At 39.8% G+C, this 144179-nt stretch overlaps 1 long non-coding RNA gene across 1 annotated transcript; it reads right to left on the bottom strand.

The window, feature by feature from the left end:
• Positions 1 to 55231: 55231 nt before the first annotated feature.
• On the bottom strand, positions 55232 to 128491 carry LOC131691012 (uncharacterized). Its single transcript, XR_009305672.1, has 3 exons — positions 127389 to 128491; positions 96595 to 97154; positions 55232 to 58691 (listed from the first exon to the last, which is right to left on the bottom strand). It is a non-coding gene; the product is annotated as an uncharacterized LOC131691012 (long non-coding RNA).
• Positions 128492 to 144179: the final 15688 nt, after the last annotated feature.

Below are 144179 nucleotides of genomic sequence, written 5' to 3'. Positions count from 1 at the left end.
CCTTTCATGGCCCATTTCGGAGACAATAAAAGCAAGTCAAAGGTTTCTCTTCCCTCTCTCGCTCTCTGTGGTTACAATCACAAACCAACCAAGCAACAAACGAAATTAAGCAATTTACAAACGCTCTGGCGCCCGGCATGCGATCCAAGTTATATCTTGTTAGTTTGATTAATTCCATTATAATAATTTATTCAATTAAAGAAAAATTCAAATTTGTACGAAAAAAATATTCATGTGGAAGAATCGTGTTTTGTCGAGTTTCGAAAATAAGTGTGGCAGACGTTTCGTTGTCGTAAAACAGTTGTCGTCACGAGACTGCTGCCGTTTGCTGTATTCTGTGGCATACAAAATGACCCTCTTCGTATGAATGCACAGCTACACAGCCTGTGAAGGGAGGACAATTACGGCCTGTATCAGAAAACCGCAACTGCAGAAGACAATGATTACGTACAAGTCAAAGAGGTCAGCGACCCGCACTTCAACCGGGGGTTCAGCGGACAACTTCAGGCCCCGTAATTAAGTAATTACTTGCCCTGTGGTTCGTCCCCCAAGACCACGTCACGTCACGATGATGCGGTTCCACACACCACTCCAGAAGGGGACAACCGTGCCGAAGGATCATCCGGGGGGTCAAAATGATGTCACTGTTTACTACGGGGCAGATGAAAAAATTCAACGATGAGATCATTAAATTCATCAGCTCATCAATCTCTCCGGGCGCGACTTGCGGCTACCAAACGAGCAACGGCGGCAGCTCTGTGTCTAGCTCTGAAGTGTTTGTTTTGCAAGTGCGAGAGAACGCGCCACTCGACGCGACGGCCTCTGAAGCTGTAAGGCGGCGACCATCACCAATTAGCTCATACATAGTTATTTTTTATCTGTGTCTCTCGTTTCGTCTTACTCTCTGTCTCTATCCCCTTGCCAGTGTCCGTGTCAGTCAGCTATAAACGAAAAAGCGAACGCTGAAGATCGCGTATCACCGTCAGGCGCAGCGAACCATTCACAAAAGGCCGCAGCTTGATTAGAAATTATAAAACCGCAATCCACTCCCCGGCAAAGCCACTCATGAATCTTAAGCGGGGTTCTCCTCCGAGAGCCGAGAAAGGCGATTTCTAATGCAGCACATTTGTCTTGGGATTAGCGGAGCAAACAAGTGCGCCTCCGCCAGTGGAGCAGCCGAAAAGCTTAAAGCCGGCAAAGGGTTTTCACACCTTCTTCGTTGGTGTAAGTCTTGATTTACAGGCAGCAGCCTCAGTAGCTTGGCCAAGCATGAAAGCTGAGCTTTTGATAATACACATTTATGAGGCGCGATGGGCGCGTGTTGATACGGATCTTTTCCATTGTGGTCACGGAATGGTGCAACCGCTTCGGGAGTAGTTACGCTGTTTTTAGGAAACTTTATTTCGATGGGAATTCCTGCGAAATATTTAATGACGCAAAGAATCGAATTGTACCTTGAGGTGATAAAAACTACCGGAGAGGGTAGCATTTATGGCTCATTGAAATTCGACAGACTAGCGCTAATACTAGGTTTGATTTACGGGTATCCGACACTGTGTGGGCTGTTTGGATTTACTCGAAGCGAACCATCGAAATTATCTGCCGAGCGTGACATTAGCTCGTAACTTTTGATTTATTTTCAGCGCTTTAGACTTTTAAAGTATTGTATTGACTACGTTTACGACAAAGATTCGTTAATTGTTAAACATTAGTTATTTTAGCCTGCTCAATTTGGTCAGCTTAGAGTGCCTGGAGAAACTGAAAAACTCAAACTGTTTTGAAATTGCTGAGTAGCAATAAAAAAAAGTGTACGGAACAGTACGGACTTTTGGGTAGTTAAAAGTGCAACTTTTTAACATGAAGCCTCCGTATTGTTTAGAGCTCGACTAGTTTTCAAACAGGACATCAAAATTGATCTCTCGCTGGAACAAAACGTTCATAAGCAAAAATTTGAGTGAAGTGTAGTGATTTTATGACGCTCTTTGTGGTACAATAATGACAGTGAAAGTTGCTATTGTGTAGAGTGAGAAAATTGAAATTAATTTGAAAGAAATTGTAAGAAATCTAATGAAGTCATTCGAACCTCTCAATGGTTTGAATCCTCAAACATAATCACATGACGGTTTCCGCTGGTAAGCGAATCGCTCGACGACTAGTGACATTAATTTTTTTTCAATTCTGAACATTTCATAAACAGATAATATGTTCCTTGTCAGTGGTGTTCATTCGAAACACGACATTTTCTTGCTCTTATTTGCGGTACAGAATAGTCACAAGCGTCTTAATGCGATGTTGGCGATCAAAACGAGAAGCAATGTCAGGAGAAAGCTGCACGTTAGTCGATTAGTACAACAGATGTTCGAAATGTGACAGATTCGTACTACAAATCTTTTGTGGTTCCTGTTGACATAAGCATTAAAGAAGAAATTCGCCGAATAAATGCGCAGGATAGTTGATGATCAAGGTGACTCAAGATGGATATGGAAGAAAATTCGCTTGTTGGGATGGGGTCAGTGCAAAACGTCAACGAGAAATTTCGGGCATATATTGGACATAACATTCCGATCATAGTGGTGGATTAAACGTTCAACTGATTTGAGAAGGAAGGAGGCCAGATTGATAAGACTAAAGCTCGGTCAGGAATTAATTTTACTATTTCTCGTCACGCTATTGGAATGTCTCCTGTTGTAAAACTACATGAATCATCTTGTTTTAATATGCTTGAATTGTTTATATTCTCTATGAAATAGAACTGGAATGAACTTTTTCCGGAGACTTATACCGAGCAAAACTTTTAAACGCCCATTTGATTGATTTGATTGTCACAATTCTACGAGTAAATGCCCAGTAATCAGAACTATCTTAAAAGAACTCAAGAGCAGTCATAGGTGATGGCTCTTTACAGCCTGGAAAATGTGTGTCAAAAAGATAGCTGGGTGAAACCTAGTCGCCAAACCCACTTCGTAGTGATACCAGTTCGTAGATTTCGAACAACGATATGTAACGATATCTAGCCAGCCGTTTAAATGATCTGAGATGATGATTTTTTGATCAAATATCGACGGTTCGAGCTCGTTCGTTACAACCGAGTTTATCAACTCATTCGTAATAATGTCAGAGCAGAGAGTTACATCTAACACCTCTTCCCTACGAGACCGTGCGAATGTTAGGCAATTTTCGGTATATGGATATTTAGTATATGGATATTTGTGCTGCTTAAGCATTCCATCAATTTAGAGCCTCTCAAATTGATATCTGTGCTGCCACAAATAGTGTGATTATTAGTGAAAACCCACTGCTGACCTTTTGATACAACGCTTTTGAAGCCGTCAGAAGGTGGTGTTTGTTATGCGGATTAGATGCCGATAAATAGACAAATGTTCTATCTATGTCATGAAGTCAAATAGATTGTGACAGAAAAAATATCGCGATTGAGATTAGATATATGACATGCGTCAATAGCAGTATTCGCCAATATGCATGCACGAGGCATTTCACGAGGATCAAATGAAATACATATAAACAAACTATTATTTTTTTAAAATTCGTTAGAAAATGAAATGGAATGCCAAAAAAATAAAATACAGTAGATTGAGAACATAATTCGTGCCATTAGTATTTTTCGCATTTTCTTATGGGTCAATGTAAAACTACACAGTTTGAAAGAAACCTGCAAATGTCCATTGATTCAACAAAACATATCCATCGTATATCAAGGAATGTTACATACGATATGAAATTACATGACTGTAGCGTCTTAAGAAAAAAAAACAATCATTTGCTTATTGAGCACGCCTCTTTACTAACTGTGCCATACAGACATACTGTTACAGTTGGTCGAAAGATGACATTCAGAAAATTCATCTGTGTGCTATCTATCACAAGCTCACCAAGTTGCGGCTCGTAATTTTGCAGGTTTAAAATAGTGAAATTCTATGATAAATCAGAAAATAACGACGCGATGTATACGTCAACTGCAATAAAAATATTTTTTTCCTTTATATGGTTACTTTAGCTAAATTTTCAGTATTCAAAAATATTTGCTAGAGTTTAACCCGTAGGTCATTCACCCTTAGGTAAGTTTTCCGTTCAACTAATATGAACATACAAAAAATAGCGCTACCTCAGTTCTAATCGAGTTCATATACAGTCTACTTCCAACGCAGCGCTAGACGGCACTGGTGGTTGAATGATAAACGTGACCACTCATTCCATTCGGGTCTGGGATCAATTCCAGCCGAGGTCGTTGAGATTTTTCTGAGGTGAAAAAATCTGTGGTCACATCTTCCATCGGAAGGGAAGTAAAACCGTTGGTCCCCAGTCCATGAGTTGATGGATCGATGTCTAGTCCAGATAGGGGAGTCACCGCTCTGGCGTCGGTAAAGAAGAAGTAGAATCGAACTTCTATACTTACTAACAAATATCCCGTGATACGTGTGGAGTGCGCAGTGGTATATACGGTTTCCAGCAAGAACAAGTATCGGACTAACATTCCTCCCCTTTCCTTCCGCGATCTACGTTCGGGCCTGGCCGGCGCCGGTATTGATCGGTAAAACAGTTTACGATTATCAGGAGTTCCCTGTGCAACTTCAGCTAATCCAGATCGTAACGGAGTAGCAGCCAGGGGTGGTCGCACAAGCTCCAGCTCAAGCTCAAGTCTGCTTTCTACGCGGCGCTCGGCGCGCTAATAATATACGAACAAATATGATCTACTTAGTAGTGACGTTAAGAGCCATTTGATTAGGTTCTTTGCCAAACGTTATTTTAGCTACCTTTATCGTTATACCTCATTGTTATAGAAAGCAACAGGGAGTATCAACGATTTGCACAAATAAAACTTTTTTGTGCCTTTAGACTACAAGACAAATTGCATAAATCTTAAACAGTCATATATCGCATCCGCAACTCGTTACATACATTATTATCACATGGCTTGTGATCCAAGATAGAAACACGTGTCAACAACCTCACATCCCCGTTTCTCCACTTTGGAACCAACGCCCTTTAGTTTGCCTCGTTCTCAAACAGCCATCGTGTAATTTTTCTTGGACGGAGTTTCTATTCTGTCCCATGTTCGCAGCCCACTCTTTAAAAAGCTAAAACGCCACCCGCACTACACTGCGATCGACGCTAATGATTTAGGTGTCATCCGCGACTCCAAGGAGCCTATGATCCTATTCGTGATGACAATTCCGTCTCTTTGTATTCCAGACCTTCATATGGCATATGGCGGCCTCATAGAAATCCATCTAGTGTGATAAACAAACCGGATGCTACTTTGACCATCCTCACACTGAACAGAAGAGAAAGACCCCAAAGAGAATCTCTCATTGTTACTTACGTCCTATTCTAAATTTTCAACAGATTTGTCCCATTTTCTATGGGACTGATTTACGACCATGGGCAGCACAGTTAAATCGTTCAAACAGTAAATAGCTTTTAGATTTGTTACCTTGTGAAAGACACATCAGCTTATCGATCATTCTCAATATTTATTGCGTTTGTGACTACCACCACTTCTGCACAATTGATCAACGGGTTCCTGTCTCGGCAAACACTGACTTCTAATCTCCATCTCTAGCTTTACGGTTTTTATAGTATTCCACAATATGACACCATCGAATGACTCCACCATGTGATACCATCTAATAATCCAGATGATCTTGCTGAACTACAAGATTTAGCTTCATAATGCAAGCGAGAACCAGTTTATAGCAAATAACAAGCAGAATCCTTGAGATACAGCGTGAACAAAACCGATCTCATGTTACTTCCTTGCGAAAACCTATTTTTTTAAACGATGAACCATGAGATTCAAACTGTGTACCTCATGGTGAGGTACACAGTTTGCGCCGCTTTGTCTACTTGCAAAAGCAAAAGTTGATATCTTCTGCCTAGTGTGTATGAAAAGTGAGTGATAATCCAAAGCAAGTTTATACCCCTATACCGTTAAATTCTGTTGCTGTTGACTTCTCGAAATGTCCGAAAAGACCGTCGATTCGTAAGCAATTGTCAATGGTCAACATGAAGTTCAACAATATAGAAGGTAGCGCTGTGCAATTCCACCATCTACGCCGCGAGGTACTGATTAAGTTCAAAAACATTAGTTAAGTAGAATCAGAACAACTTGAAATACGTCGTTGAGTGTTTTGACATTTAATACAGCATCCCAACACATATGAATAATGACAGTATTGAGGTGAAGCTACAGGACCTTGCACCGCGTACTCATCCCACCGCTATCAAACAACTCATGTCCAAATACGGCGAAGTGGGTAGCGACAAGAAAGATACTTGGAGAATCTTCTTCCAGGAATTCGCAACGGTATTCGTGTGGTAAGAATGCGTCCGACAAAACCTATTCCCTCCTACTTGATCATCCAATGCAAATCAATTCAAGGTATTGCATATACTCAGCATTGGTCACGCATCCAGGGCAGATTCCTACGTACCAATACTGTGATCAGCCGCTAAACGATGGAAAACCTTGCACAGGAATTGCTACGGAAAGTACATCTGTAAGGACGAAAACCGATACACAGTTGTTGTTTGATAAACCACAATCGGTTATTAAATCAACGACTGCGAAACGTTAACAACTACCAACTCAATAACGATCGGGCCCAGTAGCACTAAGCCAACTGCCATAACCAAGAGCGAAGTAACAACGATTACACCAAATTCCTTCAAGCCGTCAACCAACACCACTAATAAAGAATCAAAAGCTGATGAAGACGGATTTACTACAGCTACCCACAAGCACAAGGAACAAAGAAGAACATCCGATCGTCAGCAACATGAATGCAGTGCCGATGACGACATGGACGTGAACGAAAACGAAGACGCGACTGAAGCAGGCAACGCAGCTAATGTTTCACAGCCAAGGAAGAGGATCTTAACACGTGCATGAACAAGACTCAATGGACAGTTCAAAGTTAATTTTAATTTTTATTTATTGTAAAAATCATGAAAGACCCACGGCTCAATTATGCTAACGAATTGGCCCGTGTCAAATAAACAAGAAGGAATAAAAGCAAGTTATACCAAGCAGAAGGTTTACTTTTGCAGTGCTACATAAAATAAAGTGTTGGAATAAGGATTCCTGTTCACATGAAAAATGACAATATATATGTAAGGCTACCACTACCACAGGCTACCTCACCATGAGGTACACAACACATACCGTGATACAAAGAAATAATATCCGTTTCATTTGATACTTGGAGAAACATGTCATCAGTAACCAGCACTAACTTGGGATCAAGTTAGACAATGTGTCTAAACTAGTACACAAATTAGCTGACTAATGACACGATAATTCAAACAGTCACACGACACATGTGAACGCCTAAGTGTTGCTTTAGGCTTGTCTCGAATTATGTCCCGGCAAGCAATGACAGAAGCTCTGGTTGGTTAGCGAAAAAGTATGAAAACGAACTCTTGTCTTTTGGCTAGGGAACCAAACGCTTGACACAATGCAATATGCATGCTTTAGGCGTTCGCAAGTGTCGTGTAACTGCTTCGATTACTTGGTCTAATTAGTGTTAATTCGGGTACTAGTTTGGATACATCGTCTAACTTAGCCCCAAGTTGGTGCCAGTTACTGACGAAATAAATTCAAACTCCAAAAAATCAAACTTAGCTCACGGTCGTTTGATGCTAAGGAGTTTAATCGAATTTTACCATTCTGCTACACGTATCCGTTTACTTCCCCAAGGGAATGTTGGACAAATTAATGTTGATCCATCATGCAGCATACCAAACTTAATAAAATAATCAACTGTGACTCTCAGGTAAGTAGGCTGGTAAGCCCAGTCGAAAAATGAATCGGAATTTCGGCTCCAGTGAAACAACCGATTGTGATTAGGATATTATCTACGCCACCATAATTTTAAAGCCAAAATCTAAAAACTGCAAAGAAATCTGAACTGTTGGTACAACCCGTAATTTGTGTGCCCTCCCGGTCAAAAAAAAAAATGCGGACGAACATGGCCAGGCGATTTAAACTGTTTGACGTTTGACTCAACTCGCCTGTGCTAATTGTCCCTAGGAACAAATATAATTTGCGAATGCGATTTAAAGGCAATTTCAATACTTAGACAAATTATCTGGCGGCTGGAATGGACTTGGTTGTTTTTCGCGTTTTTCCAACATGGTGGTTCATGTTTGGCTTAAGCATAAAATTGTTTTTTCAACAATTGGCATGTTCTCGCTTGAATTTTGCTGGTTTCGTGCACTTCATTAAGCCAACGAGTGTGGGAAATGGTGGAATCGAGTGTGAGCATAGTAGAACAAGATCTCTGACCAAAAAATATTAATGAACGTCAGATTGTGGTAAGTTTTGGTGTGCAATAACAATTTCACCATTGATTCTTCGTGTAGTTTGGTGGTTTTCATGTGAGCAGATAATGAATCCGAAAATAAGTATTATTTGTAATTTTCATATTAGGCGATTAAATGACGCGTTCCGTGGGCGATTTAAAGGAGGGTACAACGGCAAAAAAACGACGGCGGTAAATCGTCTAAATGTTGCATTTGAAATAGCCCCCTAATTGCCAGCAATTTGCTTGCAAATTGAAGTGCAATTAGCGCATCCGAGTTGGCAAATTGCCCCCCGTTAGCCAGCAACTTGCCCTTTTTGACTGGGTTGGGAGATGTTGACTCATGTCAGAGACTGTTTCTGGTTCTCTCTGATAGAATCTCGTGGCCCTGTATAACAATCTAATGGAATCTTGCACTAAGTTCTGCCAAAAGGTTTGTTTTGTTGTTTTGTTTAATGGACCCTTGAGGGATTCCATGAGAAACCGCAAAATATGACCATCGTCGATTCGAACGAAACTTTGCAGGTGTGTTCTCTGTATGAATCTCCATGATATTCTCTGGCAATTGGAATATTTTGATACAAGAGTAATTTTTCAAAAGGGCGTAAACGTTTCTACGTGTATGAATTTCACAATTTTTTTGTTCGATTACTGTATTTTATACAGCAAAACTATCTGAGAACATGTTACAGGGAATGAATACTTCTGTCCGAAAAAAATATACACTGAAAAAAATGTTGTGTCATTTTTCAAAAAAAAAAATTTGTGATAAAATTTAAATTGCGAAAAAAAAATTTATATTTTGTTACCAAAAACCTAAAGAGAAAAGAGACATTTTGATTGTGATTGCATGATGGAGAAAAAAATCGATAAAAAAGTTTTTCTAACAATAACTTCGTACATGTTTTTAAATTTCATACTAATTGGCATACAAAATTGTAATTTTATTACAGAGTATAATTCTAAGCACCATTTAAAATTAAAATGCATTTAACAAAAATCTTCCAAAATGCGATAGTTTTCGAGATATTTGAAATTTTGCTACTTCAAAAACAATTAATTCGTATAATTATGCTCTTTTTAAAAGTTATTCGCGTTACCCCATCAAAAAATGTCAAAAATTTAATGTTTATCGTTTTAAAGACGTAAAAGCAACCTTTTTAGTGTATTTGGATCATGGAGAAGCTTTCAATAAAAAAGTTTTCCTAACAACAACTTTTGATATTTTTTTATAATTCTTACTATTTGCAGTCAAAAATACAATTTTCTTTTTGAATATGATTCTAAACGCCATTTTAAATCGAAATGCTCTTAACAAAAAATTTCTAAAATGTAGTAGTTCTCAAGATATTTTAACTTTTGTTTTAACAACACAATTCTTTTGTTTTATTACGACCTTTTCATAAGTTAGTCGCGTTTCTCCATCAACAATAATAGGTTTTTCAAAAGGCCCGTAAACTTTCGTGCAACTTTCTTTTTGACATCAAGGCGATAAAAGAAAACTCTTTAGGTTTTTGGTAACAAAATATAAAAAATTAAAAAAAATGGGTTTTTTCGCAATCTAAATTTTTATCATACATTTTTGTTTTTTTGAAAAATGACACAACATTTTTTTCAGTTTATATTTTTTTCAGACAGAAGTATTCATTCCCTCTAACTCGTTCTCAGATAGTTTTGCTGTATAAAATACAGTAATCGAACAAAAAAACTTTGAAATTCATACACGTAGAAACGTTTACGCCCTTTTGAAAAGTTGCTCTTGAGTCAAAATAATCTTATTACCTGTGGAAAATATTTAGTCTTGCATGACGGTGAAACGTGTAAAGTTTCATTGGAATCTAAGATGGTCGGTCACGATTTTAAAGATTTTCGGACGGATCTTCTTGGAATTCCTCCCTTTGGTCATACACCCGTATCAGCCAGAAGGTTGCTCAGGCCATTAAGAATATGTTTCAAATGGAATCTTGCTCCATATTTTCATTAAGTCCTGCCAGTAGTCCTGACAAAAATCCATTCTAGATGCAGTTAAGCAGGTGTAATCCTTCTCAGGATTTTGATGGACTTACCACCACAATCATCGAGGCTGATTAATCCATATGTTCCGAATTATGCATTACAGATACAGATGAAAGCCTAGTACATTCATAAACACATTTATTTGTTGTCCATTGTGCGATCACAAAATACGACGGAAGGAGCAAACTGAACCTTAAGATTCGATATCTAGAAATGTCGACCACTGCCCCTTGTGGTGTTTTCCGACCCAAAGACAAAATAACACATTTAAATTTAATTAAAATTTCGACGGACTTGACGGAACACTTCTCAGCTGTGATCGAAATAGCACAGCTAAATTCAGAATCGTGATAGCCAATTCAAGGCAGGCTAACGATATTGCTTTGATGCGATTGATGCGGTCTCTTTAGGCAGAAGTACAATGTATACGTACCCGCACGGGATGTCGAAATCCAAGGTGTCATCAACAATGAAAGTTTGGCAAGCGAGAATCTGCTGAAGTGCGGGCTTGGCTGCGTTAGAAACCGATATCATCAATCGATGCAACGTTTGCACTCAGTATTAATCGCGGGAAATGGAAAGAAAACTTACCCCGATTCAAATTTTTAACGGTAGCCTTTCGCTGGGCCATCCTCTCTGTGCATAAGGTTCGTTTACCTGACCGTCTGTACTACTGGTCATGAACTGACTTAATCCCAGAGTTCCTACGCCAATATGTCAAAGAAAGTAAGGCTAATACTACTCGTCAAACTCGGGTAACACGGATAACCAACAAAAGGTAACATCTAGTGTCTAGAAGTTTTAGGAAGAGGAGGAACATATCCTATCCTAAACTTTCTTGTGACCACCAGAAATGTCTTCAGATGAACACGCGAGTTAACGATCTAGCTACCGGCAACAACACCAGACAACACCTCAGTAGCTGACAATTGAGTGTCATCACCATCCAAAATATCAGGAAACGAGCCTCCGATCACAACACATATCGGCCACGATTGCCTTGCGTTGTTATCAACAGAAATTCGAATAGCTTATGCTATTGAAGAGCCATTGGCATCGGTTTTCTTGGAATTGTTTCTATCAACATTCATTCAGAAAAGCTGCACGAGCATGATCTTTCGTCAACTTTAATAGTGGACAATAGCTACATGGGCTCCTAATGTCAAATATTAAAAAAAGATTATTAAAATGGATTTGCGGGACACAATATCCCAAAACCCCAACTACTTTTACACAAACGAACATATAGGGTGCTGAGCCCATTTTCGCTATGTTTCTATTGTCACCCTACCCATTTGAAGCCGTTGGCTAGAGCAGTGTCTGCCATCTTTGTTCAACGCATTGAGTTAAATGGTAGCGCAACAATAGGGGCACTCGATTCGAGTTTTTGTTGCGCTCAAACACGATAATTTCACTGTTTTCAGCGCATTTGTGCTATTATATTGGTTCTTAACATTGTAGCAAAGCTCTTGATGTCAATTTTTACGCATTCCATTGATTGTGGGCCGAGAAATTAATTAATTAGTGAGGCACCTTGCTTAGTATGGTGAAAATAGGCACTTTACCCTATCGTAATGTTTTTTAACCGTAAGAGGAAAACTTTAATCGAAGTGGGCGCGGGACAGAAATTGTTCACTGTGTGAAATCAGGCATCTGAGCTTACTTTAAAATTTGTCACAATATGAAAAGGTGTGGGTTTTGACTTTGAGAAATATAAAATAAGTTTTTTTGTAAAGCCCTTATCCAGAAGATCTTTCCGGTGAAAGTAATCTTTGTAGGATTGGACCACAACGTACAGATTCAAATTGCCGACTTAAATCAGATTACACGCAACACCCCGAAGCAATGCAACATTAAAGTACAGCATATAATATAAAGGTATCAGATTGCTTCTTTCTGTGACTTACTGAGAGAATAAACGCGAAGGCAAAGCTACGATTTCATCACACAAATGATATCTCAGGCAAACAGAATGCTTTCAAGGAACATTCGACTTTGCAAGCAAGGTACGTCCGTACTCCATTCTCATGCAGAAAATTGTGCACGACTTGTCACCGGTGAACTACACAATCCTCTTACATTTAGCGATAAAATTCCAGATGCACTAGTGTCATGCAAAGACGAAATCAGACTCATTTTTAAAGAATCTGCCGTATCCTGAAGAAAATTGGTCAACGAGACTGGAGACAAGTAACAGTGATTGTTATTCATAAACTGGAATAACCAACCTTCGACCACAATTCGTATTGGCCGATTGCAATACTATCAATTCTATTAGAAAAAACGTTGCAAATGTTATCACAATAAATGACGATATTTTTTAAACGAAAATACTTTACCCTCCTCCCATCGCCTTCACTCAAGTTTCTACTAAAAGACTTTCTGACTGAATAGGGATGGAGGAGGGCAGGTACCCAGCTGCCAGTGATTCAATTTGAACAGAAACCCCACAAACCAACCAAACATACAAGGCTAAGGTTGCAACATAGTGTTACTAGTGAACTCTATTACTACAAAATACTCCACTATTCCCAACAGAACAAATAACTCCCTCCACAAAACCGCAGCCACCGATCGGTTAGTTAGTGGCAACAGTAATTTGTTTATCAAATAATTTGAAACGCTAAACTCAATTATTTTCCAAATCATAATCGCAAACAAACAGACAAACTGAACACTGTGTTTGTGTGCGGGCGTGAGTGTGTGGTTGATTAACCTAAGCGCCACCAGTCGGACGTCAGCGGGAATATCCCATTTTCCATTTCGCCGTCATCGCCGACCGATCATCGGAAGTTATTATCCGTGGTCAGCATCCGGACGGACCAAATCACGCCATCATTTTCCCACATCAAATATGGCGTCCGCTACCCCATTCAACAGCCGCTCCTGGCCTAGCTGTGCAGTGAGGTGCAACTAGCTGGGTAGGTAGGTAGGTGTGTGTTACGTTCGTCCACTAGCGAAAACACGCCCTCCATCCTAATTCGGCCACGGCACAGGAGAGCCCGGAGGGGGTGCGCCAATTTATGACACATTTCCACGGCACCCTTCTGCGGCAGATTATCGACACATACAACGTGAAGAGGGTGGCAAAAATAGTGCACCTTGTTGCAGCAGCAGCAGCAGCAGCTTTTTGGCAGGTCCAGCCTGCTACGCTGCATACGCTCGCTGCAGCCGACGGACAATGTGTATTAAAGTGATCCGTTTAGGGACTGGGTGTGTATGAGCGTGCGTGTGTGTGTGTGGTAGGTAGGGTGCAGAGCCGGGTATCAAATTTATAGGAGTTAAAGTCATAAATTGCTTGGCGTTTTTTTGTTACCCTGAACGAACTCGCTGGGTACGCCACGTAATGGAGCGCACTCGACGTTGGCCGAACGTTTATTTATGACCTTTTTCGGGCAAGGCATAACCGTTCGTTCGTTCGTCCGTCCGCCGGCAAGCCGGGGCAGGAATCGATTTTTGGTTCTGGTCGTTCCGAGTTACGTTCTCTCTTCTCGTTTCCTGTCGCCTGCGCTGGCACAAGAGCCCGGGTTGATAATAAATTTTGCTTTTATTGCCCTTTATGACTTAATTTGTGCCGGAGCTGTACGCGATAGTGGAAGCGAAAGTTTTGGAGCTATCAAGTGTGCACAAAGTCAATTACGAAGGTGTAATTTTCCTTCTGACAGCAGGTTCTCGACGACGGAGTCAACGCGAAGCATATGTTCCGTTCGACGTGTATACCGAACTTGGTAATCCCGCCGCCAAGAAGTTTGAATTTGCTGCGGGTTCCGATGGATGACTCAGAGTGACCGATCGGAGCGAATCGGAGACCGGGGACGATCGGTTGGTTACCGATCGCTGGACAAACCTGCGCAGCATGGATCGCCCTCATCGTCACCGGTTAAACAATCGAAGTTATACGGAAAACACGTGCTGCATCTGCAATAGAGTAACAGAGAAAAAAAAGAATCATTAGTCGAAGAAGTAAACAAATATATCATATTATAAAATATGTGTGTGCATTCTGGCCCGCTCCGGGAGCATGGTAATTTAATTACTGCCAGTTGAAGGCCTGCCCGGTCCGGTTTGGTCTGATGGGGTCGGGTCGGGTCGGCCACGAGCGCGAGGGCCGCGTGCAGTGGAGTCGTTTTGCAAGTCAATAACAATAAATTAGTTTGCAATCTTCACGCCCGGTTTGTGGAGCGCACTCGGATGGCGCGGGGAGTCGCATTACGCGCGATATTTTCCCCGGGTACAGGCAGGCGATACGATTATTTATAAATCAATAATAATATATTTATAGAGCAACGATCACAACACCAGTTCGAAATGGAAACGGAGAGATGCTGGGTAGTTTAGGGTCGGAGTCGGAGGTCCGAGGGGAAAGGGCCTTTGTGATAATGAGCGAATGGGAATTTGTTAGGCTCACCGGTCTTCCCAGAAAAGTAGGCGGGCATGGTGATGTGAAAAAATTCTGTTACATGGGAAAAGTAGGGTTTTCGCTTCATTTGCTGGAGATGGGTCATGAAACACGGAATTTATGGGTTTTGCTATTCCGGTAGTCGTTATGCGGGGCGAACAATGAGCGATGAGTTTTCTACCCGGGACAATGAAAGCGATAAAGCGTAATGGTAGTCGTGTGATCGGCTGGTAATTTAAAGAGTTTTTTAGTTGTTTTTTGAACGAACTGAAAGATTAAACCGACCAGGATACACCCAAATTAAATAACAGCAATCAGAAGAACAACTGCGATAGAAACTCAATCGAATAACAGATAGCAAAATGGAGGACTGATGGGAAAATTTTAACTTCTAAGTAGGCCCTGACAATTGCCACGCTTGAAATGTGAACGACCCAGGAAAATAATGCCGCCTTATGAAAGATGGCGATGTCGATCAGAAAGGTGATGACAATCAGTGAAGCAGATCGTCAGTAAGATGATACAAGGGAAATTAAGTCAGCGTGGAAGATGATATCAATCAGAATGCCGCCCCGAAAACGGCGATGCCGTTTCGGGAAAAACCACGACGATGACGGAGAGAAAGTCGATACGGGAAAATTAAGCCGACCAGAAGAAAGATGCAAAGTATATCTCGGCCGAAAAGTTGTCCGATGATCAGAAACATTACGACAATGAACAAGTATATGATGGTGGCCAGAAATACGATGCCAACCAGGAAGATAATGCCGCTGCGAAAGATGCCAGCGGCCAGGAAGACGATGTCAATCATTAATATGACGATCACATGACGGACAGTAGGACCCACCAAAATATAATATCTACCGCCTCAGAAAATGAACGAATTACTTTAATAAGAATGGTTTATGTTGGATAATGAAGATAGGGCATTGGACACAGGAACAGGTTTTCATCATGCCGTCAGGCTTTTCAACATACGGCGGCTCAAATTAAGTTATCTGATCAGTTTTGCTGAATCAACTACATCTTATCTTCCCAGAAACAGTAATTTGAGAGGAAGTTGGATGTGGCATTGATGATAATTACGCTATTCTGACTGATTTTGAATTTGATTAAAACTCGATTTTTTTTTGTTGGGATTTGGAACCACCGCGACCATTGAGTTGATCTATTGTGGTATAAAACTCGAATTACCAGATCATTTTGCTCTTGGGACATCAATATCATCTCGCTTGGAAACGATCACAATAAGCGCCTAGAATAGTGTTTAGTGAGTGTATAGTGTTATAAATAAGTGAGAGTCCGGTTCAGTGTTAAATATAATGTTTTACAAGTGGTTTTTACTAATCCCGTATTTGCAGAAGTCTGTTAACTGTTCGCGGCCCCTATTTTGACTGTCACGTCACCCAGTGACTAGGAGGAAATTTCCTTCTAGACACTAGGTGAAGTGACTGTTGGAATAGGGTCCAGATTCAATACACTACGATACTGATCAACGAAAGATGCTAGTAGAACAATTGATTGTTCAAAAGGAGGAAGTGGTAAAATTGAAATTGAATTTGAAAGAATCGGATGCTGATCATGTAACTGTTCTTTGCGCTAAGAATCAACTGCGAGCTTTGTTGCAAAAGAGGACGAAAACCCTGCTGAAGGATTAAAGTGCTAATGCTTTGATTGGAAACACTTATTTCCTAATAGTCTAAAAGTCGATTGACAAACAGGACATTATAGATTTACAAATAAGTGCTGATCTAACTTTCCAGACTAAGTAGATCTTTTCATACTAATGTAATTGGCTAACGAAACACTCAAAGCATTTCGATAGTTTTATTATCGTCAGTTAGTTGGAATCATGCTGATTAAGGCTGCGATGCTGACGGCTATGTTACGAAACCGTACTAGCTAGCCAAACTCTTGAGACTTGAACAAGTTAATCAGGGTTTTTGGAAATCGAATCCATCAGTTTCTTATGCATTTCTAGGTTTTTACGGTGATTTAGAAAAAAAGATGGAAAAGTGGACTAGAGTCCACGGACAATCTACTAACGAATTGATAATATGCGTCTTTTCCATTTTTTGAGCCCTGTAATACTTTAAAAGATCAAATTATATTAAGTATTACAAAGTTTCAGTCAATATTTTTTAAATTTGGTTGAAACGTTGGATAAGTTTTGGTCTTTTTACCACACTGAACTATGCCAAATGAATGAATTCAAGAAATTGGTTCAAAGTTAAATAGGAACAACATCAACGTCAATATTATTCAACAATGATGTCCCAGCTCTTAAGGCCCTGCAAATTCGATATATTTGTTTCTAGATCAGTTAAATTCACTTCAATTCGGAATATAAGAATTTGAGTTGATCATTCTAATCGGTTCAGCTACACAATTGCAGACGAGATGGGAATTTCACCCACTAAACCACTGCTTAAGGCCGATTGAGGAGGGCCGTGATGCTCAAAGTGATTTCAAATTCACATATATCATCGCAAAGAGCTCGAGCGTTTGTACGTTAACGTGTTCGATCGCGTGGACGTTTGTATGTCACGTGGGCTAGCGTGTATGTAACATCGCGAATATAAATTCGATTTCATAACCGTGGAGCCATTTGCATATTCGCGTGGGTTCTTGAATAATCGCACGGATACTGTTCGCGGTTCAGATGCTAGAAGAGAGAGAGAGTTCTTCCATATCACTAGCGTTCCTGATCATGTCACCATGGAACGTGTCGAGTGGATATGAGCATCGTTTTTTTTTTATTAGTCCAACTGAAGGCATGGATCAAGACCGCTAGGATCGAAGGCCTCTAAATGTGACCGATTCATGATCACGCGCATACGGTCGTTAGTAGGTTCGCACTTAAGACCGCGCCTGTTAAATTTATAAGTAGTAAAACATTCACTCAATCACCGGAGTATTTTCATGTTTTCGAGGTCGCGGACGTAGAATTATCGCGGACGCAGGTATGCGTGGATGATCGCGAAGGCTCTAGCGTTTGTATGTTAGAAGAGAGAGACTTTCCCCATATCACTGCAATGTTGTTGTTGAGTGATTTTAAGAATCGTTTTTAAGGGTTCAACTGAAGGTATGGTCCTATACTGCTATGAGAGAGGGTAGAAATTCACGATGTGACCGATTCATGATCGCACAAACACGGGTGATTGAAGGTTCACGCTTGATTCCGCTTTTGAATTTTACAAGTTCGAAAATGTCCACTTAATTACCTTGGTTTAGGTGTACGTGGATGATCACGAAGGGCTCGAGCGTTTGTATGTTAGCGTGTTCGATCGTGAAGAGCGTTTGTATGTCGCATGTGCTAGCGTGAATTATGACGTCGACCGTGAATCTGGTACTTAATTTTTAGTGTACGGTTCTACCCTATATCACTAAAGTGTCACGGTCATGTCGCCATGGAACGTGTTGTCTAGTGAATATGAGCAACTTATTTGGATTGAATATTTACAATCACATCATGATTGCACTATGGTTCCAAAAAAATGTTCACTAAATACAGCCACAAACTTCTGCTTTATTTGCAATTGTATATATCAACGCACTTATTTAAGTTTTTGTTTTTTCATTATAATCCTTTGGAACGAAATTGTTTATTTTTCTACAATATTATTGGAAATCATTTCTAGAACGCGACATCATTTTGTTTTTTTTTTGATCAGTTCATCTGCAAACAAATGCAATAATGAAGGCAAACACTACATCATTCCACCAAAATTCTATTCTCACGAGACGTACACTTAAACATACCGAAGTACTCAGGGCATATTATAAAACTGAATATCGTTTAAGGCTAAAAGCGAGAAAGTGACAATGGAAACAAAAAAAATAAATCAATGAGAAAGAAACACATTTGAAAACGACGTTGATTGGAAACAGGTATGACAGTGGCATAAATAATATTATAAAACTCGGTAATTAAAAAGATTTGTCGTAATATCGATAAAGTGAAATTGCAGTGAGTGAACATGTAAAATAAAAGTGACAATTGAAAAAAAAATAAATCGATTGAAAGGAAACAACAGAAAATACAATTGATCGGAAACTGTATCCCAATATTGTAATATTTAGTGTGATATCCAAAATAGCACCAATATTTTAAAACTTGTACATCGGTGCACTTGTCCCTATTTCACTTTAGGATGATTCCACAGAACAGAGTTATTCATTTTGCTACGTTGATATTTTGTATATGTTTAAGAACAGGACATCATTTTGTACTACTCTACCAGTTCAACGACTTTCCTTGCGGGACATCAACGTACACATACCGAAGAACTAACGTCATACTACCAAATGAAGTTAGGGTTAATTCGTGGACTTCGAAGACTGCGCGAGGCTGGTGACAAACAGCAATGGACCGAGTGGAGTGGAGACGGCTTCTGCATACAGCACGAGACAACAAGGCTCTAGGCTGAACGGTAAGTAAGCAGTGACAACCGTGGCACTTGAGACAAAAAATTGAAATTGATTTGAAAGAAACACATTTGAAAGCAACGGTGATTAGAAACGGGATCGAAAATTAACGAGTTTTGTCATTATGTCGATAAAGTGAATTTGCAGTGCGTGAACGTGCAGTGATAAAGGTGACAGATGAAATAAAAATTGAAATTGGTTTGAAAGAAATAATTGGAAATGACGTTAACTGGAAACCGTATTTCAACATTGTAATAATTAGCGTCGATAAATCCCTATTCCCTGGTGACCCCGACCGAGCATCAGTATTTTACGTGGCGATGAGTGAATACGAGAACCAAATGGATGGTAAGCGTTGTCAGTGATACAAAATAATCAACAACATTCAGGCCAGCAAAATCCATGCACAAACTCGTCACAACTGGTCAACCTGTCTTCTATCACTCTCGCAAAATACCGATGAATAAACTAACTTAAGCCAAGGAGGAGCTCCAGTTTCTCATAGAGCAGAGGAATTTGCCATCCTTACAATAGTCGATGACCTCTGCATTATGTCGGAGAATATAAAACAACAGCGTCACCTGCGAGTGGTACTCCAGCGCTTCCGGGACAAAGGACCCACCGTCAACGTCGGCAAGTGTCAAATCGGTCAACCAGAAGTTGACTTTCTATCACGGAAGATGACATCAAACATGTATACCAGTTTTTTTTCAGTTTCCTCGCCCAATAGTCACCAAATATCTGCAACGATTCTTGGGTTATATTGAATTCTATCAACGGTTGATTCCTCAGGCCTCAGGAAACATCCAAAACGACCATATGCCACGCATCTGCAATGGAGTCATGAACGCTGCTTTGGAAAAGTGAAAGCAGGACCTCGCAAATTCCGTCTTGTCAGCACATCCCTCTGCCGATGTCAAGCTAGAATTGGAAGTTGATATATAAGGAACGGTAGTCGGTACGGTTTAACATTAAATCGCCGGAGAAGCTAAATATCTGCTTGCAGAAGGCCGGTACCTACGACAGGGTACTGAATGCCATGTTTGCGTCGGTAAAGCACTTCAAAGATACATTAGACACCCGCGATTTCTGCATCTACACCTACTACAAATCTCTAACCACCAGCAAATCACCTACTGCAACCAACACTACCAAACAGCCTTCGACCTCTACTGAAACACCACAGACAGCCGATCAGAAAATACAGGCCGGACAAACAATATTCCACGGTATCCCCCAACCAATAGTTTATATACCTAGGAAAGAAGGAAACAAAAAAGCAGACAGCTATACCAGCGTCACTTGAAAACACAATAAACATCTAACGGCGAAAATCAAAGCTCTAGCGACGACGACATGGATTTATGTCCTAGCGAAAGAGCACCCAGTTGGAAATGTTCACCAAAAGAAAGAAAATTAACAGCAAATTAATTAATTAAGTGGAAAGAAGTGCGCCCAGGAGAGTCGAAAGAAATAATATTCCATTATTTTCATATTTATTGATTAATATAAATTGTAAATCGCATTGTATCTTTGAAATGCAGTTAGAGGTTGAAGCCTTCATAAATAAATTACAAATAACAACAACTATGGGACGGATATTTGGCATGTAACAGGAGAGACAAACGAAGTTGCCGAGATGCTGATTCGAAACGAAACGACCGCCAACACAGAGGTACCTATCGGTTTCAGCAGAATGGAAGTACTGCAGAAATCAAACCTAAAACTCAAAGCAACAACAGCCCAACTTTGATACACTTTAACGTCTCAACCTATGCAATCCATCCGTTCGCTCCAAGAGTTCCGCACGAAGATTATTCGGAAATTATATAGTGCTCCACATTCTGGTATGCGTGCAAAAACACGTCTGGTAACTGATTTATCCGTCAGAACTGTAAGAACTTTGTTGTGCAACGCATACCATAAAAAAATACCGGCACTACAAGTCACCGAACTTGATTGAACCACTACCGGGATCGGATGGTAACGCATACTATTTGACCATGGTTGGTGATAAGTAATCCCCATTTCTAGCATTACAGCAATTGCACGAGCTTCTGTGAGTCGCTGGGTCACAAGATTAAGAGTATCAGTCCACAACTCAACGAACTTAGGAAGACAGTTCTAGTTCGAGAGAGTCTTTCGAGAGCTGTCCATCACTCTGGAAATTACTCAGCTAACACGATGCCATACCATTCTCTGGCCAACGTGCAATTCGAAAGGATTTATTGGTAGCTGAAATCTGCCATCATGTGTCACGGAAACCACAAATTTGACCGAGAGTCGACACCCACAACAAACCACTCGAAGTATCCGTAAATAAAAAAAAAACACTAACAACTCATCCATTCGTCGGACGATTTTGGCTGTTACGCGATAAAATAAATTATTTGTTGTCAACATCAATGCCGAACTCTCCTCGATTTCTATCGATCGTCAGAAGGTTGTGGTTCTCGCAGCTCCGAGAAAGCAATACAATATGAACGGTAGTCAAACAGCCGTCTATCGAACGAAATCAGGACACCATATACGAATACCTCAAAGCTATTGAAAAAATTAAATGAGGGAGTATTGTGGCGCACTTGGCACCATTGCCATAATTAAATCACATTCACGCTAAACACTTTCTCGTTACTTTCTTTTGTGTGCAGTTCAAACAAATATCGCTGATCGATACTCTCACTTTAGGATAGTCCCTAGGAAAATGATCGTTCATTTTTCTACGTTTACAATTGAAATCATTTTTACAACGGGACATCATTTCGTTCTTCCCGTTCAGCTCAACTGCAATATGCGAACAAAAGCAGTAAAGCGGTAAAAGATCTACATCATTCCACCGAAATGTCGTCTCTTGCGGGACATCAATATACACCTACCGAAGCGCTCTGGGCATAATATCAAACAAAGTGAGTGTAGTGCGGGGACGTGCAGTGACAAGTGAAAAAAGTGACAATTGAAATAAAAAATTGAAATTGATTTGAAAGAAATACATTTGAAGATGGCGTTGATTGGAAACAGGTATGTCAATGGGAAGAATAACTACATTGCTTAAAAATTTAAGTGTTTTCACGGTATGCCAATAAAATGTGGAATTGTAGTGCGTGAACATATAGTGAAAGAAGTGACAATTGAAACAAAAATTGAAATTAATTTGAAAGAATCACCGATCAAAATGACATTGATTCGAAACAGGAACGAGTATGTTAAAATTAACATCACAAAACTCGACAGTCAAAGAGATTTGTCGTTTTGTCGATGAAATGAAATTGCGGAGTATCAAGCTCGATTGTTGGGGCGAAGATAGCGAATGTTGTGCTGCATGCTGAATTATCGTTAATAATACAGCTTTGGATGCGACAACCATACTACCACAATCATTCATAATTGAGTTTTCTTTTTTCACACACATCCTCAACTTAACTCGAGGTTGTGTGCAGAAGGATTCCTTGGCCTCTTCGATAATTATCAGGATTCTTTTCGTCCCAGTTGTAGATATTTTTCGGTAGGTCGCATTATTGTTGATATAATTAATTCCTTAATTAACACTCGAAAAGACGTTTTTGGCCTCTACGCTGTTTGTTGAAAAGCAAAGCCTACATTTTGTTGCGGGATTTGGTTTATTTCGATAGATTCAGCACCAGATTCTTACTCTGCAGGGCAACTGCCGGACTAATACTACGATCGTACTGGCACTAAAATGATCGGCAACACTGCACTAAAATGCATAAAAAAAAATTGTCAAAAAGGTATGCAAAACGACTAGCGGCATGCATGCCGTCTCCCCCCCCCCCCATCCACCCTTCCCAATCAACCAACCCTTTCCCACCATACTACGTTCCGCAATCAGCGCCAGGCAGCCATTATTGATTTTCCTCTCGGGCTGTCGTCCTGGATTCCGCGCGCCCGGGAGCAATTTGAGCATAATTTTTTTTCTTCTTTCTACTCCTGCCGTTGTTGCTCTGCAACATTCATTCGTTTTCAATTTTCATTCCGCCGGCAGCCACTCAGCGTGTATGTATTCATCAAATAATCCACATATTCCCGACGACTATGACGACGAGGACTACGGCTCGACAAAAAAAAGTGACTGCTTCTATTTATTATTTTTTCCGGCAAACGTTTCGCGAAACCCCGCGCTTTTCCTCGTTCGCTCGCTTGCACATACACATTTATTTTCGGGTGCCAGCGAAAATTGCTGCGGCTGCTCGCTCAATCGAGCTTCCGTAACTACCCGGAACCCGGCCGGTACCTGTAGCTTGAATCTTGTGTGTTCGAGTACGTACGTGTGTGTAACGTGGAATTCGCTAGACGGTCGAATCCGATGGTGAGGGGTATGAGGTTATCCATAATCATAATAATGTGTAATATCGGCCGGTTGGCTGGTATGCAAAGCAAAAGAAACGAGCGCGCCATTATTTTCCGGTTTTCCATCATCTGATAGCGCGAAAGTATTTCGCTGTTTCGGTTGTTATTGTTGACGGGAGGATGGATTCGGTTCAGAGACCGGGAACGGGGTTTTTCGTTTTTTTTTTGAAGCAAGAATTTGATAACGACCGGTCGTGAATTATTCACTAGGTAGGCCGTAAAACATTTATAGGATTTAGCACGCTCGTTTCGAAGCTTCGAAACTTTCGACTGACCCGAGTAGGCTGCGGGGCGGAATGCGGTCAGTTATTGGGTTGAATAATGTATTCGGAAGGATTGATGGCCAAGCAGTAAAACTATTATTATCAATCAGCGTATTTCTCTTGTTCTTCGCCCCCTAAGCGTCGATTTTTTCGGCTGCTTTGAAGTTACGCACAACTACACCGTAGGTGGATGAAGTGAACTAAAGAAGAGTAGTTTTGTTGTTGGTGGTGGTTTTGCCAAGTGCGATGAATCAGCGTGAGGCGTCTGCCTAATTAATTAGCCCCCTGCGCATGGTGACATTTAGCACGACGAGACCTGTGCGCCACGCTACTGCTAACAAGCTGAAACGCCTATGAATATGCATCGCTAGGGGAAAGCAAAAGGCGAAGGTAAAGCGGCGGACAGACTTCCATTGGTGAATAACAGTACACGTACTACCTTTACGAATTTGCGCAAAAGGGTTTTGCACTTCGAAAAGTGGTGACGGTCAGGAGGTGTAGGGGAGGGGTGGACCGAGCTCCGTTCGGTGATCAAAACAAGCTCGTTTACTCTCTTACTCGAAAACCGCAACAGAGTCAGGCAACGAGAACTTCAATTTCGGTTTTGGGTCGCTCGGAAATTAGACGGAGGACCTGGTTCGTAATTATAGAATTGGTCCGGTTAGAGATACTTTACTATGGAGATGGGTTCACCGAAATGTGTGTCATCTGCTTTATGAGCTTGTACGGTTTGGTGTTCGTGTTTGCATGTTTCGAGCGCCCGAGAATATATTTTGGAATTAAGCATCTTTTACGTGAGGAAAACAACACATTGCTTTAAACTGTTGCCGGTTAAATTCAACTTTACCTTCCGGCTGGTGAGTCACGTAGTTTAATTACAAACCGGTCGGTTGAGCGGCACGGGGCGGGCAAGGACGTTAAGCTTCAAGCGCGACAGCTACGTTATGTAATGGGGTCAGAGTAGTGGTGGTTCCGTGATAGTCACCATCGCACATAATCATCAATCATATTGTACAGTGCGGTTACTTTACTATTGAAATATTAGCGCGCGTGAAGGTGTGCTCCTCCGGCAGTTGATGAATGATACGTGCTGCGTCATTGGCGAAAAGTTGCAGATCGAAAGCGAGAAAGAATAAGGTTGGTGAGTGCATCTCTCCGAACGTCCCAAGCAGGGCGACCAAAGGCGAGAATGGTAGAAATTGTTACATTGTTAGTTTGTTGCGGTGTGAATGACATATGTTTTTAGTTTGTTGGCATTTGTGCAAAACGCCGTCTGATATTTGCTCTACGAAAATTTTTGGGACTACCAACGACGATTTTGTTCTTGCCAGTCTAGCAAATAAATGAAGGATATTACAAAGTAAATTGAGGGAATGATTACGGTATGCTGCTGAAACATAGTTGTTCATCTTGATGATGTCGCTTTTCGAATGGGACATCATTTCGTTCTTCCCGAACAGCTCAATCGCAATGTTTAAGCAAAAACAGTGAACTGGGTAAAGGAATGTTTTCTTGTCTTATGGGACATCAACATACACGTATCGAAGCGTTTAGAATATAATATCAAGTTAAGTGAGTGTAGTGCGTGAAAGTGTAGTGATAAAAGTGAAAGAAAAATTGAAATTGATTTGAAAGAAACACATTCAAGAACGACGTTGACAAAGAAGCGGTGTGGTAATGGTAAGAATAATAGCATATCTCAAAAATAAGAAAATTATGCCATTGCTGATCTCGTGATGTGACATTGTCATCATTGACTGCAGGAGCGACGTCCAGGAGCTCGATCTCAATATCGTCAGAAAACACCAAGGAATTTCCAGAACCGTTGTTTGGATGCCACACACATCAGACATCCAGCGACACCATTTTCCGTCATTTCCCTGTACTACTGCAAGTAACAAATTTACGTGTCATTGAACAAAAAATAGCTGATGTTCAAGATGGTGTAAGGAGCAATACTATAAACGATGCCCGGAAATCTTCCCGCAGGGACTGCCGATTGCATCATACCATGGCGTCTGATTATGAATTCTGATCGGACTTAGGGATTTTCACCCTAGCATTATTCTTAGGTGCCGCAAAGGTAAACCGAGCTAACCGATCGCATTAAAGACACATCTGGGATGGAAGGAGTGCGGAGGTGGGAGCACCGATCTGGCATCAAGCCCACTATTCTCCACATTAGTAAACGCCATTCGGATAAGACGGACGAAGATCGGCGCATAGCGATAAAGAACTATTTCTCGCTGGATAGTCTGGATATCACGAAACCGCAATGGGACGCTACTTTCCGTTGAGGGCGAAGAGTTCTGTCTCTTCGACAAACGGGCTTACTATTGCGTTCTTCAAGTCGCATCTGCCGGACAGCCAAGCGATGGCTCTGTGCCGGATCTGATACCTGAAAAAATGTATACTCAAGGACAAAACTATGAGACTTTTTCGGTAGCTGACAGTGGCTGAGCTGCAGTCGTACCAGCTTACGTGGTATCTTCCTGTGTTTCCGGTCATGAACCCGAACAAACCCGGGAAAGTGAGAAATTAGTGTGAGACGCAGCAACCAAGGTACACGGATTATTCTTCAATTCGATACTGCTAGAGGGCTTCGACCTACTGTCCTCGCTGTTTACCGTGAAGATCCCCTTTGCGTTGGCTGGTGACATCAGGGAGATATTGCACCAGATAATGCTTCGGGAAACAGACCAGCAGTGCCAATACTTCTACTGGAAGGATGACAATGGACAGTTTGTAGTCTATGTGATGAGATTTGGTATTCGTTACTCCCTGAACTATGTCCAATATGTGATGAACCTAAATGCAGATCGGTTAGCGCAGATATATCTGTTAGACACAGATATCACCGGATGACATCACTACGTTGACGACGTGTTATTGAGCTTCGGCACTGAAGAAAAGGTAATGCACTCGCAAAGCGAATTCGAAATCCACAATTGGGCCTGCGAGTTGCAAGGCGTCCTGAAGACCAACACCCCCGACAAGAACTAAGGCCAGAAGTTGCCACGGGAAAGAGGCATTTGGTGGTCGAAGCGGATGTTTTTACCTTTAAGGTCGACTGGGATCGCCCTCTGATGACGATATTTGACCCTCTTGGGCTCATCACTACGTTCCTCCTCTATTTGAAGTCTCTGTTTGAACGAAGTCTTGCATTCGGGCATTCAGATTGACGACAACATTCTCACAAAATGTCGAATCAAGCTAACGGTAATACCTCAAGTGGAACAAGTCCAGTTTCCACGATGTTTCCGCTCAAACTCACCTCAGGACTACAAGCATGATCAATTACACACATACGTAGCTGCGAGTGAAAAGGCCTGCTACATGCGTTTCATCCAGAACGAATTCGATATTCTCTTGTTGCCACCAAAACTAGAGACCCTCCGCTGAGATACCATACGACCTCGGGACTTGGGTGGGAATCTGCCGTCATCGATGTAAGACTCACCCGGTCAGTTGTCGATTCATTGTCCTTTCCCGTAGATAAGTTCTTCTACCACACGGATTCCGACCAGCGCCGATATTCACTATTCATCGCATCTCGGTTGAGCAAGATTTTGAAAGCAACAGAGATCAATTGATGGTGTTGGGTTACGACTAAACTTAAGTTCAATGACCCGGAATTCCTCTGACTACCGGAAGAAATTTAGTCACATCATTTGGTGTAGGGAAGCCAAACCAACACCTAACTCCGTTCGAATCTGCTAGCTTACTTAACAAAAGTAGACATTTCAACTAAGGTCACTGCTTCCAACTGAAGATCTGGGTATTGTTGTTCATTGTTTCCCAACAAACTATCGTCAGATGAAACCAGAATATGTCCATCATCAGTGAACTCCCTACTTTGGAAGGACTGCAGCCCGCTGAACGTTACGTGATGCGTCAAGTTCAAGTAGAAGCCTACCCGAAAAAAGTATCTATCATTCTCCAGTTAAGTGAGATATCCAATTCGTCCACGTTAAGAGGTATCTACCTCTACAGGTTATCACCCTGAGTGGATGGACATTGTTGGATGAGAATTCAAGGAAGACTATTGTCATAATTGTAGACCACCACAACAAATACCATTACCAAAACCACGAGACCAATATGAGTGAGTTGCGAAAAACTTCCGGATTCTTCGGCGCGTATTCAAAATCGTGCAAAGACTGCCCACATTGCAAAAACGACCGCTTTATCCCGTGGCCACAAATAATGACCGATCTCTCATCTGGAAGACTCAGAGTCTTCGCTTTCCCACTCACACATGCGAGTATTGAGTACTTCGGACCGCTCTAGGGGTAGTCGTTAGTCGTCGAGTGGAGAAATGTTGAGGCATGTTAGTCGCGTGCCTGACCACTCGGGCGATCCACATCGAGCTCGTACACACGCTTAGTACCGACTAGTGTTTCATGGGTTATTGCAACTTTACAGCTAGCAGAGGAACTCCAAGAACAGTCAATAGCTAACGTGGAACCTGTTTCATGGGAGCGAATGGAGAGTTGCAACAGGCATTAAGACCGGTCAATCCGGAGGAAGTAATGCAAGGCTTCCAAAATGCGGAGACTAGCTGAAAGTTTAATCTTCCTTTGTCGACGGAACCTGATCTCGGACTGAATTTCCGAACTGAATGACTAATTGGATTTCAACATACCTTAAAAATCGTAGTGCTTCTGTGCGACTTGGAACAAAACTTTCAGATTCCCTCATTATATCAAGCGTTCCTCAATAGTCTTTTTATGGTTTCTGTGAACAACATCTTCAGCGAATTGTCGTCTTTTAAAAGTGATGTACGCAGAAGATCTGAAAATTTAACGTGGTCTTGGATTGGTATCCGGTTCTGTCACATCAATCCTAGAGTGTGAATATTCAGAAATGCAGCAAGAGTACACCCGCTGATTGTGTTCGAATGTGGAAAGATTGTAATCCAACTTTTCTACGTTAGGTGCGGTGCCCTCATGCGTAAATTGTTTCATTCGATTTGTTTTTCTTTTCCTTTAGAGAAATGACAATGTTACAGATCAAAAGGGGCTTTTAATTTGACAGTGTCTTAAAGAGAAACGTTTCGTGAAGTTAGCTTCCTTTTTTTCAGGGTTAACCAAGTGCAGTGAATTGTTTTGTTTTTCTAATGGGACATCAACATTTACATATCGAAGCGCTTAGAACACAGAAATCAAGATAAGCGAGTGTAGTACGTAGAAGTGCAGTGAGTGAAACAAAAATTGAAATTGATTTGAAAGAAACACATGGGAAAACGGTATTGCTCCAGAACAGGTATGGCGATGATAAGAATAATAGCACAGTTCAAAATTTATCGTAAAAACGATAAGAGACGTGAAATTATTCAAACCCCTAATTTTAGTTCAATTCAGATCAATAGCTTGTTTGATACTGCCAGTTAGGTGTTTTCCATCGGGACATCAGTTTTTAACTGCCGAACGGATTATTCTGTAAATTGTATACACTAAAATAGTGAAGATGGTAAACGTGTGTGTTTAATATAACTGATTTCATCCGAGGTTTAAGTATTAAGTTAGTGAATGTAGTGAAGAGTTAGTAATATTGTGGAAATAATAGGTATAAAGGAGAAGTCAATAAAAATTGAAATAAATTTGAAAGAATAATCGTCCAATATTGGTGTTGTGATTGCTATGTGATATTGCGGAAAATGTTGAATGAAAAAAGGTGCAAAAATGTTTGCAGATAAGCGAGTCAGAATTAAATTTGTCCAATATTTATATAGTGACAAATAAGTGATGTCGTGGAAAATGTAACAGAAAAAAGTAAAACAGGTGTGGAAAGTGCGTCAAAATTGAAATCAATTTGAAAGAAACATGCAACCATTGACAATGTTGTGGAATATTAGTGATACAGTGAAGACCCGTTGTTATCATCCACTTGGTTTATTTTAAGCCGAGAAAATGGGGACATTGAAAAATTATCCGCTGAACTTTAGGTGATGCGTCAAGCTCAACGAAAACCCTGCCCAGATGAGGTATCCATCTTGCTCGCGCCAAGTGAGATATCCAATTCGTCGTGCTACAAGTTCACTCTACCAATTATCAACTTGGTTGGATAAACATGGGCTGATGAGAATGCGAGGAAGACTATGGCAAATCACGAGATCGTTATGAGTGAATTATGGAAAAGGTTCCGGACTCCCCGGCTTTGCACCGCGTATTCAAAATCGTGCAAAGACGTTGCAAAAAAGACCGCTAATTCCCGCGGTCACCAATGACGGCCAAACTCCCATCTGAAAGACTAGATGCCTGCTTGTTCATTCGCGTGTGCAGACATTGATTACTTCGGACTGCTGGAAATAGTCGTCGGTCGTTGAGTGGAAAAACATTAGGGTATGTTAGTGCGTGCCTGCCCACCCGAGCGATTCATGGCACCGTGAACTGACCCATTTTTCGCTAGATGACGAATCCGCACTTGCTCTTACACCGAATCACTTCCTCCCAGGATCTTCTGGTGGCACACAACCACTTTGATGTAATTCGGTTCAAATATCAGCACATAGCTGGCGATTGAGCTATTACCTGCTAGAACAAAGTGGTATCGCGACGCAACACCAATCGAGATTGGTGAAGTAGTAGTGATTATCGATTCAAATTTACCTCAAAACGGATGTTTATAGGCAATAATATCAGCAAAGACGGCAAAACAGAGCTGCAATTGTAAAAACCTGCGAATGGCGTCTAGAAGTGTCCGGTGGTCAAGTTGGCTATTTAGTTTGACGTATGGCGCGATCAGTTGTAAGCCGATCAACGGAGCGACATACAGGGAGGGGTGTCACTAGCACTAGGTGCAGTTAAATGTCAAAAATATGAGAAGAAACAACTTTGCAAAAGAAAATGTTTCTCTGGAACGCCTCTGTGAAAAGGTAAAATTTATCTAGTTGTCAAAATAATGCTCTATTCTACCCATGATACATTCTCAAAAATATCAAACCTCTAGGATACATAGCCAACACCTTGAGGTTTTGTTCTTCAAAAGTATCATCTCGTCCCACTGTGCGCTTAAGTCTTTTAGATTTAAAACAGACTGTATTCTCAATAACTTTTTAAGAAAACCTCATTGCAAAACTGCACCGAATGCTATATTTTACAGCTATCAGCATGGTGATCATCTCACTAATGTCTTCAAATGTTGTTTACTTTTTGCCTCAAAGTAAAATTATGATACTTTAATAAGTTTTTACAAAACAAAAATAAATAACAGAAATATTTAATGACCCATATCGATAGCAATTCAAATACGCTCAATGTTAAGCTTTTTCCATTGTGGTTCGTTATTGGTTCCCAATCCTCAAAAAATAAAAAAATAAAACAATTGAAAGCATAAAATTATATCCCCGATTAAATTTCAGCTATTGTCTGGTAAGTGTTTTTTTTTCTATCCAGACATCAGAATTTAACTCCTGGGCGGCTTGTGCAGCCATTTGCATAGATCAAATCAGTTCAAGTGTTAATCCGGTGCGTTATGTGGATGTTTTCTTACGAGACATCAAAAGGTACGTAACAACATTGATGGAGCAAAATTAGGCGTTTAAGTTGTGAAAAAGTAGTGATATTATGAAAAGTTTTGATAAAAAAAATAGTTTGGAAGAAAAAGTGCATCAAATATTCAAATAAAGACGAAAGAAAATCTCTCAATTCTCCTGTGGTGATAAATTGGTGATATTGTTGAAAATATTGCTACAAAGAAAAGTGACACAGATGTGGATGAAAAATGAGTCAGAATTGAAATTGATTAAAAAGAAACCCTCTGCCCAAATTAACAATAAAATATTAGTGACAATATGGGTATTGTAGACAAAAGGGAAAGTGAAACCGATTAAAAAAAATAATTTGAAAAAATACCCCAATTTTTAAAAACCAAAAAAAAACAGGACACACCATTGTCTATCGGATCACAAAATTTAAATCAGAATTCAATGGCGTTGCTTGTCCGTCATCCGTTATTCACGTTGGAACAATATAAAAAAACGTTAAATTACTCACGAACCTAATTTACGTTCGATAGTTGTTTTCCCACGGGACATCGAGTTTTAACTGCTGAACAATTTATGCAGTACATTGTGTACACTAAAATAGTTTAGATGAGTGTTTAGGAGATGAAATATTAGTGGTAATGTGAAAAATGATAGCTATGAAGAGTGGAACAGGTACAAGAGTGAAGTGAATAAAAATTGAAATCAATTTGACAGAAAAATTCAATCAATTACAACGTTGTGAAATATTATTGGTGCAAGAAAAATAGACAAAAAAGAAAACGGCACAGTTTAGGAAAGAAATTAAAATAAATTGGAAACAAAAATTCACCCATTTTTAAAGACCAAAAAGTACAGCACACACAATCGTCTGGCCGGTCGCCAAGCTCAAACCAACATTTAACCCTTCATCCGTCAAAAAACGTGAAATTACTCCCATCCCTAATTCCAATTTGAATCAGTTCAATAGCTAATTAGCTACTGTCCTGAATGTTTTCCTACGGGACATCAATTTCTAACTGTTGAACGATTAACGGAGTAGATTGAAACTGAGTGTTTATGCTGTGAAAAGTTAGTGATATTGTGAAAAATGACGGTGAAAAAGAGACAAAAGTGAATAAAAATTGAAACATTTGAAAGAAAGATCGCCCTATATTAATATTATGATAGATAAGTGACATGTTAGAAAATGTTGATTAACAACAGTGAAATTACAGAAAAGTGTGTCAAAATTGGGATTAATTAGTGACAGATTAGTGAAAAATTTTGTTACGAAAAAGTGAAATGTGTGTAAAAGAAAAGTGAGTCGAACTTGAAATTAATTTGAAAGAAAAATTCCCTAATTTACAATATTGTGTTGTGACATATTAGTGGTATTACAAAAAATGTAGACAAAAAGGTAAATGAAGTGGCAAAAAATTGAAATTAATTTTAAAGAAACATTCCTTAATTTATAACGTTGTGTCATATTAGCGGTATTATAAAAAAAAATTAGACAAAAAGGAAAGTGCAGTGTCATAGCATTGAAATTCATTTGAAAGAAAAAATCCCTAATTTACGATGTGATATATTAGTGGCATTATGAAAATTATTGTTGGTTCGGAAGTGAAGTGGCGAAAAATTGAAATTCATTTGAAAGAAAAATTGCATAATTTACAATGCTGTGACATAACAGTGGTATTATGAAAAATGCAGACTAAAAGGAAAGTGAAGTGGCAAAAAATTTAAATTAATTTGAAAGAAACATCCTCCATTTTTAAAGACCAAAAACTACAGCACAAGCATCTGACCGATCACAAAATTTAAACCAGAATTTAACCGGATCCCTCGTCCGTCATCCCGTCTAACACATATCGATTTCGCCTAATCCGCACCGTTCCGTACCGGAAGGTTAGACATTTTATTCAAGTTCGCAAACACAAACCTGCCCCCCGTGTATATCCCATTGAGTCGAAACGAGGTAACGAGGCCGATGAACAGTTTTACCGGGGGAGTAATTCCGACCGGATTAGCCCCGATCCGGGACCGTAGGAAATCTTTACGGTAAACAAACCGGTCGAACCTTGAACCAAGCGCTGAAAGATGAACTTTGTTGACCAGTCAGCGAGCTCAGAAATATCGCGTTTCAAGAGACAATTTTCGGCGGTACTGATGCAACGCACGCACAAAGTAGCACACTGTGGTCAACGAGGGCCACGTGGTAGGCAGCGGTTTCCTGGCATAAATTAATGCTATGTTAAACCATAATTTATGACAGTGTCGTTATCTCATCGAGTGGAAATGAACGAAAAAAAAAACCTTTTCTCGCGTCGGCTTTTCGTGCTAAATTTACCTTCATTCTTTTTCTTTTGGGTCAGGAAAGAAAGTAGTCCCGCGATGGGCGAAGGGACGTCCCGCGAGAGAAATCAGGGAACCTAACAAAAAGGTTGCGTGTCGGTTACCCATGGAATGGAACCACGTTTATTATACAAAATTTGTTTGAAACTGATTGTGCCAGCAATTTGAATCTTTGAAACCGAGATACAACGGACTAAATTCAAATTAGTTTCAGTCAATATATCTTTCCCTCTTCTTCTTTGTGTCGGGACCGAGGCCTAGAGAACTATCCAAAATCAGAAACTTGAAAGGCATATAAATTCTTACAACAAAAATAGCCTCATGTATGAGATTATCAGTTTCCTTTTCCCATTTTCTAGCAGAACCCTAATCACCTGAACCACTCTCCCCGCGGTGAGAAGTGGATGGGTGCCTGGAGTTATTGAATTTTAATAGTGCGAGCTCGGTAACGAACCGATTACAAATCTACCATTCCGGAGTGGACGTGGTGCACATTTAAATATCTTATAGTTTGAAAATGGCTCGTAAATTTTCCCGAAAAGCAGCCTAGTGGGTCGCCATAACGACGACATCCGCGGGAGCTTGTATGTACACTTTTTTTTTGAAAGAGTTCAGGGACCTACGAGGCAAAGCTCACGAGAAGAACTAAAGAACAAAAAAAAACAATTGAGAATGGATTAAGGCAATAAAAATTTATTGAACAGGTTCCTCTCTTCGGCCGTCTTTGTTTGCTTCGTTTCGGAGAGGCATTCGATCCCGGTGGAAGATAGACCCACTCGAAGTCGGACAGGTTCAGAAATACACATACCTAGTCGAAAGAAAAGTTGGAATTCCCTTTCCGTTATCCTGCCTATTTATTTTCTCTTTGCTTTTTCTTCGAGATCCAATTTAGCTGGAATCGAGATTTTAAACTGAAGATTGACAATCAAATCTGGGAACATCTCTCAAGTGGTGTCAGCTTTCACCGGGAGGAAGTCATCCTTGCGGGTTGGCACAGCTGCTGCCAGACCGAGCCAGACCGAAATCGATACCCCGGGCTTAAACCCTTTTATTCGGTGCGCTCTCTACCGTCGGTCCCGATACGGCTCGAGAAGACCTAGAATCTAAGCGAGCGCTATAGGACACGGTGTGATTCGGAACTCATCAAGCAGCTCTTTCGCGCTGCAGAGGTTTCCCAGCTGTCAACGGGGCAAAACTGTCAGCCCCGGGTGATTGACGTGTGAAAAGTTTTGGGACGGCTGGTTCTTGTACGGATTCGGTTGTATTTATTTCGGGATAATTGGTCACCGGTGACGGCGACGGCGACGGACGGCGGAATCGAAAGGCGTAACAGCCCCGGCAAGTCAGGCTGGTTTGATGACTGGTTGGTTCGCTCTGCCGAGACAGTGGCGGCGAAATCGATACAGTCTGACTGCGTTGCGGGCAAGGTTTTTGGTAGAATTTGGGTGGTTCAAAAAAGCGGGCTTCTTCCGTTGCATTCAGGTTTTTAATGTTTCGAATGAGCTGTTCATTTAACGATGTGTCGTATAAATAAAGTTGGATTCTGCGAGGTCATTCTCAGAGTTTCAAACTGTGATAAAGAATAGCTATTTACGATTTGTGAAAACGATCTCACGTCAGACGAGTGACAATCGTCAATAAAAATGTAAATAAACCACTCCCCTGTCTGTCGGTTTCCCGGGGCTCGGGACACTGACGATGAAATCTTCCCGAGAAAGCCCACGATCAAGATCTCGGATCGCAACGGTTCACACAAATCATAAACTCGTTCTGGAAGCCACAAACAACAAACATGGATTCTAACTTGACTGAGCGACGGATGGACGGGGAGGGGGGTGGAAACCAGTTCCGAGCCCCGTCGTAGGAGGCACAGACTTGTAAATTTATGCTTTTGCGTCGCGCAAAATATCGCATCTACCTGCAACAAGAGATGTGTGCCGTACGATGGGCAAAAATCGATAAATTTATACATAAACTCGACGAATGTCACGACCACCGCGAATGTGGTACACCAACTGACACATCGTCGCGTCCGTTGGTCGGCCGCGATTTATAGCTCGTCGTCCCATTCAACCTACATTTCACATAAATATTCGAAATTCAAATAAGAATTGTGATAAAAGAAAAGTGTAAAAAAGCAGGGTCAATGTCCTTCCGACCAGTTCAGGTACTTCGTCTACAAGAAAGCCTAATCCCAGAAACAAACAAAACGGTAGCAATGACCCCGAACGCCGCAGCAGATCAACCGGCAATGAGCAAATTGAGCACAGTGTGGGACATCGAAGACCTCCTGCCAGGGGTCCTCCTTCACCGTACACTACTCGTGAGGGTACTTCAAAAAAAAGGAAACATTTTTCTTCCTCTGCCAGTGTCCTTACGAAGCAGTGGAAGCAGCGGAAAGACCGAAACAACCGTAAACTGTCATTGATACAATTGTTTACGTTTGCCGATTCTTCGCCTTCTCCGTGTTCTCCCGTTCGCAATTGCCACAGAGGCAACCGGCAAAGACATTGTTGTCGCACACTTCAGCAGAGCGGCAGAGGCCGAACCCGAAGATCGAAGGTCTCGCCGCAGGGATGCCCGACCGTTCGCAGGGCACGAATCGGCAATATTATTAATAAACAATAATAAAAACATAAAGAGAAATTAAAATGTATTAATCGGGCTCCCGGGCCTTTTTCGGGGTGACAGCTCCGCTTCGTAAAAGGTCATAATGGTAGCCGAACAATCGGAAAGCAATTGACGACCATACCGGGGACCGGCGGATTGGGGTACCATTGGGAGATAAGTCAAAGGGCAAAACGGGGAACAGCAGTGCAGCAGCGTGCCGTTAGCTTCGCTTTTTAAGGGGTTTTTCTTCCGGGACGACGATATCGATGTCGTGCAGAGGATGTTAAGATGCAAGTGAATATTTAAGTGCTTTGTTCTTGTGCGGTGTGAGTGTTTTAAAATGAGTGCTCTTCGAGTTAGTGATTGTGATCGATTTATTGAAATAGAATATGAAAGAATTAGTCTGTGCATCTGTCAAATTTATTGTAATAGAATATGAAAGAATTAGTCTGTGCATTTGTCAAACTCAAACTTTTGATTGTAGTAGCAGTCATTGTTCACTGGAAAAATTCGTCATTCCACTTATTAGATATTTACATTTAATAAGAGGAGAAAAATGACACGTTCCAAAGCAGCTTCAAAACAATACCGTTCGACTTCGGCACCGGCTCTAGTACCTGGGCCAAACGAGGTAAGTATGCAAGCTGCGGAATCGTAAACATCACCGCCGACTATGATCAGCAGAGCTGGGTGCGAAAGTAAACGTGGAAAAAACGACTTCAAACAGTCGTAAAAGCAAAAGTTTTGGTAAACTATTCTCTTCTACGGTACGGCGAGGTCACGAAAATAGGATTCGACAAGAGCACGCATTTCAAAGACGTGGAGCAGGAGCAGGCTAGCTCAAGTTGTTTAGCAATCATAAAAAAAGTTGAATTAAACTGAAATATAATAATAACAATCAAAGAATTAAAATAAATAAACAAATACGAGCGACGGGGCGTGATGGTGTAAGTTTTCGGTGGCCGTCAAAAAATGATTGCCCAACTGGAGGAGGGCAAGTGAAAAAGTTTTCGGTGATCGGCACTGCTGCGGGCCGTGGGCGACCGACCAAAGACGAGGACGTGGCATTTGGTCTTGATCGGAGGCCAACATATGCGTGAGAGCTTGAATAAACAATAAGCTGATTTTCGAGAAATGGAACGGTTTGGGCCTGCTGTTGTGTGTTGGCAGTTGGAAAAAACTTTTCAGTCAACGTTTGGATTCGGCCGGGCCGGGGGAAGCCGGTCGTTCGCTCCAAGGAAATGGGAGGTCGTTTCCGAATCGTAATAACCGTAATTATTGAAACAAAATGAAGAGACGCAGAGAACTGGTAAATACTATAAAACTAAGGTTTGTATTTATAATTCTTTTTGTAGAGTTTTATGGGGAACAAACTACTTTAGGACCGGCGAGGAATTGTTTGAAGTTTACATTGCGGTAAACTTTGCAGAGATTTTGAACACGCACAACCAATTAATGAAATTCCTCTGAACGGATATGTGGAAGAGTAAGGCTGGAGATGGATACTACTCTGTAAGGAATGTTCGACAGAAAAACGGTGAAATGTTATAGAACTACTTATTTGTGTGAAAAACATGGTAAAGATGCTTTCAATACTAATTGAGTCATCAAATGAAGAATGAAATTATTCTTTTATTACAACCATAAATCTTCTAATATATATTTTCATATCTTAAAACATTAGAAAGACATTCGATTCTCGATAAACGTGTGATTAGGGCTTCTAAGCCAAATGTCATAACTCACTTTGAGTGAAAATTCTGGACAAACGGTTACTCACCAATCACAGATGTTGGTAGTATACAAAAGAGAAAAAAAACTCTTTCATTAAGTGTTTGGCCTGTACCGGTTTGTCTGGAATTTTCCTTCAAAGAGAATTTCGACAGTTGACCTTTACGCCGTAATCATGTGTTTGTCGAGAATTGATTTTCTAAGAAAATGAAACAGATTTTATTTTTGACACTACCGGTCTTACTTGACAATGCTTTGACAGTTAATCCAGAAAAAAATAGAGTTCAAGATGGTTGGATGGAATATGTTAATGTAAAGCCAGGTCCACATCGAATGCGGACACTATGTTTATACTATAGCAGCACGCTTAGTAGTCGGATAGGAAAGTTTGACAGCGTTTTATTTTGAAAGTACATGTGTTTAGGTGGTGAGGGTCGTTGTTGTGTTAGAATTAGATCTCTAGCATTGTTTACCATTTATCTGTCAGTGTCATTACAAGCGAGCACGAGACCTATAATAGCCCTAACTATTCCAGAATGATCGAAGATATTTTCTTCTGATCGAGTGCTTTTGACAGGTCTCGTGCTCGATTGGAATAACGTTACCAGATAAATGGTGAACAAACGATGGAGATGGCGAGTCTTTATCCAGAGGCACTCATCGTCTTTACTAGATGTGAGACAAGAAAAGAAAAATGTCCCTGTACTACCACGTCGCAAATCTGACGTGGATAATTTTATTCCGAAAAAGGTGAGAATGGCTCTTTCTAATAAAAGAGATGTTCTCAAATAATTCCCTAATTGCAAAAGTGTAGCCAAAAATGTTTAAAGCAAATGCGCAAACGGCAATAAGAACACCACCACCACCCGAAGTCTTGTGGCTGTTGAGGGCGTTGTGGTCACAGCGGTAGGCGTCGAATGTGGAACTAAGCACCTGACGAGACAGAGTAAGGTTGTCGATCAAGGCGATGACGTCGCAACAGCAGCCCATGGTCTCGAGCATATAGCTGTCCGTTGATGGATTCTGGTAGTAGACCTCGATGTTGTTGGAGGACAAATCAGGTACAGCAGAAAACGAAGTTATGTTACCGTTCGTAGCGCGTTGGAAGGTCCTTCAAGTTTGGGTTCGTTGATTCATTCGTCCAGAAACTGGCAAGAAATTTGCATACTCCAAACCAAGCTTTTCATCACCAACAAAACGGTGGACTCGATGCTGTATAAGCAAGTGCCAGGTGAAAAGTCTAACGAACATCTTTATACCTTTCATTGATGATTAATGATGGTCCAGGTAAGATCTGTAAAGTTTTGGTAAGTTGCAACTAAAACTGGAAGTCACTTCAGCAGGACCGCGACAGTAAGGTGAATGTCGTCGATAAGAACCTTAATCCACCCAACTGTCCGCCATTCTGCCCAATCAAAACTATTGAGCATACGCCAAGAAGTAAAAGCAAGCTAGAGAGACGACTCAGAGCAGCGGAATAATAGCTCAGTGTTCAAATCAAAATGATCGCTGAGGTTCAGTAATTTTCTATTTTTTTAATAAAATACAATAAAATAGCTTTAATATGATGAAATTGCATTTTTCTTCTTTCAAATCAAACAGATGAAATAGTTGGTTTTAAGTGCCCGGATTTTAAGTAGACCAGAAGTTACGCTCCAGCTGCGTAAAATTGACACTCGACCGGCTACTTTCTTTCACAATGCTGCCAGCGTCATCCATGTCTAAGATACTTTCGAAATTGTAGCTGCAATTGTTGAACGGCATATAAGCTGGTAGGTTCCTAGGTCAATTAAAGGACATCCAAGACATCTCTTCACCTGCTTCGATGATTATGAGATACATAATTCAAACTTAAGTGAATTTGGTTTCTCACTTCCAATGCAGGCAGGGTGGCCAGATAGAATTCCTAAATATCGGTAGGGTTACTAAAAGTTTATCGGTAGTTATCGGTAGGCCGGGTTGTTGTCCTAAAAACGTAGTACTGACATAGAATTGTAAAATCCTGACAACACAGATCTCAGATCAAATCCAACCAAAAAAATTAATGTTGAGTAGGATGTGTCCAACATCAATAAAAATCGATAGTTTTCGGTAGGAATAACAAAATATCGGTAGTTTTGCCTTGGTCGTCTGTGAATCGGTAGGGAAGACCAAAATCGGTAGAACTACCGATAAATCGGTAGGTCTGGCCACCCTGAATGCAGGGATTGTTGACGTAATACTACCCAGCTAAGAAAAAGGCAGACAAGAGACAATTTGGGGCCAACCGACACATATTTTTAAACTTATTTCATTCTAACTAACTTGCTGTCAAATAATGGGCAAACTGGGAGCTATCTTGTATATGATATATTGGCGATTTGCCGCCGTCATTTTTAGCTACCCTGCTCACACTTAAATCACCCAAACTTGCCCATTTTTTCACCCCAAATTGTTTATATGAAAATTTTAAACAGTCACTACTTTCAGATTTTATCCAAATTAACAACAATTGCACAGTTTTCTTATATTCGCTGCCCAAATAACGTATAGTAACTAAACAAAAAACAAACGAGAACATACGAGGATTGTTTAGACAATGCAAGCTTAAGCCAAACATGAACCGTCATGCAGGAAAAATAATCGAAAAACAACCAAGTTGCCAGAATTTATTTTACAATGGAAATCGCTCTTTAATCGCATTCGCAAATCACACTTGTTCCTAGCGAAAATTAGGAAAGACGGGAATGCAGTCAAACGTAAAAATGTTCAAAGCCGAGGACAGGCTTCTTGCTCTTCTTATCAAAATTGCCAGATATACCGATTTATCGGTATTTATACCGATTTTTACACTCAATACCGATGTACCGATAACCTGTCCTCAAGAGAACGTACACCGTGCTGAGCTTGCGTACAATATTTTTAAGTACAAGTTCAGCTCGAATTTGCACACGAGATTGCACACCGGTTCATTTCATACATATGCGGAGGTGTACCGGAGTTGTACACAAGTGCATGAGCTCGAGTTCACACTTTCGTGTTTAAGAATCGTGTGTAAACTTTAAAAAAAATTAAATTTATTTTTACTTCCAACTCCAGCCCCATACAATCGAGAAAAGCAATTTAATGCTAAATCAATGCGAACGATTCTTACATTTATTGAAACATTAACATGTTGGCGCTACTCAAAAGAGCATTGGACGAAATGTTTTGTTCGAATAAAACCTCACAGATTGCTCTGTTCTAACTGCTAAAACGCAGCACACCCGGTGTACAAACTCATGCGCTTGTACCCGGGTTTGTACACGGGTGCTAAACCGATGTTCACACTTGTACATCGCGTTTCTGTACAAGTTTTCGCACAAGTCAGGATACACGAGCTCAAACATAGCAAGCTGTGCTCAAGTGTGCGCAAAAACATGAGTGCGCATCTCGTACATGTTGCACCGTGAAGACTTAAACGTATTTAAAAATACCGATTTGGTCACGATCAGGGTTGTTAACGTTGAATTCAACTTTACCGCCGATAACGATGAATTTAGCGCCATTACCGGCGTTGAATTTCACATTAATATCATCGTCATCGTCACTACGTTGAATTAAACGTTAGCGTTATCGGAAATTTTCGCGTTGAATTCTGTTTGAAGTGCTTTTTTCGTGAGAGAAATTGTATAATCACATGTTTAATGAAATTTAATTTTATATTTAGTAATATTTTTGTAAGAAGGTATATTTTAAATTTTATTGAAATTACAGATTCTGAGGTAGATGGAAATCCACATGCGATGGAAATTGATCATGCAACCTTCGTACATCGTACATGAGCTGTCTTAAACTCTTAACTCAACTTAACTCTCGATTTCTAACACGAAGCATATTATAATGGAAATTGAGAAGCTCACAAAACATTTGAAGGCTAGAAATATCTGTGTGAATTTCGCTTATCTGTAGCTGCATAATGTAAATAACATTAACCCTCTGCTACCCAACCCCGTTTTTAGTGGGATACGGGAAAATCGCTATAGAATATTTAAAACACGATTGTATGTTGTCACCACTATGAAAACCTCTTCAGAACATTCACATTAATCATACATTGTTTGCATTTTGAAATCACTATGTTAAATACATTCAACGTTGAAAGTTTAAAATTCGAGGAAAATGAGAAAAAAAACTATTTTGTGAATGGCAATGTAATTTGGTCAAACAATGTTTACGCTTTTCTAAATTTTTGGAGGAAAATATTTTTAAGTTGCTAACTTGTAGTACTCCCTTGTAGCTGTGAAATCAGGTTGCGGAAATAAAAGTTATTAATAATAAAATCTTGAAGAACGAAGTCGGCTGTCTCAGTCTAGATAATCAAAACAAGGGTAGTAAGAAACCCTTGTTTTGATTATCTAGACTGAGACAGCCGACTTCGTTCTTCCAGCACCATATACCAGTCGTAATCTACATAACCATAAAATCTTGACCCGTAAAATGGCCATGTTGGACATTTTTGAGGGTTTAATGATAAATCCGTAGCTTTCGTGAGCTGGCAATATATTTTTCGGCTTTCTCATTAGCAAAACGATCTACGATAGGTTTTAAGCAAAACAAACATTTGGGCAGCAGAGGGTTAATTTTTTAAGAAATGTGTACACTTCAAAAAGTAATATCCATGTATAACTATTCTATATTTCATAAATCGCCAGAAAAATATCTAATGCATTCGTTTGGTAAAGTTGAGTTGAAATTGGTTTCAAAGTGAAACATGAATATTTCGCGAATTTATAAATATAAACGGTACATTTGATTTCAAGGTCAATCGTGTATGAAAAATGAAATAAAAAATTTTAAATATTCAACTAGTGTTATAGTGGAACGTTGTTCATGGTAAATTTGTCATAACTCAAATATGCTCATAAACATTTGGGAATTTTCTAATGTTTCAATGTGGAGGCCCAATTTCAAGACATCAACCCTGATGTTCCATTCATTCTAAAAATAACAATCGAATATACCAGATGTTGGGTTATCTAGCTATATTTTCTTCAGTATAGTATCTCAGATGGTAATATCTTGAGGTGCCCTGCATTAGCTATTGTAAAGAGGAACGTTTTCGCATCTTTACTAAAAAGTATACATATTTCAAGTAATTCAGATGGGTATGAACAAAAGTCTCACAAATTACGAAATTTATTTGACCCGTGAATTCGGAATTCAATCTGGTTTTCACTGGAGTTACAAATATAACGCCAAAACCATTCATAAAGGTTTCGGCTACCAAATTTGGTTTGCTCGGTTTATCATGTTAAATAATTTTTCCTCCATGTACGAAAATACCGTAAATATACATCTATTAATCATTGGCACCGATCAATAAGCGTTCAAAACAGAAATCAACGCAAAATTTTCGATAGCGTTAACGTTATATTCATCGAAGTGCATTGACGATGAACGATGAAATTAACGCCAACATTATCGCCATTGATTTCAACTGAAAAATTATCGATTCAACGACATCGCGTTGAAACGATAACGTTGAACTTACCGCATTAACAACCCTGGTCACGATATACACATATCTTAAGGCCATTTTGACACAGTTAACCCTTTCATGCCCAACTTTTTTCTAGTGCATGTAGGGTTTCAAAATTATTTTTCCTTGAAAACGGCAGTGTCTAGAAACACAAAAAGCCTATTTTTATGAAGATAGTAGTGCTAGAAGCAGCTCAATTTTTACCTTCCAATGCACAATACATTTGTCCTAGAAACGTGTGGAAAACGTAGCCAAAGACGGCCTAAATTGATAATTTTTATCAGTTTTCAATAATATTGCAACATAAAGAAGATATATGAAAAATTCATTTTCCGTCATCAACATAAACTGTTCCTGGCAGCACTGCACAATCGGAATCCAATCAGATTAATTGCAATAACTTCAGTTCTAGAGCTGATCCTTGTAATTGTATATATTCAAATGAAAGGCAACAGTCACATTTATTAGCCTTACTTGTTACTCAATCAAAAGTTTGAGCTGTTTAAAAACGTTGTTGTCCACAAACAACATGAGCATGAATGGATTAGGCAAGCTTTGAATGCTTGGATGTTCCGTCAAGTTCTGCCTTAATACTACGTTGTACATCGCAAACTCATTGTTCAAATTCGTGACAATGTATCTGAATTCCGTAGTTCCTCAAAGTAGTACGCTAGGTCCTCTACTATTTTCGTTAGACGCGAACGATGTGGTTTTCGATCTAATGCGTAGAGCGAAGTTGTGTTTCGCAGATGGCTTGCAAATATTTCTATTTTTATTTTCAGTTTAGTTCATTAAGACATACAAACATACTTTATTAAATAAACACAAATGTGTGAACTTTAAAAAGTATCATATTGAAAGATACAAAAGGACTAAATTCCTTGATATTATGCAACCAAGTGAAACAAGATGATAATCAAAATATTTCGCATGTACTAGTGTAGTTCGTGCAATTCCGCAGGGCTATTCATGGAGGGTTTTTTTCCGTAACCGATTGATCAGAAAATTTAGTAGATTTCTAACCACACAATAACTGGATAGTCAGATATTCGAATCAGAATTTTCTGCTGAATATTTTTATAATGTTATTAAAATTTTTCAAACATTTTATATAAACTGGAATAAAAAAATGAGGGTGTTAAAAAATTGTTTGGGTCAAAGTAGTCGTCAACATGCTCGTTGTCCCGTTGGATAGTAAATTTTAAGTAGCTTCATGCTCTGAGCATTTGATTATTTGGTAAATAAGGTACGGCTCATGGTTCTTACCTTAGAATTAGTAGAATATAATCTGAAAAGAAAAAGGAAAACAGCTTATTAGCCACAAATCAAAATTTCAATGCAATTTTTTATTACTTTTAAAATACAGTGCAAAATGTAAAAATTCCAAAATGATTCATATATTCTTAGTTACATTCCAACCAATCAGAAACATGACGAACACTAATCGCTCGCGGAAAGCTCAAACCTGTTATTCTGAACTTGGGAATATGTAGTATTTTGATTATGCTTTAGTTTATTCAAATATTAAACGCCATTATACAGCAATTCCACGAAAAAAAAGTTTTACGATCTCTCAGAATTCTGCAATATTTGGTATAATCGTTCCTTACCGAAAAATATTAGATACGTATTTTTTTTTATTTCGTCATTAGGGTGTCCCTGTTCACGTTAGACGGGTTCAAAAAATCGTTATTTTTCAAAAGCTGATTTTTTTTAAAAATCGTAACTTTTGAACCACTGAACCTATTTTCATAGGTTATAGATCAAATGAAAGGTATTTAAGTGTAGTTTCAAGAAAAAACCATTAGCTTTAAAAAAATATTGAGTTTTGTGCGAACAAAACACGCATTAAATGGTTTTTCTTGATTTGCACTACGAGGGTCTTTGAATACTCCATACTTTTATATTTTTTTTTGAAAGATCATTCAATTCTACACAACATCTCCAAACAAATTTTTGAACCAGATCTAGAGGTTTCGGAGATATAATTTTTTGAAAATAAAAAATCTATTTATACACCCCACATGCATGGAAACGATGTAACCGCATAGTGTAGTTCACCATACACTTCCAGCGAGTCACAGCAGCTGTTAATGAAGCAATCTATGATTTACTTACAAGCTGGGTGCACCATTCGTTTCAACCTGGGGGTTGTCCATTAACCACGTAGAAAAAAAATCAGACATTGCAGACCATCGCGTTCAAAATATTTTTACCGGGCTTCCACTTTGGCTAGATTGGGAGTGTTGCTCGGATTTGTAAAAAGAGTATTCAACCTATTTGCTGAGACAAAGGACATGGTTGGTATGACTAGCAGATAGTTTTTGGGTAGGTAGGGAATTTTTACCTTTATTTCGGGTTTGTTTCAATAGCTTTTGTCGCAAGCAAGTTGAAGAAATAAGTAAATTTTGCTTTTGCTGGTACTACATCACTAGCTCGTAGGTTCGAATATATTACATAAAACCAGGAATGTTTTGAAAGAAATTATCAGTTAGAAATCAGTTAGAAACAGTTCAATTGAAGAATCTCTTAAAATAAAACGTAAGTGTTCAGTTTATGATATTTTGATGTTGGGTACGCGTATCAGAAAACACATCAATAAATTGTACGATTGTGCAATGAAAAAAAGATGAAAATAGATGAGAGCAATTCCTTCATTTGTTTTCGTTGCTACAAGAAACTGTATCAACCAAATGATCTCGAGACCGAAGAAGCCGTTGCAGGATCATCGAGAATCGCTGTTCCAGGTATATTATCGAAAATATGATATGATTGTTTTTTAAATTTCAATTCTTTTCTTCATACTACTAACACGAACTCTTGTTCTTTGAAACCTTTTTTCAGAGTCTTTAGAAACATTGACCGCCATTGCAGGACCTTCTGGATTCGTTCCATTTTCCTACCAAGGTAAATAATAAAAAAGAAATCATTTGTATGATTTTTTTTTCTGATAATCAATCTATCATATGTATTTTCAGAGTCGTTAGAAGCACCCAGTTCTGAAACGATCGTTACCACTTACAACGCACCTTTGTAGGACGATAATGAAATTCTTACACAACTTAAGGAGAACTATAAAGAAACAAGAGACAGCAATTAGCGATACAGGATTTTAACCACACTTCCCAAAAGTTGGACTACATATAGAATTATGTAGGAGTTCAATGTTTCTCAATATATGGCCAACAAGGTAAAAGCATTGCAGCAAGAGAAAGGAATAATGGTGGTGCCTTAAAAGAGTTTAAGCTTTGCGGCAATAGGAAGAGAAACGATAACATGTGTTACAATTTTTTTTTATAATAGTGACGATGTAAGCCGCGTCTGTGCAAGGAAAAGGGATTATTTAATATCTAACAACGAAGAAAACAAAATTTACATACAGAGTCTTCAGAGTCATCTTAGTTTTGTGTAACTTGCAGGAGGCGTATTCTATCTTCAAAAATATTTATCCTGATATTAAAATAAGATTTTTCGTGTTCGCTATATTCGCTTCCGCCCGACCTGGATGTTTATTGAAGTGAAATTTCTAACCATAGATGACGCGAGGGTCTGCAATGTCTAAACTTTTTTCTAAGTGGTTAATGGACAGCCCCCAGGTTGAAACGAATGTTGCACCCAGCTTGTAAATAAATCATAAATTTTTTCATTCACAGCTGCTGTGACTCGCTGGAAGTGCATGGCGAACTACCATGCGGTTACATCGTTTCCATGCATGTGGGGTATATACATAGATTATTTATTTTCAAAAAAATATATCTCCAAAACCTCCAGATCTGGTTCAAAAATATGTTTGGAGATGTTGTGTAGAATTGAATGATCTTTCAAATAAAAATATAAAAGTATGGAGTATTCAAGGACCCTCGCAGTGAAAATCAAGAAAAACCATTTAATGCGTATTTTGTTCGCACAATACTCCATATTTTTTAAAGTTAATAATTTTTTCTTGAAACTACACTTAAATACCTTTCATTTGACCTATAAACCATGAAAATCGGTTCAGTGGTTCAAAAGTTATGAATTTAAAAAATCAACTTCTGAAAAATCTTGAACCCGTCTAACGTGGAAAGGGACACCCTAATGACGAAATAAAAAAATATGTATCTAATATTTTTTGGTAAGGAACGATTCTACCAAATATTGCAGAATTCTGAGAGATCGTATAACTTTTTTCGTGGAATCGCTGTATTACTCTTTTAAATTAATTCCGTATGATTTTTTTTGAATAACGTGGTAGAAGTCATCCTAAGTTACACAGAAAACTGTAAACAAAGCAATACTCAGCATTTTATGCAGCGTTACCCGTTCCTCTATGCTACCATCTGGAACTCTTAGAGCAGTGGTTCTCAACCTTTCTCATACCACGGATCCCTTAGATATCACCCTGGGTCGTTGCGAACCCTCACTGTTTAACATCGATTTTGCTATCAATATATTATTTTCAGTCTCTTAGGGAACAAGACTTAAAATTTCAACATCCACTCAGTAAATATATTTTTTCATGGAACCCATCAACGACTTCACGGCCTCTTAGGGGTCCGCGGACTCCACGTTGAGAATCACTGTCCTAGAGAATTCCGACTCCCAGTCTTCCCATTTCACCATTCCACGAGATATGTTAATTAACCTTCAGATAATCGGGTCTCAGAGCGACTCTCGTCGCTCACCAGTAACGGAATGTCATCTGGATGTACCGAACGATAAATTTCAGATATTTCATCGATTTCTTCGGTCGGTCGATGGCGTTGATCCTGAGCGGAATCGGTATTCCAGCACTGGTCAACCGAGCTCCCTATTACGAACGATTTTGCTCGTATTGAAATGGGAACGGAATTTCCGATTCTGCCAGAACAACGGACGACTGTGTCTCACACCCAGAGCAGGACGATGTCGGATAAATAATCTGACTGGGCCGCCCAGTCCCCACCGGAGAGACCTTATCTTAGTGCACCCCGAAAAAAATGTCAGCCAAATGAGCTTCACTGCGGGGCGGGTTGATGGGAGTAATTTTGCTTCCCTTCTCATCCCATTCTGTTCGAAACAGAAATCGAAATTCTTGCAACTTTTCCATTGCTCCCGAATACAAGGGAACCACTTTCAACCTGGGAAAAGGAACAAAAATGCTGAAAGAGGCAATTTTTTTTTGTTCAACCAAACCTCGAGTGGCCGATAGTTTGCGGTCTGCGAAGCATCGAAAGAGCAATGCCTACTTTAAACGGAAGATCTAAAGATCTAACTTTCGCGTTTACGCGGCCAACTTGTTATTGTGGGTTGTAGTAGCAGCAGCAGCAGCGTAGTTGCATGCGAGGAGTACCACTCACTTGTAATCGGAACAAAACAACCTCATCTCGAGTACCTACCTAAAGACCGACCGAAGGAGTTTGCTGCGGTTGTTCAGGAATGGGCCAGCAAAAAGGAGGCCACAAGAGCGAATCGGGAGGCGCACAACGTAGGCGAAAGAAAAAAATCCTGAACGTTTCGTTTACGCTCAGTTGAATAAATCATAAAAATAAAATCTTTAATAAATTCTGACATAATTTCAGTGCTCTGGCTTGTTTTTTGCCTTCTTCTGCTTCTGCTTCATTCCGTTGGTTGTTGCTGTCAGCCTCCGAGGGAGGCTGAACTGAAAATAGAAGAAGTCAAGGAGACCACGACGACGACGACGACGAAGAGCTGCCTGTTGGCAATCAAAAGATTTATTCGGACAGAGAAAACGCCGTATGTACCTACACACCGGCGAACGAGTGAGTGAGTGAGTGAACGAGCGATATGTTGTTCTGTTGTACGTTAAACACATGGTAGATGTTTATCGGGGATGGTTTGATTGCTGGAACGGTAGAAGTTCCACGTGATTCGGACCTCCCGGTGAGTGGTGCAAATGCGTATGGCGGCGGGCCGCGGAAAGCGGCCCTGTGTTCCATTCGGGTGGTTGGCCTTTAGAGGGGCGGAAGGTAGTGCATATGGTTTTTGATGGTTGAGCAAAAATTCTTGAAGGTTTGGTTTTTTCTCCGTGGCTAGGTCAAGAAATTTTTCGCATTTTTGGTTGATTTTTTTGTAATAACCAGACATTGTAATTCTCTCTCACTCACGCGAGAAGAAGCTTATCCGATGTCCAACTTTTCCGAGATAAGATGAGTCGCGAAATTCTCCCTCTCCACAAATAGCGTGAGAATAATATTCCGGATAAAATTTGTTTGATTTTTTCCCTCTCACTGGAGGAGGTGATTTTTAATTTCGTTGAAATCAATGAATGCGTCAAAATATACACTTAATTTCAAAGATTAGCGGCGAAGAAGTACGATATATTTGTTTTTTTTTTCGTGTTTGGAGTAGCGACAGCAAGGCAGCGTGCGCAAAAAGAATACCGTGATCGATCGTAGCGGTAGAACCTATCCCTGCCTACCGATATTCAATTAACACAATCGAACGAAACACAAATTGGCGAAACAAAAGACGGACTGTGATACGAAAGTATAAAATAATACACAGTGCTGGACGATGATCAACCGACCGCCGCTGGCGGTGGCTGAACGGGACTGGGCTTTATTTTATTTGGCGCACTTTATCACAGATAATATTTCGGCGGGGGCATGTGCACAGATTGCGCTCTGCCGCAACATACTCCCCCACCAAAACGAACGTTTTATATCAAGAACTACACGATTGTTCATTGGGTTTTAATTAAATCAAATGACAAGAACTGCGTAACTTTGAAATTGAACTTCTAAACGTTTCTTCCATTGTTGTAAATTTGGACAGTGGCATTCCATTGTGGTGACATGATGGCGTTCAGCGATTTACTTCGACGGAGCACTTGCTGTTTGATGAATGCATTTGGGGACGTTGCGATCCGCGCAACTGGGATCCCGCTGGAGTAATGCATTCCACTAAGCGGCTGCAAGTACGCCCACACCGGCTTAGCTCCGCAGGGGGATGATATTGCTAAGCGGCTGCATACTTGCCCACACCGGCATAGCTGAAGTGACGCGAAATAGATCCGTAACCGATTTTCCTCACATGAAATCCATTTGAATTAGCGGTCGGCAGGTCGTTGTGGTACGGCGGTATCCTGGTCACGGCACCATATGATCGATCGTAGCGGTAGAACCTATCCCTGCCTACCGATATTCAATTAACACAATCGAACGAAACACAAATTGGCGAAACAAAAGACGGACTGTGATACGAAAGTATAAAATAATACACAGTGCTGGACGATGATCAACCGACCGCCGCTGGCGGTGGCTGAACGGGACTGGGCTTTATTTTATTTGGCGCACTTTATCACAGATAATATTTCGGCGGGGGCATGTGCACAGATTGCGCTCTGCCGCAACATACCGTGATAAACTCTTTCGCTCATTCTCCGGTGGTTTTATTCTGGGAGGGAGAAACAGACAATACGCACGAAGTGTAAATAATAGCACTTGCCACGAAGCAAGAAAACTTTCGACAGCCAAAATCGATCAAGGTGGGTGACGCTTAAATGAGCCAATTTCTTTTTTGTGTGTCATTGATGCAAGCGTGTTACCGGCACATGACTTCAATCGTGTGATGGAAATAGAGCTTGGGACAATATAAAATCAGTCAATGTTTTTTTTTCGGGTTCTTTGAAGATAAATTCAGACGACAGTTTGGTTCCAGTGCTCGAGTGAAAAGGAACACATTTCGGAACGATGTGTTCCTTTTAAAAATAGGATTTTTGTGCCGTTCTTCTCCTTCATTCTACCATTTCCTACAAATTTTCTTGCACTGATTATTAAAAACCGTTGCAATATTAAAATAAACTAAAAAATAACTTAAATAAAATTATAAAAATTAATGTTAATTAATTAATGTTTATCTGATTTGTGAAATGTGCACCACCATTGAATAAGAGAAATATACCGAATTATTTTTCAAATATAAAAAAAGAGTCTGCAAAAAAGTTCTAGTTTATTTCATGTTACTATAGCTGCATCAACGCATACGCGTCTGCAAACGATAAATCCGATAATGTGAAAGATGAATTTGATGAGTGACGTAAGACGTAGGAAAAGTACCCAAAACATAACGTAAAACTCACAATGCACAGGTCGGGTGGAAAAAATTCTTTCGTCCAGTTATTTGCATGGAGAGCTTCCACGTACCCACACGAAACTCACTCGCAAATCGACCGTGTTTTGTTAGAATGTCAACATTTTCCCAATGTCAAGAACTTCCGAGGACCAAACATCGACTCTGACCATTACCAGGTGATATGTAAGCTTTTCGTAAGATTTTTCTGGTTCCCAGCACGAGAAATTGATCATACAGCGTCTGTTGACTGAGTGTTTTATCAAGAATTAGGCTCGAAAGCACGGCGAACGGATCGAAGATCAGCGTGGAAACAGATCCACGAGGCGATCAGTATAATCAGTCTTCTCAAATGAACATCGCACACCGTGTTCGCTCTAATTCTGTGCTCATTCTTTCGACATTTCGTGTGCAAACTCGAACGCGCTAATGTGCATAGGTTTAAACACCGTGTACGTACATCGTGTGCGTAAACAGGAAAGGCACACACAAAACAGAATTAGTCAATGCTAGTGATGAAGAGTTAGAGGAAGAGAAAACTAGTATCAAGAACCTGCTTGTGCGCACACCACATACGTACATGGGGCTCGGTTGTGCAGACGAACATATGCTCGTGTTTTGGTACGTAAACACGAGCATACGTTCATCTGCACAACCGAGCCCCATGTACGTACGTGGTGTGCGTACACGCAGGTTCTTGATACTAGTTTTTTTCTTTCTCCCCCTCTTCATCACTAGCATTGACTCATTCTGTTTTGTGTGTGCCTTTCTTGTTTACGTACACGATGTACGTACACGGTGTTCAAACCTATGCACATCGTTCGCTTGGGTTCGGTGTTCGATACAAACCTGTACACATAGAATATGAGAAGTGAATCCAAATAGAAGACGAGAATTGCGGCACGATATAGCTTATTATCGAAAAAAGAATATTTTCAGGAAAAATAGCTACATATTTTAGTGTTTCGCTAGTATTTCATATTATTACTGACTGTTATGGAAGATTTGAACGGTGATTCAGTGGAAGAAGTTATGGCAGCTGGTATCTGGAATCCACGATGAAACGCCGAACTCCGTTGTGCGGGAAAAATTGACGGATGTTTCCAAAGTGCTAGCGGATGGCATATTGTTCTATAAGAAAGTAGGAAGCGACCGAGGATCCGAGGAAAAACTCATGAAAATGATGAAGGAACGTAACCAGCAAAAGCTGCTTACATTTACAATGAAATTGCACCAATATCTGGACCTAGATGCATTGCAAACTTGGAATATTCTGTGCTTTTACCTGGTCAATGAGTACCGCGGCCCGACTAATACTTTGGTGGATTACATATCATCCGAGAGCTCGATGTTGACTTTATTGAATGATATTTGGGCGTATTACACTCTTGAAAGAATAGTAATGTTAAAGATTACAAAAAATTTGCTGGAGTTCTATAATTCTGGAAGCCATCCATACTCAAAGGTAAAGCATATTTGTGGCAGAACGCGTGCACGAAATTTTGTACAAATTTTGCAAAATTGTCGATGCTCATGGAAAGACTGAGTATAAAAGTGTAAAAGTCACAGAAGTGTTAGATACACCGCCCGTGGAAACTTAGAGAACAGCTGGTTCGATGTTGTTTGTCGAAGAGTGATGGACGAGAAAAATCAGCCCAGAAACCGAATGCTTGCAGCGGCTACATATCACAAAAGGAAACGACGTAATACGCAGAGGGCAGCTAAGAAAAACTATATCAGTGTCCACAACGTGCTCGCTGAAGCAGAGGGAAGCTCTGCCAGGAACATTAATCTTTTACAAAACAACCATAAATATTAGGAGAATTCGCACAGAAGAGGCTACACGGTGCAAGAAGCACTTTGAATTGCTATTGAATAGACAAACGAGTACAGAAGGCACACAGTGAATGAGGATTGAAGATGGTGGATTAGCTGTAGATCCGCTCACCCTAGAAGAAAAGCGAAAGGCTATTCGAGAGTTAAGACCGTTGGAAACGACAGAATTCTGGACAAAGTCCAAAAAAAATCGGTAGTGACCCGCTGTACAAAGCAATCCACTGCGTGATTGGGATGATCTGGGTGAAAGGAGAAATGCCTTCGTATCAGTTGGATGGCCTAATACGCTCTTACTTCAAGAAGGGTCTAAAACTCGAGTGTAATGCAAGCATCATAACGATCCTCAATGTGACCTACAAAGTGCTCTATCGTGTTATGTACATATGGCAGACTTCGCCCGATCTCTGTCCAAAGCGACAGACCAGGTGATTTACCCTGCGACAAATTTTGGTTAAAATTCGGGAGTACAACTTGAAGACTCACCGTCTGTTTGTTGATTTCAAGGCGGTGTACAATTCGGTGAAGCGAAACGAACTGTGACAGATTATGCTTGGATATAGATTCCCCAAAAAAAGTTAAGTCAAATCGTCAAATCAGCCGGAGCAACATCCGGCTCGTTTGCTACGATAGAAGATGTGTTACGTTAGACGCGATATGAAGATCTGACATGTTTCTTAGATTCGGGGACGACCATCGTCAGAAATCTCACATGCTTCTCGGCTTCGCGGACGACGACGACATCATTGACATTAGGCCGAATGGACAACAGGGCCGAATGGACAACAAGGCCGAATGGACAGTAAGGCCGAATGGACAGTAAGGCTGAATGGACAGTAAGACCGAATGGACAGTAAGGCCGAATGGACAGTAAGGCCAAATGGACAGTAAGGCCGAATGGACAGTAAGGCCAAACGGACAGTAGGCCGAATGGACATTAAGCCGAATCGTAACGAAGCCTATTAGCCGTGAAACAAAGAGAGAACCAAATAGAGTAGTCGAAACTGAACACAAGATTTAAAACAATGGTTCGTTTTAAATGTAGGGTGAATTTACAAACTCTGACAAGACAATGCACTTGGGTGTCCGGCCATTAGATCGAAGGCCGTTTGGTCGAAGGTCACCGGGTCGAAGGACATTCGCTTGAATGAACATTAGTCCATATGGACATTAGGCCGAATAGACATTAGGACGAATGGACAGTAGGCCGAATGGACCTTAGGTGAAATGAACAGTAGGCCGAATAGACAGTAGGCCGAATGGAGAGTAGGCCGAATGGACAGTAGGCCGGTTGGACAGTAAGGCCGAATGGATAGTAAGGCCGAATGGACAGTAAGGCCGAATGGACAGTAAGGCCGAATGGACAGTAAGGCCGAATGGACAGTAAGGCCGAATGGACAGTAAGGCCGAATGGACAGTAAGGCCGAATGGACAGTAAGGCCGAATGGACAGTAAGGCCGAATGGACAGTAAGGCCGAATGGACAGTAAGGCCGAATGGACAGTAAGGCCGAATGGACAGTAAGGCCGAATGGACAGTAAGGCCGAATGGACAGTAAGCCGAATCGTAACTAAGCCTATTAGCCTTGAAACAAAGAGAGAACCAAATAGAGTAGTCGAAACTGAACACAAGATTTAAAACAGTGGTTCGTTTTAAATGTAGGGTGAATTTACAAACTCTGACAAGACAATGTACTTGGGTGTCCGGCCATTAGATCGAAGGCCGTTTGGTCGAAGGTCACCGGGTCGAAGGACATTTGCTTGAATGGACAGTAAGGCCGAATGGACAGTAAGGCCGAATGGACAGTAAGGCCGAATGGACAGTAAGGCCGAATGGACAGTAAGGCCGAATGGACAGTAAGGCCGAATGGACAGTAAGGCCGAATGGACAGTAAGCCGAATCGTAACTAAGCCTATTAGCCTTGAAACAAAGAGAGAACCAAATAGAGTAGTCGAAACTGAACACAAGATTTAAAACAACGGTTCGTTGTAAATGTAGGGTGAATTTTTGCGATTTTTTGAATTTTAAAACTAGATGTTAAGCATACTTTCGTCATCGTTTTCGCTGCATAAGGGCCGTTCATAAACCACGTAACTCATGGGGGACAGGGGACTCTAGCAAAAGTCTACGTTTGTCAAAGATGGGGAAGAGTGGGGTCTATTTGCAAGTCTACGTAGACTTTAATATTTTGGTATTCTCGTATTACTAATTATAAATGGGATTAAAAAATAGTTGTGTTCAACATTTTAGTCGATGTAGCTAGATGTATTCATGCAGACAGTTCGAAGCTAGTGCACTATTGAGGGAACTACATTTTAGACGACTAGCTCATGATAAAAATGAGGAAGTGAGCAAATAATTGTGCAGCAAGCAAAGCAAATAATGACCGAAATTGCCCGAAAGCTCAGCAGAATAAGCTTCGATTTCTGTTCGCCCTCACTGTTAAACATTCGGATTCTTGGCCTTCGAACTAATGCCCATTCGGCCTAATGTACATTCTGCCGACTGTCTATTCAGCCTAACGTCCATTCGGCCTATTTTCCATTCGGCCTAATGTTCATGTCGAATTAAGTTCGGCCTAATGTCCCAGCATCAAGCATATGGTAGCTTGTTCCGAACGGTATTGGTTCTAAGGTGGAAAGGCGTGTTGCCGATGCGAACGGGACTTTTTATGGTTAGCGTAGTCAACTAAAATTCGCAAGCCTACAGACGCACAAAAAACTTGTTCAATCGAAATCGCTGAAACTCCCTGTTATTCTGCACGGCTAAAAAAGCCCGGTAGACTACTGTGCGCTAGACAAATAGCGCGAATGCCGGAAGAGTGACCAGCTAATGTTATGTTCAGCAGAGAACCTGGAAGAGATCGTCGATTTCGGGGCAGACCCTGCACTCGCTAGCTGTGTGTTATCGAGAAATGATACGTGTGCGTTAGGCGTGCAAGGAAACCCGCATAGTTCATTCGAAATTTCATTTTATCCTTCAGAATTGCTAAGAGTTCACAAATGTAATTCTTTTGAACTTGGATTTTTAACTTGGAGGTTTTGGAAACGATTTATTGTTCCATGATGACAATCCATCAATGAATATTATTTTAAGCGATAATCTCTTAAAATGATGTCACAATTTCGTAGTGAGCTCTGATTTACAAATTTTAGAATGACGCCCTTCAACAATAATAAATATATTTTATTTGGCAAGCAATTTGTAGTAGCCAACCAATTAACTTCATTTACCTAGCCTTAATTAAAAAGTTCAGCAGTTTTTCGAAATTAGATTATCGTTTTTATGAGAGAATTATTCTCCTCAGTCCAATTTAGCGAGTAGATGACACACAAAATTCAACAAAATGATAATCAAAATTTTATCACCTACAACGAAGCTAAAAGTCAAAATTATCAACCTGTCTGTCCAGATGAGTCACCATTGCACCGAACCGCTTACAGACAGCGGCTCCAAGCCGTCGATCAGCTTCCAGCGTTAACATCAGGAATCATTAATCACAAATCAGCGTCTTTTGGAGCGTTCGGAACGCCCCCAATAAAATGGGTTATGTTCAACAGAAAGAGAATAACGTCATCATTCTTCACGCACTCGAACGATCTTTCATGCGAAAAAAATCGACTATCACTAGTTCACGTCACGCTTCATCATAAATCAAGGGCTCATACAATGAAGCGTCCTGCATTAAAAACGTCAAATTTAATTATTTGAAGTACCTTACAGGTGGCATTATTTGCACCAAAACTGGACGGTGAGAAAATTGACACCGAACTGTTCCCAAAAAAAGCAAAACGTTGGCCACCTTAGCGTGAGCTAATTCATAATCTCGCAGCCAAAAATTGCCACCTTCCTTCCAACAAAATAGTGCACTGAGCGGCCAGTCCCGCTGGCCACAATTTTTTTTTCGGTCCGATTCCGCGTTCGACCGCGTCATGGATGCATATAATTTCGCTGGCAATGGTTTTATAATAAACACGTTTTACCCACCGGCGTTACGTGCGTCGAACATGGCCGCGGTAATTCGAGCATCGAAAGGGGGTAAAGCTTCTGCCGTGTGGACTGTACGATGGGATGGGAATCGGATTGCAACAGGTTCGCGTCTGATAGCTACTATAGCAAAAGTCATTGAATCGGATCGCCATACAGCAGACGTTCAATCGCGACCAACCGACCAACCGACCGGCTCACGGGTTGTAAATATGGATCGAGATCTGACGTGATCGCACTTCAGTAGCCGCGGTCGCGCTACATTTCACGCAAAAACTGCAACCGTGCACAAATCGCGAAATTGTCCATGTATAATCGCACCTACCTCGTCGCGAAGAGACTCTGACCTAGATGTCAGATCACGACGACTGCGCGCAAGAAGAAGAAGAGTCAAATCGCGCGCAAAAAAAAAACAAAATAAAACTACATGGAAATCCATAAAATATTGCTACTGGTTTTGCCTTCGCGCAGAAAATTGCACTTTTGAGCCGTCGTCGTCGTCGCCGAGGCAGCAATTTTGTGCCTTTGCTTTTCCGCTCATGCTCCGAGTTCGGTCAGAATGTCGTGTCGAGTTTAAAATATTTAAAATTCATCATCATATTTTCTTCGCCACGACCGACGACGACGCAAACCCCGGCCACTGAACCCGCGGCACCACACATACACGCACAAGCGCGAGCGTGCATCTGTGTAACATAACCTCAACGTTGGATCCTCTCCATTCTGGCACTGACAGATACACCGCAATTTTGACAGCTATCGCCCAGGACAAAAGGATGGATTGAATTTCTGTCTTGCTGGAGCACTTTTCTGCCGGCCGTTGCTCGTCGTGGTTAGAGCGGCAGAAAACCTTCCGGACACGAACTCCGTGGGTTTCGATTCATAATTATGGGGTTGAGCCAAGAAGCCCAGTCGAGTTGACAGTGCGGCTGGCTGGCAATGACGATCAATCGGCAGAAGAAAAAAAAACAACAACATGGTAATGATGGTTTGCGTACAGTCAGTCAGTGTAGCAATAACCGGGTGTATCGAATGGCCCGGTTTGACACGTGATGATGCGGATCCGATCACCGACGCGCTATAGCAAAACGTCAAACGTGCGTGCTGCGGAAAGGTTAAATATGACGGGCGACTGACTGTACCAGCAGCGGTGCAGGCCGTGCAGGCGATTCCGCGGTTCCTACCGCAGATGGTGATGAGAATCGTGACGTCAACATTGGACAACCGATCCATCAGTTTATGTGATGGATTGCACCCGTTAACCTGCCGGGTCGAAGTTTGGCTACAATGTAATGTTTTTGTTGACACTCACCTGAAGGGGAAAGCGGTGACATCGATGGAGATGGAGTGGACGTTGTGACTATCTGAAATAGAAAAAAACAGACTGACATTAGCATAGGATGCTAAGATGAACGCATGTTGATGCTAGAATTTATTTAGGTTGACAGATTTCTAATTGGTGTTAATGATGGAGCAGAAATCGCCTGAGTGTTTGCTTTTTCCGAAACATCTGCATTGATATGCAGGTAGGTAGTTTCTTTTGAGACATCATTTTTAATATATTGTCAAACACTCAATTTGAAAATTGAACAGAAAACGGTGACAGTGGCGTCCGTTGTGAAAAATTGAAATATAATTTGAAAGAAATAAGTGCTTTTGTTTTAGATATGACCGTTGGTAAGTTGCTGGTTTTGATTTGTTATGAAGTATAAGGAAATGAAAACGAGCATTTTCCAGCAGACCTCCAGCCGTCAGGGCACGTTCAACGCACGGACCCCACCGCAAATTTGAATGTCAATGTCAAGCAAAATTCGATCTGCCGCGAGTTGAGATGAAACTGTACTGAGTCCGTGGCCACCATTCTGCTACCACCAGCTGCGCAGAACTTAATTTGTTTACTCTCGTCGTTGGCTCTCATTGTCTTTTTTTTTCTTTCTCTGGCTGATGGTAGGAGGTATGCCCCTGCACACGAGTTGCCCCCAGCTGCTGCTGCAACGGTTTGATTTATGACTTTTGAGTCATCTTCTCCGACCGCCCACTCTCTCTTTCTTTCTTCGTCTCTCTTTTCCCCTCTCGGTCTCATTCGAAGGGACACAGATCCGAAATTTGTTTAAACGGCAACAAATGATGATTAAGTTATTTTCTGCCTTTCCGTTTTCGATCTCTCTGGCTTGTTTTCACAGAGAACAATGGCTATTGTGGAGCGGTCGAGTATCGGAAATTATCACAAATTAATTAAGACTAATTTACTGTCGCTGTTCGCAGGGGAACTAGGATCTGACGGGAATGCAAATCAATCACTTTTAGGGTGCTGCGAACTGCAAGGTGCAGTCGTCGAGATTTGCGCTAAAGTGAGCCGTGTCGTTTGTCTTTTCTAGCCGCCAAAGTCCGGCGCCTTCGACGACAGTTATTTTAACTGATGCCATTAATTTCCATTAAAACGGTGATGAGCGGTTGGGTCTCGTGAAAGTAGCTTTGTGAAGGATTGAAACAAAGATGACAAATTCAGACCGGGGTGTATTTTTGGTTAAATTGTTTGCAAAATCGCGCAAATATTTCCGAATCTATTTATAAACAGCCTACTGGGATTGGCTTTCGTATGTGGACCTTTCGCAGGGCTAACTCAGCTATTTGACATTTCGTTTACTGGGGGCTACTGAGGCAGCCGGGGCGTAACGCTTGTGAGTAATGCTTGCATTTTTGAACACGTGCCAACACTGGCGGTTGATGGGTGAGATGGCGCTAACGATATATTTGGTCTCGTGGTGATGAATGGAAGATTGGAAAAAGAAAAACCAAAACTAATTAGGTTTTTCAGCAGATCGTCATCGCCATTCATCGACACTTGCATGATGAAAAGTTCTTCTGGCACATCATTGGAAAGCCATTAATGGATGAAGCGCTACGGTTGGGCCATTTCGCTACCCGGCGGCTTTCACCTATCGTCTTGCTATCTGAAGCGGCCGAGTGTTTAATTTAAAATTTATTACAAGCAACTTTTCAATTGTTTTTTTTAAAGCTTTCGGCCTCCCCGAAACTACTTGAGACCGTCAGAAAACCTTTCGCTTAACTATCGAGAGGCTGGCCGTTTTGGAAAACATTCAAACACGGCTATGGTCGAGAACTCCTCCTCTTTCAATTTTTGGCGGCTGGCGGTGCTTCTCCTCGGAACAATCATGATGATGAAATTCCAACTTCGGTAAACGGGGTTGAAACAAAGAAATGCGAGAGGGCAGAACGTCGTCTTCTTCTCGGCCGCCGCCGTCGTCGTCGCTGCTTTCAATCTCGAAGCAATCAACTCCAAAGCACGAACTCCACAGATTTTCAGAGCTTTCAAAATATTTGCTTTTTGTTCCATCGGTGGCGACGACGGCCGCCCAAGTCCGGCGGACGAGATGATCGAAACTATCCCGCTCTCTCCCTCTCTTTCTCGTTCCCCCCTCACTTTCCGGGACAACGAAAGCGGAGAACAAATTAACTCCCGAGTCCCGAAAACTACCTCATAAATTCATAAGATTCGTGCAACACGATTTTTCACGTGATGTCGGGTTTTAGATTTCAGAAGTTCTCGTTTTTCAGCCAGAGTCTAGCTCTAACCACGGCCAGCCGCCGCCGTCGCGAAGCGCAGAGAAGGCGGAGAGAACGAACAAAATTAAATCGATTTTAAACTCTTCTCTCGTGATGGGCCGTTAGGTGTAGACCCAGTTCCATGCATTCGGAGCGGTGCGGGATGGGGTTATACACCGACAGGGGAGAAGGGGGGGGGGGAGGAACTTGGGGAGATTTGTTCCCGAAAATAAAAACTGCCACGACTGCCGATGCGGCTGCTTGTGGTGCGCTGGTGATGGTTCGAAAGCGTATGCAGATTGAGCAGGTTCCAACGACCTGACAGTGGAGCCAAGAACTGGTCAGACAAACAGTCTGATTTGAATAAATTAATTAGAGATTTTAGCTTTCGATAAGCGGCTTGGTGCTGGCGGTTGCTACTGCTGCTGCTGCTGCGTAGTTCCCGAGCTGTTGAACGGGCGTGGGTTGAAGAGTGAAGGGAAGAGTTCCGAGGCACGATTTTGATTATATTGGATTTTGTTTTCGGTAGGCAAAAGATTACGCCTTACACTACAAAGTAGGCTGGTTCGAATTTACAGGCCCCTAGCGTCGTTGCAGTGTTCTGTCAATTGACAGTCATTTTTTGGATTTCACAGAGAGAGAAAAATAAAATTGAAATAGTGTTGGAAAGAAAAGTAACAAGTTCGAGAAGATTCCTGCGGTATGCCACGGAAGCCGAAACAAGGGTGTGCCGCTGCACGCATACAGCTAATGGTCAGATTGTTATCAGAATACCCGGGAGGAGCTTCCACGAAAGCGATGATAATGACGATGATTACATCGCCCCATCGGATCTAATGATCATAATTCAAAACAAGCTGGGAGAGTCGCACCTTTGCTACGCGCAGTGCTGACGTCATAATTGTTTTCATTTTTGACGTTTATATTTACCCACGGAGAGAAGAGAACCCGCAGACAAACGATAGCGTGCAATTTATTACTCCCCCCCTGGCGGTAGTCATCTGATACTGGATGGTGGTGTGCCGAACCCTGTAAGGAAAGTCGATCAATTGAATTGAATTGAATTGAGAGATAAGCCGCTGCTATTGTAGCCGTCAAAATAGTGGTAGCAAAGAATGGAGAAGAAACCGTCCCGAAAGGAAATAGTCTAGTAGCAGCTCGTCCAGCCGTTAACCTTCCTGGCCTTCCGTTCGGACTGCTTCGGGCTGGGCTCTTTGCTCCTGCGACTACGCCAAGAGAGGCGAGAGCATGATTATGCATAATATCGACCAAAGGAACGGAAAGCAACTGCCAGCAATTGAAGCATACCACGTAATTTTCTGCTGTACCCCCGCGGGACATACTCCCGTGACAGAAGCGAGAATAATACAATCGGAATAGATATATTAAAATCAGTCCGAAAATTTGTACTCGATTGAAGTCGGTTACGTAAAGCGAAAGCCATCTTGGCGGCGGCGCGAGACGGGTCGCCGCCTCGACGTCAAAGACTTTCAATAACCTCAAAAAATAGCTCAGCACCCTCGCACAAAAGCTATAATCCGCCGGCGAGCGATTGTGGAACGAAACTGACCTCATTTTCGGTCGGCAAACCGCGCGAGCAGCACAGACAACCAGCAGCAACAATGAAATGGCACAAAAATGCCGAAAGGCTTTGGCTTTGCAGCCTTCGCCTGGCCGCCGCCGTGCCGCTCCAAAAAAGGGAAAATTCTCTTCTGCCTGTCATTATTTGCCGTCTTGCGCCTCGTCCCTCCGTCTGTCTGTCCCAGCGAGAAGGGGTGTTCCGATTAGATCGCGGAGCTCAGAGTCCACGGTACCGCAACGAAACGAATCGGAATAAACCTCCGAGCTGGCTGGCGGGGTCCGATAAAAACAGACGAAATAGTGTTTTTTTTTTCTTCTTTCGGATTCGGGTGCGCGTCTGTGTTCATGTTTTATCCTTGCGTTTTGGGCGTTTTATCAGGGCAGGATCAGAGCTTCGATGCCGTCAGCGAAGTAGGTTCAGTGTTTAGCGATAGCGATCGGCTAGTGTAACCCTCTACTCGGGTAGTCATGATCCAAGCCCAAAGTCGGCTAATTCGAGCGGACCAGCCAATCGATTCATTGGAAAGGATATGGCGTGTAGCTGGCGAGAGACCGGAATTGTCTTAATTTTTCCCTACTATGGTGATCGTTATCTGTAATCCCTTCGGGGCATACGGGCCAGCCGGTTGCTATTAAGTCAAATGACAGCCGCTCCCCGGTTTCTTAGAACTGTCACCAGCTGTTGCGTGGCTCGGCTCGGCTCGGCTCAGCTCCTTGGGCGGCTTCGAAACACAAGCACCAGAGCACAATCACTCTAATAACGTTTTAATGACCTCATTAAGATTGCCGACCGCTGCTGCACGAGCTCGTCGATCGATGGCGGTAGTAGTAGTAGTGCCAGTGGTGTGTCTTTTCGAAGAAAACCTCTGGCTGCATAAGAAAGCCATCATTCCGAGCGTTGCTTGCGGAACGCATCGTTTCTCGAGAATTTGACGGATGAACAGCAACGGTAGCAGTAAAACAAGTGAGCCGCTTGTTCGACAAGTGTGTCTGGGTGTGTATCTGTTGCAGATTTCCTAGAAATATGCTGCAATCGCAACCGACCGATCGGTCCGTCTTGGGCTTCCCTTGAGGGGTTCGGTCGGGTACTGCAAAAAATAAAAAAAGCCAAGCGAGTGCGATAGACGGATGTGGGATTCCGTACCGATTCTGGGAAGCAACTGTATCGTGTGATAATTTCAAGATGCGTCGATGCCGAGATGATCCGCCAAAGGACCGAGCGGGAAGTGACCAATTGACTTGTCGGGCGGCTCATCGTGTAAGAGGCAATGTGTGCGTTCGATTCAAAATGTACGCTTGTGAGTGACAAGATTCTCAGTAATCGATCTCTTCTGAGAACTACGGTCATTGGCAGTGATTATTGCGATTTGATGTGTTTTATTTCCCGTCAAAATTTGTTGACCCCATGAATTTATTTTTTCTCAAATTAAAAACGAAGGAAACGTCGAAAGCACTGCTACAAACAATCCTACATCACATCGGTTTTTTAGCATTGGAGATGTGCGTTTGTGGGTGAATTGACAAAATTTAACTATGGTTTTCCGTCCACAACTCAACAAAAACCGGTTTACGATTCAAACCAAACCTTTAATATGTCTTACTACTCTTAAGCAACAGGTTTCAGGACAGCTTTGCTAAAAAATTTGCTTATGAGATAGTTGTTCTCCTAGAGTTGCTTTTCTAGCACGGACATCAACATTGATAAGAGGAAAATAGTCGGTCATTTTAAAATCCAAATCGTGCGTGTATATGAGTGCTAAGTGATTGTGTATTTCGTTTTTGAATTGTCAAAACTTCTTGCTTGTTTTTAGTGTTATTTTATGAGGTCAAGTGTGTTATAAATATGGAAATAAAACTTTAAAAGAAATCAAGGCTGAATGAAGATACAAATGAACGAAAATATAGGAATAGAATTAATAAAGAAAAGTAGCTTCAGTAAAGCAGCTTTTCTAGCATGGACATCAACATCAATAAGGGAATCTTTTTTTTTTCGAAATCCTACTTGTACATAAGTGCGCGAGTGAGTGATTATGTATTTGGTTGTGGAAAAATTATGTATAAACCATGATTTTAGATTTTTTTTGTAAGACACCAACAGTGGTAGTGAGGTGCTAGTTCAAAGTTTTTTACTGTTATTTCTGTGGTTCAGTGAATTATGTAATGGAAATAAAATTTAAAAAGAAAGCCAAGGCAAAAATCCCAATAGAATCAACGAGGAAACGGCGGCAAAAATCAAATCAGGAACATATAAATAGAACTTGTAAAAAAAGTTCACATGAATGTATAACAAATGACCTCCAACCACATCAGATCCAGCAGATGCAAACTCTTTATTCTCATCAAAGTGACCTGCTGTGTAACTTTTCAGATCCTTGCACATTCTAAACAGTCATGGAAAAAATCTTCCCCGACACTTAACAATCGACTACCCTCCACCCTCTCGGTGATTGGCAGTGAAATATAAGTGGTTAGTGATTCTGCATTTGGTTGTGGATCGGGTTCCACAAAATACACAAAACAAAAACATTTGAAAACTATATCTCGCGCTGTTATTTGTTATAATTTTCTGTTATTTTAACCAGATTTATTACACAGTTAACTGCGAAAATCGCATTCTGTTACAATCTAGTTATTGCGTTCTGATCGAGAATCGTTGAATTCGAATCAAAATTGAAGGCTTCCTTCCGGGGCTTCAACGTTGACAGTAAAGAGGTAGTTTAAAGTATCTTGCTTGCAGTTTTTAATATTATTTAGGGGGTCGATAGTAATATGGAATAAAGAAATAGAACTTTAAAAGAAATCGAACAGGAGTGCACAGAAATACGGAAACACAGCTTACAAAAGAAAAGGGCGCGAAAAAATCTATTTCAAACAAGTAAGACATCTTTTTCAGAATTTTACTTTTAAGTGAAGTTGTTTCAGTTCCGGGGCTTTTCTAGCAAAAAAAAGTATTTCAAAAAGTATTTCGATATCATGCTGTCATATCAGTGCGTGAGGTAGTGATTGTGTATTTGGTTACGGAAACGATTTGTCTAAAACATGCTTTTTCATGGTTAAATATTCTAGGTGGTGAAGTGAACTATTAAAGATGGAAATAAAATTTTAAAAGAAACCAATGCGATAAAAATATAGACAGCAATATAGAAATATAACTTACAAAAAAAGTTCCTTTATATCTTACATTTAAAATTACACAAAATTAAGTGTTCCACATTGATGACTTTGCTCGAAATTTTCGGGTCTCCGCGTTTTCGATTAGCTAAGAATTAGTTTCTGCAGTTTATCTATAAATATCATACATACTTCGGAATTGAATGAAAATTGGTTAAAATTTCTCCATTTGATGTGTTAATTCTGCTAAATTTATTGATAATTTCTGGAATCGCTGAAGGCAAGGGTAGAATAGTCTAAACTTTCTTACGAGTACTTTTGGCTAAACTTTTCTGTAATCAGATTTTCAGAAAGGTTGGATTTCACATACAGTTGTGGTTGACTCGAAGTAGTTTAAAATGATTAGCCATTCTAGAGGATCTGCGGAAAATTTGGGCAGCCATTTGCTCACACTATGACGGGCAGTAAGCGGTTGTATGCTGATTACACCAGATATGGACCACGGGGATGATTAAAAGATACTTAAAGTCTTACTAGGAAACCTTAACTTTCAATTAGAACCTAACAAATCCACAACCAAAATCACAATCACTAAACACTCATATATCAGCAAAATTTTGAATTTAAAAAATAAGGGATAATTGTTCGCTTTTTCATTCTGAAGTCTATTCAATGTTCAATATGTTTTACTGATTCAAAGAGTTCCTCGGTGCTGTTGGAGTTTGATTGACTGTCGCTCATTTCATATCAATTCTAGTCGACGATCTTGTAGATTCCTGAAAATCAATTAACGTTACTAGATATGTTTGAAGGCAACGAACGGAGCATCTATTCAGTAGGCTTTATATAAGGACTAAAATACTGAGGAGACAATTTTTAGGAGCTTTGACCTGGTTGGTGAATTGCTAATTCTGGTGACTATTATTAGATTTGAATTACTACTACAAAAAACCGTTATAACATTGGATTTGCACAAGCGATTAAAAGGACGATGCTTTCACAATCTCCAACTTTTAAACTTTTCTACATTTTTTGGCCGTAACATCCAGCCATACACAAAAAGTAGGTGACCACAGTTCTGCTATACTAACTCCGAACTCGTTCCTTACATCTCCCGCAATTTCTGCCTTTTCCTTAGCACTATCAAAGTTTTCACTTTGCGCAAGGCTCTAGGTTCATATATAAGTGAATTATCCTGAAAAGACCTAGCTGATGGTAAGATGGTTGTCAAACAAGTTCGTCTTCGAAGGCACCGACTTCCTGTTTGAAAATCATGCACATTGCACTAAGTCGGACCATATCTGATCTTCTTTCAGATCCACTAAATATTCTAAAGATTTCGATAATATCCTACCAAAAGCAAGTAAACAACATTACTGGCGACTAGCATTTTATAAAAGACCACCGCGTCTACATACCCGCCTACAACGTTGAGATTGACGGTGTGCTCAACGATTCGAGTTTATCTGGCGAAGACCTACTGAAGCACGGGGTTTACTGTTTCAAGGGCCCCTTGCTTCTATGAGCAAAGACTATGAATGGTAACAGCGCAGATAATCTTTAAGATGACTTTAAGAGCCTACATGATCTGTTACCATACCCGGCGTACAGCTACGGCCCGAAGAATCTGAAACGTTCCCTTAAAAGACGCTCTAAATACATTTTTTTCTGAAAGCTAAAGAGAGCTACATCATTAATCACGACAAAATATTATGCTCCCTAGGCTAAAGAAGAGTGCGACTCTGACATTTTCTTGTTCGTCCAACTGTTACTGCACTTAAAAACCATAGGCAGATGAGACTTTTTCTCTGGAGAACCCGCCAGACTTCAGGAAGCGCTGATACAAAGCCTAAACAAACAACCTCTGACCTCAGAAATCCGAGAGCTTCTAACGCTTCCAGGAACACCAAAAATATCTAGCCATTCTTTGTAAGACAGTTCACCATAGCTGGAGACTCCGACAGTAGGGATACTGCCGAGGAAGCTATTAATGGCGTGATCGATGTTCACAAGGTAAGATTTGATATTTGGAATTGACAATCAAACTCCAACCTAATTTTAAAACGTGTCGGGGAAGAGACTACTGAGGCAGTCTTAACTTTTTCTATCGGGAAAACGACAGGGGCTGAGCGCGTTCTGGAGATTATATGATTATCAAATGAGCACGTTTTCGTACCCTACAGGAACAAGAAGACGAGGCGCACAGCGAGAACGGTGGATCGACCAGATAGAGGACGACCTGCGGACCCTTCGAAGACTACGAGGCTGGCGAAAAGCAAAAGACAACAAGGCTCTAGCCTGAACGGTTAGGTTGAAAGTTTTCTCAGATAAGCTCAGAATGGTGATATCCTGCCTAAAGTAAACAAATGGCATTACTGGCGACAAGTATTTGATGAAGGACTATCGCTTTACATACCTGCCTACAAAGTTGAGATCGACGGTGTGGTCACCGGCTCGAGTTTGTTTTGCGCTGCCTCAAGGACCCCTTGCTCCAAAAACCGAAAATTTTGCCATCTGAAAACTTGCACTGGACCGGACAAAATTAGGTGCCCCTTCAAATTCGAATCGGGTGACTGGTGGTGGTGAGACTACATTGCCTAACTACGTCTTGTACGACAAGATGCATCAATATGTTCGGCTGCTTTCTCCGTGTGCCATGCACTGCACTAAATACAAGCAAATTGTAGCAATGATAGCTGGTGTGTCAAGCGCGCAGAGGATCATTAGAATGAGTCTATTAGTGTGCATCTGGAAAATTTGATGCGTTTCCTTTAAAGACGTCCTATGCACAGTTTTGAAGAAATAGTCTTGCCATTAAGTTAGTGTCGGATCCTGATGAGAGGAACTCAAAACGCCTCTCCTGTAACTAATTTAACAAATCATAATGCTTGCTGGGCTCAAGATGAGTAAGACTCTGACGACATCTGTTGCTGCTCCCAAAAACTACAGACAAATTCTTTGCAATGGCTAATATTGTTCCCTTAAGGGGCCACCAAATAAAACAACTCGTGGAAGTGCTGACACGAAGCCGAAGCGCATAGCATCTTAAAGGGTGTTCAAAAATTGATCAACTTCAATTTTATGCTTCTTTTTATCGTGAATCGTGCGTAGACGTGGACGACATGGCTGCGGCATTTTGTGATGTAATTGTCCAATGTCTTAGATCAAATGTTCGACCTTGCAAACTTCCGGTTTTTTACTATTTGGAACACATTTGTGCTTACCCCTCTTCATACAGTACTTAAAAGTGGGAATGCAATGCTGGTCAGCGAAGAGTTCGCGGTCGGAGTAGCCCTGAGATGAAACGCGACATCCGAAACGGATAAAATCCCCGTACACGAAATGACATCTCGCAGGACGAATTGAAAATTGATGCGGTATTTAATCAACCAGATCTGGAAGTGTTGGATTCAGCCATACGTTTCTACGACGGACAGGAGAATCAATTGGTTATTAGGAATTAAACCATTGAATGTTGACGATCTGGTTGCCGTGGTCGATGAATTCCCGTGGAATGGATGACTACGCGGACGTGTAATCAAAACATATATTACAACCTAAATGTTAGGGAATTATCCCATCGGTCGGGTCTACAACTTAGACCTTGATACTAGAACCGGTATCACTCCTTCTGGAAAGTACGATAGCACAGAATTCATAGAAGTTTAGCCTAATCTAATAGTAAATTGTAAAATAGTGAACTTCAGCCTGTTTCATTAAGCTAGAATGTGTGAGAAATTAGTTTAAAGGCACCATAATTTATTACCGCTAAACAAACTCATAAAAAACTTATTGTAAGTTTAAATTGTTCACCTCAAATTTACATTGCCGTACAAAATTGAATTCTAGTTTGAGTTACGCAAATATGGAGTACATATTACATATTTACATAATCATCAGGAAAACGGTAGAAAAATTACATAAAGGTACGTAAAAATCTAGTTAAAGCAAGCAAAACATATTTGCTAGAAATGTGCTTATAAGGAAAGTAGTTTTTGCAGAGGACCTTTCCTAGCACGGACATCAACATTATTAAGGGAAATCATTCTGGTATATAAGTACGTGAGCGAGTGATCGTTTATTTAGTTGTGAAACTGTTGAGTCTGAAATATGGTTTAAGGTTTCCTACCGGGACATCAACATTGACGGTAAAGTGTTAGGTCAAACTATTTTTGCGGTTTTCATTTTTAAATATTTTAGGTGGTTGAGTGAACTATAAATGATACAAATAGACTTTTAAAAGAAATCAAGGCATATATCCACAAAACAATGAATAAGGAAACGGCTGGTATGATACGAGCAGAAATATAGAAATAGAACTTGTAAAGAAAAGTATGTTAAACCTACAACAAATAATTTCCAACAGTTCAGAGTTTTGATGATGTCTTTATTATTGTTCTGATGGAGCAGTTTAACTTGAAAATAGCATGAAAACTGAGAAGGATGGCATCAAAATGCCAAGAAGAATTGCATCAGAAGCTAATCTAGGCATTCCCGGGAATGTCTACGAAGGTGCCGCAAAATTTCCTAGATGAACGTCACTTCCCTGGCATATAGAAGATACGGAAGTTAGTACTGCTGCTAAAGTTTTGAGTTTTTTGCTCAGAGTTGTGTTCTAGTCTAAGAAACAAACAGGTGACAGAAATGAGTCAGAATCACGTCAGTCCCGTAATGGTCTATGTTGGGTCTAAGGGATGAATAACGGTGTACTTGTGCCTGGGCAGACTAGAGAGGCGTTTAGGCTAATGACAGTGCGAGTCACGGTATCCTAGTAACAATTGAGGTTTTATGATAGTTTTATAGCCACTCATAAAACTTAGATTGCACTTGTAGCGTGCTATAAAACTTTAATTGTTAGCGTACAAAACCATCTTATCAGAGGTAGTATGCATTACCGTTGGAATGTTCCTACACGCTACAAGCAGATGGCAAGTGGCAGTAGGATTAGGCGGAAAATGGTAGATGAAAACGCACTTGTAACGATTCTCTCTAACTGACACATTTTTATCTGATCATGGTTGCTAAAACAGTACGTTCAGATACGCTTTCTCATTCTTCTGTCTTTGGTCCTTGACTGTCGTAGATTAGCGGAAGCGCGAAACAATTTGCCTTTGCTTAGCTTGGAGAAAATCATCGCTAAAATGTGTCGAGACGAGGACACATGAAATATCGTTAGCAATGCAGTTATCCTAATGCTGACGAAGCTCAGGTGAATTAGCATTACGAACAGCGAGATTTAGTAACACCAACTAACAGTAAAATAAGACAGAACAATATTAAGCCGATCAACAAAACTTTGTGAAAGTGGATGTAAATGTATGTGAGTTAGTCAGGTGAAAAAATAGACCACGTCCGATCTCTCTGTCGTAGTAAGATGAATTTGCCATCGGGAGCTATCCGAGTAGGCTGCGATAAAGTTAGGACCTCAATGATTCAACGTACGCAGTTGTGGTTAACCTCGGACGTTTAACTGCTAATTCTAGGAAAGCTGTGAGTTAAACGGTGTAATAAATAAAGTACGCCGTGATGAGCTACAAAGGGAAGTGAAGGGAGAGGACACAACAGTGGCAATCGATTTGAGGAGACAATCTACCGCCGAATAAATACAGTAACCAAGTTTAGATAGGACAACGTGGTAGCAAGGCAACACTTCTAAGTTGGAGTAGATACTCTGCGAGGGTGGCGTACAGGAATGTGAGTAACGTTTTCTCCTACAATTTTCTATCAAAAGACCCTCACTCTATACCTCTCTCACTACACATTCGGGCCAAAAGTCTGGTGGCCATGGCGCTCAAAACATCTTTGCTTAAAGCTTTGTAATGTGCTCGATAGTATTTGGACCGAATTTTTTCTAGCACGGACATCAAAATCAATAAGGGAAGAGATGTTTAGTTGTTAAAATCTAATTGATGCTGGTATGTGTGTAGTATTTCTATATGTGGGTGAAAAAAGTGTTTAAAAATAATTGGCGTGATATCCACAATGATAGTTTACAGTGATTTTAGTGTACAATATTTTAGGTGAACTGTGAAATATAGAAAGAAAATTTAATTTTTAAGAAGTTTAAAGTGGAAAGCTAAAAATAATCAACGCCGAAACGGTAGGTTAAACATGAACAGAAATGATTACATAGAACTTGCAAAGAAAACTACACTTAAACCACGATTACAACTACAAAAGAACATAGTCACTACTTTTGGTGATATTAAAGATGATCGAGTGAACTTTAAAATATAGAAATAAAATTTAAAAAGAAATCAATCCGGAAAGTCAACCATCAGCTGAGAAACGGTACTAAAGTATGAACAGGAACATAGAAATAGAACTTGCAAAGAAAAAAATGTTCGAATCATTAACAACGGATTCCAACAAACCCGATGATCAGCTTCAGCCGACCCAATATGAAAAATCATAATCCCTAACATTGGTGATCAACTGCTTAGCATCCTGGATCTTAGAACATACCAAACAGCCGTGTGAAAAATCTTTCCCGACCATAAATCATCGCTTTAAACAAGCTGTTCTCGCTACTGGCAGGATTTGCGAGTCGTATCATCCGCGCGGTAAAGACAATTTAGGACGTTTCTGAGCAAAAACTTACTCATGGCGACACAAAACGGATTTAATACTATTTATTGCACTCAAAATATGCGATATCACGAATAATATCACAAACATATTGACTGGACCGGTTTACGTTGTGTACTACTGATGAGCGATCGACAGTTGATGAGACTTGCCGATACTTGGTAGAGCCCGAAGCCGACGGTAAGTAGTCAATTGTTGCAAGCAATCCATACGAAATCCGATGATTTTTTTTCTAATTAATATCTAAAAGAATTCCATTTTTTGTTAAAAGCATTATTGCAACAGCGCCGTCCCGCACCGCTTTGATAGAGTTTGAATTTTGCAACAGCAGGTGGATATACCAAGATTTTACTGTATTTTCCGCCTAGTGAGATGTCTAGCAACCCAAATCGATTTGTGAGGCAAACCATTATATTGCTTGCAGTTGCTTACGAAAAGAAACGCACATGAATGGAAACATTCACGTTCGTTTCTTTTCGTAAGCAACTGCAAGCAATATATCATTGCCAAAAAAATTTTTATGAGTTAAGTACTTTCAAAATATATGGTTTCCTAGCACGGACATCAAAATCAACAAAAGAAAAAATATTCATTCATAAAAATCAAAATTGTTATCGTGTATAAATGACTACATTTGGTTGTAGAAACGTTATGCCCCAAAAAATGTGGTTTTCTCACGAGACATCAACATGCATGGTGAAGTGTTAGTTCAATGTGTTTCTCTTGATATTTTTAGTGATAGTGATAGTCTAGTGAACTTTAAATATGGAAATAAAATTTAAAAAGAAACCAATTCGGAGACAAATAATCAGTTACTGAAGTGACAGGTAACAGTATGAACATCGACATAGAAATGGAACAAAGAAATGACGTTTTTATCAACAACAACAAATGAACTTCAGCAACACCAAGGAGTACGCATCATCTCTAACCAACTCAACCCGGAAAAAAATCGTCTTTAAATCAATGTGACCAGCTGCGTAGCTTCCTAGATCCTGGAACTCACACCGGCCCCGAGTCGTGGGAAAAATCTACCCCGACACTCGAGTCGATCGGCATAAATTAGCCAGCCGGCGAAAAAATTGAGAATTCTTTTCTGTTCGATATCAAGAGCAAATTCCTCTACACTAAATCCAACTCGTAGAGACTTTCCTTCTCGCGCACAGAAACAGGGATGCAGGGATTACTCCCCAGCCTGTTTTGTGAGAACCAAGCTCTCATTTGAATAACAAACTGCCGATGCTTCGATCGACACGGGAACAGCAAAGCTCGAGTAAATCGCTCAACACACGGCAGCAGAATGGGAAATAATAAGAGCACTTTTGACAGATCGTGGTTAGGGTTCGCGAGTGTGTACACATTTTAAAATATGTTAAGCAGATTCCTGTCGACCGACGCTCCGGAATAGCGATGGATCGGATCGGATCGGACCGGTCCCGGGGAGGGGGCGACCTGTACGGTCGGTATGTGTGCTGAATTGTAAATACACTATTTGGTGCCTTCATTTGAATATATTTCTGGGTGTTTTCCACGTGAAAAAAAGTTCGGGGTTAGGGACCCCTGGCGGGACGGTGAGAGGTTCCCATCGAAAGCGACCTAAAAGGTGCATAAATAAAAATCAAATAGATAAAGATGAATGGTACCAGCAGAAGCGACGGCAGCAAACATACATGGTAGTGTCAGCCCGACATACGAGAGAGAGGGGAAAGGTGAAATGCATTCGCGTCGGAATACAAAAAGCTAAACTGAAAATCTACCGTAAACTAAATCTATTGTGATGTAAATCGGCGAAATTTAATTCATTCTTTAGCGCAATGCGATGCATCTACGGGCCGACCTTTTCCGGATGGCCCCGGTTTGGGAAAAAAATGTGCCGCCTAGACGAAGCAAAGGGGGCATAGGAATTTTGACACGTTGCAGCGCGAGTAGAAGTTGTAACTGTCACGGATCCGGGTCGTCGCGGTTGGACAATCCTGATAGGGTCGGAAGCAGGACACTGGACAGTCGGGCGGCACACTTCGAAGCCGATCAGAATTTATTTATTCCACCAACCGACTTTGGGCCTACTTTGTGCTATTTTTGCTCCACGACAACAAGAAAGGAGGAGCACCGTCGAAGACATAATTTATGCATCCGATAATCGTGTCCAACTCTTATGCGGCCGTAGCGGCACCATAGTCGTCGGTCGGTGTTGGCTTACGAGTTCTTTCATCCTCCTCCTCCTCCTCTTGCGGAAGGCTATTGCTAGCTGTCGCCTCCGCACGGCGGAACAGAAGGCTAGAATACCGTGGCCGAGGACCCAAAGCAACGACCATCACGGCAGGCGAAAGAGCGTGGCTGTCGCATTTATTATATTGTTTTGATCATTTACATGCTGCGGGGCTTTACCTCCGGTTCCCCGATCGCCGAATACCGACTTCTCATATTTTATAGTTCAGGCAGGGAAAGATTTTGCCTCGCTGATAAGATTGGACTGGACAAGTCGGCAAATGCTACCGTCCAATCTGACATCCGGTGACACATAAAAAGCTGTGTCGTACCACCGCCACCGACGGGTACAGTTTGACAGATGAGCTTGTTTACCAGTTTAGTATAAACACGTTGGACCGACCGACAGCAGTAACCATTTTGGCAATTTGAAGTGTTTTTCCTTTAAGAAAACGTTGAAACCCGCAGGACAAGAAGCAATAAATCCAATTATTCTCAAAAATGCGCTTCCATCTGACTGCATACATATGTTATTCCCAGCCGGGCCACAGCTATCATTATCCTGGTGTATTAATATTTTTTCGGCAATTGAAGAGGAGTCAACCCGTCAGATCGCATGAAGAGGAAAAACCGAACCGACCGGAGGGATTAGGGGCAAATAATAGCATTTTGTGAGCTTTCGACTGTTCCGCACCTCTTCCCGGGGTGGTTCGGTTAAAGAATGGCTCACGTGAGCCGCTCCCTATACCGTTCCCTAGCCCTGCATGCTTTCGAAATGCCTAAACAAAAGGTGTGTTATGCCTTCCCAGACCGGGGGTAGGAAAAAAAAAAAAGTAAAAGGGGAAAACTTGCTGCTGCTGCTGCTGCTTTACTACGACTTCGAAGGTTAAGAGTAGATAAATCTAAATAATAGGTTGTTTGCTCCGATACATCTAGAGCTGCTTGAGCGCCTGTTGCCCTTTAGGCTTTTACGGGTGAGTCAGGCCGCGAAAATTCCACCGCATAGAATGACTTGGCTGCTGCCAAGCTACTCCGGTCTGAACGAAATCCAATTCAATAAATAATAATCAGACCGAATAGTGTATGGGGGGGGCGGCGGTGGAGCTGGCGGCCGCGAAGGGAACTCACTCCCAACTACTCCGCCAGACGCGAGAGCAGAGTGAATCAACAGAAATAACATCTGCATATTATGCGTTTTTTTTTGCTGCCGCTGCTGTTGCAAGTTTCCTTCCGAAATCCCTCCAGGGCCTCTTTGGTGGAACCATTTCTCGCCCCGCCGCCGATGCCAGCAATTGGCGCAACTGCCAGCTAGAGCAATCGGCAAGAGACGAGCAAAAACTGCACACGCCAGACCACACAGCCGTGAATAGTGCTTTTAAAGCCATTATCTCTTCCTCGGCGGTGGCGGCGGTGGCAGCGGCCGTGTTTCAACGCGGGTTCACCTCCTCCGGCCAGAGTGGAGCACATTTTCTAATGATTATATTACGGGAAATTCGAAAAGTGTTGAAAAATTAGAGCTCGAATTACGCTCTCTCGCGATCGTACGCGTTGAGATAGAAACTTCTTCACCCGGCTGCCGGCTTTTTCGCGCTGGCCGGGAACGGTCGGAAAATAATGATTGCGTCCGATCTGGCCGTTGTAGCTAGTGGGTTTGGATTGAAACATATGCCTTCTTATATTCGTGTCAGTAAAAAGTTCAGTGACGTGGATCAAATCGTACGGTAGTTCCCTAACAAAGACATCAACATTACAGTACCCGTTTACGACTGATTTAAATTTACCTGTTACAAGTCAAGTGATAGTGATAAATTGAAATAAATTTGAAAGAATCAATAATTTTCAGCAGTTCTCTGACAAAGACATCAACATTACTGTAGCCGGATGCGTCTGATTTCTATTTAAGTGTTTCAAGTGTAGAGTGTAGTGATAAAATCAAAAGTAAATGCGGGAAGAGAACTGTTCTAAGTGCAAAGTGTAGTGACAGTACAAAATTGAAATAAATTTGAAAGAACCAATAATTTTCAGCAGTTTTCTAACAAAGACATCAACATTGCAGTGGCCGGATTCGACTGATTTCTATTCAACTGTTCTTATGTAGTGCAGTGTAGTGATGAATTGAAATAAATTTGAAAGAACCGACCAATTTCAGCAGCTCTAACAATTGTCGGATACGAATGATTTTCATGAACCCATTTCAAGTGCAAAGCGAGGTGACGGTAATAAATTGAAATAAATGGGGAAGAAATAATAATTTCCAGTACTTTCCTAACGAAGACATCAACATTATAGTGGTCAGACACGATTGATCCCCATTTATTTGTTCTAAGTGTAAAGTGTTGTAATAAATTGAAATAAAACTGGAATAATCGACAAATTACAGTTGTGTTCTAGCTAAGACGTCAAAGTTACAGTAGCCGGACATAAGAGTTTATCTGTTTAGTGTAAAATTTAGTGTTAAATTGAAAGAAATTTGAAAGAATCGACAAGTTACAGCCATTCACAAACAAAGACATCAACATCAGTAGCCGGATATGACTGATTTTTCTTCAACTGTTTTAAGTGTAAGGCGAAGTGATAAAATAAAAAAATGAAAACTGACCATTTTAAGTAGTTCAAAGTGTAGTTACAGTAACAAATTGAAATAATTTGAAAGAAGTAATAATTTCCAGTAGTTCTCTAACAAAGACATCAACGTTACAGTAAGCGGATACGACTAATGTTCATTTACCATTTTTAAGTACTAAGTGTAGTGATAGTGATAAATTGAAATAAATTTGAAAGAACCAGTAATTTCCACCAGTTCTCTAGCAAAGACATCAACATTATAATAGCCGGATACAACTGATTTCTTTTCAATTATTCTAAGTGTAAAGTGTGGTGGTGAAAAGAAAAAAAATGAAACAACCGCAATTTGCAGCAGCTCTAACAAAGGTCGATTACGAGTGATTTCCATTGACCTATTTTAAGTGCGAAGTGTAGTGACAGTAATAAATTGAAATAAATTTGAAAGAACCAATTTCCAGTAGTGCCCTAACAAATACATCTACATTCCAGTAGCCGAATAAATTTTCTTTTATTTTTTTTAGTGTGAAATTGAGTGATAGTGGTAAATTGAAATTAATTTGAAAGAATACAAGTTCCAGCCATTCATAAGCAAATAACTACACCAAAGTATCCGGATACGACTCATTCTGATTTAACTGTTCTAAGTGTAAAGTGTAGTGATAAAACGAAAAAAAAATGGAAGCTGACAATTTTTAGAAGTTCTCTCGCAAAGGCCGGAAACGAATGATTTCCATGCACCTATTTTAAGTGTAATGAGTAATGACAGTAACAAAATGAAATGAATTTTAAGCAAGCAATAATTTTCACCAGTTCTCTAGCAAAGACATCAGTTTTGCAGTAACCGGATTTAAGTTGTTTTCTGTTACCCTTTTTGGTGTGAAATTGAGTGAAATAAATTTGGAAGCGGTAGCCAGATACGACTGATTTTTATTGAACTAAGCGTAAAGTGTAGTTATCAAATGAAAAAAATAATGAAACACGAAATTTTCAGTGGTGCTCTAGCAAAGACCAGGTGCGAATGATTTCCACGGACCTATTTCAAGTGCAAAGTATAGTGACAGTAATAAATTGAAATAAGTTTGAAGGAACCAATAATTTCAAGTAGTTCTCTTACAAACACATCAATATTACAGTAGTCGGATACGACCGATTTCCATTGGTCTATTTCAAGTGCAAAGTGTAGTGATAGTGAGAAATAAATTTGGACGAACCGGTAATTTCTAGCAAAGAAATCAAAATTACAGTAACTGGATGTGACTGGTATCCATGGACCTGTTTTAAGTGCAAAGTGTGGTGACAGTAACAAATTGAAATTAATTTTCCAATATTAATTTAAAATTTTTCAGTTATTCTCTAACGAAGACGTCAACATAACAGTAGCCGAATAAGACTGATTACCATTTATTTTAAGTGCAAAGTGCAGTGATTGTGATATCTTGAACTGAATTTAAAAGAAAGGACAAATCAGAAGTTCCCTAACAAAGACATCAACATTACAGTAACTGGATATGACTGATTTCCAATGGTTTATTTTAAGTGCAGTGTAGTGATAGTGATGAATTGAAATAAATTTGAAAGAATCGACAAGTTCCGGCCATTCTCTAACAAAGACATCAACATTACAGTACTTGGATATCACTGATTTCTATTTACTGTTCTAAGTGTAAAATGTGGTGATAAAATGAAGTAAATTTGAAGAAACCAACCATTTTCAGCAGTACTCTGACGAAGCCCGGTTATTCATGATTTTTATGGACATATTTTAAGTGCAAAGTGCAGTGACAGTGAAAAATTGAAATAAATTTGAAAGAACCAAAAACTCAATATTTCCCAAGTGCAAAGTGCAGTGACAGTGAAAAATTGAAATAAATTTGAAAGAAACAAAAACTCAATATTTTCTCTGAAAAAGATAGCAACATTACAGTGGATGGATACGACTAATTTTCATTGATCTATCTCCAGTGTAAAAGCTAGTAAAAGTGATAAATTGAAATCTAGTAAAAGTGATAAATTGAAATAAATTTGAAAGAAACTACAATTTTCAATAGTGAAGTGTTTCTAAAGTAGAGAAATTTCATTACGGATGTTTAGTTGGCGATATAAAACTTTCCTAACACCTACTAGATTGCTTTTAGAATGAAGCAAGCAAAATCGCCGTACGATTAATAGGTTCAGTGAAAGAAAAAAGTTTCCAACCTCTAACATCGTAGACTCAGTATTAAAAAAAATTAGTGAACCGCTCGAAACTTATGTCAAACAGTTGGAATCCGTCGAACAAGGTCAATTGTTTCCAAACCACAACCGCATCCCACGTGCCACTCGCAAGACCACCAGTCTAGCACGGAACGGATCGAGACATTGCGTCGCTTTTCTTTTTTTTTTCAAATTCTAAAACTACAACCGCAGATGCGCCTAAACCGCAGCAACAATCAGGCAAAAAAACACCACGAGAAAGCGCACAAGCATACGACTACACACTCTCTCTCTCGCGCGCCTAGTAGTGTCGACCCGAGAGGGTAAATATCGGGCCTGGCTCGGGAAGGAAAAGAAGCAGCAAAAAAACTTCGAGCAAATAAACATCGAAGCCTTTATTTGTTTATTAATTTACGTCTCGAGAGATGGGCGAGAGACACAGACACGGCCAAGCCGGGCCGGGAGAAGCGTAAGTGACAGCATGACTCTTTGAGTTTTTGAGTGCTGGGGCTCGTTCTAAACCGCGCGTTGGTCGTTATGTACGCGATCGGTTGATGCAAGCGCGGGCCGGGAAAGGAAAATATTTACCTTTCAAATTTTGAACCGCTCGTCGCTCTCGGAACAGGTCTTACGGTGTGTGTGATCGCACGAAAGCGCACGCCTGTCTCTTTCCGTCCAACTTCTCTAGGGCGGCAGCAGGAGAGCGTTATTGCGTTAGAAATATTCTTGCTCAAGCGTGAAACTTGCTTGCTTTTGACAGTACATCCCGCCATAGTTAGTCGACTAAAGAGAAGCCTAAAGTGTGCGCTAAATCGGCAGTTTCGTTCGACGGCCCGTTTATCATACTATCGGTATTCAATTCACGCGGGACACTTTGGACAGTACTGCTGCTGCTGCTGGTGGTGCTGGTACTGTTCAGCCGTTTCAAATTAGCACTTCTGTGGATGGGGCTACTTGCTATGCACGGGCCGTCCCCGTGGGACGTGGCTGTCAAAAGCGACAAAAATTGATTCTCCGGAAAGAAGCAGCGCGACTCGCGCTTCCTTCAAAGCTGGCCGTGTCAGAAAAAGGAACGAAGCTGGCGCACGAATGTCGGGAATGACAAAATATGAATAATAAAAATATTTTCTTTCTATTAAACTGTCAACCCGACCGAGAGAGAGAGAGAGAGAGAGAGAGAGAGAATGGCTTGGATGGGGTAAAGAACAACAGAGTGTAGGGTTTGTTGGGGGAGAGAGGGATCCACGGGGAAAGAAGACATAAATCATTAATTTTCAATGCGTTTTATGGCGGGAGAAGGCGCGTTGACCCTTTTCGAAGATCCCCAAGCAGGCAGCGCGCCAACGCCGATGAAAGTGTGAAGGATTGTTGCTAATTTGCATAAAACAGGCCTCAGCTACAGTTGTCAGGTGGAAAAGAAGCAAAGAGCTGACTGTCGAAACCGGCTCCGATGGGAAGGTGAAAAATGCCTATCTAATTAATTTATTTAACTTTTTTTGCTAGTTCTCTTATTTCGCCAATCCTGAATAGGTAGTGAAAAATAAGCGACGGTTGCTTCTTCGTTTTTCATTTGTTTGATAGACACGTTGTTTGTTAGACAGCGGGACGTTCAGTTCAACTCTGCTTGAGTTTCAGGAACATCCGTGGTTGTCTGTCACTGTTACTCGGTGGAATTCGTCGGGGAATTCCACTTACCTATATACCTAAGATCACCTCATAAAACGATATGCTAGTTGATCAGATTTTGAAACACTGCCAAAAACCGTGTTTGTGTAATTATATTTTCTAACAGGGACATCAGCGTGAACATGCCCGCCCCGCAAAGAGACGATCGGACATAATTAGCAGTGTCGTTACAGCAGTGCCAAGTGATGCGAAAAATTGAAACAGATTTGAAAGAAATTTATGTCAAAGAAGCGTACAACACGTTCGAGTGAAAGCCGAACAAGGCTGAAAGCCAACTTTACATACAGAAACAACTGATGCCGTCGAAATGCTGTAAGGTAATCAAAACCAACGAGCAGCAAGGAATCGCATCACCAGCAAACCAACAAGTGCAATTTGCTCTACATTGCAAGCTACGGCACCGCCGAACATGACTATTCGCGTGGAAACAATGCATCATCCGACGGTTGCCATCGTAGCCGTAGTGATCTCCGCCGGACGAGGTAAGGGCAAAGGGCACCACGGAGCCAAAAGATCGGCGGAGAGGAACGAAAAGTCATTAAATTATTTTCCTATTTAATTTTATTATCTGCTGCAGCTGGGGGTAGAGAGAGAGAGGGACCAAGTTGAAGCATGGGATAAGCTGGCAGGGTGTAGATTTCATGTTCGAATCGGCGAGCGTTCACCAGCGCAAGTGGAAGAAGCAGCACGATTATAGCATCGCCATTGGTTGTTTGCTCGACTCCGGGATGATTAGGTTTGGATAGATTGGCTAGAAACCGGTCGTCGTTAAGGCCACCACTCATCAGAAAGACCCCGGCCCGTAGGCAAAGTATTCTGATTTTTATCAACAGCAATATTTTGTCTGTAACATAATAATTTACTAGTTAGCATCGTGGCGGACAGACAGATAGGCCGAACGTCGAACCAGATAACGCCTAACGTCGATCAATGTATGCTGGGCAATATCAATGAAATTGATTGCTGTACAAATAAATTGGTGCCTTCTTGTTCGACGGGAACATATGTTTCAAACACAAACCGGACAAGGGGAGGAGGGTTTCCAGTTGCGGTGATGGTGGTGGTTGTTGTTGATATTAAACTCAATCACTCGGTGCTGCGGTTCAGTTTGGAAGTGGCGAGGAGTTTCGCCACTCTAGACGCTGCCAGAGCGCAGTTGTCTATTATTATTTAATTTAATTTTAATTAAGCTTAATTCGGACAGTAGTGCATTACCGAACTAGTCTAGGCCTCTGTACTTCGGCTATCTTGTCCGTTTGTTTTGTGCAGTCGTTCGGCGACTGTTTGAGACGAGTGAAACGGAACGGGGGAGGGTTAATTCTCATCTCGAATCGAACATATGCCAGACAGTATCGATTCGCAGACAGTTCATGGCGTGGATTGCTTTAACAAACGATTTGTCATTACCGTCCATCGTGTGGAAGTGAGAACTACTTCAGCCTCTCTACGCTTTGGGAGATCGTTCCCAGTCCCTATCGGAGCTCGAGAAAAGGAAATCGAAACGACTCGTGAAGAGTTTTTGGATCTTGGCGGGGGCAGCTGCAGTAGAAATAATATCAAGAAGAGGCAACTTTTAAAAGCCTGCTTCTACCCTGGAGTTACCCCCGAGAAGAAGAGGAAGAAATTTAAGCCGTTTTCAACCGCAGCGGGGAGCGGCGGACGATGTTGGGCGCGCGAGAGAGCGAGCGAACGAGAAAACACACAAAAAATAAATACTCCAAGCAAGAGGGAGCCAAGTGGATTTTATTACATTTTTTTTCATCCACTTCTTAGCGTACTCTTTATTTTTGAGGCTGAATCTTTTTACCCGGCTTCTTTTCGGTCCAAGAACCCAAACTCTTTCGAGAGGTTCCACGTCGTACGGTGCGCGATGCGGTGAGGTTATGTTTCGACGAGGTGCTTTTTTCATCATCATTCTTTCAGCGTGCCTTCCGCTGAGGTTCACGAACCGATCGACCAACGCTTAGTCTCGGTTCTTCTCGTGTGGTTTTATGTTTAGAATGTCCCGCAATCCTTTCCCGTTCGATCTTCCCCTCCCGCGAGCGAACCGCGCCAACGCCGAGAACTTAAGATCACCTTCACGTTCGAAGCGGTTCGGGGCTTCAATTTGTCCTTGAATTTGAGTGACTGTACGAAGCGGGGTTCAACGAGTTATGGTCTTCTTATCGATAGTCCGTAGAGGCAGTGAACTTTGCCGAACACTTGTAAAAAAATAAAACTAAAATTTTCACTTTATAAAGTTAACTATTAATGGTTAATTATTAACACTGGCGTTAAGGTGTTTTTTTTCACGGCCAATCCGCCCCGAGTCGAATCAGCCAGCCACGTCAAATGAATCGTTATGTTATGCACATATGGGCGCTAATTCGCCTCCTCCGATTCAAGTATGTGCCAGGGAGGGGCGTAGCAACTCTCGGCGGTTGGAACTACAAAACTGCACATCGAGCGTGCATTAATATTATTGCAAATTAACATATAAATTGTGCTGATGTTGAATTTATAAGTTGTTTTTTATCGCGGGCGCGCTCAGCGCCCCCTCCATCAGCCAATCCTTCGCTTAATATTATCGTTAAATTATAATAAAAAAAACCCGCGACAACCATATAGAAGCAACCGAAGCGGCGGAAGGAGATGCGAGCGACCATCATCAAACCTCCTCTGCGCGCGATTCGCAGGGAGTTTGGGACGGGGCACTCCCAGCGATTTGAACGCCCAAACGATCGTCTCGTTTAGCCTCTTCGGCCGCACTATCGCGCTATCGCCGCCGCGAAGATCATCTCCAAGTAAGCGAGCGAGTTCGAGCGACTTCGAAACTTAATTAAAGAAGTTTGTTTTTCGTTGCGTCCCGTACGTTCCTCCTTCTCCTGCTCACCGGTGACAGAGTAGTCGGGAGACAATCTCACCCGGTGAACGGATCATAGTTTCCTGTTCGCGCTTACGCCCAGATAACACCGCTGATGGCTTTCCGTCAATAACCGAAATGCGGTGAGGCCGCTCGGGCAGTCACCGGGGGAAGCAAGGGTATGCGAATGAGATATGATGGATGATTAATAGCTCTCCGGTTGGTTAATTGGCACGCATAGAGAGTACTATCGCTAACTGCATAGGCACAGGGCGGCTTGCGGTCTAAAGTCATTAGGTCCGACTCGCCAGCTAGGGGATAATAGCCGCTAAGGGTTTTCATTATGGTCGACCTAGGGCACATGATCAAAAGTGTGGTACTATGATTGATCACTTTATGATCGTTGAATCGGGGTTAGGTTCAAAACTTGGATATTACGGAGCATTTGGAGAAGCGTTGTCGTTGGTGATTTTTATCTTTATTTGATCTGAGACCTGTTACACTAACGCAGGGAAACCAAGTAGAATAGTGGGAATAATAAAAATCCCACCGTTTGCCACATCACTGTTTTGTTCTTAATTTACAGCTCTTCTGCAGTATAATTAAAATGCGTTTTCGCCGACATCGATAGGCAACGATTCGGAGATCTCCCTATGAGTGTTGGTGAGTTTGTGGTAATTTGACATATTTTGATATTTCGATTCCCGATACCGACAATGGTACGAAATCACTTCTTATACTTAGCTCGTCTATCTGGGCTGTTATTCCACACTCCGGCTTTGATTGATTAGATTGATTATTAGGTTCTAGAGCATCAGCATTTTTCAAATACAATTCTCAAGTGTTAATTTGTTTATATGAGTTGAATGAATGATGAATAATAAAAAATTTAGATCTCTAAAATGTTTTACTTCAATATTTCAAATCGTGTTTATTTCGAACTTTATTGGGTCCTTTTTCCAGAATTAAGGCAATGAGTCAATTTTGTTAGTATTAGGAAGGGTGCTTCACTATTTCGTAAATTACAAGGTCTACAATCGATGGAATGCGTATTAATTAGTATCAATATCTTTACTTCTTTTTCAGGGAAAGAATAACGAATATGTGCTGAAAAGGGTGCAATACTCGTGTTTGGGCGCAGCGAATCCAATGCTCAAATTTTCATACTACTATTTGAGGCAATGTGTTGAACGAATATGGCAGACGCAGCTCAAATCATCGGTTTTGAATGTGTAGGACGATAATTGAATTAAGATGAAAATAGACTCAGTACCCTACCTGGAAATCAAAATTTGCTCCTCTATGAATGATTGAAATTTAAACTATTTTTGTATTTAGAATATCAAAAGTTTAGTGTAAATTATATGATTTTATGATTATTTTTTTCTTCCAGGACATCAATTGTTAAGTATTCATCATTACAGTAAGTGCATTATAAATCGGTTCGTAGCTGTGTTAAGTGATTGTGAAAAAAATGTTCTGCATCAAGTGAGATTTCAAAAAAATTGAAATAGATTTGGAAAGAAATATTTCTTAAACTGCATCGAAGTGGTTGCGTGAATAAGAGATGGGAAGTGCAATCAGTACTGAAAATTGATGTGTTACAGATATAGTGTGCAAGTCCGATCAAGGCGAAAATAGACTTATTACCCTACCTGGAAATCCAAAGTTGGTCTTTTCTAATTAATTAAAATTGTGAGTATTTTTGTTTTTAGAATATCAATAGTTCAGTGTAAATTATATGATTTTATGATTATTTTTTTTTCTTTCAAGACATCAATTGTTAAATAGTCATCACTACTTTAAGAGCATTAAAAATCGGTTCGCATCTGTGTTAAATGATTGTGAAAAAATGTAGTGAGGCTTCAAAATTTTTTTAAATAGATTTGAAAAGAAATATTTTTTTAAACTGAGCAGAAGCTATTTCGTGGAAAACAATGATGTGAAGTGAAATTGAAGAGGTACGGCTACAGTGTGCTAGTCTGAGCCAGGCGAAAATAGACTCAGTAACCTACCTGGAAATCCACATTTGCTTATTTGTGAATAATTAAAATTTTGAGTATTTCTGTATTCAGTATATCAAAAGATCAGTGTAAATTAAATAATTTTATGTTAATTTTTTTCTTCCAGGACATCAATTGTATAGTATTCTTCATTGCAGTAAGTGCATCACAAATCGGTGTTGTAGTGCATCAAGTGAGATTTCAAAAAAATTGAAATAGAATTGGAAAGAAATATTTTTTTAAACTGAACAGAAGTGAATTCGTGGAAAGCGAAGTGAAGCGCAATTAATTCTCAAATATAGTGTGCAAGTCCGAGCAAATAGACTCATTACTCTTCCTGTAAATCCTAATTTTATCTTTTCTGAAATTTTGAGTAGCTTTATATTTAGAACATCAAAAGTTCAGTGTAATTTAAATGACTATGATTATTTTTTTCTTCCAGGCCATCAATTCATAAGTATTCATTTTTCCAGTAAGTGTATTACAAATAGGTTCGTTACTGTTAAGTGATTGTGAAACAAATGTTGTAGTACATCAAGTGAGATTTCAAAAAAATTGAAATAGATATGGAAAGAAATATTTATTTTTAACAGAACAGAAGTGATTTCGTGAAATAAGTGATGTGAAGTGCAATCAGTTCTCAAAATTGAAGTACAGCTACAGTGTGCAAGTCCGAGCTAGGCGAAGGTATACTCATTACCCTACCTCAAAATCGAAATTTTATCTTCCCTGAATAGTTGAAATTTGGAGTATCTTTTTATTAAGAATATCAAAAGTTAAGAGCAAATTATATGATTTCATAACTATTTTTTTCTTTCAGTACATCAATTCTTAAGTATTCCTTATTCCAGTAAGTATATTACAAATCGGTTCGCATCTGTATTAAGTGATTGCGAAAAAATGTATTGCATTAAGTGAGATTTAAAAAAAAAATCCGAAAGAGATATGGAAAGAAATATTTTTTTTAATTGAGCAGAAGTAATTTCGTGGAAAAGGTGTTAAGCAGCGCACTTAGTTCTCAAAATTGAAGAGGTACAGCTACATTGTGCAAGTCAAAGCAAAACGTTCGTCAGTAGCATTCTTTCTGATTGCTACTCGAACATATGGCGATTGGCTTATGGTCACCGTAGAATTTTTAAATAATCAAAATTGTTTATTGCTTTTTAGTGCCTTGAAAATGATATACCAAAAATCATTAGTTGTTAAATGTTCAAATTTTCAATTCTACCGCATCACCACTTATGTAAACCCAGAGCGCACTGAAAATTTTAATCCTCCGGCACTCGCGCCTTTTTTTTACAGAAACTTTGATCAGCAAAATAATTGGATCGAAAGAAATGACGTTCGAAAAGTTGTATGGATTGCATACCTTTAGGCAAGTTCATGCATATTACTGTTACGTCCCAAAAGAAAACCAAATTGCCTGCAAGTATTCTAAGGACTTTTACGTAACTTTTCCAGCAAAATAGTTCAAACTGTTTGTGGTTTACTTTATCAAAATGACAACGGTTTCTAGTGGTTTGATTTCATGGATACATAAGTGATTGTTGATCTAATCGAAAAAATGCAAGGAAGTAATGTAAATTTCAGTTTAAATTTGTGTTTCGTAAAAAACACCACTAAATGACATATTGACATGGTGTTAATAGATGTTAACCATGTTTGGAAGCGATTTGCGTTTTTTTTTCGATAATTTTGTTAGAGGGAATCATCTCATCGTACAGTTTTTAAAACAAGTCTCATATGATTCAAGTTATCCTGTGAAACGACCACACGAATAACATGAGCAATACACTAATATGGAATTTAATCGAGTTTTCAGCTATTTCCTAGCAGGTGGTGCTAACAAGCAGCCGGAACCTACTTAGATTCGAGCCGTAATCTGTCGGTTGTTCGTTTTCGAAATCATTGTAGATCTAGATTTGTTTAAGATCAATCTGGAAGCCGGAAAATGCATTGATTGGGTAGTTACGCTTTTATGATGGAAAAAATGCGGCGAAATTAGTTGAGCTTCACGCCAACAGATGACTCCAATGTGCAACGGGAATTAACTTATATTTTAATACGAAAACCAATTGCCATTTTAATTATTTTTATTCATTTGCCTTCGGCCTCTGTCCGCATTGACGTAAGAGAGGAGATTACAACATCTGGATCCTAAATATCGACTAACACATAGACCAACGGCTTTACTTTCCGTCCGAAGGAAGACGTAACTAGAGAGATTTTTCACCTGAGAAAATCTTAACATCGGCTGAGATTGAACCCAGACCCACACTGGTGACATATTTTAGGCCACTCAAAATTATTTCGTATTCTTTATCCGAATGAAATCGCCAGCTTTCAGTTGTAGTTGGTCATCGATGTCTGGAGCAATGCGTTAATGACTAAATATAAATATAGCAGGTCGTTTCACCCAAGCTAAGCTAAGCTATGTCAAGCCAATCGTTCTCTCCTAAGCTAAGCAAAGCTATGCTAAGCTAATCGTTATCACTGAAAACGTATTTTAGCAAAACACCAATTAGAGATAATCGAGAGGAGTTCCACAATCAAATAAGGTTTAACAAGGAATCTCATTTTCCCACAGCTATTGGGAGCAGAGAGTATAACGACTTGCATAATAAAGAACTACGCCACTTCTTTTTAGTATATTTGAAAAACAGTACTAGGCGCGTTTTTAAGGGAACGTTTTAGATTCCTCGAATGCTGTTTGTACGTGAGGCCTTGTAATGTGGACTCACCTACCAAAGGTTAGCCGACACTAGTTTAAAACGACACACCATTTTGCCCCGACCATCAGTGCGATTGTTATTCAAAATCATTGATCACTAGAGCAAGGGGTTCTTAAAACAACCAACCCTATGCTTCAGTAGTTCCAAGCACGACAAACTCGAATCGGTGACAACACCGTCGATCTCGACCTTGTGAGCGGACATGTAGTCGCGATAGTTCTTCATAAACGGCTTGTCACCAGTAACGTAATTTGCTTGCTGTAGCCAGAATATCACAATTATGATCTTATCTGGGCATATTCACAAGTTATCTGTCACGGATGAAACTTCTTCGTCAGTTCTTTCGAAATCTTTAAAATATTTAGCGGATTATCCTCGATCCGAAAAGAGATCAGATTTGGTCCAACCGAGTTCAATGTGTATAATTTTAAATAGGAAGTCGAAGTCTTTGATGAAGAATCCTGTTCGATATCTGTCTTACCATTAGCTGGGGTTTTTATAAGAACTATGGGATGCATAATATAATGAAGGACAAGTCAGAGGATAATATAGAAAAAAAATGTGGTCAGCTATCTTCACTTGATGTATGATTGGATGGAATCGATTTTCCTCTGAGGATATGCAAAAACCTTCGTCAGAAATAGATCATACACAGAAAAAACATTGGTAAAAGTAAGTGTTCCGCTCTTAGCAAAGGCAACCATCGCCTACTATTATATTGAAATTAAATCTTTTAAATTAATCAAGCATTGTAATCAAAATAGAAGTTTTTGATACACAATAATTCACCAACCTGATAACAACCCCTGAAAAGTTGTCTCCTGAATATACTGGCCTTGAAATACACATTGAAAAAGCCCGTATGCAAAATTTGAACTAAATCGAAAAAATTGTCTTATAATGGCATGAAAAGTCGAAATGTATTGTAATTTCGACAAAAAGCCTTTCTGAGACATTGAAAATTTTTAGTTTGGAAATGCAATTTTTAATTTTTTTATGTCCTAAAAATGCATGAAACGTCGAGAACTAGAGTCAATAATTTTTATTGTTCTTAAGAAAATATCAATTTCGAAATTAAAAGTACCAGAGAGGCAACATTAAAAGAAATTACGAGAGGATACAAGATCCAACTTTTCATACATTTCTGTGTTGTGTGTTTAAGTGTGTTAACCGAGTGGCGATAAAATGCCGAGTTGGTACTGGAATTAGAATGCTTACTGCAAAACAAAGGGATCCTATCAGAGTGAAATCAGAGCGAATCTACGTCGATTGCTTGTTTTTTCTCTGTCTTCATTGGATATGCTGCAAGCAGGTTTCTCGCATCCTAATGTCAGTACCAGCTCTAGATCAGCCGTTCGCCGCCACTGTGTTGGCATTAGAAAGGAAATTAAAAGATGTCTTCCCAAAGCCGAGTCTCAACACAACTCTAAAATTTTCCATGTCCCATAAAAGCGATTTTCTAACAACTTTTTCGATGTGACACTAGATTTTTACTCTTTATGAGATTTTAAGACATGTAGTATTAACCCTTTCATGCCCAACTTTTTTATCGTGCATGTAGGGTTTCAAAACTATTTTTCCTTGAAAACGGAGGCGTCAAAAAACACGAAAAGTCTTTTTTCATAAAGATAGGTGCTTCCCTCGCAGTGCAAAAAGCTGCTCAATTTTTACCTTCCAATGCTCAATACAATTCTCCTAGAATATTTACAATAGTCCAATTGCGTGGAAAATGTAACCAAAGACAGTCTAAATTGATAAGTTTTATCGATTTTCAAAAATATTGCAACATAACGAAGATATATGACAAATTCATTTTTCGTCGTCAACGTAAATGTTCCTGGCAGTACTGCTCCATCGGAATCCAATCAGACTAATTGCAACAACTTCAGTTCTAGAGCAGGTCCTTGAAACTATTATTACTCCAATGAAATGTCACACTATCTATTTTTGTGAATTATCAGTGGCTCTATTCTCACAGTCAGGTCACCTAGTGATCAGAAGAAAATTTCATTCTAGTCGCTAAGTGACGTGACTGTGAGTGTAGTTCAAGCTTTGCGGCTGGAATGAATGACGTGACCGTGAGAATAGTTCAAGATATGCGGCTAGAATTTACATGAAAATAGTGACAGTTAAACACACACAAACTTCAGTAGAATCTTTTGGGAATAGCCCTCTTCGGATCTTTTACAAATTTACAACCGACCATTTAAAGAAATTTTTCGCATGGTTGTATTTTGAAGGGGCTTTAATTCCCTAATGGATCGTCAGCTCAATAAACCGATCTACTCCTACAATCCCCGTCCGTCGCCCCCAAATACCTAGCGTCAACTGTTTTCACTAAGTCTCTCAAAAAATGCTCCATCCATCACCCTCGAACTTTTTACTTTAAATGATATTACAGACAAATCCGCAGTGAACCTAAATTTAAAATTTCACGTAACCTGCATGTAACGTAAATATGTCAGTCCCACTAATTCACGATTGAACATTGTAATAGGTTAATGAAAGGATTACTCATCCAATTTGTATCAGTCGTGATACCAATTTTTGTTGTACTCGTATATCTTTATTCTTTAACACGCTAGATTTTTAGCGCAGCGTGCACTCAGTACACTAGCGCGAGGGACTAAAGGTTAAAGCCAAATTAACACCTTTCCGATCCGATTCAGTGACAGATTAGTACCGTGTACGAACACCAATATTCTTTCGTACACATCAAACTCAAGCATTCACATTTGTCCGGCACTGTGCCGTGCCGAAGCGTGTATGCTCGCGTATGAAATCTTTAAAAGATCATTGGTGCCCGTGCACGGTACTGAACTGGAACTGAAACTGATCGGATAGGTGTAAATAGCGCTGAAAGCTGATGTCTTTCAGGTACATTAGAATTTCCATTACTTTCCGGTTAGTTTTGTCTTGCAGATACTTAACTTCATATTCCATATTCGTATTCACTGGCAACGCTACTATTCTAGACAAATGTCGAAGGGGAGCAAACCAGACTACCCCAAGGGTGCTAGAAGATCAAGTTACGGCCCTGGAGATCAGCAGTATGCATGTTATAAAATTCTCTGGTATGAATTTTTATCGTCAGTTTCATTACATTTCATTACATTCTAAGAGTCATATTATTGATATCGTTATGAATGAAATAGGATTGACGATGTGCAATCAAATAGGAATTTCAACAATCAGTCAATATATTGAACGTGTAAAGCCCACCATTTAGATTGCCCCATCAGATCTACCTTAGTTTGAATATCGCATTTCCTGGTTAAATCAGGACAAACGAACATGTTAGTATATACGCAATGCAAACCGCGTGTCAGTTTGAAAGCTATTCTAATTTAGGTTTTTTAGGATTAAAAATCAGAATTTCAGGTGTAAAAATTATGTGCTTGTAAGGACACTTGCTAAGAGAGAATTTTTAAAAATTAATGAATTAGATGAAATTGAAAATAGCGGATTTACGCTATTTTTGAGCAACTTACTGTAATTTTACCAAATATTTGCTGAGTTTTTCATTGCTTTGTATTAAATTCAATGAGCTAGGAAACTGTTTTCCAGAAAAACGAATCTTCACTTAGTTACACACGTTGTTCTATTGTTATACGACGATATTTTAGCAGAATAGTTTTCAAAACACCGCTAAAACTTTTTTAACTAAATTTTCTAACAGGGACATCAGCGTGAACATGACCGCAATGAGACGGTGAACGACGAAATAATTAACAGTATCGTTGCAGCAGTTCCAAGTGATGTGAAAAATTGAAATAGATTTGAAAGAAATTTATATGAAAGATGCGTCGAACACGTTCGAGAGAGAGCTGAACAAGGTAGAAATCCATCTTCATATACGTCTCATGCTGCCGAAATACTAATCACTAGGTAATCAAAACCAACGAGCAGCAAGGAATCGCATCTCCAGTAAGTAGTTAGCTACGTGTCAGTTTGAAAGCAATATTTATAGTTTTATTTAGGTTTAAAAAATCAAAAAAATAATTGAAATTTAAAGATAACGTGCTCGTAAAGACATCCACTAGTAGAGAAATGTTTTACCCCTTATGTCCTAGCGTATGAAATTTCATGCGCAAAAACAACACATTTCAGAATCATACTTGCTATACGATAAAGGCGTTTTCAACCTTCTGGTCTTCTGAGAACGTTAATTAATACCCTATAGTTTATAATGTGTGTGCTCAATAATCTTTTTTAATAAAATTCCATTGTGTTTTCGAGTGTCAAAGTTGGACAAAATTCAAACCAAAATATGAACAATACATATTATTAATTTTATCTTATACATCACTAATTCTTGTTTCGGATTATGAATGAATGACCATGAGAGGTGCGAAAGATGTGGCTTATTGCGAAAAAATGGAAGAAATTGGTGAAACAATTGCGAAAATTCTGCTGGTAGTTCAAGGTATGAAATATCATACGCTAGGCTGAATCGATATCTTTTTTCCCAAAGCAAAATTATTTCATCTTTAGGACCAGGAGGGGATTCAGAACTTTCTCGCTGATTTTAACGTTGAATCAGTGCATTCAAGGCTAACAAATGCTTAATATGTAGCAAATCATACCTGGTTCCAGCCAGAATATTTTTTATGTAAATTCTCGTAAGAAAATGTTCTTTTTCTTAAAATAATTACAAAGTTTAAGGGAAAGATGATTTGATGCAACGAAACAACCATGAGACGAAACGGCACGAGAGAGGAGAAAAGTGTTAAAATCATTCAAAAAAGCTGCTAAATGAATGATCTCGCAAGGTTGAAGATATTATTCGATTTTATACTGAATATAAAGATTTTACCCGAATTTCCTATGTAATGATTTTTTGATACCCTATCAGCCCAGCGTATGAAAATTCATACGTTAGTTTTTTCGCAACATAACGTTCCAAAGTGGATATTTGTTTTTCACATACTTAATTCGCCATAATATGAGGGCTCACGAAGTATTTTATAAATTACCAAATGTTTTAACACAGCTGGGTTATAATGGGTTAAAACAAAGAATTGTATGGGATTGAAAATTGTGGATTTTTTTTTTCTATTTTTGAGCGACTGTCAATAAATTGACGACATGCTAGCAGAACAGATTTCGAAATGCTGCCAAAAAGATTTTTTAATTATATTTTCTAACAAAGACATCACAGTGAACGTGGCCGCAAAGTGACGATCGAAAATAATTAACAGTGTCGTTGCAGCAGTGTCAAGTGATGTGAAAAATTGAAATAGGTTTGAAAGAAATTTATATCAAAGAAGAATACAACACGTTCGAGAGAAAGCCGAACAAGGCTTCTGTTGCAGTCGACATGCTGTAAGGTAAAGCCAATGACCAATAAGGAATCGCATCACCAGCAAGTAGTGAACCATGTGTCAGTTTGAATGCAGTTTTTTTTGGTTTAAAGGTCAGAAGAAATTTATATTTTAGGTTTAAAAATAACGTGCTCGTAAGGAGATCCGCTATGAGAGAATTTTTCAAAATTAAAAATGTGTAAGCAATTCAGAATCCGGATTGCGGATATTTTTTGAGGCGCTGTCAGAAATTTCACTGAGCAACTGAGTTTTGCATCGCTTTCTATTGAAATTCACGTTTGTTTTTTTTTGCGATAGACAAACATTACCCAACTGCTTGTTCAGTGAATATCGAACGACATGCTGAAGAGCATCAAAAATACACAACATTACAAGACTAGTACAGCAAACCAGCAAAAGCCACTTTTCTGAATAAAAAATGGACGATAAGTTAGTACTGTGTAAATTCTTTGTCTTGCAAACGTTTTTTCGGTGAAATTATTTTCATTCCAAACAATACTGCGATAGTGAAATTTTATTAATAATAGTGCGTCCGTAATACCAAGTTATAATGTTTCGGTGTTATAGGCGGTACTTCTTCTTGGTTAAGATTGAAAGACACCTCAGAAATTTATTCAGGTTATTTGGTATAGATTCTGCAAAGATTCACGAAATGCAAAACCACAAGAACGTCACAGATTTCGAATTTCGTCATCACATACATAAATTTGGCTGAAAAGCGGTAACAACTCAGTGAGAATTGTTTCCGAGCTGAGAATTCAACTTTTTTATGAAATTCAACCTAGTTTGTTCTAAAATTTCTGGTAGTGCTTTAGGCTAATAGAAACCTGGAAGAAAATTCATATTTGGAATCTAGCACGGAACTCATGTCAAATTCTTGATGTACAAGATTTCTTCAAATGAAAATGAGTGCGCCTCAAATGTGAAAACGTTTTTTATCAACGTTTCTGCACTTCAAATCATATTTGCGGAATGTGCTGTAATATTAGGACCGAATCTCAACTGCTGAATAAACCAATCAATTTCGGTTAAAATTTAAATCTTCTTCCACCCGTTAAAATTTCCTGTTATAACTAGCAGACAAAACTGATAAAAAAGCTTTCTTTTACTGGTCATTTATCTACAAATTACTGAACAAGTCCGAGTTCTCTGACTTCAGAAATTTTCCAAAAACGAACCGAGAATTTCTTTGACTGAACTGCAGACGTTAAGACACGTTTAATTTCGCTTGGAGCACGAAAACAAAATTGTGTTTCTGGGCGAAATACCTAACGGTGTCCTTTTCCAAACCGTAGCAAAATATGACTGTTCTAAGTAATTAAAACTTAGTGTGGACATGCTGTTTTAATGTCTAACTTTCCTTTGTGGCGTCACAACTGAAAGCACTTTTTATATGATTTTCTAAATATCTGATTGGAGAAAAATCGGAGTCCAACTAGAATGGTTCAAAATGGTTTGCTCAAAGGATATCACCAGGGGTTTGCTCAGAAACACAAATAGTGTTTTCGTTTTTTGGAGCTAGCGTCAATCAGGCACCAGCATAGTCCTGGCACTAAGTTTGTGTCGGATACTGATGAGACGAAATCGAAACGCAAATTGCATAACTAATTTAGTTATAGGTTTTCTGCCCTTCACGCGCCAATGTGGTTTTAAACGATTTTATGCTTAGTGGAGAAAAATTAAATTTAGTTAATAGTACAATTGTAAATTTCACAGAAAAATTATTTTTTGAACAGGAAAACGCACTTGCACTTAACAAGTTTTGAAATTCTCGTTCACTGTCATTATTCCTATTGGACACAAAAGTCACTTTTAATAAAAGATGAAATGCTAAAATATAAATATTTCGAAATGTGCCCAATTTTCATGGATAGATCTCCAGAAAAACAATCACATCGCCACACATGAACAATCAACCTAACGACACAAATTCCACAAACCCAACAATGCCGTCGGCACTTTTTTCCCGCTCCAATCGCGTTACAAATAGGGTCCTCGCGATTAACTCGTCTCAAACTCGTCATTTCCGGTTAGAACAACGGAGGAAACAACCAACCACAAACCCACTTTTGGCAAACTGCAATTAGGCTCACTTAGTTAGTACCACAAGCCACACAGAGTCGCAGTTTATTCGGCCAAACTGGTAACCGAACAGGGCTCCGAACACTCCTCTCCGGCTCCAGTAGTGGAGCAGACAGACCCTGTCTTCACGTGTGGAGCGCGCAGAATTTCCCTTTACAGGTAGCTGCGCCGCACTGTTCAACAATTCAACATGCAAACCGCACTCAAATTACTTTCTCTTTACCGCGCACACGAGCTTTCGGCCGCCCTCCCCCGCCTCCACATTCACACCCGAGGTTTAGCCCTCTGTCCGAAAAGGAAACCAAAAACCCTCCGAATTTGCCGAGCGAAGAAAGCAAGGCAAACTGTGCTGACTTCTAGCATCTACCAACAGTTTGTAGGTTTTAATTCTTTTTTTTTTGACAGTGAAACCGAACCGGGGCCCGAAAATGGAAAAAAGGTGTCAATGTGGGTTTTCCTCCTTCTTTCGTGACGATCACAAGGTGCTGCACCTTTCGCCATGTTTTGTCACTTTTTTTTTCCTTCTGCTGGTCTATAATTTTCTTCTGCCCTCAGGTTGCCGGACAAGCGACGAACTGACAGGTGGAAAAGGTGAACCTGTTTCGTCAAAAGTGTCTAGTTTTCATGTTTCGTCATTTTTTTTTGATTTGTCTGGTTCGCTGAAAGTTCCGAAACGCAGTGAAATGCACCGTCACCTGCTGCGATGAGGGATAGCGAAGTTTTGTTTTTAGGTTTAGAGGTTTCGACAGTTTTATCTTTGCTTTTAATGGGGGTCCGTTTCTTACCGTTTGACAGGTTCGCTCGCATTTTACTGGAATCTACTGGATCTTGATACACTTGGACGATTTAACAATTGGATAATCCCAAAGGGTGGACGGTCACTTGGTATCACTGATTGGTTTTTATTCTCAAACTGTTTGCAAGGATCACTTTGATTGTCAGTTACAGAGGAAACTTCGAAGTTCCACTACACCACAGGCGGTTGGCGTTGTTTTCACTTGCTCGTGTCTTGTGATTACTTTTTTTTTCTTCGGTTCGTCGACAAACTCTTCTCTAATTCGTTGTTCAAACACTACTTTTTACTTCTCTACTACCGATGACGCCAATACCGAATGATGATGATGATGATGATGACGGTGTTGTTGTTGTTACTGCTAATACCGCAGTCCGCACTTGCTGCGCTCCACCGAGCAACTGTCGGAGCAAAAACTATGTTGACTGCACGAAAGGCTCCACCACACAGCCAGGCGCTCGTTTCCACTTCTGCTGAGAGGGGCTTCGGTTAACGAGTTCGGAATCGGCACAGGTTTGCTCCACTGGAAAACCGTCTACACGGCGCGAAAGTCTGCGAACGAATGAAAAGGAAAATTTCAGTTGGAATTCTGTTGTAGATTGCGACGACTGCCACCGCCGCCAACTCACGTACACTCACACTTGCGCACACTCGCATACGAACGACGGCGATAGTCGGGGGAGGGAGCGAAAGTCGCGCGGGACGTACGAGATCGTTCTCTTATTCTCCTATGTGGAGACACGAATACAAACGAGCCCGCGGGAGTGCCCATCAGCACCGTGAGCCAAAGCAAGACAGCACATGTCGGACAAGCACTTGCTAGCGCGTAAGGTGAAGGCGATTGCGGGATCGGTCGGCACGGTATGTGTTGGTGCTTCGTCCGTATACGCCGTATACGGATAGTGTATCGTGTATAGCGAAACCGTCCGTACGTGACTGACTGCTACGACGTACAGACCGTGCGCCTGCGCCTACTGCGTTGCGGTGTGGGGTTGCCGTGTGTAGAATAGAACGCGTACTTGTTGGAGGGGTCGAATCAAGTATGCGTTCGATTCTAGCACATGTTCAGTACGGCATACACACGAGGCCCGTAGGCGTTTGGCAGAACCAAAGGAAGAAACTTGTATGACTTCATCCGCATTTGCGCGTCGTGGCACAAATCGTGTGTGAGGGATTTTTCCACATATCGAGAAGCGCTTCTCCCTCACCCTTCTACCGTGCTGGTAAAAAAAGAAGGAAAACCAGAGAATCATGCACGGAAAATGGAAGTTAATTTCTGATAAGTATGCAAGAAAAATCCTCTTCAATCCACCCCTTCTGCTTTGCTTACCGTCAGAACTTTTCGGCAGTATATGTTACCCTCGGTTTCGCTCGTATCTGGTCTGTTCACCTCCATCCCTCACCGACCCAAGCCACCAAGTTGTTCGGCCATGATCTCGAGCGAACTTTATTATTTGTATTATGTTTAATTATTCGTTAAAAACGGGTCAAAGCAGCAGACATTAAACCCGCCACTCTTCAACCCCTTCACAGCTAGAGAACGCCTCCCCTCCCCCGTCAGTGAAAGTGAACTGTCAAAACTTTTGGATTCGCACTTTTGTGCGATGTGGCAAAAATCATGCTAATGATACTAATTAGCATTCATTGCCCCCTCGAAACTTCGACCACACGTACACACGACCCAATGTGTGCCTAACCTGTTAGTGTTAGTGTTGTGAGATTTTCGGCAAGGATCGACGAAATCACTGCTTCCTGCTCCGGCACCCCGCCTAATTGTTGTTTTCCTACGACACAATACTTGTTTTTATTGTTTCCCGCCCTGCCTGGAAGCCTGGAGCTGTATAGCGGCTACAATCCGCGCTCTCGGGGTCACGGTCAAAAGTCAAGAGGTGTGCAGGAATAAAGTGCAATTTTCCGGTGCCCGGTGAGTGACAGGTTCGATGTGCAAGGAAAGATGTTGTCGCACCCGACTGTCAAACAATTAGCTTGCGTGACTGTCAAACTGACAGCTTACATGTAGGCTTTAAGATGCTCACACCGTTTTCAGCAAGACTGCAACCATGCATGGCACAAAGTGTGAACGAGTGAGTGTATCCGAATTTCGCTAATTAATTAGCCTGAATTTTGTTTGGTTTATTTTGCCGTTGTTCCTCTTCGGGAATGGTTAGAAGGTCGCGACTTCACGAGTGATGGATAACATTTGAGCTGCAAAATGGCAACTGACAACAGAGTGAGTGTGACTATTCAGCCGTCGAATGCCGCCGTCGCCTGCTGGTGGGGGCAAAAAGCTGAAACAATGTGCGCGGGATCAGAGACACTGAACGAATTGTAACGTTGTAGCTGGTCGATTGCGAAAATAGCATCGTTGGAAAATAACCCCCTCTATCTGTCGCTGTCAAATCTTTTGGAGTTTTGCCCAGATGTTGGCTCTGCGCGAGAATGTCGGCAATGTTTTTCTTTTTCAGTGCACCGAGTGATGCGCTTTTTGCTCGGGTGTAGTTTTTGCTTGGAATACACGACTGACGGATTAATTTCAAAACAACGCGCGCGGCTTCTTTCTTTAATTGTACCACATTTGATCATCGTCCGCTGTTTGTTGGTTGTGTTGGACGCATTATCGTTTTTTGTTGTTGTTGCTGTTGTTGACTCGGCTGTACAGAAAACAACGGCGTTATCTGATACTTTAGCGCGATGCTAGCATGTCGCGATCGTTGCCTCTTTTCGTTAAATTAATTTTTATTATCTCTCTTCGTTGCGTCACCGCCATCCCGCCAGATGCCGGGTTTGATTTCTCTCCGTGGTCGAACAAAAAAATGCAACAGTTTTCCCACCAGTTTTGGAGATAAAAAAATCGAAGAGCTCGGCGCGAAACAACAGCTACAGAAACGGCGTACGAGGTTGGGCAATGTGGACAACCCATACAACCGAACAAACCAGGGCAGAGAGAGAGAAGCGCCATTAATTAAAGATTAGAGTGCATCTTCCTTCGCGCCGAGGTTGGTCGTTGATCGGGGTGAAATTTTTCGATACAAAGAATGCTCTCTGATGGACCGCCGCCGCGGCGGTTTGCCATCATCATCATCATCATCATCATCGTTGGGGTGAAGATGGATTGCAGATCGGTTAATCAAACGGAAAATGAAACAGTAGGTACGGGTGTTGGCCCCTGGTTCGTTGCTCTGTTGTGATAGGTTTACTACTAGAGCAAAATTTTGCTCTAACCGGGACATCAACAACGTTGTGGTGATCGTTAGCTGTTATTCAATTTTGAAAAGGTATGGTGCGTTGTAGTGGGTTATTAAGTGTGCAATAGTGTGTCAATCTGTCAATGTCAATCTGTCAATTTCAATCTGTCAATGTCAATCTGTCAATGTCAATCTGTTAATGTCGATTAGTCTAAGTCTAGTGAATGTAGTCGTTGTTGCATAGGATTAAGACAATGTAAAAAAATAAAAATTAATCGATTTCAATCTGTCAAAGTCAAGTTTGTTACTTAAATACAGATTGTAAAGCAACACATTTTATTGATCAGTAGTTTTTACAACATAATTCGTTTTAAATCGACCTATTCATTAAGCCGTGGGGACCATATGAAATTAAACGAGGGGTTGATTGGGAATAATATTATTTTCTGTGGTTCTACTGAATTTGAGCAAAGGCGGATATAGCGTGGTTGGTAAATTGATTGCCTTGTATGCAGCTCATCCGGGATAAATTTCCAACCCCGCACATAGTGTTAGAGACTTCTTTAATGAGAAAAAAGGAGGCAAATGACCTTAAGGTTAAAATAACTATAATCGAGATAAAAGAAGAAACAAATAGCATCTCCAAAGAAAAAAAGTCAAAAATCCATGTTGTGACGGGTGTTTGGCAAAAGACAAACATTGGGGTAAAATACCAACAACTGAAGTAATATTTATTCGAAAGAATGAAATCCTAAGTGTCTTGGAGTATGGTAAAATGAAGTGTTTTTTTTCGTACCATTTCCTTGGCTCTGGAATTTAAAGCAGGATGAGCGCGACATCACCGCAACTAAATTATGAAACGATCTGAACTTTTTCAGAAGTTTTTTTTCTTTACTACAATTATTAGTCAGGAATGAGATCTTCTCTGCTTGCGGGATACCATCCGTGACTAGCTGTTTGCTTGTGAATACTAGTTGTGTTCCGTTTTGGATTCGACGTCTATCTGGTGGCCATGTCAGTGTGCCAGATATTGATGAGACGAAGCCGAAACGAAAATGCATTAATTTCTTAAGTTATAGCAATCATATACAAAAAGGTTTTACGGAGTTACACCACAGACTAACAGACACTCGAAAATAATACTTCGCTCGCTTTAACGATCATTTTAAATGTGTTTGTAGTTGGGACTGTGGTCGTGTATGCTATGTTGGCGCCATTAACATATAAGCAAATATGCGGGGGATAGACCACTAGTGAAAAATTGTTCCCAAGTCTTAGGGGTAACCAACCAACAAATGAGGGTTTAGGATCCTGTGTGCTAGTGTTCTGGGAAAATTACCGGACCGAAATTTTTTCGCGGAATTTCTTCATAGTGTTATGTCTGTTAGTTCTGTGGTTACACTACTGTGAGACTTGGAAATACACGCACATTTTGGAAAATTTTCTTTGCGAGCTGCTATAAAGTTGGATACATAATGTTAATTGTGGAGCACAATTTTGTTTTCAAGCAATTTATTTACAAGATGGTGGCTGTGTGGTATTTTCCCACTACCGCTGATTGTCCAGGGCCGAAAATCTAGCACCCCTATTTTTTGACCTAGAGCTTAAAACCAAAGTTTTCTCAATTTCTTCAACCACTTGGAAAGAATGTGAACCATTTTTACAATACATTTTGGTGTATGTATGAATTCCATAAACAACGCAAAAACCAACGTTCACAAAAGTTTTCGAAAGCATCGCGGAAAATTTTCCAGTCTATTTCAGTCCGAGCCGTCAATATAGAGCACCTAAGACAACTAATCGGGTATTGGGAAATTATGTAAAGCCCGTGTGTTTCATTCGTCGCTCGCTAGTCGAATGAGAAGCATGTCGATGCGTGGTCAGACGATGCGGTAGGAAGCCGTTTTAAATTTTTGTCACCCAATGATAATTGCGCGTGTTTTTTGTTAAGCGGCCTTAGTCTGCTTTATGACAGATCACTTTTTAGAATGAATGTGAGTCTCATTCTCAATAAAGACAGCAAAATCAAACTGGTGGCAGATTAGATCGAATCACTTTCTTTCGAAAAATCAATCCTACGTAATGTGGAATAATGCTGATTATCTGTGGGATGCTCTATACTATGGTGATCAAATCCCAATATTTAGTGTTTCGCGGGGAGCTCGGTAACATAACGGATTATTCTGGGTAAATATTTAAACTTAATGTTCAGCTTCGGTTGGATATTTTCTTAGTCGGTTCTTTACAAGTATTGAGCATAGTACTAAACGTGAAAGGGAAGCTATTAGATTTCAATTGTAACGCTGAGTGTAGTCACGGCATCAAAATTCATCTTCCATTTCCGAAGTTTACCTTAAACTGCAACGTCTCTCGTTATTGGTCCATATATTACAATAAGAAACAACTCAAGAAAAAATAACGTCAATCGGTGCATCGGTTGAGGAGATATCGTGCTCACTGCAAACGCAATAAAAGACTATTTGGGGTAGTGGCAGTAACTTCATTAATGTCCAGTATTTTAATCTATTTTTGAACCAGAATACTTCTAACGTCTCAATACAGGAGATCCATTTTGAAATTCACTGGAAGTGGATTACCTAACGCAACAAGTCACCTGATCTGCAGTAACAATTTTGTATCTAATTTCGAAGAAGAATGCACGACTACTACTATTCGCCGTGATTGGCTCGAACGATTCCACCGGTGAACGAGCATTTCTTTGTGTTGTTAGCACCGCCCCATTGGATGACTATGAACGATGCTTTACAAAAAAAGAATCTACCAACCGATTTTCGCATAAATTAATACAGATAGAAGCATCAATTGTCTTTCTGAATTGTTGCTACCATTTACAGGCTTTAAGGTATTCAATCTCATACTTTAAAAATCGTTTTTCTCGAAATATGCTAAGTGGTGCTTGTCATACGATAGCATAACAGTGACGATTCAAAAACTTTTCATTTCGTGTTTTTTTTTTCGGTTGGCAGTAAGAACGGGTACCTATATACTAGCTTGAGATAACCTCTCACGGTGATATATGTAGCATTTTTGGAGCCACCATTATAGTACTTAAAGAACTTATTACAATTTCTTACCGCCTCCAATTTACAATCTAAGCTTACCAAAAATCTGTTCAAATCTATTCTTTTCCACCAAACTTAATATGTACCGCATGGACGATACATTCTGGCAATGAACTTACTACCTTGCGTTTGACGTTGTTGGGAGGAACGACCAAATGTGTTTCTTTGGGATTTATCTAGTATACCAGTTCGAAATAACTTTTGCTGTGCCTCGAACCATCAATCGTATCAACCCTGAGTCTGGGTATTTGGTGTTGTCTGGTCGATTAATATAGTACGGAAAGAGTTCTACAATGATGTGGTGCCATTAAAGCTACGCGTCAGTAACTGGCACCAACTTGGAGCTAGTCAGACGACAAACTAAATTGGCGCCGGTTAGACTTTTGTGATTAGCTTGCGTCATTTTAGCTTACCCAAATTCTGTATCAATTTTTTTCTTTTTACACAAAAATCTGCGCGAAAAATATAATTAACCCATTCATGCCCATGTTGTTTGTGGACAACATCGTTTTTAAACAGCTATAACTTTTGATTGTGGCGAGAATTGCTCACAAAAACAAGTAAGGCTCATTAATGTGATTATTGCCTTTAATTTGAGTATTAATAGTTGCAAGGATCAGCTCTAGAACTGAAGTTATTGCAATTAGTCTGATTGATTTACGATGAAGCAGTGCTGCCAGGGACAGTTTACGTTGACGACGGAAAAAGATTTTTTCATATATCTTTGTTATGGTGTAATATTATTGAAAACTGATAAAACTTATTAATTTAGACTGTCGTTGGCTACGTTTTCCACGTAATTAGACTATTGTAATTATTCTAGGAGAATTGTATTGAGCATTGAAAGGTAAAAATCGACCAGCTTCTAGCACTGCCATGGAAGCACCTATCTTTATGAATATAGGCTTTTCATGTTTCTTGACCCCACCGTTTTCAAGGAAAAATAGTTTCAAAACCCTACATGCACTAGAAAAAAGTTGGGCATGAAAGGGTTAATTAGCACTTCTCAAGAAAAATCTGTAGTAGAGGCAACGAGTACGAATCAAAAAGCAAAGTGATTTCCACCTTCAGTATGTTCTGTGAAGATTCAAAAGTAACGTCGCGAGTACGGTAAACTGAATTACCGTGAGATACAGACCGCCGGTTGGTAGCTGTTTCCGGGAGAAATGGACACATAAGCTGGTTTTGAAATTTTCGAAGTATACCAGCTCGAAATAACTTCTGTTGTCTATCGAACCATCAATATCCACGAAACACTAGGGCCCTTTCAAGTGCCACCAATATAATACGTAAATGATTTTGGGTTAGAAAAGTGAATGTTCCCAAAAATAACTCTAGTCATTTATAGTGTGATCCGCGTTGTTGGTTGAATTCAGAAATCATCTCAAAGTTTTTCTTGTGAAGCTTTCGAAGTCGCGCTAGTTACGAACGGAGATTTCTCTTCTATTCAATTATTTTATCCCTACTTTTTCAAAAATATTTAAAAATATGTGCTTTTGGATGCTCATTAGCTGTTTAGTGTGAGACCTATTGAACAATGACGAAAAAAGACTGCGTTTTACTAAGATCAAGGTGCTTAACCCATCAATTCGTTTCGTCATCGTGACAAATGACTATCCATCCAATATAGGAACTGGAGTGTAAGTTTTCGACCGTTTATATATTTTGCTGTACTTAATGGAATCAATCAATTTCTTCGCTATTTTGTCGAAAAAATATTCAAGAATTTTGTATTTAACTTTGCATTAATAACTAAAAAAACTTATTTTTATGAAAATGTTTTAAAAATAGTGCAGGAAAAGTGAAGTTTTCCAGCCCTTCTCGACCAGAGCCGTCAATATGGTGTACTAACCGAACACTAAAATGTTGTAAATTTATAAATATAGTTTCTTCCCATAATTGTTTGTAATATCATTCGTATGGACCTGTTTGGAGGGCACGGAGCATCTACTCAAAGGATACAAAAACATTCGGAGAAGACTAAATTTGGGAGCTGTTACCGGCTGGTGGACTGCGATTTAACTAGTTTGCTTCGTTCGGTATTAACATCAGTGATCATTTTTTTTCTTTCCGATGGTTTGAAATTAACATAAACAACGAAAAAAACAATTTTCAAACATCCTATCGAAGCTCCTTTGCGATTGGTTCCCATCATGCTTTCAGCCGCAAATATTGATCAAAATAGTTTTTGATATCAGTCGAAAGCAGGTGCTTTAACGAAATCATCTTTTCGGAGGAATGCATATCAACGCCGACTTAGAAGACGATTAATTAACGATGCGGCCAGTCGGAAAATTGATTGCGTTAATTTAGTTTGTTCTGTGCTGTTCTAGTAGCCAGCCGGCGTCCAATGTAAAAGAATCTATTCTCGTACGAAAAGCCCTAGTCAGCTACATGAATTTAGAAAATAAAACTAAATATCGGAAGGGTAGATTCGGTTTCTGAAACCTGTTTTATCATATTATAGTATGTAAGTTGGCTAAATTAATTAAACATGAAACTAAAATTGAGGTACTTCGGAGTGAGACTTATTCGTAAAGAATCTCGAGTGTGACAACAAACAAAAAATAACCGTATTTTACTTTGAAGTTTTTCAATTAACTGTGAACTATAATTCAAATAGCACTTGCAACAAGTAACGATTGCGATTAGTTGCATAAGCATAAGTGTTCACACGTGCACTTTTTGGTTGCTAAGTCAACTTATTATTCGTTGACACACACCTATTTGCAACTAATTAGTTTGCATAAACTGATAGTCAACAACCAGTGCTGCTCGGGTATTTCATGCCAACGCCTTTTTCAGTATAAGTCGGTTTCAGATCAATAATCAATACTATGATAATCTCTCCTTAAGCAGTAGTTAGTAACAAAATATTTGTGCAAGAGGACACAACAACTACTTTAATGAGTTGCAAAGAAATGTACATTTGAACTACAACAAACAGAAGTACATACACAAGCTACACCCGATCCATCATAAAAAAATCCTCATTTCATAATCTCGATCTATTAGCTAGCTTTCTAGCTAGTTTTAATCCATAAGTTTACTAACACGGACATCGGAATTAATGTGGGAAAAATATCGTTCATTTAAAAAAATCTAAATCATGCTGGTACTTAAGTGCTTAGGGGTCGTGTATTTGGTAGTGAAAATGAATTGTCTGAAACAAAATGTACGGTTTTTTCGCGGGACATCAATATTGACAATGAAGTAATAGATTAAACTATTCTTCGAGATACTATTAGTGCTTATTAGAGTGTTCTTTAAAATATAGAAATGAAATTTAAAAAGAAATCAACCCGGAAAATCAGACATCATCAACTAGGAAACATTACTTAAGCGACAAACAAAAGTATTGAAATAGAACTTACAAAGAAAAGTATATTCAAATCGACAACAACAGACTTCATCTACACCGAGCAGTTATTATCAGATTAAGCCGCCCCACCAGAAAAAATTCTTGTTTTCAACTTGATGACCAGCTAGGTAGCATCCTGGATCTAGAAGTTACCAAACAGCCGTGGAGGATATCTCCCCTGACTCACGGCGATCGGCATAAATAAGCCATCTCAGCGAAAAAGTATGAATTCTTTTCTGTTCGATGTCACTATTGCAGTAGCACCGTCTCTTACCGGTTTGATTGAGTTTCAAATGTACCAGAGTAGATGGATTGAACAAGATTTCACTGTGTTTTCCGCCTCATTAAATGCCTGTACTGCAATATACATCAGTTCATGGGTGTTGATGTGCTTAGACAACTGCAAGTAGGATAACATTTTCAGCAATTTGCTTCTATAAGCTAGGTAGTTTCAGTACAGATGCTTTTCTGTCACGGACTTCAACATTAATGGACAATGGGGACAATGAAAACCTCGGGAAGGTTGCACAACCTCAAACTCAAGCTATTTTAAATGGCACTTTTAGAATGCAAATGCGGACGAACCGAACACCTCCCTCCTTAGCCTGTAGTACAGAATGGTGTCGGGCCATTAGGCCGACCGCCACAAGGTCGAATAATCCTATAGACCGAATAGGTCATATGGATGAGTGGTTATTAGGCATAATGCTATGAGATTTACAACTTCTATACTAGTTTGACTCCCATAACAAAAGTAACATTTTGCCTTCAGTATACCTAACTTAATGTCTCCGATATAGCAGCCCGTATAAATTAGCAGCATCAGTAGAACCCATTTTATGCCATTGCGTTTTGTAATGTTTATCATATGATTGATATGTTTAGTGAAAATCTGCAAAAATCAATTGTGTATTTTTCCTTCTTTAAATCATGAGCTGCATTTGCCCGACTCATTCACTGCTAGTGTCTAAAGAAGCGATAGTGAGGATAGAAAGCCGAAGGTGACTAGGGCAGCATGGACATGGGGCTCAGGGCAATGAGCCGAATATTTAACAAAGAAGGCATCACAAATGCGTATGTGTTTTTCGAGATATTGAGCTTTAACTATATGGTTTTGATAATGATCAGTCCAGTCGAGCAGTTGAAAATATTGTCCTGCTGAATAGGACTGCCTAAATGGATAGGTCCAATTATTCAAGCCATCAAAAAATTTACAACAAATATTCTTGCAGAATTTGGCCTAATCCGGATGTTCCGAATCATAATTGATTGTATTTCAGATTTCTTGGTCTTGAGCCACCAGTCACAAGGCCTCTTTTACGCCAGACGCCTGTTCATTTTACTCGATTGCATATAGTCAGCGAACACTGAACAGAATTTTAGCTAGTCCAATGACCCATTTTTCTGAATGGCTAATTTGGCCAATTGACCCATTCGATCACATAACCCATTCGGTTAAATGGCCCATACGTCCAAATCACCCATTCGACCAAATCACCCATTCGGCAAAAATGACCCATTCAGTCAAACATTCGGCCGAATGTTGACGCATTCGGCCAAACGACGCATTCGGCCAAATTACGCATTCGGCCAAATGACGCATTCGGCCAAATGACGCTTTTGGCCAAATCATGCATTTGGCCAAAGTACGCATTCGGTTAAATAACGCATTCGGCCAAATGACGCATTCGGCCCAATGACGCATTCTTCCAAATGACGCATTCGGCCAAATGACTCATTCGACCAAATCACCCATTCGGCTAAATGGCACATTTGGCCAAATTATGCATTTGGCCAAAGTACGCATTCGGTTAAATAACGCATTCGGTCAAATGACGCATTCGACCAAATGACGCATTCGGTCAAATGACGCATTCGGCCAAATGACACATTCGGCCAAATGACGCATTCGGCCAAATGACGCATTCGGCCAAATTACGCATTCGGCCAAATGACGCATTCGGCCAAATGACGCATTCGGCCAAATGACGCTTTTGGTCAAATTATGCATTTGGCCAAAGTATGCATTCGGTTAAATAACGCATTCGGCCCAATGACGCATTCTTCCAAATGGCGCATACGGCCAAATGACGCATTCGGCCAAATGACGCATTCGGCCAAATGACGCATTCGTCCAAATGTGAATTGCAGTTTTCCGAGTGCTACTTGAAAAGTTATAGCATTTAATATATTTTTCCTCCATATTTTCCCATATTACCAATGTCAAAAACTTCAAGCGAAGTGGGCGGGGACCTAAAATTGTCCAAATTATGTGGAATTTGCCATCTGAGCTTACTTAGACATTTGTCACAATATGAGAGGGGAGGGGGACTTTAAGAAATCAAAAATGGGTGATTTTTTGCAATGCTCTAATGCAGGCAATGGTGACAACTACAAACGCTGCGCCAAGTATCTCAGAATCAACAGCCAGTACCATCCGCGAGAAAGCTATTGCGAAGGACAAATGCTTAAAGGTTTTCACTCACACGAGATCAAATGGATAATAAATAATTTTTATTTTATTGTATTTTTGATTTTTTAAATATATAATAGACCCACCGCTCCGAACGATTTTGCACAGGACACGTTAAAATAGATCTTGAAGTGGTGGATCATTCCAATGAATATTAGACCGGTTCAAACTCCAAAAAGTTGTTAAAATATTTTGTTTGTATTTTTCAATCATATACCTATTGAACTCTGGTACCCACTAGTAAAAGAGCGTAGATGAATCAAAAGCGGATCCTTCATATGCAGAAATATTAACAATTAACTAAATATTGATCGAAACATGCACCTTAACAATATTAGTTAGAGTTCCAATCAGCTGGCTACTTAAATTTAGCGAGTCTAAACGAGCAGAAAGCCCACTTGTTTTGATTGAATATTGCATGAAAATGTTCAACTTCTTTTTGTGGACAATTCAGAGAGCTTGTTTACACGGACTTGGATTTTTTTTACACGAGCACACTGCGAGGAACTCAGTTCGATTCGAGTCGTTTTTGTCATTTTTTCCAATGATTGCGTCATCATGCAATATTCCATGTTCTCTCGAGCCAGTTTATTAAACTGCAATCTGTCAAACTATCATTCATTCGAACTGTCAAACGTCATTCCTTCCACCTGCACAAATGCATCACCCAGCGGTTCCCTCCCCGGAACCGTCCAGCACATTTTCCCATTTTGCCCTCGAAACCCACTGCGCAGCAGAACAATAGTCGCTCACCCGATTACGTAATGTCCGTAATGCGTCCAAATCAAGCCCTGGGAGATTGCACTTCAAACAGCTGCTGCGTCAAGACTAGGTATGTGATTTAACAAACAAAAAATAAAATCACTACACCGGGGGCTCCTCCGGCGCAGCCAGCCAGCAACGTGCAGCATCAGGGCAAAGACAAATAACAGCTCAACGAAACGAACGGTCGAAAAAAAAATCCGGTCAAACCGGTTCCACCCGGTTTGAGTTGCTGCGTCATCAAAAGTAGCAGCCGGGCTGTAGCCCAAAAATTTGCCTATTGCCACGTGCCAAAACTGGAACTAGCATTATTTTGTTTTTCCATCACCCCCTTACAAAATGGCTGAGTTTCTGCTGCTGCTGCTACTGCAGTTGACATCGAAAGGATTGCTGCGTTGTGTATTTTCGAAGCGGTTCAAGGACGAGCCCCGATTAGAGTGCGACCACCAGTCAGTCGAAAAGCAGCAGGCTTCGTCATCATTGCGCGGTGGTGCCATTTTTTTGAGATAACCTTTTCGAACCCAGCGTTGGCTGGCTGGCTAGCTAGCTTGCTGGCAGGCTGGTTGGTTGCCGCGAGATCTGCTGCGATCGGTGGGTGAGTGATAGAGCGAGGCCTGCTGAAGTGTGTGGGATAGTGCTAGGAGGGACAGGAAGAGAGCTCGCGCGGAATGAATTGATGAAACCAGTTTATTTCTGCTGATTTCATGCTTGTTTTATTTTAATGGTGATTATCATTTTTCAAAAAAATATGTGCATGGGTTCGGGAAACGTGGTCCACGAAACCGGAGGGCAGGGGAAGCGTATTTCTGGAACGGAGATAAACGATTGCGATGCTGGGCGAGCATCGACGGTATATAGGAAGGCAATTTTTTTTTACTGTGCTGCTGCGGTGGACGTGACTTCGTGTGCAGATAAGCTTGGGAAAGAAGGAATTGTCGAGTATTTGCAAATGGAATTCGTGTAATTCTTCGCTCGGGAGCGATTTTTTGCGTGACCAGCGAAGGAATTTAGGTGACGAGGATATTTGGATAATTTGGTCAAGTTTTTCAACGACACTCGGGGTCGATTCAGCTGCTGCTGCTGCTGGAAAGACTCTTGCATCAACTCGAACTGCAGTGTCTTTTTCGCTGGTCCGCCACGGACCAACGGGTTTCTGCTTGGATGATCAGCTCCTCCCAAAGGTTCATTTATTTCAATTAACCTTCGCATTCGCTTCGGTTCAGCTGCCCGCCTTACCGAACGCGAACACAGATCATAGACACAAACGCTAGCTTGGCGTGTTGCAATTATACGAGCAATTTATTATCAATTTTCCTGCCTTTTTATCGTGGTGTAGAAAAATCGTGTTTTGACTTTCCCGTTTTTATGGATGCCTTGTGGGATGAGAACCCGAAAGGTTTCGAATCAAACTGACACTATTATTAATCTTTCGACTGGTTCGTCTACTCCGGTAATTCGTTGCACATCCGATCCATCCCGGCATCGAAAGTCATTAAAATGTGGAACAAAACGCCCAACGAAGGTCGCTCGCCTCAATTAGATATTATTTGTGGACCTTGCTGCAACCCGCCAGGGGCTCAGCATAAACTGTTGTTCTTCCTAATCGACTTGTAACAGTTGTGTTCACCTTTACCGTCTAGCACTTCTCGACCGCTGCAGGATTCACTAACACACTGACACGTCTCAGAACGCATGGCTTCTATTATCATCATTAGTTATTATTATAATGAAATCTAATTAACCTGTTGCACCAATCCGCTGTGAACTGGACTTCAACGAAATTCGCCGTCAAAGAATGTGCTCTCTTTCGTTTGTTTTCGTACGAGTCCCTGGCGGGTCATGCTGTGTCTCTGTATGTATATGCAAATGTATCGAATGGTTGAAGGGTTTTTGCAACAAGTTCTATGTGTTTCGGGGATCGCCAGATCAGTTAAGTTGTTCCAAGGTCGAAGAACTCAAATTGACTAAATTTGCGCTCGTTTCGGTGTAGATAGGCGCGTTCTACGGCATGATTCTGCTAACGGAAGAAATTTGATTGACTAAGGTCTCTAACACGGACATCACTTCTAAAATAACTTCTGTGATGAAGAATGAATTAAACTGCGAAAAGTGAAAGTGAGTTGAAAATTTTTCTGTCAAATCTGTCAATTCTGTCAATAATACTGTCAAAATTGTCAATTCTGTCAAAAACTGTAAGAGCTGTTAATCTTGACCAGTCGTTGGTTGGACAACGTTGGATAAGCAAAGTGGGACCCTAACAAAGGTCACAGACTGACCCAAGGGGATGTTAGCAGTGTAGAATGCATCTGTTCGCATCCTTGACTATTATAACATTTTTTAATTGGAGTCCACAAGTAGCCCAGTTTAAAAGTTGCAATCATTTGACTCACGATGCGTCCATGTTCATGGTGATTCAAATGTAATAAAACAATCTAAATACCATCCCCGGGCCCCGTGGTGGTAGAGGAGCGCTATGTGGGAAGCTGAGCTGCAAGCAACCGGGCGGGGGTCATAGGTGGTAGATAATGCTTAGTCGTGATAGCAACTAGTTGTGATTCGCGACCCGAACCATGTAGCGGGGGCTGATTGCGGGTGTGGTAGGACGAGGTAGTGTGCCCTACACGTTCTAGGCCTAAATACCACATGCCCTAAAGCAGCCCTGACAAGGCGAGCCAGCGCCGCCTTTAAATAAGCGCTTAGCCCAAATCTCTCTTCGCGTGATCCTTCATCGTTACTGCAAGGTTGGCGCAGGCCTAGCTAAACGCCCATAAAAATAGCATGCTCAGGAAGTTCAACAAGAAATTTCGGATGGACAAAATTGGCACAGACGCACGCAACGGAAACGGACAAGAGACTGGAAACTTGAGACATGGAACTGCAAGTCGCTTAACTTTATCGCATACTTGCCGATATAGTGAAATACCGCAAGTTCGACATTGTGGCGCTGCAGGAGGTGTGTTGGAAGGGGTCTACGGTGCGGATCTTTCGCGGAAACCACACCATCTACCAGAGCTGCGGCAATACACACGAGCTGGGAACAGCTTTTATGGTGCTGGGGGAGATGCAAAAGCGTGTGATCGGATGGTGGCCGGTCAGTGACAGAATGTGTGCCAGTTCTTCAACATCAGCATAATTAACGTGCATAGTCCCCACCTCGGAAGTAGCGATGACGACAAGGACGAATTCTACGCGCAGCTGAAGCGTGAATACGATCGCTGCCCAAGACATGATGTCAAGATCGTCATCGGCGAACTTAATGCTCAGGTTGGCCAGGAGGTGGAATACAGACCGGTAATTGGAAGGTTCAGGTCCCACCAGCAGACGAACGGGAACGGCCTAAGACTAATCGCTTTCGCCACCTCCAAGAACATGGGCATAAGGAGCACCGCCTCCTGCACCGATACACCTGGAGATCACCGCAATAAACAGAGATGCAAATTGATCATGTTCTGATTTATGGACGGCACTTCTCGAACATTATCGACGTAATGACCTAACATCGACTCGGACCACTATCTGGTGATGGTTAAATTGCGTCCAAAACTATCCGTAGTGAACAGTGTAAGATACCGGCGCCCGCCGCGGTATAACCTGGACCGACTGAGGGAAACCAACGTCGCGACAACGTACGCGCAGCATATTGAAGCAGCGCTGCCACCGGAGGAGGAGCTCATCGATGCTGGACTACTGGACTTGTACTAAAGCAGCCATAAGCAGCACTGCGGAGAGCGTCCTGAGATACGTACAGAGGAGTCGACAGAACGATTGGTTCGATGGCGAGTGCCAAGAGATATTGGACGAGAAGAATGCAGCACGCGCAGCGATGTTGCTTCAAGCCACTCGTTAGAACGTGGAGTCATATCGACGGAAGTGAAAACAGCAGACTCTTTTTCAGGACAAAAAGCGCCGCCAGGAAGAGTCTGAGAGAGAGGAGATGGAGCTGCTGTATCGCTCTCAGGAAACGCGGGCGTTCTCCAAGAAGCTGAATAAATGTGTAGAAACAAGGAAGGTGGCATCTTGACGGACGAACGTGAGGTGGTCGAAAGGTGCAGGCAGTACTACAATGAACATCTGAATGGTACGCAGGCGGACAATCGGGCGTTCGGGGAGGACGATTATGTCAGTGCCGCAGCCGACGGGGATGTACCGGCGCTCACTATGAATGAGGTGACGAGGCTATTCAACAGCTCAAGAACAACAAGGCAGCTGGTAAGGATGGTCTAGGAGCGGAACTCTTCAAGGTGGGTCCGAAGGAATGTATGCACCGAACAATCGAAAGAATCTGGGACAGGGAACAGCTACCGGAGGAGTGGAAGGAAGGGGTCATCACCCCGATATACAAGAAAGGCGACAAATTGGACTGTGAAAACTATAGAGCGATCACAGTGACAAATGCCGCTTACAAAGTGCTATCCCAGATTCTGTCCGGCGCCTATCACCGCTGGTAAATAAATTTGTCGGGAGTTATCAGGCCGGTTTCATCAACGGCAGATCAACAAACGACCAAATCTTTACTATACGGCAAATCCTCCAAAAATGCCGTGAATACCAGGTCCCGACACATCACCTGTTCATCGACTTTAAAGCCGCATATGACACGGTGGACCTTGTAGAGCTATGGAAAATGATGGACGAGAACGGCTTCCCTGGGAAGCTGACAAGACTGATTAAGGCTAGGATGGATGATGTAGGATGTTGTGTCAAAATTTCGGGCGGCCTCTCGGGTCCGTTTGAAACACGCAGGGGACTAAGACAAGGCGATAGATTGTCCTGCCTGCTGTTCAATATAGCGCTGGAAGGTGTAATGCGAAGAGCGGGGTTCAACATGCGGAGCACGATTTTCCGGACAGTTCGTGTGCTTCGCTGACGACGTGGACATAATCGGTAGATCTGTAGCAGATCTGTATACCCGACAGGATGGTACTTGGGTTTGGAGATTAAGCTGTTGATTTTTTTATTTTCATTATATCGTTAATATACAAACGTTTGAGCCCTCCGCGATAATTCACGCAAACCTATGCCCGCGTTCACATCCCGGTGATGGAGAGAATATTTATCACTTACAAATTTACAAACGCGATCTCAAGCATTAATCTACACGATTGGCGCGATCATGAATCGGCTGCGTCCAGAAGTGCTTACCTTCAGTCCTAGCAGCCTATATCCATGGCTTCAGTAGGACTAACAAAAAAATGCCGTTCATATCCACTAGACAATACATTCCGTGGCGACATGACCGGAAAATCTAGTGATATGGAGGAAACTCGCCGTCTTCTAGTATCTGAACCGCACACTGAAAATTAAGTATCAGAATAACGGTCCACGTGATCATTCAAAAATACACGCAAATATGCGAATGCCACACGGTTATAAAATCGAATTTAGGTCCATGCTCAGAAAATTCTCAAGGGGAAGGTTTTAATTTTTTACTTATATTATAAAAGAAAGGTATAGAAATCCTCAAACTTTTGATTTGAAGATTTTTTGAGGCCTGTAGAACCGAGTCTTATGTATCAATCGACTCAAATAAACAGTTTGATTAAATGTCTGTTATCGAGAAGGAATATTCAACAGACACCGCTGCCTGCTGGCTCGTGATAGCGTCGGATTGGTTTATAGTAGTTAAGCCTACCGACTAAACCTAAACCTGTTGTATCCCGAAATCCTCAGCCATGCGGGGCAACCGTTACGTGTTACTGCATTGGAGGCTGCGATCTTGCTCTTTTTATTTTGTGTTAATCGTTCATGTTTTTCCATTGCTGCTTTTTCTTGCCTGCTGTGAAACCTTCGCGGTTCATTTGACCAGCTTAGTTCTGGTAAATATCGTTATCTGTTAAGACACGAAGCTATCCGGAGGTTTCGACCGGTAATGATTAACATCTCTTTACAACCACCTTCCCAAGATTTATTATCGTTCCGGGCGCTACTCGCTACCAGCTGGTGCTGAGAGTTCCTTGGTGGCGGTATTTCTCCCGATAGCGACGCCCATTTTCACAAGCCATTTAGCTGCCAGTCACTCCGACAGAGAGATAATCGGTTACTAAATTTATCCAGACAACGGCATCTCGCTTATCTCCAACTTCGTGTTTTTTCCTATTTCATGGACTTGTTGACTTTTCTCGGTGAAAATGAAAACTCGAAATTTTCCCATTACTACATGTAACGTTTCGGCTTACTGCTCTTCAGCCATCGTTGGACGCCTACAAACATTTATTTAGCATTAACGTTAACATCAATTTGTTCACAAAAAATTACAAAGCTAGCATTCACAAATCAAAGACAATTTACAATTAACTCACATAAACTTATATCACGCATCTCCATTCACTCTCCACCGCTAGGCGGGCGATCACTCTTGGTCGAACTCTTGGTAATGCTAAATAAATGTTTGTAGGCGGCCGACGATGGCTGAAGAGCTGTAAGCCGAAACGTTACATGTAGTAATGGGAAAATTTGGAGTTTTCATTTTTACCGAGAAAAGTCAACAAGTCTATGAAATAAATATGTTGCGGTGGCCATAAAATCTTATATTCATCGTGTTTTTCCTCCTGAGCTCTCGTTTCTAGCCCGCTGACAGACCTTTGCTGTGTAACTGGTCTACTCGCAACTGTTGCAAAATATCGAAACATGTCGAAACGTGAGCAGATCCAGAGAAGCCGACCAACTTGATATGCATCCCTTTCCAGCTACCCTCGCGTGGTTTCTTGAACGACTTGTTTCTAGATTGACCGAACTCAAATGAACTCAAATTTATACACGCGAGGTTACATACACGCTAGCACACGCGACATAAGCCCACTCAAGCCAACACATTAACATACAAACGCTCGAGCCCCTGGCTATGTTACACAAAGGCGAACATGCAATCGCGGTCATCCACGTCACAACTACGCCCGAGATTTCGCACACAAAACACAAAAACGCCCCGATGATTTAGTGATCTTATCAACGCGCTCTCAAATGCGAACAAATAAACACTCATTCCCACACATTCTCCTACGCCCACAGATGTAGTGTTTTAGTGGGTGACATTTCCCGTCTCGTGTGCAATTGTAGTGAGTGATTCTGATAGGGAGCACCTCCGAGAAACAAAGTTCTACAGCTCCAGTAGGACCATGTTGCTTCTCAGTTTTTTACGGATTGCAGCAAAAAACTTTTTGGGTAAAAGTTCTGAAAAGAGCTGGGTTAAATGTATCGAAAGCCAACCCTAGCAACAATTGAAGTTTTATGGCACTCTTGAAACCCTGATTAAAACTTGTAGTATGCTATAAAATTGGAAATGCTACTTGAGAAGAAGATTACGTTGAAAATAGAGTAAAAAATTTTTGAGTGCGTGCTTTTTTCGTATTTGGAACAGAGACTAAACCACGAGTTCGAACGCGTTATGACCTTCGGATTCGATGGAAGAGACATTAAGAATCCATCAATAAACTCGAAGGTGATAGAAAAAGTCGCAGTTGATTCATCTCGAACGATTCTTGCTCATAGATTAACTAACACTGGTTTTGTAGTTGACCTGCACGGCCAAACAGTTATTCCCAAAATCGTGAATAAAGTGCCATGAATTCTCGAACAATCACGTTTTTACGTTACAAGAACAGGACCATGAACAAAAATTAGGTGTTTTATAATTCTGTTCAATTTCTCTTCAGTAACCCCCACATAACGCTTTTGTTAGTGGAAATATTTGTTTTTGTTTTGTTGTTTTTCTGTTACGGTTTCCGCCATGTCATTACCAAATAGATTTTCTGTACGTTAACTAGTTCACAACTTTATGAAGATTATTCATAAACCCAAAGATTGTCTCATGGTGTTATTCATCGATTTAGTCCACAATCATTTTCTCGTGAACTATTTCACGAAACTCAATATTTTTTTTCATGGATCCATTGAATCCTCGTGAAGGAGGCCTTAACTAGTTCATGATTCCTAATACATTAGTGACGATGCGATATCCGTGCCCACAAAATAGGTGACAAAATCATAAAATACTATTCATGTATTCGTGAACTGGTTCATGGTTTCTAGTACAATAGTTACGACTGACCATTCGTGCTCGTCAAATAGTTCACAAAATCATGAATTATTAATCATGTATTCGTAAACTTGATTCCTAGCACATGATTTACGATCTATTTTGCGTGCTTGTGATATTTAGAAGATTCTTCTAATAATTTTCCATTTCATGCAACATGGTAACGAAATTTTCACGTGAGCTATTTTACAGAACTTGGAGTATTATTCGCGGCACCAATTTTGTTCCATGCACTTTTTCGTGTAATGTCCAACTGCTAGCGACCAGTAATAGGTACGAGAAGTAGATATAAGAAAACTATTAGGACCTCGAACATAGTTACTCAGCTGATAAGGTTCAGTGTGATATCCGGGCTTCGCTGAGCATCACAAATCGTATTCGTGATATCGTTCACAGACCAAGATATAGTGAATCAGTCACACTTTTATAATCCAGTTCATATTATCATGTTACTCTGAGTAAAAAATAGATGGTAACCAAAAAGTAGCATAAGGCGAAGAGGAATAACGAATACTATGATAAAACAGCTGATATCATGAACATGGGTCACATTACTCCACGTGTCAAATTCGAAAGTAAGCTCTAGAATCAAATATCACGATAACGTGAACATAAATTACGAAAATCGAAACTAAGACCCTGAAATAATGAACATAATTAACATTACTCGTGATTAAAACACAAAAAATTATGACTAAGGTACTGGAACCATGAATAAGAATAATTCTACGTGAACAGAATTTACGAAAATCGCGACTAACATCCTGAAGTTATGAACATAAATCCCGGTAGTCTGACTGAAAAATCCGATTGTAAACTCGTGAATAAAATAGAACGGTAACGTGATGAGAAGTCACGAAAGTCACGAATGAGCTCCAGAAATCACGAACATTGTTGGGCTATCGGTTGTGTATTCCCAAATTATGAACAAGAATCATAACAAAAAGCAAGGCATGTTCAGAGAACAACGACTGTAACCCAACCAAACCTTCGAAAGTAACGCCAAGTATGTATTCCGGGCGAACTAGTTTTTTGGAAACACTAATAGTTTCATGAATGTGAGGTTTATTATTCATAATTTCGGAAATTTGGTCGCGTTTTTCGTAAATCGTTCAGTTCATGAAATCGTGATCTATTTTCATGAACGGATTTTTTCCGTTTATGGATGGATGTGTGGTTGGTTATACAGTGAAGACCCGATTCAACAGCTCCCGATTCTGTTTGCACCTGGTTTTGTCTGCCTCACACGAAAATCCGTCTAATCATCTCGAACCAAGCCATATTCGAATAAAATCTTTTTTGATCCTATTTTCCTTATCATATAATCGGTGACAAATATTCAAAAATAAGAATATCATTTCTTTTAAATTTCGCAATGGCCAACTCATTTAAGGAAATTTAAATCTTTATTTTTTTATTTGTTCTTATTTTGTCAATTTTTATAATATCCCAAGCCTGAAATTCACCAAGGGACTGATAAAAACGGGTGTGCCCTTTCAAATAGCACACACTGTGCCCTTTCAAATAGCACACACTGTGCCCTTTCAAATAGCACACCAGCGAAATTTTGACGTGTTTTCTTTGTGAGATTGAGACCAAAAAAACCAAAAGCCTGAAGAAAAACTTATTTCAAATTAGATTCATGGTTCTCTACATTCTGCTTGCCCAACTCGACTGCAAACAATTTTTGGGATTTCATAATTTTATATTAAAAGTGTAAATAAAGTATAATAATTTCTTGTACTTTCCATTGTGGATGCCAATGGAAGATACCGAATGTTTCATACACACCAAAAAATATGAATTTTATCGTTGGCGTAAATGCAAGCATGATAGAATTTAACAAACCGTAATTCACGAAATGACGAAATATAACCGTGCTCCGTTTAATTTCACATGAAACATATACATTACATGCGTAATGACATAAAATTACTTATTCAGAACAAACGCTAGATGTGGAGTAAAATTACGTGATTTACGAAATACAACGACATGTAAAATTAAAATCAAACTTAAAATTCACTCATTTTTGATGCTCGTGTATGTCAGGGCCAGGAGACGTAAATTTACACTAATTTTTCTAGGTGTGCAGCATTATATACAAACGAATCATACGGTGCTACAAAATAAAAGAATTGAAGGTTTTTTTTTAAGTTTTCCGGTCTGATAAAATATAACACTGTCACCGACTTTCAATCTTTTAATTGTTCTGTAAAGATTATATTATGCTCATTTGTTTAAAATACCCTGCAGTTTTGGGACAGAAATATAAAAATTTCCAATAATTGTGGTATATACAGCAAATACATGTAGGTATCCTGGAAAATTGTGAACTTTCGCCTACATTTTTTTTCAATATTAATATTCGTGCCATATATATGTGACACAATCATTAAAGCGGCCAGGACAACTGTGCAGCGTACATAATGAAGATGATTCAAAATTATACTGCAACCAAATTATTCATTTAATGAAAAATTCAATAAACGAATCATTTCGAAATTTGAATAAGGAAGAAACGTGGACAACCGTACCGACTGTTTTAAATTTATGGGGGTTTGGTAAATCATTAAGAGTGACTTGGCTAAAAGGGTTAATGTCATCCCTTTGGTCCGAAGTACGGGAATTTTCCCCCAATATCCTCATTTTCATTATACAGGATTGCCGCATGAAAATTCGGCATGTCATTTTTCCAGCGCTATAATACTGAGCCTTGGGATGGGACTGCCATTTTGAGTATAGCTATTGAGAAGGATGGTACACCCCAAGTATCCAATAAGCATTATAACGTAATGCACATAGGGTGGTCTTCAAGAGCCGTTGAGCCATGTATGCTGAATTAATGCTGATATAAAACTAGAAAGTGTGAAACATTGTGCTATTACAGTGCATACGCCAAAATTTTTTCATCGTCATTCACGGCAAGTGCTCTATAACAGCACTAAAGTTGCTCTATAATAGCAGTAAAGGTATATATAATACTTTAGTGCCATGAGGCTTGTATGCGTTATATCAGCTTTATATACGTGTATAGACCTGCCAATTTTGTTACGTTTTTCTTGTGCTGTTAAGCATTCACAATGCTAATGGAAAGCTTGATTGCATTGTAAATGCTGAAACACGGTTTTTATTAAATGCTAGTGCTGATTTTTAACCAATGCAGTGCGCTGACTTAATACATACATTGGTATGCCCTTCCCATGGTTTTCATTTGCTGTTCATAGTGCTCATTATATGCAACCCAAGATTTTCCCGAAAAAAATCTAATGCGAACACAAAGAATACATTTTCAAAGACATGTTCATACATATTCTCAGAGAAATGTAAAAATGAAATATGAAAAAGTTGAACATAAGATTTCATAAACGGCAGGTATTCTTGCAAGTCGCTAAAAAATCTTTGTCGAGTTACCCAAGAAGCCACACACCACAGAACGAACACCCGATGCGCGATGTATGTACCGTAGGAAAATATATATTTAATTTTCCGAGAATTTTTTCCGACAATGATAATTCCATTTGAAATGTTTTTTCCTTATTCTACAATGGAAGGCTGTGTGTCCCAGTTGTTTTTAAGATTTTTATTATTAGTTCAAGACTCGCGCCACGAAAAGGCGAACAGGTAGACGAACCTTGTGAAAGAGGAGATAGTTGTGTAGAACAGACCCAATGAATGTTACTCGAGTGTCAGTCCTATTCCCATCAACTGCGACTGATGCTGGACGTTTGCAGTCTTCACTGGCGCAAGCTTGGGGTCTTTAAAACAGCCAACTACATGTGTCAGCAAATCCGCGTAATGCAAACTTTAATCGGAGACGCCCCCATAGATTTCAACCCGATTAGCTGGTACATATATTCTGTACTATTTCGTAAAGGGCGCTGTAGCTGGCGGTATAATTTACCTGCTTCAAACTATTGACCACCACCAGAAGCTTATAAGGGCGAATTTTTGATATTTTCGTCAGAAATTTACAAACTTTTTGTCTTTGGCCCGGAGAAAAATCAAATATGGCCCGGTCGGCCAGCCTGCATATATCTTGAGCCGAGGAGTCGGTTTTATTTAAGTAATATTACCGTGTGTGAAAACGCTCGTGTTTCGGTTAGAATGTACGGGGGGAAACCGAACGTGAATAAAAGCGATCTGTCACAGACGAAAGCTCGTCTACTATGAATATTTTTTTTTGTTATGCACATGTGTTTTCGACAATTTGTTAAATTGAATAATTATTAGTTTTAATGACTACAGCATTTCAAAAGATTGGTTGCAACGATATCATCGTATGTGTTTTTATATAAATGTGCCGTGTCACATTTTTTCAGTTATAGAAGCGTTAGCGAATGAGCTAATCTACAATCACAGTTTTTTTTGTTTATTTCAAGGATCTCCTCCCAAGACTCTATGTATAATTTTGTTGTAAGGACCAGATTTATTATATTGACAATATTGGTAAAATGATTATTATTTACTGAACCAATACGCTCAATGCTTTCAGCAATTTTTTTTTGGTATTCTATATTCCTTAAATTAGGCTCTGTAGTGCATATATTTTATTATGCGTATCTTCATTCAAACCACTATATTACATTTTCAATAAAAATACACAATTTACAATACATTTCATATCAAATATGCTGTGAATGAGAGGGTGCATCAAAACATCATTCTAACTGTGTCTTGGATTAGGGTACGTGGATCGCCTCTCCCTAGTCAAAAGATAGAAATGGCTACAGTGACCACATAATTCCTTTGGGTTATGTTGTTGATATTATTGCTCGTATCTGTCATGGCATAGTTTGCCTGACCCATTCTTCTTTTACAAACCATCAGGCAGCTCCTTAACGAGTATTACAAATAGCGCCATTCAAAATGACTCCATTTTATTGCTGGAAGGAGATCCTTAGTCCCATATGACTGTCCCTGTGGAGTGCGCATAAGAACTTTTGCTTATGGATCCAACCTATTTTGGACCTTCAAAGAGCTAAAAATGAAAGTTGTTCACGGGCATAGTTTTTGCCTTACTGTCGAAAGCAACTGCAGCCATTGGGATAGTCCTTGCACTGATGGTAGCTTCAACACATCGCATCATACACTACCGCAATCAAAACAATCTTTTTGTTTCCAGCACACAGGAAAGAATCAGCTGTGCGGCCAAACTAAAACATAAACTTGAATTTAGAGTGGGACATGGTTATATGAAAAAATAAAATTTTGCTCCGAGTAGCTTTTTGGGTCCCATTTAGCTTCCAAAACAATTTTGCAAACTTTTAGCTCCATCGGTCAAACTATATTTTTGCGCCCACGGTTCAAAATTTACATGGCATTTCGAATGAGCAAATCATCTTTTGCTAAATAATTCTTCCAAGGGTCGCCCCTTACCTCCTAAAAATTATTAGATGTCTGATTTTTATAGGAAATTGATCAAGGAAACAAAGTCTAGAAGACCGCGAAACGATCTGATGCTTGTAGAAAAAGTTATTAGGCAAAAACCGATTGATGCCCTGGAGATTGATGAAAATTTTTATAGCATTACTGCTGCTCATGTTCGAATTATATACAAAATTTTTAACTTTCTCAATTTATCTCCCAAAACTCTTGCGAAATGAACAAACAGTATAGATAAATGATTTAGGCACATTAAGAGAAGATTAAAAGAAAATTGCGTATAATTGGAAAACCAACAGCAGTGGTGCTAGAAAAAATGAATATTTTATCAATCGTCAGAGCATCAATCGGTTTCTGATTAATAACTTTTTTCTCGAGCGTCAGATCGTTTCGTGGTTTTCGAGACTTTGTTTCTTTGTAAAATTTCCTATAAAAGCCACATAACAATTTATAATGGGCGATAATGGGCGACTCCTGGAGGAATTATTTTGTGAGGGTTAATTTTCCTATACAAAATCCCATGTAAACTTTAAACAGTGGGCGCAAAAATATAGTTTCAGGGATCGAGCCAAGAATTGTTGTTCTAGGACCCAAATGACACCTAAAAAGTTGCTCGGAGAGCTGGAATCTAATTTTTGTCCCACCCTATTGAGCATATATTGTAATGCAATTTCATGTATAAGTAATCAATTATTTCAAGTTCTTCAACTGATTGCAGAGATTTTACTTTCATCTGCACATAAAATTCGACTCGAGACAATGCAAGGGTTCGTGTGAAACTAGTCAGATGGCGTCCATGAGCTAGATGCCTGTTTACAATTTTTTCGGATCAATGGAGTATAAGGCATTGCGTTTTAGGCAGATTTTTTTTTCCGATAAAGTGAAGTTTGGCACGCCCAGGAGGCTATAATTGGGTTGTTGCGGTGAGAATAGATGCTCAGAATTGAACATTTATTTATATTTATTCCGAAAATTGAGACATTTCTGCTAAATTAGAATTATATGGATGCTTAGAAAACAGTTCACTGATACATAAGTCTGAGGTTAATTTGAAATATGTTCGAAAAATAGTGCGGTCTTCTTTCTAATAGGGCCAAATATGCCCTATATGGAAATCCATCTAAATAATAAACCTTTAAAGTGATTTTGAAAAGCAGAACATGTTGTTGAATGTTTTGCAATGCTTTATGATTGCAATTAAAGAGGAAAATGGTAGTTAAAGGATATCGTTATTCAAATTCTCCCAAAAATGTTGCATATATGTTGCAGAATTCTACAAGGACACCTAAGATCTCGCGTTTCGTAGTTTTTACGCTAAAATTTAGAACCTCCACGAGGAAGCAATATGGTACCTTCTCTTTTTACGCTATTCATGAGCTTCATGCGGCGGGCATAGCAAACTTTTTAAAGCTATACGCAGCTTACCTAGGTTTAATCCCCAACATCGCACACAGCATTACAGATTTTTCTAACCTTAAGGGGTTAGTGACCCCAAGGTTAGAGCTTCTATAATCAAATAATAGTAAAAAAAAGTCCTTTGGATATATTCGTTAGTTGGAGTCGCATTGCCAGCATGCTAAGTTATATCATCCATAAAGTCAGACGGGCATATTTGGAATACAAAGGCGACTGGCTTGCTATAGGTATAGGTAGCTTAATACATATATTCGAGGGTTAACCCCAGTTTAGCCGTCTATACAGTAAAGACCCGTTTTTATCAGCCCCTTGGCGAATTTCAAGCTGATAAAACAGGGACATATATTTTTCTGTCTTTTTAATAAACCGAAGCTCTTAAAATATTCTTCTTTGTTCCTTAGATAAGGCCTTGCAACCTTTTCTGATTATTTACTTTAAGGGGGTTTGACAGCGCAAAATTTAAAAAAAAATGATATTTTTTTTTGCATTTTTCGGATCTCTAAGATAAGAAATATATGCCCAAGAAAGAATTTACTCGAATTCGACTTGGTTCGTCTGCTAGAGCCCATCAAACTACCAACTATCAATTTTCTTATGAAGCTGATAAAATCGGGGGCTGATAAAATCGGGTGCTGTTAAAATCGGGTCTCCACTGTATTAACAAACTCAACATCATTCTTCTGATCTTTACTAACTAGAACAGAACAATTTGTGTGATTCCGCCCTTTCTAAATTTCTAAAATCTCTTTCTATTTTGAACTGGCTCAACGCAAATTAAAAAAAAATGTCAATGGCTACAGATAATTATCCTGAAAAGAAAAAATTGCTCGGAAACATAGTTCTAAGAACATAGGCAACAGGTATCTCGGTACTGATACATACGATGAGTAAATCTACTGTAGCGATATCAAAGGATTGTGCGGTATGCCGTATTCCACACCATTCTCAGATCAGGGAAAGTGCTTTTAAAAACTCGAGAGTTCCATTTTCGAATTTCCAGTATTGATGGGACCCGCAAACGCAGCAATGCTTTGTTTTAGGTGCGTTATAAGGATTTTTGTTTCAATTAACTATTTATTTGTTCAAGTAATGTGAACAGTGTACAAAGTTTTGGTTGCTATCATACTAAAATAAACTATGCTTTATTAGAAATAAAAATAAAAAAGAATCAAACTAGTCTGCAGGGCCTATGCGAAATATAGGTATGAAGCGTCAAAAATTGATCTAGTAAAATGGCAAAAACAGGAAATAGTCACAAAGACGAGCAAAAACTTTCAATAACTAACTAATAACAAACATAATATACTGGAGCCCTTGAGAAGGTTCCAAATGGAACGAAACGTCGGACAGAAACAAACAAGTATCAACCAGTATCTTCAGCGAGGCATCTAACAGAGTTTACTGCACCGGCTTCAACACTGCTTGGATTTTTTTATGATCTCATCAGAATCAGAACTTCTTCGCTTATGCGATATGATCCGTGCTCAGTCGTTTGTAATGATACACTAGTACTGTATCTTATTGGATAACTATGTGAACTGGTGAAGTAGTAGGTGTCTTATTTCTGTCTCTTCTTTGATTTTTAAAATTTTCTAAATTTTATTAACTTATTTTTCAATTTCTTATTTTGTACTCTTTAACATTCAATTAGCTAGAGATTACTGAGTAGGGAAATTTATGAAAACTAAGAGCTTAAGTACTCCAGTAGGAGCAAGGATGTGAAATATACGGATTGGAAAACTAGAAGAGGCAGGGTCATTAGAAACATGCTTAAAATCTTACGGGCTAATCTTTTCTCTTTTGCTGACAGGAGTCGAGCTTAGGCAGCATAACTACGAAGCACTCAAGTCTACCAACATGTCACTTGGTAAAGCCAGACTTGTCCATCTTTACCGTGAGAACCGTATTTTTCGATTTTCTCGTGATTCTCTTGCTAAGCCCCATAATTCTTTTGATTTCGTATGTTCTTAAATATTTGCTGTCAAAGCTGTCTTATCGTACAAAGTCAGTCCCTAATGCGTGGCCATTCACTTCTAATACAGAACTCCTATACTTTACCTCACGTGGTCCCAGCTGGGCTACGAGAAACCATAGTAATGATTGAATAACCATCCCCGGAGGAATTCTTGGTCGTATGCTAACATGAATAGAGAAAGCCGAAGCAGGTCTGTTCTCCATACTGGAAGCGGCTCGAAGGAACGTCTGACCCAGAATGGACAGATGTAGAATAAATTCGCTACATCGGCAGCTACACCCAAGATGGCACGAGGGTATGTAAGGGACCGCTTGATGAATCGACAGGCTGAACTTTAAATCAACATTCCCATTAAATTTCCTTGATTTCTTAACTGTTGATTCTCTAAATTCTGTTGATTCTCTTGATACTTCTAACGTGCTTGTTTCAATGGGTCTTCAAGCCCTCCCAACAAACTATTTAGCTGGATAATGGCTTAAACAGTTCTTGTTCAGCTTATTATCTCGAATCAAAGACTTGTTCAGTTTTTGTTGTTTGTTGGGCAATACAGAAGGATTCTTTTGATTCACTTTTTTGTTGCTGCTTAATGTCTAATTTTCCTGACCGTAAACTATTTTTTTCCGATTCGAAATTATTCATTTATTTGATTACTAGAAATTGTCTAAATATGGTATAAAAAGCTCAAAAGACGATCTAATATCGTGGCGATTCAAACACTGCCCCTGAGATTCGCTGAAATATGCACCTGTTTTTTTCCAGTGCGAGAATCGGAACTACCAAAAACGTTCCATCATTTGTTTTAAGTTACAAGATGCTCATAGCTTGAAAATTGTAACCCGCCGGGCCTGTAAGATTCCCTTGACATCCGAAGGGTTAAAATCCAATTGGAAGTGGAACTGATATTGACATGATTTGTAATACTATCGCGAACGATAATCACCCTGCCTGGCAGTTGGTGATAAACACCAGCTACACAAATCGACCTTCAGAAACCCCACGCTTATCATCTGTCACTAATCCCAACGTACACACGCTCTCTCTCTCTCTCATCGACAAGACCATTCCCCGCACTCAATCAAAGCCGTCAATAAATCATCCAATGATAACCAACCTGTTTTATTTGTTCCTCCACTCGCTCCTATTGCTCATCACGTCTGTGTACTGAACTGTCATATTAACAAGTCGTTCACATGTCGAATGCGAGAACCGGCTGTCGTTGTCTTATCGAGCCTCCACTACTGTGTTGGACTCTTCCATCAGAGCCAGGATGGTGATAGGGAGGGGGAGGGACCCGCACTACAGCCGTCTGTCGCCCGTCCTCTCCCATCGAATTTCGTTATCAGTGATAGCATTTCACAGGAAAACCACTCACACGCGCCGTCCCGAGCAAACCGACCGATGACCGTCCTACGCTGCAACCATGAATCATATCAGCACACACAAAAACACTCGCTTTCACTTCGGAACAGTTCGAGACCCTATCACGGGACAGTGAGAGGGACTACATAGTATCTACACTCCAGCTTCCACTGGATGTTGTTCCTTCGTCTCTCGACCTCAGATAAGACACGGTCACTTATCAAAGTCTCACTCCGCCTGGGGTTCCAACTTTCCCCACTGGATGGCAGCCGGGTAGCAAACAACGCATCTCTTATTTCCCGTCATGTTTCCCGCAGACGGCAAATGGCGCCACTGTTCGAAAAGTCAGCTCAATAAAAAAATCACCTCTTTATGCACACAGCACGTCTTCGGCCACCGACGCGCCAAAGAGATGCTTTCCATAATTGTCACTAATTTAACTTCCTGCAGCGATTTCCCTTCGCTTGATTTCGATTCACACACACACTTTTGACTACTTTTCGCTTCCATCGGCCGAGAATCCCGCGCGATTCGTTTCGCAAGGACTTCTGGTGATGAACTGGCACCCGGACTGGCACTACATTTGTCATCTAGCCTGCTGCGGTACACCCCCTACCACCCGCTCCGGCATCGACAGGATTTCCCCCCTACAATTTTTGCATGTTCCTCGCACGGCTTCGCGCATGTTATTTCATAACCTTTTTTTTCTTCTTCATCATCGATCCTACTGCTGCTGTTGTTCCTTCCCTATTTTATATCTTCCACTAACGATATCTTAGAAGGAATCAGCATGATTACCACGATAGGACAAAAAAAGCGTACAGCATATAAACTCACTCTACACGCAGCATGGTTCTTATTTTTCTAGTCACACTCCACTGTACAGAATCTGCAGCCGTACCCATCGAATGCAAAAACGAAAAAAAAAACACATTCATCGCTCTGCCACTCACGCACACATCGGCAACAGGGCCGCCGGTTTGCCGCGTGACTTAAACACCAACAACGGTTCGCTTGTGCTAACTTGCAGCAACTACCACCGCCACCCAACGCACGGCCTACTACCTCCCACGGACGGGAACCGGGATCGTTCGATGGATGGACGGACGGACGAACGAACGAACGAACGGATGAAAGGACGGTAAAGTTCCGCACCGTCAAGCACAGCACAGCACAACAAACAACACACTCGGTTTATGAGCAATACTATACACCACCGCATCCAAGCAGGCCGCTCCGCGCACACACTTCATAACTTCAGAAAAAGACACGCCTATTTTTCCCCCTCGCAACACGCTGTTCGACAGGCAGTGAATGCATTCACAGCGGTGACAAATACTCTGCACACAGCGAAAGTCAACTACGTGTAACTGATCGTTGCAGGAGAGTGGGGTAACATTCCGCAGAAAAGGAATGGCTCGAGGAATCGGTCATGCGCAGTGGTGTGCTGGTGTTTGTCAAAGCGAAGCGTCGAATGCTACGATGGAAACTGGTGGATTGTGCTCTGGCGGATGCTAGTGGAACTTTCGGTCGGGGCTGGTTTCATCAGCGAGTTCTCATACAGCGTTGAATGGAATGTGCTGCCGGTGGCGGTAGGTGTTCGGGTTTGGAACTAAAAATAGTGTATGACGATGGGAACGCGCGTGAGTTTTAGGGGTTGGTTTCTGATTCTAGGAATATGGAGGGGTTGAAAATTCAAATAGGCAAGGATTGCTTCCCGAAAGAATCTTGGCTTCGTTAAGTTTTGCTAGTAGGGTGTAAAACAACCCTAGCGAGATGGTGTTTCAGGCCCAGTTTGCGACAAAAACTGACGAGAATGCCAAGTATGTGTTTAAAAATGAACCAAAACAGGTCACTTACTGGACGTCTTTTGAGCGAGTCGTTGGCACAACCTAAGAACGCCGATATAATATATCCTTTTCTAAGGGGATAGAGTGCCTGTACATGATCCTTCTTAAAATTAATTCTAGTTTTATACAGTTATACAGTTAACTCTCTCTATGTCGATATTGAAGGGACCATCGACAAAGGGAGAGATCGACATATAGAACACAATGATTTTTTTTGAGACAACTTTTCCTTCAGGACATCATAATGCGTACCGGAAAATGAAGATTGATGCTCGTATTGGGGGGAGTAGGGTAGTAGACGACGAGGTAAAGTGCACACACACTGCAAAACATCAAGTTTGCTGTTTGAGAAGGAATCTTGAGACTTGACCAAGTTTTCATCTAAACCTGCATAAATCTCTAAAAGTTTTCAATCCTTCCAAAGTCATTGAGATATAATGTAAAAAGGTATTATTCGTGTTCATAATTTTTTGCGGAATTTTTAATTTACTTTTTCAAAAGTTATAAAAGTTTGTCTCAGATCGTTTTTTTTATCAAATCTCCCCACTGCGGAGAGACTTGACCAAGGCCTGGGGAGACTTGACAAAGAGAATTTTGAAAAATCAGAACAAAAAATAATGACATAAATAATACTGTAATCCTTTTGTCCATATTGTCGAAGTCATTAGGTAGCAGTAAAAATATAAAAGGGTTGCATTTCATAAATTTCAACTGTGTTTAATGCATTTCCTTTTAAGGATTAACTGTAACTAATTAATTCTATTTCAATGTTCCGATTTATGTAAAATCATTTCACTAGTTCATAAAGTATAGAATAATGTATGAGTGCTTTAGAAGTAATTATTATGCGAGTAGATATGTCCATACAAAGTTTGATAAATTACATTATTTAACGCAAATTTATTAAATACGGAATCTTTTCTATAAAGAAAGATTTTTTCAATCCAAACTTTTAAAATTACCTTAACGGACAGAAACTAGTATAAAAATATTCTTGAAATTTTTTTTAGAACCTAATAGAACACTTCATAGCCAATAATAGAATTCTGCACTTGGTCGCCTCCCCATGTTCCCCTAATTGAAATTGTTTTGACCACGAAAGTATGATTTCCGTGCTACAGATGGCTGAATTTTAAATATGTTTATAGCACGTAAAAGTCAAAATTCTGAACCTAAAAATGCATAATTTCTAGAAAACCTCAATATATGCAGATTAAGATGAATTCGTTTTACAAAGTCTCGTAGGAAAACATTGAATATCCACTTTACTCCAAATCATATCTTTACTGCCCCTATATGCAGAATATTGATATAGGACTTAGCGCCCTGATCGCCAATTTTTATTTCATTATGATGCTTTGTGATGTCCTGAGAGAAAAAAAAACCACATCGACATAAAGAGAGAAAAATATAGGCAATTATAAAGCTAGGTACATCGAGATAGGGAGATATCGAGATAGAGAAAATATCGACATAGAGGAGTTTTTATACGTGCGATCTGAAGGGACCCACGAAATAATCGAGATAGAGAAAAATATCGACATAGAGAATATCGACATAGAGAGAGTTAACTGTATTTCCTCGATAGAGAAATATCGATAGAGATTCATACTAGGAAATAATATAAGTAACGAAAAAATTAAACTTCCTGCGTACTGTCCGGAAATCCGTTGGTAAATAATGGTGGCCTATTAAACGACTTAATTGAGCAAAATGTATTAAAATCGTGCCTTTCTCAACCCTAACCCTTGTACCGTGGATGACCCAGAATTGATGAAGGTCTAAACGCGTCTTAACTTCCGCAGCGTATTTCAAACAAACCTTTGCAGATTACCAATGAGCGTTTTAGGAAGACATAGGAGTATTCAGTGGCGGCGCGAGGTGTTTTGTCGCTCGGGGCCAAACATTAAATTTGCCGCCCTTTTTGCAACGAATTTTCAAAAAAGTTCAACTATGTCCCACCTTTTCACATGAAACGAATGTGATAAAGGTATTAGAATGGGTCTACACAAAAATGAACTTTTTCACATTTTATTGCCAATATTTTGTCCTGGCGGTAGTGTTGCGCATAAATTTCCTCGCGAAAGGTGTGGCTACGACTCCGTTCACATGTTCGCTCCGCGCTCATGTCCTTTAATTATGGCAATAATTGGTGCCTAAAATTTTCTTGTTTGAGCAAATAGAGGGCATTCTTCATTTGGTTTATGACTACTGGTACACCTTCTATAAAATATTACATATTAAAAAAACTGATCAAGGAATTGGACATATCATTTTAAAATATTATTTTTGTGAGATACTGGCGATCAACCTTTTTTTAAATTCTCTAGCTAAACGTTCAGAGAAACATAATTTTCTTTTAATCCCTATCAAACCCATTTTATTTATAAACAATAACGTTTATCAATTTTTGGCTAAGGAAAGACTAGCTTACAAAACTAATTATTGAGACTATTAAATTTCATTTGACCACTAGCACATATAAGTAATATTCATAGAACTGATGTAATTGCAATTTGTCTGGATAGATCCCGGTGAAACAGTGCTGCCAAGGACAGCGGGCATAACATAATTTTTTGATATCTTTATGATGGCTCGAATTATTATTGAAAACTGATAGACTCAATTAAGACCGTCTTTGACTACCTTTTCCATACTATTTGATTATAGTAATCATTGTAAGGGAATTGTATTGAGCATCGGATGTTAAATTTTGAGCAGCTTTTAGCACGGCGAAAGAAGAACCTATCTTAATTAAAACAGGTTTTTATGCTCCGAGATCGCGGCAGTTTTGAAGAAAAATTGTTTTGGAGCCCTATATGCACCAGAGAAAAAGTGGAACATGAATGGGCTAATGTATGTTTTTTAAATATTATCTTGTCATATTAATGTATCGCAATGTTCACTTTTTTAATGCTTTTGGAGTACTACAAATAACACGGTGCCATAGTGATTCTGTACTTTTCAAGTGACCTGGGTTATAGATTTCATCAAATGCAACATAAAATATTGTATGAGAAATGCTGTATACCCTCAAAATCTTGATTTATAGCCAAAAGTTTTCATATTTTTCGGGACCTTCGCCGCTGAAAGATTTTCTAAGCGGTCATTTTTCAACTGATTTTCAATTTCTGTGTTCTGCAAAGAAGACGAAAAGACCTCTCCAACGGTATGCTATGTTATGTTCTTTTGTTTAAAATACTCGTTTAAATGCGGGTTTAGGACAGCAACTCGTAAACAACCAATATTTTGCGATTTTTTCATGAAAATTAGGAAAATTATTCAACAATTTTATTAAAAATTTAGAGATTTAATTATGCATCTAACGACCTGTTTATCTCCAAATTCGGCTACAATCTTCAAACTTTTACTTTAAAGTTTATACACATGCTTCCAAATGTATACGCAATCGAGCAAAAAAAAATCGATTTTTTTTATGGGGACGGCCCCTTGAAAGATCATGCGAGCAAGTTTCTAATTTGGAAACGCTGTCATTTTTCAACCAATTGTGATTGAAAATACCGCATAACACTTTTAACAAAAGAATATAACATAGCATACCGTTGATAGGGCCATTTCTTCCTCGTTACAGAATTCACAAAAAAATTAAATCCGGCTGAAAAATGACTGCGAAACTAATATTTTAGACCCGAAAAATAGTTTTTTTGCCATAAATCAAGATTTTGTGGGTATATTAATTTGATCAAATGTGGCTTTGTATTGTATTTGACCTAACCTAACCTTTACTAAATCACTTGAAAAGTACATTCTTTTTTATTTTGTAACCCCGTGTAATTATTCATTATGGTACAAGAGTCGACAATTTTTTTATAGTATTTGTAGTATTTGTATACTAATAACAAGGTCGTCGAATTATGTATACTTCCATATGTTCGCCAGCTTCTACCTCGTGCCTCAGCTTTGTAAGTAATTTAAGATATAAGATTTTATGGTCACCGCAACATATTTATTTCATGGACTTGTTGACTTTTCTCGGTGAAAATGAAAACTCCAAATTTTCCCATTACCACACGTAACGTTTCGACTTACTGCTCTTCATCCATCGTCGGACGCATAAACTTATATCACGCATCTCCATTCACTCTCGTTCACTCTCCACCGCTAGGCGGGCGATCACTCTTCGACTGTCTGCGTTCCTCGTCTGAACGCAGACAGTCGAAGAGTGATCGCCCGCCTAGCGGTGGAGAGTGAACGAGAGTGAATGGAGATGCGCGATATAAGTTTATGCGTCCGACGATGGCTGAAGAGCAGTAAGCCGAAACGTTACGTGTGGTAATGGGAAAATTTGGAGTTTTCATTTTCACCGAGAAAAGTCAACAAGTCCATGAAATAAATTTGTAAGTAATTGTTTGTCAAAATTTGAGTCCTATATATATGCTCCCAAACGACTCCAGATGAAAGGGCGGCTAAGAAGCTTCTACCATAATTCCAAATTTGCGTAAACAAATTAATAATCGTCATCATTATCTTAGTGACCTAGTGACCGAAAAATCCGGATAACCGAATCATAATTGAATGTATTTTAGAGTTCCAGGTTACTTGATCTTGAATCGCCGGTTCCCAACCTCCATGGACGCCCACAGCATGCGCATCTTCCTCAATACACCGCCAGCGATAGCGGGGTATACCGCGCAGTCCACGACCTCTTCCAGGTTCTCTGCTGATCATAACTTTAGCTGGTTCTCTCTTGTCATACAAGCTCAGCTCACTGTAGTGTGCCGTGTTTTATCAGCCTTCCAACCATGCTGGCCATGGTTGTGTACTTGGCACCGTTAGGGGTTCATGCGACTGTGCTATTCTTAGGCTGTGGGGCTTTAGCTGACTACGTAAACCACATTCGCAGAAGCAACATGCATTGTTCCTTCGCGGCTAACATCGTTATCATATGACACTAGTGTTCTAACATATATGAATTTGTTTGTACCGTACCGTACCCTATCGATTTCCACCTCGAACCCAACGTCGTGCTGTCACGTTCTCTACCAGCTACCATGTACTTTGTCTTGTGAGAGTTTATAGTCAGTTCGATTCTTGCAGCTTTACTTATGAAAGGCAACAATGCCTGCTCCACTGCTCTGCGATCAACGCCAATGATGTCGATGTCATGTTCCTTTTGCACATCAGATCTTTGTATGGCTTGATTTTATCTTACCCAGCGTCATACGAATCAGCTTAATCAGTTTTGTCGGGAAATCATGCTCAATCAGATGGTGAGTCCGCAAGTTGTATTCCCGGAATATATTCAGAATTTGTCGCTGGGTAAACATTTGGTCTGTCGTTGATCGTTGATCGACCGACAAAGCATTCAGCCAACAGGCGCAGGGTCCTCAATAGAACACGAGAGACTACCTTGTAGGCGGCATTGAGTTATGCCTAAGAAGATATTATGTTCGAGTTTGTAGCACTTCTTGAAGATAGGACATATGAGGCCATTCAACCAATCCAAGGGCATTTTTTCTTCCACGCAGATCATCCCGATAACGGAGTGAATTGCTTCTCTCAGGTCTCTTAGACTTTTAGAAATTCATCCGGAATTCCGCCCTTCCCAACGGCCTTATCGTTGTTAAGCTCTCGCACCTGACCAACGCACCTGATTTTCAACAGGAACGAAAACACCTTTCCAATGGAATTAAAAGATTGTAAATACAAAGTATACTTTTTGAGTTATAGACATTTAAAAACAAACAAGTTGTTTCCAAAAAAAGTTCAATAGCTTTGTAGTTGAGTTTTGATAGTTTGTGTAGAACGATTTTTCCCCAAATACAACTCTCTATCACCGCTCGAAAGATTCTTAACCATGAACCAAACACTCTGTATATGATAGAGTTCCCTGGTTTAATCCCAGCAAATTAGTCTGCATACTCCCACTACTTTAAGTTCGTTCGGAAACTAATCTCAGTTGAATCTTTTGAGACTGAGCAATCTGTATATAATTTTGTTCGATTGCATCCGTCGTCTTGATCCCCTACTTTTTAATAGTCAATCACCAAAATAAGCGCCGCCACTGGGAATATTTACCCTGTTTTCGGACACATTCTCAGTTTTCGCTTTTCTATAAAAAGGCTATGCAATCACACTGAAAATCTATTCTTTAACCGAGGCGAGTCTTTTATGCCATTCGACTCAGTATGTGACCAACAATTGCACATCGGTTACTCGGAGATGGCCGAACCGGTTTTATCATACTTAATTTCAAGTACAACGTAGACTGCTATTGAATTTAATTTATTTCCGATTTCCGGTTCCGGAGTTACGGCTTTAAGAGTGCGGTCACACAGCAAATTCCCATATAAACTGGTAACACCATATTGCATAAATGATTTATTTCATATTAGAATGGGTGCACCATTAGTTGGATATGTGAGTCTAGATCACTAATGATAAATCAAAATAGTTTTGACCACATTTGTCGTCTACAGGGCCACCGAAAGGAGAGGGGGGACGGGGTGTTTCCCCCCGGGCCCGGAGTTGTGGAGGGGGCCCCGACTTTGAACAGAAGAAATGATTCTGTTCAATATTATTTCAATAACAATTTGTTGGAAAATTCAATTAGAGTTTCAATATTGGTATGATTTAATTTCCTCCAATTTCTATCATAAAGTTAATCGTACATTACGTTATAAAGTTTATTCTGCGTTAAAGACTAATCTAAAGAAAACGTTGAAACTTAAAAATCAAAAACGATTTAACTGCGCAGTAGGCAAAAAGACATAAGATCTGTTTTTGTAAATTGTTCATTTAAAAACTAAAACTTATTTTCTATTTCATATTATACATAATTTTTTTCATGGATTTAGACTATTTTAAAAATTGAGCTGGCAAAAGTTGAAAATTCTTGGCTCTCGAAATTGATTTAGATTCGTATTTTTCTAACTAATTTTGAAACTTTCAATTTGTGGATTGGTTTCTAAAAAACAGTGGTTTCTCAACATTAGTCCAATTTTTTGTGTATCCAGGACGATATGTGACTCCTATTTCTACTTAATCTAATCCGTCGTGGCTGCTAAATGTTTCACAAATAAATTAGAAAGAAGAAAACTTAGCAACCTTCTTTTAGAATGCTCAACTGTTCAAATAGGATTTGTGAAACGAATTCTGAATAACTTTACAAAGAAAAGAAGAAAACGATCCATCGTAATTTTTCGTATTCACTTGAATTTTTTTATTTAAATACCCGAATGTTTTTGTCATCTTCAACTAACTTTCTTAATTTAAATGATTTTTTTCATTTTTTTCTCTTGTTTCATATTTGCTTTTTTGTTTCTCTTCCATTTCATTCAGTTTTTGTATTCATTCTATTTTCTTCATTCAATCTTATTTTTTTTTTTGAATATTTTGCCCCATATTTTCCTTTATCTATTTTAACCATTTTTGCTTCCCTTTTAAAATTTGTCCTATTTTTTTAATTCGTTTTATCATTCCACGTTTTTTTCCATTTTGTCTATCGTTTTATTCGTTTCTTTTGTATTTGTTTGATTAACTGATTTAATTAAATTTCTTTGCATTTTTTCATAACTTCCAATAAGCTTATTTTAGTATTTCTCTATCCGCTTTTTTCATTTTAGGTTTTTCTCATTAGCTCAACGAATATTTTTTTCTTTTTCTTTCGGTATTATTTTTTTTTCGTGTTGTGAAATTTTCTGTTTTCCATTTATTAGTTTTGAAATATATAATTTTCTTTAGCATGGATTTTTAATATTCTCCCATTTTTGTTAATTTTTGTTTGTTTCTGTTCCATTACTTTTAGTATTTTCCTGTTTTACTCATTTAAATAATTTTAAGTTCAATGTTTTCTATTTTGTTACTTGTTTCATTTTAATATTTTTCCTATTATTTTATTTTGATCTTTATTTTTAGAATGATTTCGGTTTTTCATTTCATATTATTTTAAATTTTCCCCACTGCTCCTTTATATAGATTTATTTATTTTTAACCCATTTATTTTTTAAATTTTCTCATGTTTTTCTTTGTGAAAATATTCCTGTTTTTGCATTTCTTCTAGGATTTTTATTTTTACTCATTTTGCTTTTACATGTTTCCTATGATTTAACTATTGTTCTTTTTGGGCTATTTTGACTTGTTCCTGTTTTCTATTTTTCTTCAATACATTCCGTTCAATAGCCTCCATTTGTTTTTTTCTATTAGTTCTTTAAAAAAATAACTTGTCCATGAATAGATTTTTCATAGCTATTTTATTTTTATCTTTCTATTCCATTACCATTTTGAAACATTTTTTTATCATTTTCCCATTTTCTTGTTTTCATGCTTTAAATTTTTTAAACTTGCTGCTAATTTTTATATTTCAAGCATTTTGTATAGTTTTTATTTTTAAATTTAACTCCATTTCGATCATTTCCATATTTGTTTATTGTAGTCTAGTTTTTATATTTTTTGTTGTCATCATTTTTCTTTCTTTTGTCATTTTTATTGTTCCATGTTCATGATGTTTTATTTTGATTTTGTTATTTCATTATTAAACCTATTTTTTAATATTTTTTTCTATTTCTTCAATATTTGTCTAATTTTCATTTTCTTCGTTTAATTTGATTGTTTCAATTATTCAATCTGTTCTATTATGTTATTTCTTCAAACAGTTCAATTTTTTACCTTTTTTTTATTTTTCCATTGTCTTAATTTTTTTCAATTTCTGTTGTTTCTCTGTTTTGGATTTTTTTTCTATTAGATAGATTTTTGACTATTTGCCTATTATTAATCTTTTTCCATGATTTTAAGAGACATTTTGTAGCTTTCTTGATTTTTTCATTTTCATCTATTTATCAGTTTTTTGAAATCCTACTATAAATAGAACCAAGAATAGCAGGCAAGTTTACGAAATTTTACGAATTTTTTTCGAAATTTTACGAAATTTTCCGAAATTGTACGAATTTTTACGAAATCATACGAAATTTTATAAAACTTTTGTTCGCGCACATTCAAGCGTCTGTAAAGCTGTCGGATAATTATGACGAGAGAAATTGTTCGGTTCGCGGTGTAGTAAGAACTCGCGGTCACATTAACTAATTTCAGTGGGTTTATTCCATACTTATCATAAGCACAAACTGTCCAGTATAAAACAAGAGCGTATCCGATATAATTCAACTGTAATTTATTGTACAGTGCAGTACTGTAAAGAGGTTTTCATTTGATGATAACTGTTTAGTACTGACTGACTGTGGATAATTCTTGATACTAGCTCTTAATATCAACTTTGAATGATGACTGTTTAACTGTTAATTGTTTGAACTATATATATAGGTTGCTACCACTATTAGATGAACACAACTGTTCATACAGGAAATGAGAATATTCTAGAACCTTATCTATGTATGCGTGAAACGCAACTGATTGCTTCAAGCTGTTCCGTAACGTACAGCTGCTCGAATTTTAGGCTAGTAATAAACTGTTTTGAACTACAGTGGGTTCATCCTAAAATGATTCAACAATGCTAAGACTGGCGTAAACAACTTTAATGCTAAGTTGCGTTGCGAAGCACGGTGCTATTCGTAGATTGCATACACACTAACCCAGCCCAAACTTGTTCAGTAATTTCTTTTGACGACTTGCTCAGTAAAGTGATATTTTTAAGGAGCTGTCAGCAAATTGTTTAAAAATTTGCAGAATAGTTTTCATTTTTTAGCGATTTTCAGTAATTTTTCGAATAATTTACTGAAACCCGCAATATTTTTCACTGAATTTATCAGCTCTTCTGTTTTTTTTCGGTCCATAAACATTATTCAGTAAAATACTGACTAGGGTTCGTCGCGGTTGCGGTAATTACCGCAACCGCGCGGTATTTACCGCACCCGCACCGCAAAAACTGCGGTGCGGTGAGACACTTTTTCCTGCGGATGCGGTGCGGGAAATGAGCTTTTACCGCGCGGTATTACCGCAACCGCACTTAAAAAAATAATTGATTTAGTCTGCAGTCTGCATTAAAAAGAGAATTAAAACATTTGAGAAGGACGCAACTAGATTTATTTTCTGAACGAATGCTTAGCAATGTCATTATTAGGGACATCTCTCTGTCAGAGCATTCGAGTTTTACAATTTACAATAGAGAAACATGATAAACATTTAATTGCTCTAATTTCCATAGACTTGACAATAATTTGAAAAGAAATCCGAATATAATCTGTATTCGACCTATCGCTACTTGATTTTTTTACATTTTGGTCATTCTAATATAATAAAACATATTGTTGCTAAGAAATAAAATCTATAATCTGTGTCCAATATACTTTGGCACCATTATTTTTACGACATATTTTGAAAACTATTTATTTTATACTTCAAAGAAATAAATTACAAACGAACCTTTTCAAATACATAAAACGCAAAATCCAATCATTGAAAAAAAAAATTAATTTTGCTGTCAAATCCAATTACAAAATGCATCATTTCTCCTGATTCCTCTTGGCAATCGTAGAATTATGAATCGTTTTCGATGACATTTTCTCAACTGAGAATTTTGATTGGAAATTTGGAGAGTTTAGAGATACTACGACTGAAAAACAATCTAAAGAATGTAATTATCATCATCAAACCAAACGAATTTTGAGGATTTTTTTACGTGTGCCCATTGTTCGTCCAACTGGGAATATTTTCTACCAAATTAACAAAGAAAAATTTTTCAGATGGGAGTATTTCGTAACATTTTGAAAGTAAAGCTTTCGAAGTTAGTGTAGGGCATTGCGTTTTTTGTGTTTCTCAAAGTCTCCCTCAAGGTCTTCCTTCATATTGTGACAAGTGTAAAAGTTAGCCAAGATGCCAAATTTTGCATAGTTTGGATAGATATTGCCTTAATTGAAAATTTATCTCGAAACTTTAACGTAGGGGTTAGGTATTTTTACATAGAATCTGTATACAAAGTTGAAAGAAATCGGTTAAGTAGTTTTTGAATGGCAGGTAACACCGCAAATCATGTTTTTCCAGAGACGTTCTACAAAAAGCTTCGTCACCGAGTCGTTTGTTGATATTTTTGCATGCAAAAATTGCAGCATGTTATTGAAATGATACACAATAATGCACAAAAGTTTTTATCAGTTCGCTTCACGCAAAGTTTAAAAAATCGAGAAAAAGCTTTTTTTTTTCGCGACAAAACCCTTACCCCTCTTAAAAAAAAACTTGCAAAGTTGAATATTTTCATAAATGTTACATTCTGAGGAGTCCGTCAAATATAATTTTCGTGTAAATAAGAATAGCATTTTACTATATACGCCTATACAAAACAAATGAATAATTTTTCAGCACAATTTTTAAAATACATGATTTTTACCGCATTTACCGCATTACCGCGCGGTGCGGTGCGGTAAATGCAATGCGGTTGCGGAAAGCGGTGCGGTTTTATTATTTTTTTGCGGTTGCGGTGCGGACTATCCATTTACCGCCCACATCCGCACCGCGACGAACCCTAATACTGACTGATTGTTCGGCAAAATTGTACCTCGTCAAAAACTTACAAAACAGGTACAGCAAATCATCTGTCAAGTCGCCATTTTCAGAGGAATCTGCTGACTGACCAGTGTTTTTTGACGTTTGGATAGAACGGATTGAGGAGAGTTCGGTACCAAATTGTTTTACTGAATTGATTACCGAACGGTTCGCTGTTCAAAACCCCAGCAAAATTTTACTGTACCCAGTAATTTAAATTAAGTGTGTACTAACGATTATCATGTTGCCTAAAGGTAGTTCTTGCTTGTGAGATAAATGATCGGGAATGAACTTTATCTCTTTTGAGTTCAGTAAACCAATAGCATGAGAATCATTATTGCCGGCCACGACCATCTTCACCGATACTTAGGATAGGGTAGGAAATGTTGATGTAATACCTACTTAGAGAAGGCCCCCGACTCAGCGACGCTTCCATAGGTATTACGGAGTTGGATTGAAGGACAGGTATAGATCTAGGGTTAGTCTTCGAGTATACGAATGCTCAAAGCAAAAAGACATTTATTTATGTTTTTCTTGTGTTTAAACTCTGGATAGCCGGCCATCGAGAGTAATTATCTTTTTCCCTAAAGCAATTTGAACTCCAAACAGCCGGCCTTAGGAGTATTTCTAAAACTGTGAGTTAATCATATATTTATACTCGATATTCGGTACGATCGTGCGTGATTGGAGAAAGACTAAGTAATGTGGGAAATGGTCGAGAAGCAATATCAAGAATAAACAATTTGTGACATTTTAGAGTGAATCGTGTGAGTGAATGAAGACAACGTCTATATAAGTACGATTTTTGCCGGAGACAACACTGATTGACGTTTATTATGATGTTGCCGTACCCGAATATATCGGCAAATTCACATTTCTGAAATTTTATGATAGACGCGCCGAAAAGCAAAATAAATTGCGATCTTGCAAGCTAACTACGCGCGGCGTTCTGTTTCCGAAGTCAAAGGAGAAAGATAAACATAAACATATTGCCACGACATGGATTAAAATCTTATTCTGGAGCACTTGGCATCATCCCATCGCTTGCTTGAAAATTCTATGAATCAAGTTACAATTTGTGAGAAAAAAACTAAATAAACATTTATTAAAAAAAAAACTGGAAAACTGGTTCAAATTTCAAAAAACTGGAAGATTTTTTCGATTGTCTGTTTGACTGGATGTTGACTGGATGAATCCAGTTTAAACTGGAAGGTTGGCATCGCTGGGTATCACTGGTTCCCAGATTCAAATTTTTGTAAACGATCACCAATGCGGTGACACTATTATATACTCGCGTATATTCACCAAAAGTAAAGGCCCAAAAATATGTAAGACAATACAAAAATTTAAGTATCAATCAGTGGCGCATTCCATCTGAGACGATACAAACAATTTTTCAAAAAAGTGCTGAACCTCATGAGAATTTTTTACAAGCTGCATATCGTCCTCGTCGGTAGCAAGTCTAGTTTCAATCATTCACGCCAATCAACAAATCACACTCACACATTCATACTAATGCTGCTCACTAGTGTGATGCGGCGAGCTGAAAAACTAAACACAAATATCTTTCAAACTTCTAATCCTATCAACAATTTCTACAAACCGTAACTAGATACTTAGCTTAATCGGATGTCCTTTGAAAACACTATCTAGTGCAAAGCGGTTGATGCTGCATTCTGTTAGTTTTCAACAAATATTCCTCGTTCAAATGACTACTATAACAACACGTCCGATGCACTTTTCACTTCGCAACTTAGAAACTATACTATCTTCTGTGAAATTCTACCGATTTTTCCAATATCCATTTTAATAAATTATGTCATTCTTTCGACCAATAAGCCTGGCTTTTTCACAATTTAGAAACTCGCTCATTAAATGCAGAGCAAATCCGCTCTCTCCCATCTCACACTCTCATTACTCACATGAGCTCATCAACACACCAACACACGGTCCAATACAAATGGCCACTCTTGCCTTGACTTCGTTTTTTTCAACTACAAAATCAGCCACCATTCAACAACACAAGGGAAAATTCACTTTACTTCACAATTCCTCCAATAAATAATCATTAGCACTACATTACTAACACTTTTCTAGAGCTTTAACTTATAAAATTTTAATGCTAAGTTAGCGAAAAATGAATTTTGGCACGAAATATACAAGAAAAAATTATGACAATCAGTTCGGCTTGGCTTAACGCAGGCCAATTATGAAAGAGATTTTATTGGAGAATTCTTTACAGATTAATTCCGCTGAAAATCGCGCAAATGGCTCGGAATGAGACCCGCTGCACAGTGGTCGGAAACGACAAAAACGTAAACTTAATTCACTAGGGGCCAAACAATCGAATATATTCACAGGGTGTCTTTGGAGGAATTGTTCGTATGAATATTCCCCACAATCTGATAACAATTGAAATTAGACATGGCTTACCATGGTCGAACTAAAAAAATAACTTTTTATGCAGACGAGATAGAAAATTGGTGTCTTCGGCAAAGTTTTGGGACTGTTCAAAGTGAAGAAATTAATTGAAGAACTTGAGCTTGTAGAACTAAAGGTTACCGATTTATAAGGCGTTTTCTATGGCAACCCACTTAAATCTAGTTTTTTAATATAACTTTTTTCATTGTGACTTTTCGTGCAAACTATGTTCAACGCAAATGTGTAGGTATCATAACATAACTACATAATATTGTCGAAGACTATATGTAAAAATACTCATTCGTTTCAAAGTTAATGAAGATTTTTACATTTTTTTACACCAACTTGAAGTACGTATAAGCAAGAAAAATGCAAACCAAAATGCATGAACAGGAGCTTTTTTAACTCTCTAAACTAAGAAGGTTTGGTGTGTGGCACTCTAAAACCTTATGAATAGGGTAAGCTTACTTTATCATGTTTTTTTTTACCTTTTCCATACAAAAATCAGCAAAAAAAATTTTTTGGTGACAGCCGAAATGACAGTCGTTAACGATTCATTCATTCACGCAACATGAGCGACCTCTGCAAAAACATAGCAAAGATAATGCCATATGCATATTGTATTCCCATACCTATTTGATCCCATTCTTCTCTAAGATTATGCGTCAATATTTTTTACAACTAAAATATAGTAAATAAATTATTATGAAATCATTATGACAAGTTTTTGAGTCAATGTTTGGAGCAAATAACATATTGCTTGTTCCCAAGCTTATGAGTAAATTTTAGTTTTCCGAAATTAAGTTCCGGATTCAGGGTTT

Source organism: Topomyia yanbarensis, chromosome 3 (genome assembly GCF_030247195.1).
Source record: "Topomyia yanbarensis strain Yona2022 chromosome 3, ASM3024719v1, whole genome shotgun sequence".
NCBI classification, from domain to species: Eukaryota; Metazoa; Arthropoda; class Insecta; order Diptera; family Culicidae; genus Topomyia; species Topomyia yanbarensis.
Note: the sequence above shows the minus strand (reverse complement) of the source record. Positions and strands in the feature narration are given on the sequence as shown.